The sequence below is a fragment of the Ptychodera flava genome, chromosome 3, assembly GCF_041260155.1.
Source record: "Ptychodera flava strain L36383 chromosome 3, AS_Pfla_20210202, whole genome shotgun sequence".
NCBI classification, from domain to species: Eukaryota; Metazoa; Hemichordata; class Enteropneusta; family Ptychoderidae; genus Ptychodera; species Ptychodera flava.
Window position 1 is genome coordinate 46,634,930 of NC_091930.1, and position 144,179 is coordinate 46,779,108.

A 144,179-nucleotide genomic window follows, 5' to 3' on the forward strand; every position below is an offset into this window, starting at 1 on the left:
CTCTCTCTCTCTCTCCAAAAAATCCTTGGCGAGGGGTATTCAAATTTCTCTGATTCATTTGCATTCATTATCTTCTAAGCTTATAGGTATTAGATTTGCGCAATTGCTACTGCACATTAAAACGAATATTGAATCTCGTCATAAATCAACAATGAATATGAATTTTATTCATCTTCCGTTCAAATGAATACAGACGAAACAAATTCATATTCTGTTTGCACCGGAGTGATCACGATTATTATTGTTTTTTTGAATCACGCCGTGTTTTATTATTTGAAATGGTTTGAATTTGTTTCATATTTTTAAAACTAGAATTGACTGTGCTAAAGCTCTAAAAACACTGCATTAAGGGATTGTATTTAGGATATTCACAGAATGCTACAATGAATATGCTCCCGCGTCTTTGAGTTCCAGACTCTGGCATAATCACGGCCGGAAGATGTTGAGGTCTGTCGTAGAGGGCGTACATCCAACGCCGAATGCTTGAATAAACGAACGATATACCCCTTCCACCGCCTGGAGTCAGCATCCCCATTACGATGTTACAACGTACAGCGTGTTGCCTGTTCACTTTGCCTGAGAACTGTGCTACATGAAAGAGTGCTTTAGTTGCTTCAAAATTCATCAGCTTCTTCTTTGGTAAACCCAGTATGTATTTTATTTTCATTTATTGCTAATTTCTTATTCTTATCATGCTTGTCTCCGTTGTTATTCAGTTCATAGACCCTGCAATTAGGAGGGTCTCTGTTCAGTTGTTCAATATCGAGTGAATAAAAATATGGCTGCCAAACTAAGATCAATTTCTCTGTCAAACCAATTTTGTATTAATTTGAAATGATCGTAACATCAGATAAATAAACAAACAATAGATAAATAAATAAATTAACAAATAAGTGAATAAATAAATAAATGGATGAATAAAAATTGGCTGTGTGCATAGAATAGAACTCTTGATTACTTGTCACTTGAAAGTCAGGCAACATTTTATATTTCCGGCTTATTTATGGTCGTAAGTTGTAGTAAAACATGTATTGTCTTAGCCCTGCGTACGATGCTGTGTGTTCCGCTACAGCTAATAGCCCCGCTCACCACATAGCGGAACACACAGCATCGTACGCAGGGCTAGTATTGTCTGTATTGATTGATACATAAGCCTAGCTGGGAATGTATAAATAACAGCGCAGTGGCTGGAGATCTGGATCACTTCGTACCACATTGTCGGATAATTGATGGTTGTGAGTTATAAATAACACATGCGTTGCCTATAAATTGCGGTGATTTTCGGCCTATCACCAAAAATGTGCCAACTTTTTCATACTCATAGCCAGAGCTCAAGTGAGTGACACTCAGCCTTTATGTGCGCGACATGGGTATTTATTTGTGGTTACCTAGCAACAGCCCATGTGACCACGACGCTCTATTAAATATGCTAATCATCAGTAATCCCATCGAACTGTGAAAATGGCGACGGTTGCTGTCCGGTTGACGGCGACTTGTACGTACATTTCTGTGGCTTTACTGCTTTTCTCCGTCCGTTTCAGCTCAGCGAAGATCGTTACAGGAACATTAAAGACACAGACTGTGAGTATATATCCAGATTCCATGTGACTATCGCAAATTCGTTCTGAAAACCATCCGTTCAAAATATAGTGTGGGTCGAATTCTTTTACCGAACCGTCGACGTTACAAAATCTTTTCATTTCAAACGAGTTGTGGATTTCAATCGATCGATCGCGATCGCAGCAAGATTCACACTTTTAATTATGTCATCTTGCAGGACTGGGAGTTTCTTGCCAGATTTTGTTTTCTGTCTGACGTAGGAAGACTGCGATTTCACTTCGAATATCCTGTGGTAAGTACAGGGTTTGTTTATGACACAAGCATTTGACCCGGGCCTGGCATGGCGGTCGATACTCCATGTCGTATGAGCTTTTCAGTCTACTTTGGAAAATTTCAGCAGATGTTTATATGAGGTATTGATCTGCAGCAAGCCCTTGAAGGTCGATTCGGCCGACATGGACGTGACCTGTCCGATCGAGTGTTCCCAAATCGACATCACTTGTTTACAAAATATCAGATGATAAATATGGACGTGTACGCGTGTACAGATTTCGATAAAAACATTCCGGCCAAGGAGCTCCCGAACGCAATAAAGACGTGTGTTTTGACCCTGAAACTTGCTACCTCTGTGGCTGTGACGAAGGGCTCACGTCTAAAAAATTCATGTCATTACAATGGGTAACATCTTTGCAAACCCAGATCTCGCGATGAATCCCATGCTTTTGGTAGTGAAGCTGTTTTACACATGTAACAATTTTGCCTGTAAAAGTCAAGACGTTGTTGAGTCATTGACCCTCGAGAAAAACACTTTTCTCGAGGGTCTATGGTTGACAGCACTGGCAAGCCACGGAGTTAGCACACAGTTCTCACATTGTCTCTCTCCCAGCCTGCTAGTCTGTGAACATTCCTAGGCTGTGGTTGGAAGTATATCCGGTGCATACGGATAAATCATGGAGTTGGATGTACATGTAGAAGCAAGACTCGCATCTACATGTATCTCGATGCATGGATGTACAAAATTATCTTGATTCAGGGCTATGTACATGGTAAAGTTGTACAAAAAATAGATAAGGTCACAAAATAAATCCCTGTGTGTTGGTAATTGCAGTTAAAATGTTCACAAATTCGCGTCAAGGTATAATCCAGAATTGTTTGTAATAATTTTTCAGCGAATTCGAATATCACAGTTTGGTTCATTAAGAGTTATAGAAAATGAGATTGTTTTGTTGTTTTGCACAGGTCACATGTCGTCATACTTCCTCCAAACATTTGTCTATGAGTACGATGAAGTATAATCAGCCCAGTCATTATGGGGTCCAGACACTTCGCACCAAAACCAGTTCGCCCCACACAACCTTGCCCCAAAACCATTTCGTACCAAAACCACCTTGTCCCAAGTACTAACTCGTCCAACGCCACTTTGCCCCAAGTACCACCTCGTACTAAAACCTCTTTGCCAAAAGTATGGTACCATCAATTCGTCCTAAAACAACGATGCCATGATGTATCATAACGTTGTTTTTACCTGCAACTTGGAAGCATTAATGTGTCAGGATATTTTGGCTAACATGAACCATTTATTCTTGCACGAAACCATAAACGGTATATTAGAAAAAAAACGCAAACTTAAAAATGCTACAACTCAGGTGCCGTGCACGGATTTGCACGAATGTCATTTTCTTGAAATGTGTACACTTTCAAGATTTCAGTCCTTGGATGATAAAAAGGTGATTAAAACTTCAATGGCAGAGGTTGGTTATTTCATAGACCCTCAAGAACGTTTTTCTCGAGGGTCATTTCATTATTTTCAGCTTTTAACGGTTAGCAATAAGTTGGGGCAAAGTGGTTTTGGGCTACGTGACTTTTGGGGCGAAGAGGTTTTGGTGCAAAATGGTATGGGACGAGATGGTATGCTGCGAAGTGGTTTTGGTGCGAAGTGTCTGGGAACTGTCATTACATGCAAGTCCCACTTAAGTGTTTTTGCTGAAATCAGTGAAAAGGCTTGGAATAAATTGAAGTCCTATTGAAGACGTAATGCTTCACCTATGTACCAGAAGGGAGTACATATTGTTTAGAAGTGTTGGCTTCAGTGGGTCATATGTAAACAACATAAAGAAAACTTTGAAAAATCAAGAAAGTTCACAAAATTGCGCCCAATGGTAGTTCTCTAGAGAAACCCGCACACACAAATGTCAATGTAATCAGTAAAATATCAGTTGACAGTGGGTATATTTTATCATTGATATCATTTCAGTATCCAGTGGTTTTGGTCAGTTTTTGCAATACATGCTTACATGTAGCTGACTGAAAGGCCTCAGTCACACTGTACTGTACTGTACTGTACTGTACCACCATAGCAGTCTTGGTTCATCCGTTTCCGTCTATTGTTCACCAGTCATTCAAATGTACAGCAACTCCTAGAACCCAAGGATGCCCCCCAGGCACATACAAGTCTACACAGGTTTGCCTTTACAAACCTTTGACATCTAACCTTGATACTTAATACCCCTGTATACAACAGGAAGGTTGGATTCACTATTCAGTGAATTCTGCAATGACTTGCACGCAGCAATTGTTTCCTTGAGTTACCAAGTTCAGGGTCATATGAACAACTTACTCAGGAATGCTGGAATACAAAGATGTATTCCAGACTGGAGTAAAATACAGTCCATTCAGTGATTTCTGAAAGGACAGGTACGCAGAAATTGTTCCCCAGAGATGTCAAGTCCACGGTTATATATTAACAATACACATACTATGACATAGCATTGCAGGATGTATTCCAGACTGAAGCAAAATACACGATTCCATCAAGGGAAACGTCATATGGAAATACATTGACACCTTGTGTTTCTAGGTTCCCCATCATGAAAAGTGTGGTATTTGGGTTTAATCGAAAACTATTCTTTGTTACCTAGAAATTCAGAAAAAAACAGAGAGGTACCACAACTAGTGATTTTCCCGCTTTATTTCGCTTGGTTCAAAACGCCAAATACTTTTGAAAAAATGAACTTTGAACCAGTCAGTATACAGACAGCGTCTCCCATCACATGGAAACTGCCGTGTCAGTGTTTACCTGAAAACAATGGAATACAATGTTTGAGCTAAAACACAGAGGGCAAGCCGTAACATACAGACACAACTGTACACAGCGTACAATACATCGGTGTATGCTGTTTGAATGACTCACAGCAGATAAGTCTGTGGTACATTTATTTTCTGTTGGGATGCCATGCGAGTAGTCTGGTGCTTTGCAATACCGTGCACAAAGAGAGAGAGAGAGAGAAAATTGATAAAAACTATTGACATGAATTGCCAATGACAGTGTTGATATACGTGTTGTGTTATCTGTATCCTGGTTTTAGTTCTTTGTCCGGTTTTCATTGACTTACCGACAAAAAGGGGGGTTTTCATTGTATGAATGCTGCAACTGCCTTGCAGATCCAGTCACTGTCGGTATCACTTTAGACTTTCATATTTTGAATTCCAGAAAAAAAGTTGTCAGTCAAAATATCTACATGTATTATATTTGCTTTTCCAGTGAAATGACAACACCTATCAGTGTTGTAGTTAATGGTTAAAGCCCGGCGCGAAATGGACCGGGATCAGGATTAGTGCCAAGTTTGGATGGGCATTTTGGGGCATGGCTCTGCATAATGAGTTATTACTTGCAGAAATATGCAAATTTTCCACTAGGTTAGGGGAAAATAACTGGGGAGAAGGTAGTGAGTGCTACAAGTGATATGTTTATAGCTTCCTCAGCATGTCCAGTTGTTTCGCAAAACAATCGATATACATGTACTATGACATACCTGTACATGCATGTCTTATGGAAGCCTTCACAGGGAGTCATGTATGATTTCCAGGTAACTGGATGCACATGTGTGCATTTTGCAAGTGCAAGCATGTCATACTAGGAACCGGGGATTAACAACCCCCAAGAAATGGCTAATACAGCGGAAACTGTGTCATCGAGAATGACTTGTTTGTTTTAATTTTAACTATTGTGTTTTGAGGATTTTATATACACAGCCATGTTGTGGTATCAGCTCAATTGACCATTTTCATAACCATTACAGTGTAATTTGTTCATGACCTTAGTACAGTGAGGGATTTTATGCTGTCCTGATTACAGTAATTTTGTCGAGAACACTGTACAAGCCGATCAATTTCTGTACTCCATTGCCAGTACATGTAATTGTCATACACATAGGCCTTCATACAGTGAAACTCACATAAGTGGACAGTGTGTTGCAGCTTCTATGCAGTATGCAAACACAAATAGGCAGTTTACCTAGGGATGATTACATGTGTTGATTTATGAGTCTAGGGTTATCAACTGATCCACTGTACACAGACAGTTCATAGAGTAATTACTGCAAAAATGGCATCAGCAATGACTTTGCACATATAGTCCTGCCATCATGGATGGAATGTTCTTTGCACAATCACAGTATCTGAAACTGTTCAGGGTTATCAGTGAACCCTCACCTGGTTACCATAGAGACTAACCAGAAACAAAAACAACATACATGCAGCATAATGTCAATTTACTAAGTTTAAAGTAGAGCATGCCGCCAAAGTGAAAGACCCAAACTTCTGCTCAAACTTTCCTTATGAAACTTTAAATCAGGAATAAAATCTGGGGTCACAGTGCAAAGTTTTGTATTAAAGAAATAAATTACCTGACATTTAGCGATATTTAAAATTCAAATGGCCCCCGTCCCTGTTTTAGCTTTGAGAGGAAAATTCAATTTTATATTTTCGAGAAACGAAGACGATGAACATTTTTCTTACTGTAAGGGCTTTTAAAATGATATCCACAAGTGGTAGATCAGAAAAGAATTGTAAAAGTGTGAGTGTCCAAATATCTGTCCCTGAGGCATATTCTGCCTTAAACAAGAGGATTAGACAGCAACAGATGAAGCTAAACAAGAAAAACAAATCAATCAAATCAGTGATACAGGCACTGTGTTGATTTCAGTCTTATACATTAATACTAATAATAGACAACCTTTGAAACATCTTGTCATTTTCAAAAGTGCTTTCATACACATAGAAGATATTAAAACACTCTACAGAGACAACAGATTAAAATCCAAGGTCATAAAAAATGCATCAAAATTCATTGAAAATATATTGTTCTGAAAGTTACAGACAATTAAATACAAATTAAAAATTAATTATTTGAAAAATGGTACATAAGATATATTGTTTCGAGTGATTTGCCTGGGTGAGCATGCACTTGAAATGCTCTGTGTTGCTGAAACAGCTGTTTGGGAATACAGAATTCCAAAGCCGAGGGCCACAAATGGTGAATGGGCTATCATAAAATAATTGGGGCTGTCAATGTATGCATAATTTAGAATCCTGCAGAATACAAAGTAACATTGCTGTGGTTCTCTAAGTGTATTTTCTGCTCAGTGAACCACAAATGGACAAAGATGCTAGGCTATAGCATACACACAACAAGAACTAATTATCTCTGCCGTGAATTGGATAGATCATCACAGAAAAGAGTCCTTGTGTACTGATCAATCCTATTTAACCCTTTCACCACCATGGTTTGTCCCAAATCCATTTTTTCTATGGTAAGTTGACCTGTATACAGGGAACTGGGGGTGAAAGGGTTAAATTCCAGACTTTTACATCAATATGTAACTTGGACCTTCCTTTGTAACTGACTAAATTGCTTTTCAAATAGGATTTAGGTACATGTAGCAAAAACTATGCCATACATAAAAATGTTATCTGTGAATGTTCTGAAATCAATCTCCTTTTTGACCTTTGCAAAGTTTTATCTGAGGGCCTAGTGCTGAATTCCAACAAATCCATAGAGACAAAGCAAAGCATTAAAATGATCACTGATTCACTGCACTGTAATTTTTTAAGGCCAGACATTGCCTCAAAAGTGAAGGCTTCAACTTTTTCTCAAACTTACCTTCGTGAACTTTCAGTCATTCTCGTATCAAATTGAGAATGCAAAGTTTTGCTCTACTAGAGGAACAAATCACGCAACATTTACTGGGATACTGATGTTTGAAATTCAAAATGGCCGCTACATGTAGGGTACATTGCATCTCTGTGTTTTACTCGAAGGAGAGAAATACAATTTTTGATTTTAGAAAAACTAAGGCTGTAAAAAGTTTTCCTACATGCATTCTACCTTAATATTATACTAAGTTTTAGTTTAAGCACCTAAGGTCGTCCATAATGTGAAGGAAAATAATGCAAATATCAGCCCTACATGTACTCAAAGTAATTTGCAATCGTAAGATAAAAAAAAACAATCTTCATGTACGGTACTGTACAAAATGTTAATGAGCTGTATTTACGGGTAACCTGCAACTCTAGCAAACTCTGTGATTTCACAGAAACATTTATGTTTGATGAATTACCACTAATGATGGATTGTATTGCCTTAATAGTTTCATGTTCATTTTCCATGATGCTATTGATGTGTGCGTTATTACAATCAAATAAATCTGAGTCGCCCAGAGTGACTTGAACACAGTCTGCATGCACACTTTAGATACACGCATGACAAAGTAATGTACTCTAAAAGTAATGTACTGTTAGTGGGGATGGCTAAAAGTCCAACATCTTGGATTATGGTAGAATTTCTACACAAAAATTATATTACTCAAGCCAAGGACAAGAGTAATGAAATGATCATCTTAACTGACAAACATCTGACTGTGAGACAGAACACATAATTTTGTCATTGTTAAACTTTATTCATGTACAGTTAATGTGCAATCACAGCAAATCATATAGATTTTCTCTCACAAGGAGGGAATGTTGCCTCCTGCGATTTAGGGGGCATTGGTTCTGATTTAGGGGACTGAATAAATTATGCAAATTAAGATTTTTCCAAGGTTTTTAGCAAATAAAGGTGATAGCGTTGATCAAATATCAATTATAATATGCTTTGCTGGAATCCAGCAATCTGATTGGCTGGAGCCGGGGTTTATATTCTCAACAAGAAGACCTGCGCGCCGCGTAACATTTTTTAGCTCGCGCAAATTTCGAACGTCAACTTGAGAGCTCAACGCGCCGTAATGTCGAACAAGTCTATGGCTTCAGATTGATTTTGATTGTTAAATTTTAGTTTAGTGCAGCTTGACGAACCAACAAATGAAGAGTTTCTGTAAGCAGTGGAGGTTATGTTACACAACAACATAATTTTTAAAGTTTTTTGAGCGTTTTTTTGAAGTAAAATTCTTCAAGTTCGATGTCTAATCGCAATATCGATGCGTTGCGTAACCGTATTTTATGAATTCAACTGTGCACGCGCGCGCGTTCTGAAACGTTCTTTTTTAGAGTTTGTATGAGGCTGGGCGCTCCTGAACTCTCGTTCCAACTTCGGCCCTAAATAACGACATTGTCCACTTGTTTTTAACTTAAGCATATTATAATGAGGTTATAAACGGTGCGCTCGGGTATTTGGCTGCGGATATAAGACCTCTGGGGTGAAAATTAGCATATTTGGGTGAAATAATCACCTCGCTTCGCTCGGTGATTATTTCCCGCCAAATATGCTAATTTTCACCCAGAGGTCTTATATCCGCAACCAAATACCCTCGCTTGCCGTTTATAACCTCTAAATAAAGACACTCCTATTTCTTCCTTTTTCTATCCATCGAATAGATTACAAGCCTGAACAAATCATTCAGTCTTCATTCATTTTACATGTAGTTCCTCTTGTAATCTGGAAGCACACTGTAGTTTATTTTCTTTCCACTGTATCACATCCTTCTACAGATAGGAAGATTTCATCACTTTATAGTGGCTACAGATAGTGTGGTAATACATCAACTGTATGGTGTTACATCATAGACAGTGACAATAAAGTGGGATGTGTACTATAAATACTCTGTGTAAATCATCATCTTAATCCGTGACCATAAACAGAATTCAAGTCTCATGAACCAAAACAGTTTTAGAATTGTGTAATAAAAACAGTATCAAAGTTCCATGAACTAAATACAGAATTCCAAGTTTCATGATACCAGAAACAGAATTCAAGATTCATGTACAAAAACAGAATTCAAGATTCATGTACCAAACACGGAATTCAAGATTACGTACCAAACACAGAATTCACAGATTCACCTACACATGTACCAAAACAGAATTCAAGATTATAAATATAAAAATGTATTCAAGATTCACAAACCGAAAACAGATTCAAATGTAGTACCAAAAGCAGTAATTTCTGTCATTGAAAAGTACATGTACATTTGTATGCTTCCAATATTATTCATCAAGTATTGATTTCATTCGACAAAGATCAGCGCTAGTGAAATTACACAAAAGATGTACACTCTCCATTTTTACAATACCACCAGAAGGCATGGACTGCTGTACTTATTCTTATGGAATGAGTACAGTGTACATTATGTTGTATTGATTTCCAGGAGTTGACAAAGTTCTGAATCCAAAGCCATACAGTACGAACTGAGTGTACACTCTGCATTCATTAGATACCCTTAGCAGGCATGAAGTGCTGTGTGTGATTCTTATGTTGAGAGAACATCGTATAGTTATTGAAAATTAAAAACATAGCGATCTTGAAATGTTTACACTTACTATAAGCAGCTGTCAAGTCTGTTTTGTAAATTAAATTCAGTGAGTGTTCAGTGAACCGTATCAAGACATTAGTGTGAAGGCATTATCTGTGGCAGCTCAGTGTAAAATAGATCCATTGTCGGTGCCAGGTATTGAAGTCAATACAAAGCTTCAACCTGCTGAAGGAATGCAAGTCGATCGTCACATCTGCGCATGTGCAGTTGTTTGTGTTCAATGAACAAAATAAAGTCAAAAGGTCTACAAAATTGAAATGTCACAGTGTGTAAGATTGAAAAGAATTGGTTATAACTTTTTATTATCTCTGGTGGAAATTTGTACAATGCTAAGTCATACGAGATCCATAAAATGTACCTCAGAACCAAGTCACAAAAACTCTGACCGTTTGAAGATACTGGAGCTACACACCTTAGCACAATATAACAAAGCATAGGAATAGATACAACTGTACAGTGTTATCATAGCCAGTAGAAGCAAGACTGCTGTCTATGGTGCAAGAATGTCCAACTCATATACATACAGGTGTACATGATGTACACTTACAGTGACATACATACATACATACATGTATCTATACTTTTATAAATACATGTACGTCATCAAGAGATACATGTAAGTGCCAATATTTTTTCTTACAAAGTGCATCATAAATGAACTACGAAATCCAAGAAAATCCAAGACTTTATCAGAGTTACCTACATTTTACATGTATTTATCTGTGCAGGGACTGCATGTACAAGACATTTGTTCATAAGTGAAACCAAAATAAAACACATCAAATGTATATATGTAAGTATAAGCATTTATTAGAGACAGTGAAAGCCAAATTTCTCAAAGGGTTACTGAATCAGTGATTCTCAATGCAGGTTAATGAATGTCAAAATGGAAATGAACATGTGGTGTACAAGAGTGTAAGAATATGTTGGGGAATATGTTCACAACTCACAATTGCACATGTTACGTACTCTAAGGGGAAGGTTCACTACAAAAGAATTTTTGCCACACTGAAAGTGCCTTCACATTTGATTTGTTTAGGCAAAGCTATGTTGTTAAGATTACAGTTCAAATCAGCCAGGTCCTCATTGGAGCTGATTCTGGCTAATTTGTGACAGAAAATTGTTTGATCAGATTGCCTGCGTCTTTGCTTAGAATAGCAGTGATGACATAGGTCAGATTAATGCATATTTGTGTTCCTCAGACTTGTGACAATGTGATTATTTGCCAGGCAAAATATCAGACCCTGAATCTCATTGATTTGATCTGCCATGTCCCTCATGTAGTGTAATAGCAACTGTACCCATGTACTGGTATGCAGACTTCATTTATAGAGGAATCTTGCGTCAGTACTAGAAAAGGAAACTGTCAAAATACACGTACCGATATCTGAAAAATCATTGTCCACAAAAAACGCCTGTGATCCACTTGCAAACCTTATGTCAATATTTTCATGTCACAATAATTTAGAAGATCATCTTGTAAAAGTTACGAATGACAATCACAATTTTCGACATGCATAAAAATTTGTCACTAAAAGCTTGTACTCTTCAGTGTAAATACTCAACATTGTTTGCATCTTTGAGATCAAACATGAGTGTTTGTCCATCTCCACGTATCTATGGCAACATTTCGCTTGGTATGAGGTATTTCTAGATGCACTGTAGTATTGTCAGATCACACTGGACTGCCGTGTGTTGGAATTAAACATGTACTCTGTTGTACTGTATATGAGTAATACATCTCCTCTATGTGACATCAGCGTTCCAGCTAAGACTGATTTGCATATTGCGCAGTCTCTCCAACTGCTCTTGCAGTGGAATTTTGCGTTGTGTGCAACTTTACTTTTAGTCCTTTTAATCAGTATTGGTTCAGGTAACAATAAACATCAATACTCGGGGCGAAAGATGTGACCTCAGTGCCTATTTTACTTCCGCCTTTTCAGTTTTGGCACTTGTTTCTACCAAGACATGGTACACATATGCATTTAGGGTACATTGTTATCATGTGACCAATTGAGGTAACTCGATAAATTAGCATCTATTGAGAAGACACAACATAGCTGCCTCTGTGACCGTCATGCCCTTCAGGCATCAAAGCCTACATTGTAAATTGCTCACCTGCTCAAAACCTTAGTGAGAGCACTGTGAGACATACCGGGTATAAGGGTGGTCACTTCTCCTGAAACAACATGATCTGGATTACACAGTCACTTAAATTCTCACAGCAAACAAACGTTTCAAATAATGAAATATCATTTGCTGCGCCACCTGTTGAATGTGTACCACGGAGTGAATCTATGTATTGTGTGTATTTGTATCTGAAAGTTTAGGTGAAAGTGGACTACACAGTACAAGAACTACTTCATGACATCGTTTTCACATGCCATAACCCTGCCCCCCTTTCTTGTGTAGAGGTCCATCTTTGCCACAGAAAACAAGTCAATTGGGTCAGACTAAATGGTGTAATAAGGGTTGGAGGTCATAGATGAAGATGTACACATCTGTAGATGGACTGTGATTCACCTACTATTGCCTCGTAAAATCTGATGGTTTCTCTTTTGCCATTGACACGGTATTCTGTATGTGTACACTTGTATGTACCTATCCTTTGACATTTGCACATGTTCCATATCACAACAGGATAGGGATGTAGAAATTATGGTCACAGGTAGCAAAAATAAGTTTTTCAATGTTGTAGGCGGTAACAAGAGTGTGGGGACATTTATTTTCATGCAAAATTTGTATTTTTCATAGAACTTGTGTTTTCACAACCAGCAAATTTTATGTGATTTATTTAATTTTAGCTGATAGCTAGTTGTCTTTGCTGGCAGCTGGCTATTTTCTACATCCCTGCTGGGAGAGAAGGGCTTCAGAAAATGCAGGAATTGCTTTACATATTCATGAGTTGGACTCTGGTTGTTCTTGTAACATTGACAGTAGTCTGATGGATGTACATGGGATTATTTGGAAGCTGTTTGGTTGATATTTTCAGTTGAAACTAATCATTTGCATGGCATGAACACATAAGTATTGGCAAAGTGAAAGCAGATATGCCGTACTTCATTCATCGCTATTCACATGGCGTTCTTCATGAAGACAAGCATCTCAGCTTTGTGCAATTGGAATGCAGTGAAACTGTCAAGTCAGACCCGGATACAAACACTTTAATGCCTTCAGCATATGTCAAGAATTATGGAGGATTATATCCTGAACACATGTTGCTATTTTTCGACAGTGCTTGGTTCGTTGTGTTGTGTGATGCACAGCCCCTCCACCAGAGGCTTTTATATGAAGTCAGATTTTCAACTAGAAATTTCTGATGAGAAGCAGTTTTATATCAGCTTTTATGCCTGAACGAACTGATTAACCCTTTGAGTGCCAAAGTCAATTTTGTCGCCTTTATAAAATGTACCCCAGTCAAATTTTTTCAGATTTTGCCAAAATTTTGATGAAAAACTGTAACAAGTGTGATGTTTGCTTTGTCAAAAATTATCAAAAAATTTACAGAAAAATTCATACAAATTGGTAAAATGTTGCACAAAAATTTTGGTGGGAAAAATTACAGCACTCAAAGGGTTAACGGAATGAACTTTCCAAGGCAAACAAAGAGCTAGCACACATAAATAGTCAATTGTGTCTCCTCAAACACTAATGCAAGAACCAGAGATTCAGGACTGTGGCTTTATAGTGTAAAAGCTAATATCATCAAGATCTATTCTGAGTTACAGTCCCTGTCGAAATTCAGTGAATCATGACAAATTCTAACCACTTCAAGACTTGCATGGTCAAAGTTAAGAATATTTGCTATATTTCTGGGATATCTGTGGCCTGTGGGAATGATCGGAATATTTCACAAGGAAAAAGGGAAATTGCCAATTTTCTTCGGGCAGTTGAGCATTCCTTTGTAGTGTGATAACAATAGCTGTTCAGGAGATGTATTGTGTACATTCAATGCAGTGAGGAGTGACGTGGTCTTTATAGATACCAGTGACGTCAACTGAATCTTGTATGTTCCGGCATGGAGGTAATAGATATCCGTCTAAAATACTTCTATGGTTCCAGCAGTGTAGGGTCTGTATGCTACGTTTACTGCCATGTTCCGGCTAAAGCTAATTCCTGCATAGGCAGTACTTCAAACATTTCCACCAGCTTTCACACATGTTGTAAAATGCACATCTGTACAGTGCATGTAGGTCATACATTAGTACATACATACACAGACTCAGAAACTTGGGCTGTTGACTGAGTCTTTGTGAAGAAAATGACATAATACATACAGTATATTCTCTAAGGGGACGTAAAAATGGTATGACAGTACCAAACACATTCACTGCATACATGTAAGTTGCCAGTCCTTATAAAAAAACACTGTGTACAGTATGTAATTGTGTAATCTGGTCACCTGGTGTAAGGTGTTTTGTTTTCAAGCAAGGAGTCAGTATAACATGTACGAGAACCAGTTTGGAATTGTTAGTGAATTTGTCACTCATTCAACTCTGCACTTTTAACACAGTCCTTCCACCACAATCAATTAGATCATGTCACAATGCATGTAATTTGACGGTTTGTATAATTTAAATGAACATTAACTATCAGAGAGCAATTGTAGGGCAATATACATGTATAAATTATTATACTATAGCTTTGCCAATGCAACTGAATTTTTTAATGTCGACCCCCACCACCCCTCCAATTACATGTATTCAGGGGTGTAGAACATTTTGGTTACAGGTGGCAAAAATAAAATCACAGGTGGTTACAAGTACCGGTAGTGTATGTGCACATTGAGTTTGTGCAAAATTTCGTGATTTTTAGCTAAAACTTAATTTTCACAGCCGGCAAATTTTAGCGTACAGCCGGTTGTTTTTGCCAGCTGCCGGCTATTTGCTACATCCCTGATCATTACTGATTAGATTATGTACATTCAATGACATGTATCTAGCATTGTGGCCTCACATGTTTTCTACACCCCATCCCCACCCCACCCCCCGGCATAAAGTCACTGTCATTGCCAATACTATAATATAAGCGAAGGGGTACATTACTGCTTTTAAAATATTAAAATAATCAAACTACTAGAGCTGTTACTTTACTACAGTTGGTTAGGCCAAAAGAACAGACAAACCGTAGGACAATCATGCACAACAGGGCTGTCAAATGTCAGGTTAAAGGCCTGCGTTTGGCGCCAGATTGTCTCATCAGAAAATTTACCCACAAGATTACAATTTCAATGGAAAACAAAAGGCTATCTCATCTCCATAATCCTCTTAGAGACTAAAACAAAGGCTATCCCAGGGATAGCCAAAAAGGCCTTTAACTATTGTCCACTTCAAGGGACCTGTCACTTGAAGGGTGTTATTTACAAGACTAGTGACACAGAAGGTGACATAACTGTCAAGCGTTACGGGGCAGTACTAGGACTACTATTACTATGTGGAAAAGACAATACACTAATCCTGCAATAACAAAGCCTGTAGGGATACTATAGTATAGAAAAACATTGGCACAATATATTTCAGTTTGGTGTCTCAAAAAAAAAGAAGCCATTCAGTACATCTTTGTCAATCCCATCCAGTTGAACTAATACATCTACTCAGGCATATCTTAGAGGTGTAATGTTTGTTGTGGAGATAAATTATTCATAATTTTTTATTAATTCTTTATTTTATTAATTCTTTATTTATTAATTCTTTATTTCGGACAATGAGCATGTCCATATATATATAGATCATTACAGGATTGGGAGAAAAAAAAGATACAAAAATGGTAACATAAAAAAATTCTTGTATGGGTTAGACCATGAAGATATGTTTCTGTACAGAGAAACTCAGATTAGAAGACTGAATTTATTCATCTTCTCCTCAAATCACATATAATTAAGTTTTCACTCATAGAAATCCTTTCCATCAACTGTTGATTTGCTTTCTAAGGAAAGCATCAAAAGTGTCAATCCTATTACATACAAACATAGTACTAGCGCTGCTGCGTCTGACATATTGCAGAAAAATGCGACCACATTATTGTAAGCAACTTTCAATTGTTTCAGGGCGCTTTTATTATAGCTTACCCGTAAGTTACCACCATACAATTGATAGCAATATGCTTTAAATAGTTTACACTTAACACCGAGAGAACACAGAGAAAATTTTTTCAAAAGCATATTAGCAGAGATAAAAAAAATCTCCTCTGACACTTGATATCAGAATTGTCACTGAAGGTATTTGTCAACAGATAGCCGAGGTTTTTTTTCTTTTCAACAAATCGCAGTTTAACTCCATTGAGATAAACAGCCGGAATATGCTCAATCACACATCGCTTGAAAGTTATACACATACATACAGTTTTCTCTGTATTGAAAACAATATCATGAATATTGCCATAATTGCTACAAATATTTAAAAGTTTCTGGCAATAGTCTATTGTACAGGTTACGCCAGTGTATATACAATCCTAGACACTTTTCTAGGGTCTATGGTACAACCCAGTATATACCGGTATGACCAATGTTCAGCAGCTCAGAAAGTTATGTCTATCAGTATAATGTTGATTGTCACTATTTAGAACTTGTAAAAAAGTCAGAAACTGGTTATTACGGCAAGATGCTGTACATTGCCAGGGTCCATTGTCCTCATTTCAAGTGCCTTAATTTAGTTAATGGTGTCAGTGTATGTGTGTTACTGTTTTGCCATTTGTTACCACGCATTTGCTGTCGTGTGTACCATCATGTGCTCATGAGTTGGTGAAACTTCCCAAACGCTAAATACAAGTACAGCCACTGAATAGGAGGACAGGGTGACCTCTGTATGACCTTAAATTCACACCCTGGCACTTTTGCCAGTTTGAGTGTGTCAGTTTGATTTCAAACCCTGCCTTTTGTCTTTGTTACTAGTCAGCATGCTTACTGTAACTCATCTCAGAACAAAAAAATTATTTCATATCAGAACAAAAGATTAATTTTCTCTTTTACCAAAAGGAGAAAAGGGAACGTTTACAGGTCCCATACTATAAAAACTAAAATACCAGGATGTAAGGTCACTTAGAGGGCATGAAAGTGACCTATTCCACAACCATAAAATATTCTAACTTTTATTTGCTTCCAACTTCCTGCCAAGTTCCCTCAGAGAATGGCCGTAATGTTATAGATAATTTACTTTAAAATTTATTTTTTTCTATTTTCCAGACGTACGAAGTTGAAAATATCTTACTGTACTACGATGAGCCAGATCAATGGGAAGCAGTCTACAAAACAGATACTGTAAGTGTCGTCATGGTTATGGCATTTTTCTTTGTCATCAAGTTGTGGGGTGACCTGTGTTATCAGGCATTGTCGTAAATGATTTCAGCACAGCACAAGAGCTGTGATTGTTGTTTTGTTTAGAAAACACTGCACAGACAAATGATCTCTGTAGATTTATATTGACTTATTAAAAATGACAAAATAAAACAGGAAATCCTGCATAAGAGCATACAGGGATTCAGATTTTAAAAAATCAGTTTAGAGAGCTGCTTTCAGAATTTAACCTCTTCTGTACAATTCCTTGTATAAGTTGTAAACAGCTCCACTAACACATGTTTTTGAGGCCAGACCATGGTCGTAAAAAGTTGAATGTAATTCTCTGTATTTTGTCATACTTTGTCAACTGCAGAATCATAAATTTTCAGTGGGATTTTATATAAGCATTTTAATGTTTGTGACATTTTCACTGGGATTGCAATTTATGACGGACTTACCAGTAAAACAATAGGATCTGTTGTTATTAAGTCTTTCACACGGATTGTAGTTATAAGATTTTGTAAGTCAGGTAAAAAAGTGAAATTTTCCCTGAAATCAATGTTTTTACATTACAGGTTGTACTGATCACGTAAGCTGAGTGTCATTGTCATCTGTAGTATGGACTGTCATTTTGCATGTCAGGCTCAGCTAATTGGGAATTCTTCTTATGCAAATTAACAGTTTCTTTTAACTTTTGAAATCAAGCGAGATAACCTGACATTAGTCTTGCGTTAGGAGAAACTGAAAGCAAAAGTTACCTCAAAGATCTGTACTGTACATGTTAACGTTTGCTATTCACTCTTTACTATACAATTGCATTCACAGTCAAGGATAGGCCTTTACACATGTACTGGGTAGAACAACTAAAATCTGTATCCGGTAAAATACATGAAAAAAGCAAGAAAAACACCAATTAGTCCAACACATTAGTACAGTCAGTTGGATTTACCCACAGAGAACGTGAATGTTTATTGTCCACAAACTAATCTGATTAATTCTATTGTTTTTATGCATTCTTTTTCATCACGACAGAACTGCATTGAGAAAGAGTCTGTCTTGAAAATTGAAAACAACCAGATTATAAACCTGACAGACAAATATCCATGGTCAGGTTGTGCCAAGAAAAATGTAGACGCAAGTGATGAATTGTATGATCTCAGCGAGGATGGGGAGATCTACGACTGCAAGGGCGGCAGGAGTTTTAAGTCAGTACGAGAGAGATGGTGGTACGTTGCAGTCAGCAATTGTTATTCAGACAAGGTAAGGTATCAATACTGAAGTCTGTGAACTCCAGTCATATTTATGATAAATGAGAGTTGCATCGGTTTCCTTCTCTTATTATATTTATCAAAAGCCTTCATTTTGGTAAATATCATTTGCATGGGAATTTTGACAGTGTCCTATCTTCATAATAAATAGGAACTGTCAGAAAATATTTTTTGTAATCTTTGTTTAATCCAGGTCAGACAAGATCCTAGGATTCAAATCATGTTTTCAGTTTTTGAAAAATTCATTGCATCACAAAAGGACACCAAAATTGACATTTTATAACCAAAGTGAACCAAATCTCTCTAAATTTGATTTTGTCGACATTTGCATATAGTGACTTGTTTACTCATTTTGTATCCATTTTTCTACACTGTCTTGTTCCCTTTTTCCTTCATGGTTGACATTTTCACAGCCGCAGATTGGCATGCGTTTTTCGTGCAAACTGACAAACGGAGAAAGCTACTGGACAGAACACTTCTCAGCAGATGAATTTTGTAAGTTTTTGCAGTCGGTGATCATCACTTTCAGGTCTGACAGAATATTCTCTTCTTGAGTAGCTTCATGAAAAAAACGTTGAAAAAATTTGCACTCATAATTCCGTTGGCCTCATTTAACAAAGTCACTGGCAAACAGTAGGATGTGTATTTACCAATGTATCAATACCCTCTTTGTGAACTACAGAAAGATTTGAATGAGCTTTCTTTAACCCTTTCACCACCATGGTTTGTCCAAAATCCATTGTTTTCTATGGTAAAGTTGGACCTGTATACAGGGAACTGGGGGTGAAAGGGTTAAGGTAACCTTTATCGTAGCTAAACTAACTCAAACAGAAGCACTTTCCTGTAAAAGTATAATTGGAAAATCCCCTAGTTTATGTAAAATATATTCTGTGGCAACTATTGTTAATTTCACTGATATTTATAATTTTCATATATAAGTGACCATCCAAAAATATATTACGTGCATCATTCATGAAGCTCCTCAGCAGAATGAAAAAATTCTGTCACCTGATATGTGAACCTCCTAAGTCAGTCGTAAACTGTGTGTGCCTCTCCTTCTCCCTAAGTTTCCTTTGTAATGTAACTTTTCCTTTGGTTTCGGTACTTGTATTCCTCTGTAGGGTCCTCGGCTTTGTCTTCGCAAAGATCTTGAACTTACTAATGGTGATAGCTATTGGACAAAGCACTATTCTTGTGATGAATTCTGTAAGTTGCTTTTACTAACACGGACACTGTTTCTACATTTCCTGTCCTACACATGGCTAGTGTCCAAAATCAACACTTCATTTTCAAATATCTCTGTTTCTCCCATAGCAGGCACAATATCACATCATTCGCATTATAAATAGTTGCGGTGTTGGATTCCTTCATTGGGGTTGAATAAATCACTCTCAGTATTGCTGTAAACCTTGCATTCCCCTCATTTACAGTAAACAGGTCCAGCATCACCATTGAAAACAATTGGATTTGTCAAAACCACTTGTTGTGAAGGGGTTAAAGACATATTTTTTGCTGTCAGAAGTGAATTCTGTACCTCATCTTCTCGTTATATCACCAGAGAAATTCCATCGCTTTGCCTGTACACATTTCAGTTATAGACATGTTAATTCCATGGTGAATACATATAGTCAGAATTTTAAAATGTTAGTAATTTTTCTATCCACCAAATTGTAGATTCATGTCAAATGTTGAACTTATCTATCACATGGACACAAATTCTGAAAGCAAGCTAGCCCTAGCATATCTGTACAGAGTTCAAATTGATGACCTTGTACACGTCCAAAAAGATCTCTTGACTACAGAGAGCAATAAATGAAGTCATCATTTACACTGGTGTCTGCATTCATGCCTCTGTTGTACCAAGGAAATCAGTCTATGAAATAACCTTGTAGTCTGTGTAGGTCCTATTCATCCATGCCACAAATACTGGATGCCAATTGTGGAATATAGTATACTCTTCAACAATTACCTGAGTTGTTTCCATGGTTACAGTTAAATAACATTGTATGCATTTAATCAAAGAGGACTCTCTCCATCTTCAGCTGCATCTTACGCTTCTTTCACATCTTTCTATCATGATTTCTCACTTTCATTCTTCCTGCCGAAGCAAAAAGCTTTTGACCCATAGAATGTCATTATCCATATCGTGGCAACAATCCTGTTTTAAAGGGACAAAGTCACTTTTTTCCCTGTTTTTCTTATCAAGAAAAAAAACATGAAATACTTGCATAAAGTCACTGGGTGCATGTACAACATGACGATTTTACATAACTGCAAAAGATAACCCCTTTGGTGAATACAAACAGATGATTTCGTTTGTGACCTTCATATAAATTGGAGTTTTCCTATTCAAATTTTCTCTCTCCTCAACATTGCCACAGTGTGAGGGAAAGCTCCTATCCTTATCTGTATCATAAAAGGCACTGCCAAGTAAGAAATTCATTACAAAGCAGAGTTGAGGTTTGTGCACAGTTGACCAATTTTTCAGCATGTTTCAAGACGTCAAAAACACAAACTACTCTTCATATCACACAAACTGAATGAAAAAAGCGACTTTGTGTCTTTAAATAGCAATGTCATTTATCATAGGTTGAAATTTTCTATGGATATGAATGTAATAGTTTTTCCCATGGTTTGCATTCTATTCTGAACCAAAAATACAAAACATCTGTATGAGTCCTCCTGGAACTTACTGTACAGTAAACAAGCTGTTCTACAAAAAAATAAATAAATTGATAAATAAATAAAGAAAGAAAGTGTACTACATAGCAGCATCACTATCTCTTTCTATGCATCTTCCCAATTTTGCAGTTTCTAATTACCTTGGGACTTCATTAGTGTGAATTTCAACTTCATTTTTCCCGAGTGATTTGTAAATTTATAAATTCAAGGTATGGGCAGACACGACCATAACACTTATAAGGTAGTTGACGTCAACGGTCGCTGATAATAGTCAAAACTCTTTCTTGACCAACACTTTTTGCAGAGATTTTCATTTCTGATGGCGATGTGTTCATTGATTTCATTCCAGAGATCATATCACTAATGGATGTTTTTCTGTTTGTCTATGGCGTGTTTTTGACAGATATCCTTCAAATCGATATTGTCTTCATTTTGTCCTATGCAGTCCTTGTATGTTGGAGTGTTTACAATTCCAGTGAGTAGCTGTCTGTGAGGCTAGAAAGAAAAGGAATAATCTTGACAAAACAAAAGGAGAAAAACATGTGATTTCCTGTCAGTCACATCTGTTGTTGATCCCGAGCAAAACAACTTTTGGTCAAACAGATCAACAATACTTACATTTGTCATCTTGCAGAAACAGACAAATGTCTTTGAAAACTTTTATTGCATTCACTTGATGTTCTTTAGGAAAATTTCGATAAAATTTGGAAAAAGGTATTCTTTTGTTCCGTCAAGATTTATTCACATGCTTAAATCATGGCGACTGCATGTAAAAATCAAACATGGTGAGTGGCAGTCACATGATACCTGAAGAACGTCACATGCGCATGGCATGGCCGATGCATGATTACGACATTGCATGCTGACAAAATGTCTTGTATTTTTCCCTCCATTTTGTAGACATATTACAGACTAACATTGTCTTCATCTGTCTGTTTGGAATCATCTTGTTCCTGTCCATATATGTCGCCAGTGAGTATCATCACCATTATTTGGCAGCTCAGTTGACTATGCAAGTAATTGCACAAAGATGGCCGACCTCCCCTTGAAGCATATTTTCATTTCCTGCCACTAAGCTGAATTGTTATCCATTTTGAATAAACTCCATTACGAGATATTACCTGGATGTGTTGACACGAGAAACTAACCTGCATATAGTGTTACGTTTACTGTTTGAATCTTGTCAGTCATGTACCGGTAAAAGATTAAGATTCAAACGATTTCTTTTAAAATGTGGATCGAACATGTTTGTTTTTAGTATTTTACAAAAAGTCGAAATACTTCACTGATGGAGAGCATGTCAACAAAGGACCCACAAAGGTCGAAATCATTAGTCATCAGATTGCACATAAATTCTTTTTAATACTGAGACAAGCTTGAGGAGGGCAAGCCAGATACTTGGTAGTAAATCTCTTTTTTGGAAAAATGTTGAGACAAACCTTGTGTAGGTAAAAGCCTAAGACCCATTATCAATTCAATTGTGCTGAAATATCAAGGCAAATTCTATTTGTAATAGGTATCTACCAGGCTTTCAGATCTTTTGATGCACTTTGAAATGGTAGACTTTTCAATGAAGGCTGTCTTTAACTTGAGAAAATCTGATCAAAAATTTAATCATCAGAAGATAATCTTTGAAAACTAAGTAGTCCCTTAATTTTAATTGTTCTTCATGTGGTTCATTAGTGTTTTGTTTTATCTTCTTCCGACCACAGTGAAACTTAAAAGCAGACAGCTGTTTCACACTACATACAAGATGTACCTAACAGCGATTGTCTTCTATGGTGAGTATTTACCCAAAAGACTTCGTACATGAAAGTGGAAGCCCCACTCTGTTCACTCTCATTTATTCTGCCTGAAACATTACTTCAGACAGCTTTTTGTGGTTAAAATAAACATGTATCCGTCAAGGCAATACATACACATCAAAAACGGAGGGTTTTGAACTTTGCTTAAACTTTCGTCAAAAAAGGGTAAACCATATGTGCTTTCATTATCATGCATAACAATTAGGGGCCACAATGCAAAGTTTAGGATAATAGAAACCCAAGTACTTTAAATTTACTGGGATTTGACATTCTTGTTAGCTAACCAAATAATTTCATTTGCTCCACATATTGAGTTCACACAATCAGCAAATTAGCAATGTGCTTTAAACACTCCATTGTCCAAAATGTGTCTACTGGGTGCATACTACCTAAGATAAAGAGTGTATCTATCATCTTGAATGAAAATCGTGGATATTATACAGCCGATTTCACTTGACCTTGCCAATATGGTATGCGCACATTGTATAATGCATAATGTGTGTTAGCACGAATGACAAAGTCTTACAAAAGTGAATTACAACTGTATCGGCGTGCAACATACTTGTTGTAATGGTATCTCTCTCTATGAGGCTGCCTGTTGTTTGTGCTTGACAACACGTTATTCAATTCCATGTCCACAGTGTGTATACCAAACACTGCATTGGCCAGGACTAGCGAAATAGGCTGTATCTTAATTCATTTGGATGATAATGGATACATAGACGATGCAGTGTTGAATACTGTAAAATAAGACTTATGCTACAGCTAGAATCCCATTTTAGGTAATTTAGCATAGTGTTTAAATTTGCCAAGTTATGATGTCGCTATTTCAACTTTTCCACGTAGTTACTGTGGTCAAGATGCCTTTTCAGCTAAATTAAAAACCCGCTCATTGCAATGAAAATCTTAAATCGCAAATACAGTGTAAAAGCATGCTGCTAATTCAAATTACTTTACAATAGTCTCAGTCTCCCTGTCTTTTCTCTGCAGTGTTGGCGCTGTTTTTCCTGTGTATCTACTACGGTGACTATGGACACAATGGAATTGGTGTCATCGGCCTTAAAACAACAGGAAGGATTTTCCAGTCTGTCAGTAATCTAACGTTTTTATTGATGTTGATTCTACTTGCTAAGGGCTTCACAGTCACAAGGTAAGCTGGTTACTGGACAGATCATGAAAATGAATGTACCAAGATGACATGTTTTTACTTTCATACAACAACACAATGATTTCATGCAGAATTGCTTTGAACATATGTCTTCATATTATTAATGCAAAAATTATCAATGTTAGATTTTGTGTTTTTATTGCCACAGAAAAAACTCTGACAACTCTATCACAATGTTATTTCAAAGTTGTAATAAAATATCCCACATTTTCAAACTATTCACAAAATACATGTAAATGAACAAAAGTACCAGAATACTGTTTATTTTCATACAGGTCGTAATACAAATATTGAAATAATCTTATTTCACATTTACTTTCAGAGGTCGCATCAGCCACTCAGGTTCTGTGAAGATTGCTATCTTCATGACTCTCTATGTTATTGTGTATGCAATTCTGTTCATATATGAGGCAGTTGTAAGTAAATGTCATCATCTTTTGTAGAGGGCGCTCTTCCATCCCAAAGCGATCATATAGAGGGCGCTCTTTCACAAACCCAAAGGAATCATGTCAAGGGAGCTTTTTCACACACTCCCAAGGCTGTAACGCAAGTAGAGTAACGACCTGAGACACCGGAGCCGCAATCGAACAAAACAGCGTAGCTAATCTCTTATGACATAAATTACATCATTTGACTTTTCAACCTAACAGTTTTTAAATTTGGACACCCCAGTACCACCTGGGATGAATGTTCAATCTCATGCATTTGATCTTGCTGTTACATTATTGGCTGATCTTGACGCCTGTATTTCCACGTCACTCCAACAGGTTTCATTGTAAGAAGGGTTGAATTGAAATGTTCGTGTTTTTATATCCCGCTGGTTGTTTAGTATTTAATTATTATGTTTCAACAAAATAAGTGTCAACTTTCATCCTTACAGGCCTTTGATCCAGGTTTGGTCTTGTACATCTATGAGTCACCAGCAGGGTATGGACTTATAGCATTATCAATCATTGGTTGGCTGTGGTTTATCTATGCCATATTCTTCACACTCAAACATTACCCAGAGAAGGGAGCATTTTACTATCCATTTTTCATTTTCTACACATTTTGGTAAGTTGTGTGTGTAGAACCATCCTCTTAACGCTAAGCTACATTATGTATGCTGATGTGAATTGTATGTTTGTCTGTAATTTACAAGTCTTTGTAGAGCAAAGTCACATGGTAGGCAGGCCTGCTCTGTGTATAAATAGGTCCACATACTGTATCTTAACCATGCAGAAGAAGCCAGGGAGACAAGGACAGAAGGATATAGATTTTTTTAAATAGATTAACTGATGCTAATGATACAAGAAGAAATAATGTGTGTGTGCCAATAGACAAACACATTGATCTATTTCCATATAACAACATACAGTGGTTGTGTGTCAACTTGTACAACTTACACCAATATTTTGCCAAGTTTGGTGATATGTCATGAAATTAAGCACAATGTACTTGTCAGGCAGCAAGCAACGTATGTTTTTGTTAATCCATCACCAATCTGATGAAATGTCTTTTCCAACGATTTCTTTTTTCCACAAAGGTTTCTAGCGTTGCCAATTGTTGTGTTGGTGTCAACGTATTTAATTGACAAGTGGGTCAGGGAAAAAGTTGTCAACGCCATCGATCACACAATCGCACTTCTGGCATTCTTTTTCTTTCTGGTAAGTTTACACTTCCTGTTTTAATGTGTCCCTAAGAAATACATTGAATGGCAAGATTGTGTAATTAACCCCTGTGGATGACGTCAAGGGGATTCAGGATTTGGCTTCATCCACCCATTATTGCATAATACCATCCATCCCTGTGTTAAAATAACATTCCTAATTTTCTAAAACTAAGCCGATGAAAATTTCACTCACTCAAGGAGCTTCAAAGCCCCCACAATTAGTGGTAGACCAAAACAGAATTAGAAAAAGTTGAGTCTTAATATCTAACCCTGCATCGCATTCTACCTTAATATGTATCTAGTATTAGAGCAGTATTGTACAAAGTGTGAATCTTTACTATCAAAAGTACTGTTGTGCGTCTATCATTGCTTTTGTAAACACATAAGAATGTCAAGATATGTATATTGTTAGTTTATCAAGGAAGCATTACTGTGTTGTGTGAAGATAGGAGTGCATTCAAGGTTGTTTGTTTGAATGGTATTAATAACTGATACAAATCAAAATATTGTTCAAGGGGAAAGGCAAGAACTATATGATGACTTTTTCTATTGCAGATTATTACGAGACCGTCAGCGGCCAACAAGAACTTTCCATATCACGTCAGAACTTCCCAGGTAACAAAAATTAATGTTATTTTCTTATTTTCAAGAGCTTGCCTAATACTGTTCTCATGATGAAATTGACGCTCGAAGAGGAACAGGGCAACTAACTGTGCCTGATTTGAAAACAAATTTAACTTTGCCAGGTTCAACCAAAGAAATCTCATAATGCTTCAATGTCATGAATTCATTGTAAAGGAAGTATGCACTTAGGAAGTCAAGATGTAAACTTTCACTTAACTCTCCTTAATGAAACTGTCAACTATTTTATTGTCGAATCAAGAATAGAAATTAGAGGGCATAGCACAAAGTTTGGTTCTAGAGAAACAAATTATCTTACTTTACCGATATTCGAAATTCAAAATGGCCGCCATCGATGTGTTAACTCTATAGGGAAAAATAAAACTTTAGATTTTCGAAAATTAAAACAGAGCTTTAAAATGAACCCCACAAGTGGTGAATCAGAAAAAAATTATAGTTTGAGAGTCTGAATATCTGTACCCTAGGCAAATTGTACCTTGATGTGAACTTGATCTCTATTTAGAAACAATGGATGAGCAAAGCTATGGTGTTTTGCTGAACTTCAGGAGTATTGTGTATAATGATGGACTAATGATTTGTACATTTACAATTCCCTGTCTTGCAGATCGGTGCACTGCATACACCGAATGGAACACTGAGTGAAGACGTTGATGGCTTTTCCCATCATGCCTATAACTCCAATGTCTTCATTGGCCATGCTAATGCCAACTTTACAGAGCTCTTCACAGTCAGCGGTAACATGTCAAATGGCACGGTAAGTTGCTTGGCTTTTGTTACAACTAAAATGGCAGAGGTGTTGTATGATAGTCTGTTGTTTCGTAACTCAGTCACTTGTTTTCTAAAATTCCGCTCTGCGCCTACCTGCCCCATAGAAGTGTGTATATACACCTGTTCTTCTCAGGCGTATCACGCGTCTTTGGGCGCGTAGGCGCAGAGCGGAATTTAAGAAAACAGGCAAGTGTGTTTAATAAATGTATATGGCAGACCTACAAGTTTGAAAATTGCTTCATTGTATGGCTAGCAAGCTAGAAGTTCTTTCAGCTTACCATTTGCGATAAAATTACCTTGCCCATCTAACCGTACGTGAGCCCTCAACCAAGCAAAGCTTGTCTCAGCCCCCTGGTACAGCAAGAAATGTAAGCTATGCACTGTCACACAGGCACCACGAGCCTTTCCTTACCCAGCTTCACCCATAGAGGGCGCATCAACATACCAGTAAAATAAAATCAGAGCTGCTAAGCCAGCATGGAGCTTTGAGAGAGTCAATTATTAAAACTTGAAAGATTTCATTTAGCTTGAAGTTATGCTACTTATTCATTCTGAGAGTAGTCTGTGGGCCAACCTCAGAGGATATTTTTGTCGCAAAGCTCAAGAAAATAGAGATACTGAGTGCTTTTCTTTGATGAACTCTCAGAAGACATCTACTGACACAACAATTTACTTTTCCTTTCTTTCAGAATGATGTGAAACGTAACAACAATGACAATGGAACTGCAAATCACAAAGTGGATCACAATATTTTCACCACATCAAACTCTCCCTCAGCAACTTCTGAGGCATAAAATTTTTAGATGAATTTCCAAGATATTCAGAGAGAAAGAAATCATATATTTTTAACTGCAAGGTCTAAAATTGACAAGTTGCTTGCTTTGCAAGTAAGCAATAACTGTTCATTTACAATATTTGAGATTGTATCACTTTCATATCTTTCAAAATGTCTTTTCCTCCTTCCTTGAGGTGTAAAGGAATAAATCCCGTCCGTTTTTCTGAATTGTAGAAAAAGGAAAATTGTCATGAAGTAGAGATTTCATGTTTCTAGTTGTACTCAATTATGCTTTAGACTTCAAAAACGTATTTGTAAACTTAGTGTGTTTGGTCTAGCAAATATCTAGCTGTTGAATTAGAAATGCGCTGTAAGCTAAAATGTTGTTGTGTAGTCCTAATTTTGTGTCACCTGGCCCTATGTCCATGTCTTAACTTACTTAGCCGAGCTCTTTGACATTTTAATTTAAAAAATGTTTTAAAAAATCACACATATATTTCACAGGTTTTATTTAATGACTGTAGGGAACAAAAATTACTAGTAGATCAATGTGAAATACTGATGTGAAAATATGAACAGTTGCCAAAGTTTGCAAAGGACATTTACTTTTTTCACATGGTTTCGGTATTTTTACTTACACAACTTATTTGATGTACATCTCAGTTTAGCTTATAATTTTAGCCTTGTACAATTTCTTTCATAAGAATATTTGTTTATTGGTAAGATTGAGAATGTTCAGTGTTTTGGTAAAATTGCACTCACAAAACTTTGTTCTACTAAAATTCATCAAAGGGTTAACTCTTTAATAACCGATAACTAAGCACTTCGGCCACAAATATGAATTGACAACGATAGTGTAACTGCAACAAAGATAAGATGTGCTTTAACATGAATTGATAGAATTGATTTTTTGCTCAGACAATGGTTCAGTTTCTTTTCCGATATCATCACTTCTTCTCAGTGTACTCAGTTTTCCAAGCTGTGGCTTTTGAAACAATCATATTTGCTAGGTCATTTGCATATTTGTTTGTTTTGTCACACAAGACATTAGACTTTCTACCTCTACGGAGATTTGACTTTCAAGAAATCGTTTTAGCTCATTTTTCTTCTTAGATATCAAAACCTGGATGATTGCCTGGATTGAGTCCTTTGAATAAGTTAGAACACCAGGAGAATCAAAACAGTCAGTTTTAAACGATACGTCGTTTTGATAAACTTTGATGGCTTTGTTTCCTGATGTGTCTAAGTTATCCTTAAGATAGTTACCGCCTTGAAAATGAAAGACTTAAACTTTTGCTCAAACTTTTCTCAGTGAAACTTTCAACCATTTTTTTAAAGCAAGAATAAAAATTGAGGATAACCATACAAATTTTGGTCACCACGCAAATTTTGATACTAGAAAAACGAGTTGCCAATATTTACAAATGTTGAAAATCAAAATGGTCACCATCCTTGTGTTACTTCTATGGGGTATGAAATTCCTGATTATCACAAAGTTAAGCCTGTGAAAACTTTATTTACTTCATAAGATTCAAAATGAGCCCTACACTTGGTAGGCCAAAAAGATGTCAAAGTTTTAGATTCTGCATATCTGTCCTTTCAGCACATTCTACCTTAAAATCTGTCCATGACTCTTATTGAGATTTTTAGGTTTAGAGACACACGTACCAAATCCTACTTTACCAAAAACATTTGTTTATTCTCGAGTTGTCACAGTTTTCTCTAGTCTGTCCAGACTTGCGTCCAAAATAGAATTCTGACAAATGCGTCCAAAGTAGAATTCTGACAAATGCCTTACCACATTCCACAGTATATTTTAGCACAGTAACTTTTCTTCCTAGTTCAGTAGTGTTACTCTGGTCCACGATGACACATTGTAATTGATACAAACAGTTGTCTGAATAAGTACTTGTGTAATTATCATCTTGTGAACTGATGATAAATAAATTTGTCAGAGTCAACAAAGTACTGGTGTAAGAATTCAGACACAAAAAAGCACAAGAAAGCAAATATCATTTATAAATAAATCACTGGACATTATTTTTAACCAAAATTTTCAATCTTGGTGTTTTTGTCATCTGCTCAATTCTATCAAATGAGTTAATTCATAAGTTTTGAAAATCCATACCTTCTTTAAAACGTATGCTTTTTCATGTGTTTATCCAAGCAGTGGCAACTATTTTTTTTTATTTGTCCACAACAATAAATAGTCCAAATATGAAATGTTATGTAAAGTATCACTTTTAGATTTTTATATTGCACTTTTTGGTTGTCGCACATTTTATCCTGTAATGTGTAATACCAGTGTGTTGTGTCGATATGCCTGACTATTAGAGTACTGTAGTACACAACCAATGCAAATAGCATTTTAACCAGTGAAAATTAATAAATATGAAAGATTTTTGAAACTGTAAAATAATTGTAAATAATTGTCAAAGCGTCCAGATATTCTAGATATTTAAGAATACAAAATGTAACAATGTATCAACTGAATTTATTATCGGTGTTTTGAGTAATAGTGCGTAGAAAGAAAATATAATTTCATTTTTCATGTTTGAATTTATTACCAGTACCAGGACATTGATGGTGATAATAGTTATCCAGGAGATTGTAAATAGATATTTTGTATTTGAACCCAAGGCACTGTACATTAATTAAGAAGGCAGATATCAATCAGTTTATTGTCAGTGTGTCACTGTAAGGAAAATTATATTTTGTAAGGAAAATTATATTTTGTTTATTCAATTCAGTTTTTTGAAAATACTGAGTATTGTGTTGTCAGCAGTCTGTGGATATTTTAAGCTATTCACTCAATGCCCTATCAATAGGTCCACAATCACCGTTGGGGGAATTGGTTTTAGTGTATGCTCTTGATTAAATGAATTTGAACGGAAGAGAAGTGCATGATATGCATTTTAGTGTCATAAATTATATTCTGAACACAACAGTCAAAGTGTTGAAACATTCATATTTGTAAAGTTGTTTCCTTGAAGGGTCAACTTTTGAGGCAATGGATAGACTTAAAAGCGGCCGTTACCAATATGTGTATAATTATCTCTCTAAAGCAACGTTTTGTACAAGTATTATTTTAACAGTATTGCGATAATGGGTTTTGACATACCTGCTCCTCCTAAATGTAGGATATTTAAACAAGTTGTTTTCTGTTAATAATGTTTGTTCAATATTTGTATTTAGAGTAGGGTTACAACTAGACTCCTGGTACAAGGATCTGTCCTGTGCCTTCTAAAACTCATGATAACACCCATCATTGTTCAACCTGACTCATTGACCTGCTATGACCTTGAAAGACTTTCAACCTTGAAAGATCTGTGCCCTTGCATGAACTTTGTGCTTGACTTTGCAATTCTGTCAGCAACTGTGTAGCACAGTAAGTGAGGCTACCCACAATTCTCCATGATCCGTACACACAGAGATCACTCACTGAACTAGAGCAAATTTCTTCTGTACACAGAACAGCTCAGTCCATATTTCAAAATTCTGGGACCATAGTTTTGATAATCATAATTCTCTAATTTCTCACTGTGAATAATGAGAAGATCAACCCCTTTTTCGCAGAGGAGATAGCAATTTTGTGATTTTGTCGACATAGATTTTTGACAGCCATATGCAATATTTTCAAGGAAACTAAGGGAATAAGTTGCATCTGTGTTGGCAAAAGAAAGGGTATTGATTTTTTTAATGTTTGTAACAAAGGAAATTTGCATGTCTGACAGGTGGTATGATGAGACCATCTTAGTTGCTGATAACTTTACCTTGACAAGTGTACAATTTTTAGCACCTCCAAACATCGACTTCTCATTCAATTTAATCCTGAATTTTAAACATGATCAATAATTTTGGAACAGAGTTTTAACCAATAATCCTTAGATTAAATTCTAAGTTTCAAATTGTTCAGAAACTGATAAAATTGAAGAAGCCTTTAGCAAATAATGTCTGAGCACACAAATCAAGGGGAATTGTGGGTAGCCACACTTACTGTGTGTAGAGAGCCATACATTCAATATGTGTACTTATCACATAAAATACCATGACTGTAATGTGTCCAGTATCACAGAGTTCATTCCAAGACCAAAGTTATCAGTCAATAAAATTTGTGTCTAAAGAACGCTACCAACACAATCTGTTTATAAATATCTCTATCATGACATGATTTAAGGCGAATAAGTCTTTGCCTGAAGACTACACCATCATTACTTCTGTAATACTACGCTGTTTGTGTAAGGGAGCCTTGCATGATAAGTAAATCCCTTAGGATGACATACTGGTATACTGGTAACTATGTACTTCAGCCACACTGTATCAACTATTCTCCAGATAATCTGATAATTGCAGTGTAATTTTATATGCTGTAATCTTTAAAAACCATGAACAATTCGATATATTCTAAACATCACACGTGAATTTGAGACTGTTGTCACCCGTTTTCCCCATAGTGGCTTCTACAAACATGAAGTTTTTACCCATCTACAAAAAGTCAAGTGGTTGTGTAAATAACATTTCAGAGGAACTGTATATTGGAAATTTTCCCATGGTACATTATTTTGAAAAATAATTTTGACGTTGATGTCTTTTATTTGTGATGTTTACTTCATTGTATGAAATGTATTCAGAGAAAATCATAGGATTTGTGTTGACAGGGCAATCAGATGTCATGTTTTGACAGTGTGAATAAAACAACGCTATTATTCATATAAACACCACCCTGTGTTGCTAGCATGATGTCTTATGCCGTACTTGCCTTCATAGGTGACAAGGACAAAATTTATTGTGCTATGACTGTACCTTGCTACGTATCCATATTTCCACAACTTCCATAGTGTGTGTGCTGTAGGAGCGCAGGGTTGGGGTAGGGCATACGCTGGGCATATGCTGGGGCTAGAAAAATATACAAAGTGACAATGCAACAATGCGGTTTCTCTACCCTTCATCGTCAATTCTCTGCCTCACGTGATCACGAAATAATGAGACAGAAAGTAAGGTTTTATGATTGCAATCCCTGTTATTGCTAATTTTTTACGCTCCCATATATGCATATGTATATATGCAAATGGGAGGTATTCGTATAAGGTGGCAAAATGGCGTCTGTGTGTATGTATGTAAGTATGTATGTATGTCTGTTAGTCCGTCCACATCAAAAACTCCTAAACCGTAGCACCTACTGTCTTAGTATTTGGTGTACAGGTGCACCTAGGGGTGGAGATGTGAATTTGTTCAAATGAACATGTCAGTGCCAAAAATATGCAAATGAGGGGGAAAAAAGGAAAAATCCTGCAAATGGCTAAAACTCAGTGAGCATTGGTCAGATTTGGTTGAAACTTGGTATGCAGATTTCTTTAGGTATTCTAAATTATGTGTGCAAAAATTGGGATGAAATTTGCATGTTTGTATTTTTAGGGTATTTTTTCCGTTTTTAGTCAAAAAATCTTGTTCTCTGAAATCGCTCGTCTGATTGCTATGAAACTTAATATTCATGTTCCTCAGAATGACCTCAGTCATGCTTCTACAAATTGTATTGATATTGTCATATTTGTAATTTTGGGGCAATTTTCCCAATTTTGATAAAAAATATTTTAATCCAAAAACTGCTGATTTGACATTTGGTATACAGGTATCTAAGATTAATCTCAATATAATGTATTGAAGGTATGTTGAAACTAGCAATTTTTTATTTATTTTGGGGGCAATTTTTGCCTTTTTTGGTCAAAATTTTTTTCTCCTAAAACTTCTGATCTGGTAGCTTTGATATCTAGTGTACAGGTTCCTAGGGTTTATGTTAATTAGATATATTTAAAATTAGGATGAAATCTGCAATTTTGTATTTAAGGGGGCAATTTTTCTCATTTTTGGTCAAAAAATTTGTTTCTCAAAATTTACCAGTCTGATTGCTTTGATATTTAGTAAACCAGTCCTTAGGGTTTTTGTTAATAAATTATATTGAAATAAAGTTGAAATCAGGAATTTTGAATTTTTGGGGCAACTTTGCAAAACTTTCAGTTTTACTGGGATATCTTTCATTTTGTATTTTTAAGATTTTTTTTTGGTAATTTTATACCTACTGGAACTAAGAGTATATAATGTGGTGATTTAGTAAGCATTTGATATGGTAAACTGTATTTGGTGTTGAAATGCGGTAAAAAAATTCTGGCAGATTTTGAAAAAATTCCAAACAAATGCCAATAAAAATTTCAGCCAGAGAAGGTTTGACAAATGAAAAGGTGGGAGAGTGGGGAAAAAAGAATGTACAATGGATCGGATAAAAAAGATAATGTACCTCATCGATCTTCCAGGCACCATCCCTTATCAAATGGTCCTCCCCGATGTATTTTTGTGCACAATTAACCATGCAGTGTATTTTAGTTTAAGATGTCAAGTTAGGTAAGGATTTGAAAGGAATAGTCAAGTTCACCACAGTTTAACTTTATCTCTTGTGTCATCATCCTTGTGTAATTGGTTAAGTTTGTAAGTTGTTCCAGATGTGGATGTACCAGCTGTTCTGGAAGAAAACAATGTTTACTTTTTCCTGTAGGGTTTCTGAGTTGATGATTTTATGTTGAAATTTCTCCATGTATCTGGTGTATGGGCAAAGTGTAAACATTGGTTGCATGTTGTGTATTTCAGTCTATGTCAAATATTGTAAATGAAAAATCAAGAACAGTTTACTGTGTGCTTGTAATAGATAACATATTTGTCAATACATAAACTGCCTTGCAGATTGATTGTCTTAAATATTATCACAGAAGTAGAAAAGAAAAAGAAACTAATCAAATTGCTGTAACATATTCACTCTCAGTGCCTGTATAGGCCTATACTTAACTATTTTATCATTACATTCAGCTGTTTGTTATATCTTTATCACTCTCCATGGGCCAAGGCACACTTGGGGTCAATTTCATCACTCTGTGCCAGTCTGTGTATGTCAGTCTGTCTGTATATGTATGTCCATGTTTCATACAATTGTTGACTTGTTTTGATAACTATATGGGAGCGAACAGTGATGTTGTCACTATTTTTTATTAGACATCTTCACAAGTGCCCATTGGGAGAAGAAAGTAAACATACAAATATAATACAGTGTATTCACTTTCAACAAGTAGGACATCAGGATAATAAAACAAGATTTTGAGATATGCAAATTACATTGGGCCATTGCTTGAAAACTTAAAAAACAGGTGATTCGTATATTTTGCTACATTCATGAATCTTTCCTGCAATACTCATTATTTGCATATAAAATGTACCACCGGAAAAGCCTCTTAGTAAAAAGTTTACTCAGCGTTTATTGCTCAAAATTACTTCTTTTGCAAATATTCATTCAATTTTAATTAATTTGTTAACCCAAAATTAAAACATTGGTTGAGTCATAGACTCTAGAAAATGGTTGAGTTCACCTTAAGCTTGTCAAGCAGTCGTAAGTTGTGTGATAAAGAAGTGTTAATTTATGCAAATGTATGCAAATCGCCCGATTTCGTGGCTTCTCTTTTCTCCGAATTTAAAGATTTTCAAAGAATTGAACTCCAGTCTGGCAGGGTCAAATTTTCTGAAATTTTCACATAATGTTCTTTTGCTGTATAATAAAATGACTATAATTTTTGTTTGGCAATGAAGTTCTTGCATTTTGAATAAGAGGCATTTTAAGTTTGCTAATCATGTTTTCAATCACCTTTTTGAGTTCAGTCTTTCAACCCACGCGATTTCAGAATGAGCATAGATAATGGAAAATAGAAGTCGTTATTCATTCTCTTGTTTAAGGTGAATATTACATTTCAGAAAATAAAATCAAGTCTTTGATTTAAATTAATTTTTATCATTAATACCAATTGAGGTTGTTTGCCTCAAGTATACACCCGTTTTATCCTTCGAGTACTATTGCTGCCATTCTGAACTTTAGAGTCTCTCCGTTTTGAAAATATATGGTATGAGGGGAACACGACTGGAACTAATTTGGGATAATTGGATGGTGAATTTATGTCGGTTTAATCTGCAAATGTAACCATCTTTTTTGCTTCACGATACGCGAATTTGACACGTGGCATTGATAAATAATGTGTGGGCGTGGCTACGGCGCTATAAGTGGGAAGTTAGGAAGTAGATAATCTGTCAAGCCAGACACTTCAGCAGCCTACGTATACAGACGGGTTCGTCCAAGTTATCATGAAACCCCCCCCCCCCCCCCCCCCCAAAAAAAAAGATGCTGTTTTGTTTTACGTATTTAGGGAATGAACACAAGTGGTGAAGTCCGACACCACCCCATGGTCCTGTGTTATGCATTGTTTTCGTACACAGGTTTCCAGAGAATTCCCTTATCTTAGGTTTTTACCTCAGGTTTTTTCCTGGACGGCATGCACAGGTGACGCGGGTATTTCATTTCATTTGCTCCCGCCATTTGCTTCCGCACCCTGGTATAATGTGTACTGTATACTCTCCTCTTCTTGTCTGTAATAAAGCTGCCACCTCTGGCTGATCCATCATTAATGAATGAATGGAGTGGAACATAATTCATTTATTAGAATGAAAGTACAGAAAAGACAGATTTTCACTCGCGCTTGTATCCGTGGACGTCCGACTTCGAAAGAAAAACAATATAGGACGAAGAGGGCGTGCTTGCCGAAACAAGTTCAATAGTGATATGCTCGCGCGGTAGCGGACGCAACAGGTGCATCAGTTCTAGTTCTACCACACTCCACAGTCACTCTACGCCGCTTCTAGTCCAATTGTTTATGCCCTCAGCAAATTGAAGCGTTAATTCGACATCGTACCGTGCATTCAGACTCTCCGACGGATAGTGACCGACTTACTTTGAGTTTCCAATATCTACATCTAAACTGTGATTTATTTTAAAATTTGTTGTGGTCTCCCGTGCTCCATTGACAACTTCAATGGGATATACTGATTCTTTCTGAAATACAGTACAATGACTGATTTGTTGTTTTAGCATGCGTGACTACTTCCACTACGTCTCTGAGTTTCCGTAATTTGGCTGAAAGATGTCAAAATATACTTGCAAAACCAGAAAATCCAGTAGTAATTCAGTATGAAACAAAGAAATGTCATACAAATATATTTGTATATTGGAAGATTAGTCCCGACCAATTTATATTTTACTCCCATTTTCGATTGTAAGCTATTTCTGCAGTCGATCATCATTCAAATTAAGTTGAAGGAAACTTGTTTAACTGTTATTGTCAAAGGCGGGATGGGATACCTGTTCTGGAAAAGAAACCGTTTGATTCCAAAATCACACTGAGAACGCCACTTCCCTTGAAATAAAATACCCATAAATTGACAAAAAGACATTTTATGTAAAATCACTCTACATTTTATTTCATTTTTTCAGAAGTCAAACTGTTCCTGCTTACATAGAAACTATCTAGATTCAAATCAATTTCCAAGTTCAAGTTTATATAATTGACAATTTACACAAGTAATAATTTATTCCTGTAAAATGATATCGGGGAAGATTATCAACCATTTAACTGCGGAATCGAATACTGTAATATAATTAATTATTACACCTCACTCATTCAGCGTGCACTGCCATTGGTTAAACACGACTCACGTGACATGTAAAAGAACGTGATGATGCCCTCTGCGAATGTGATGATGCCCTCTGCGAACTTGATGATGCCCTCTGCATTTGATATTACATGGATGACGTCATTTTACTTACTGCGCATCCTTTCTGCGCAAAACAAATTGTCGTTCGCTTGTTGTACTTTGCAGTTGGCAACTTTTGGCTGCGAAACGTCATGCAGAGCTGTCACCGGCACAGTTAGATGATATTTTGATGCAAGTAAACAGCAAACGAACGAAAATGGCAACAAGGAATGCAATTTCTGTGTTCAGCGACTACGCTAGCAACAAATTTGGATACCCCACCGAGGAGATCGGCAAACTTTTAAAGTAGCAACCCTAGACACGGCACTGACAACATTTTACGCTGAGGTCCGGACTCAGAAGGCGAAATGTACTCGAAGAAGTCTTTGTGTTTTTGTTCCTTTGCATGTTTGCTTGTTCGGTGTAATAAAAATAATAACACATGAGAGCTTGGGCAATATCACGATTTTTTGCCTGCCCTCGGGCTGGTGGTCATGATCGAAATACTGATGATGCCCTCGCCTGCGGCTCGGGCATAATCAGTATTTCGATCATGACCACCATCCCTTGGGCAGGCAATAAATCGTGATATTGCCCTCGCTCTCATGTGTTATTATTTAAGTATATTCTCGGAGATAAAACATGGAACTAAATTTCCATTCCCCGAATAGATGATACAAAATCAACTAGTCCAATAAGTAAGAATGGATAAAATCTGTAATAACAAGATTTATCTCATAATGCGTTTCATATTTCTCGTTAAACATTTGATGTTCAAATTACACTACGAGCATACTTCGCTCATTGCTAGTGCCCAGCGCCCTCTGTTAGCGCAATCATTAATAGCGCCCCCTTTTGACTGCCGATACCGTTGTAGCTCAGTTGAAATATGGCCGGTCGCCTGACTGGTCGCTGTCAGTTGTCTCTTCACAAAATCCCACTCAACTGCGGAATCTATACCCGATCTTTAGAAATACTTGGATCTAAAGAATCGCCAAAGTCATCGGAATCACAAGGTACGTCTCTGTGCACACACATCTGTGAAAAATTGTCAACTTTTTTGAAAAGTTTTAACAACACATTGCAATGAGTTGTAATTTGATTCGACAGAACGATATCTGTTATCGATCATTTTTAGCTCCGCTGTCAGCGACGCGGAGCTTATCAAATAGGTTGATTTTCCGTCGTCGTCCGTCGTCCGTCAACAATTGCCTTCTCCTCTGAAACCGCAAGTCCAATTGCTTTGAAATTTTATAAACAGTTCACTCGGGGTGACCTCACTTAAGTTTGTTCAAATTGTGGTGAAATTTGCATATTTGTATTTTTGGGGCATTTTGTGCTTTTGGTAAAAAATCTTCTTCTCTGAAACAGCTTGTCGGATTGCTTTGAAATTTGAAATGCAGTTTACTTAGGGTGACTTCAGTCATATTTGTTCAAATCTTGGAAAATTTGCATATTTTTATTTTTAAGGCAATTTTTGTCATTTTTGGTGAAAAAATTTTAAAAATCTTCTTCAAAACTACCAGTCAGATAGCTTTGATATTTGATTCATATGTCCCTAGGGATGATCTATTTCAGATTTGTTCAAATTGTGCAGAAATATGCAAATTTGCTTTTTTAAGGCAATTTTTGCCATTTTTGGTCAAATAATGAATTTCTCAAAAGCTACTGGTCTGATAGTTTTGAGATTTGGTATACAGGTTACTATAGATGAACGAAGTAATATATATTGAATTTCTGATGAAATCTGTAATTTAGTATTTTTGAAGCAATTTTTGCCATTTTTGGTCAAAAAATGTGTATTTCCACAACTACTCATCTGATAGCTTTGCAATTTGGTAAACAGGTTCCTACAGATCACCTTAATCATATTTGTTGAAATTATGATGAAATCTGCAATTTTGTAATTTTTGGGTAATTTTTGCCATTTTTGGTCAAAAAATGTGTTTCTCAAAAAGTACTAGTCTAATAGCTTTGAAAATTGGTATACAGGTTTCTAGAGATGAGCTAAATAATACATATTGAATTTCTGATGTAATCTGTAACTTTGTATTTTGGGGGCAATTTTTGCCATTTTTGGTCAAAAAATGTGTATTTCCAAAATTACTCATCTGATAGCTTTGGAATTTGGTATACAGGTTTGTATAGATGAACTAAATGAGATTTATTGAAATTATGATGAAATCTGCAATTTTGAATTTTTGGGGCAATTTTTTTCATTTTTGGTCAAAAAATGTGTTTCTCAAAAAGTACTGGTCTAATAGCTTTGAAAATTGGTATACAGGTTTCTAGAGATGAGCTAAGTAATACATATTGAATTTCTGATGTAATCTGTAACTTTGTATTTTGGGGGCAATTTTTGCCATTTTTGGTCAAAAAATGTGTATTTCCAAAATTACTCATCTGATAGCTTTGGAATTTGGTATACAGGTTTGTATAGATGAACTAAATGAGATTTATTGAAATTATGATGAAATCTGCAATTTTGAATTCTTTGGGCAATTTTTTTCATTTTTGGTCAAAAAATGTGGTTCTCAAAAGTACTGGTCTAACAGCTTTGAAAATTGGTATACAGGTTTCTAGAGATGAGCTAATAAATACATATTGAATTTCTGATGTAATCTGTAACTTTGTATTTTGGGGGCAATTTTTGCCATTTTTCGTCAAAAAATGTGTATTTCCAAAATTACTCATTTGATAGCTTTGAATTTGGTATACAGGTTTGTATAGATGAACTAAATGAGATTTATTGAAATTATGATGAAATCTGCAATTTTGAATTTTTGGGGCAATTTTTTTCATTTTTGGTCAAAAAATGTGTTTCTCAAAAAGTACTAGTCTAATAGCTTTGAAAATTGGTATACAGGTTTCTAGAGATGAGCTAAATGAATCATATTGAATTTCTGATGTAATCTGTAACTTTGTATTTTGGGGGCAATTTTTGCCATTTTTGGTCAAAAAATGTGTATTTCCAAAATTACTCATCTGATAGCTTTGAAATTTGGTATACAGGTTTGTATAGATGAACTAAATGAGATTTATTGAAATTATGATGAAATCTGCAATTTTGAATTTTTGGGGCAATTTTTTTCATTTTTGGTCAAAAAATGGTTCTCAAAAAGTACTGGTCTAACAGCTTTGAAATAGGTATCCAGGTTTCTATAAATGAACTAAATTTGATCTTTTGAAATTATGATGAAATCTGCAATTTTTATTTTGGGGGGCAATTGTTGCCATTTTTGGTCAGAAAACTTTATTCTCAAAAAACTACTCAACATATACCTTTGGTTGACATGTTCTTAGGGATGATCTGATGTGATATATTCAAAGTATGATGAAATCTTCAATGTGTATTTTTGCAGCTAATTTTAGCCACTTTTTTCTGGCCACTGCATTGAGCTATTAAAGATTCCCACCTTCTTCATCAACATGTGTCAAAAATAGTTATTTTCTACATAAAAACAGTGGAGCTATATTGGCCGCTTGGTCACTTGTTTAAAAATTTGAAAACACAAAGACAGAGGATGAATTTCAAGGGAAATCTTATCCTATCGGTAGATACAAGGGTAAAGTGACCTTTTGATGCAAAATTGTCTCAAAATACTCAACATGTAAAGATTATCAGAAAGATTAAATTCCACTATAATGTGTAGGTTGCATTGTGTTGTGTAAAATAAGTCTTGAAAGTTGTAGATTTTCACCAGAAATATACCTGCAGACTTGACATGTGATATTGTCATGTCTGCTTCTATGTATGTTTCTGTACACTCATGCACACATCTGTGAAAGTCAAAAAATTATTCTGACATATATATTTCACAAAAAATTGCAATAGGTTGCTGTTAGACAACTTAAAATTTTTAAAAAAATTACTAAATTGTGGGCGTCAGATGAAATGGTCTGTCCAAAATTCTACACAGCTGTGAGAACTGTGTGTTTGATCCAAAAATTAGTAATTAAATATGCAAAATATGCAAATTATCTTGAAAAATACACATTTGCAGCCTGCCAGTTGCAATGAGTTGTGTAAAATTTGTCAGAAAATTTGTAGATTTCACTAGAGATATTCCTGCTGAGTTGACATGATGTGGTGTCATGTCTGCTTATATATACAGTAGTTTAATACAGTATTCCTGTGTTACAACTAATCTGTATGGATTATCCTTACACAGTGCAATGAAACGTGGTTTCTCTAACTGACCTTGACCTTTATAGCTGAGAAATTCACCATCACAATTGAAGTGAACCACTCTTTGCCCACCGTAATCACAAACATATATGCCATCTTGTTGGTGATCAAAACACAAACCCATTGGATCCTCTAAGTGTCCCTTGCCAATGTCTCTTATACTTTGCATCTGGTGATTCAAAACATGAACACGATTCCTGCCATAATCTGATACAAAAATACATTTCTTATTCACAATCAGACCAGAGGGCAGACTGACTTGTCCTTTTTCAGTTCTTGCAATGTGTTCACCAGATTTATTATATTTTCTCACATATCCTTTGTAGTCACCAATGAATATAAAACCATCAGGACTCAAGCAGACACCGGTTGGTTTAATTCCTTCTTTGCGTCCAAAACAGTTTAAAATCTTGCTTTGTCCAGAACTCACCACAACTTGGCCATTCCCTCTATCACTCATAAAGTATTGGTCATTGTCTTCATCCACTGTGACATTCCATGGATCAAATGGATTTGGGAATGCATGGAATTGTAAGATGAGATCACAGCAGAGTTTGATTGGATCAATAACCTGAACTCTATGATTCTCTTCATCACATATAACCCATTGACCGTTGTTCTTTATGTATATTCCCATGGCCCAGTTAAACTGTTCCGGCATTGATCCTTTCCCAAACACTTCCAGGACACTTTCCTTTATCGGATAGCCTAGTAGAAAAACAAAAACATAAACTAAGTCAAAGGTCAATTTGTAAAGTACAATTTCTCTGAAGTCAAACATTTTCTAATCTCACAAATTTTGACTGAATGCAAAGTTCTTTTGTTTACACAAACACAATTGGGACATTTATAGGAACAACTTCATTACATTGCTATGTAACTCACATGTTTCCATGGCTACATATTTGCATTTTATTGACGAAATGTGATTTTCAGTCCATAAGGTAAGTCATTGTATTACTGATTAGCTGATGTCTTACAGATAGAGTTACAAGGTTGTAAATTGTTTTGTTGTAATTTGAACTTAGTCACAAATGCATATTGATGTAACTCACACATTTCCATGGCAACGTATTTACATTTTATAGATTGAAATGTAATTTTCAGTCCATAAGGTAAGTCATTGTATTGCTGATTGGCTAAAGATCTAGAGAGAGAGTTGCCGAGTTGTGAATTGTTTTGCTGTTTTGATACCAATCACCAATGCTTACATGTCCATTTATTTTGTGTCTTGTTTATTTTTGACTTGGGGGACTATAGATTGGGTCATGTCCGTCTGTCCGTCCGTGCGTCCGACCGTTTACGCAGATATCTCAGACATGCCCTGGTCAATTTCTTTCAAACTTAGTGCACAAGGATAGTACCCTACCCCATACAGATGCATGTTGATTTGTTTCACAATATGATCAAATTTGGCCGTGTTACAGGACTTTTTAATTTACACCTCCATAGACTCCCATGTATAAGGCAGTTCTCCATAGACTCCCATGTATAAGGCAGTTCTCCATAGACTCCCATGTATCATGTACAATTCAGTTCTCCATAGACTCCCATGTATAAGGCCAAGAAAAATAAAAATTTAGTTTCTCATCGTATTCATATTGCAAAAAGGGTGCAGTGACACAGTTTTTAGTCCCCAAGGATGAAGTCCAAGGGGCTTATAGATTGGGTCATGTCCGTCCGTCCATCAATCCGTGAGTCCATCCGTTCACGCAGATATCTCAGACATTTTGACAAATGTCACATGACCTTGGTGACCTTTGACATCAAATATACATATTTGTCCATAACTCAGTAACCCAAAGTGCTACAACCTTCATATATGGTATGATTGGATACCTTATGACGCCACATATTGTACCTCATTAACTATGTGCATATCTAATTATGAACAAGCCAATAGAGCTGGATGTCTGATTTTTGGTATATAGGGATAACTATAGGATAGAAATTTTTTGACAAAATGTCATGTGACCTCAGTGACTTTTGACCTCAAATATACGTATTTGTCCATAACTCAGTAACCACAAGTGCTACACCCTTCATGTTTGGTATGATGGGAGACCTTATGACGCCACGTACTGTACCTCATTAATTATGCACATATCTAATTCTGAGCAAGCCAATAGAGCTGGATGTCTGATTTTTGGTGTATAGGGATAACTATAGGATAGAAATTTTTTGACAAAATGTCATGTGACCTCGATGACCTTTTACCTAAAATATACGTTTATGTCAATAAATAAGTAACCACAAGTGCTATGTCCTTTATATTTAGTAGGATGGGAGACCTTGTGACAACAAAAGCTATACCTCATTAATTATGGACATATCTAATTCTGGACAAGCGAATAGAAGTAGAGGTCTGATTTTTGGCATATAGGGATTAATTAGCAACACAATTTTATTTTCAAAATGTCACGTGACCTCGATGACCCTTTACCTTGATTATACATATATATGCATAACTCAGTAACCACAAGTTCTATACCCTTCAATTTTGATAGGATATTAGACCTTAAGATGTCACATATTGTACATGTACCTCAATTATTGTGCGCATATGTATTTCTTGGCTGGCCTATACAGCTAGAGGTCTGATCTTTTTTCCCGATTTAGAACCATAACTTAGACATGCCTCATTTGTTTGAAATAGGGAACAACAATATAGACCTATGTGCCCATAGAGCTCAACATATACACTCCAGTGATAGTTTTTAATGACCACATTTCCCTGCCTAATCAAGACTAATACTCCTGTTACAAGTGGGGACTATGTCATTGTAAATGACTTGTTACAATTTTTTTCATGTACGGAGCCATAACTCAGACATATTTCCACCAGTATAATTCAAAGTTGGTATAATGACAATGACCTATTTCATACATATGCATGTTAATTTGTTTCATGGCATGTAGCAGTATCTTGTCAATTACTGAAGTTTTGTAATTAGGCTGATATGTCAAGAAATACTGCATCAAATTTCATGAAACTTGGTACAGATGTTAAGCTCACATTGCTTTAACAGTGAAAAAGACATTTATCAGTGTCATTTTAATCAATTATCATTGTATATGTAATGAACTTTCCTAATTGGAGTGATATATCCACAAATACTGTATCAAATTTGATGAAACTTGATACAGATATTGATCTCATAGTGTTGTAAATAGTGCATCAAACTTTACCGTGATGGAATATGGTGCCGGTGATAATCTGTTAGTGTTAGGATAGTATGCGAAAATATTTGGTAACATCCTGTCGATTAATTCCTAATTGACTCATTTAATGACCTTTCATAATTAGGAGGACGGCCTACATTGGTTTTATATTTTCACCACCATGGAACTCATTCTTGGCCATTGAGTGCCATCTGTATCAAAGTATTTTTATCACAGACCTAACTAATGAAGAGGACTCTATCGTCTCTTAGGACTTGTAATCAAAGTACCCATTAACAAGTGGGGATACGGCTAGTTTTCAATCGGATTCGAACCCACAACATACGGCATCAGTCGCCTAGCTGAGAGGCCATAGACAGAACCGCTCGGCTAAATCTCCACTCCCAAAAAAGAGTGGTTCAATAGCCGGCTAAGTTGTTACATTTTTCTGACTGAGACCGCTCAACACGTTGTAGAGTTCGTGAAGCACTCACGCACGCATGCTCACTATCATACATCGCACATACACACTTTATCGAAGCGAAGAAACGAATTTCATCGCTTTAACTGGGCGAACGATAACCTCGGGGACAATTCTGTCCACCAGCAGTGTTACCAACCCAGGTTAGAAAATACGGCTAGTTTTCAATCGGATTCGAACCCACAACATACGGCATCAGTCGCCTAGCTGAGAGGCCATAGACAGAACCGCTCGGCTAAATCTCCACTCCCAAAAAAGAGTGGTTCAATAGCCGGCTAAGTTGTTACATTTTTCTGACTGAGACCGGGTCAGGGAAAAAGTTGTCAACGCCATTGATCACACAATTGCACTTCTGGCATTCTTTTTCTTTCTGGTAAGTTTACACTTCCTGTTTTAATGTGTCCTTAAGTAATGCATTACATGGCAAGATTGTGTAATTAGCCCCAGTGGATGATGTCAAGGGGATTCAGGATTTGGCTCTATCAGCCCATCATTGCATGTTCTGGTCCATCCCTGTGTTAAAATAACATTCCTAATTTTCTAAAACTAAGTCGATGAAAACTTTATGCACTCAAAATAAGTCCCCCACAAGTGGTAGACCAAAACAGAATTGGAAAAAGTTAAGATTTTGAATATCTACCCCTGCGTCGCATTCTACCTTAAAGGGAAACGGTCGTCAGAACTGAGCCTGTGCAAGTTTCTTGTTTACAAACAATGTATTTCATGCACCATATCTAGATGCACCTCATCATCATAGTTGCAACATTTAAATTACAAGATGCAGAGTATGACAGACACGTTTTAACTTTCATCAATCACCATCGTACCTTGGATAAAGTGTTTACATTGGTCTTATGTGTCCTACACGACCTTTGAGCGTGATTCTGACAACTGTATCCCTTTAATATGTATCTAGTATGAGAACAGTATTGTACAAAGTATGAATCTTTACTATCAAAAGTACTATTGTCTTTTGTCATTGCTTTTGTAAATACATAATGAGAATGTCAAGAGACATATATTGTTAGTGTATCAAGGAAGCATTACTGTATTGTGTGAACATTGCTGTGTGTTCAAGGCTGCTTGTTTGAATGGTTCTAATAATTGATACAAATCAAAATATTTTAAAGAGGAAATAACTATGTGATGTCTTTTTCTATTGCAGATTATTACGAGACCGTCAGCGGCCAACAAGAACTTTCCATATCACGTCAGAACTTCCCAGGTAACAAAAATTAATGTTATTTTCTTATTTTCAAGAGCTTGCCCAATACTGTTCTCATGATGTAATTTCAAAATGGCCGCCATCAATGTGTCAACTCTATGGGAAAAATAAAACTTCATATTTTCGAAAATTAAAACAGAGCTTTAAAATGAACCCTCACATGTGGTGAATCTGAAAAAAATTATAGTTTGAGAGTCTGAATATCTGTACCCTAGGCAAATTGTACCTTGATGTGAACTTGATCTCTATTTAGAAACAATGAATGAGCAAAGCTATGGTAGTTTGCTTAACTTCAGGAGTATTGTGTATAATGATGGACTAATGATTTGTACATTTACAATTCCCTGTCTTGCAGATCGGTGCACTGCATACACCGAATGGAACACTGAGTGAAAACGTTGATGGCTTTTCCCATCATGCCTATAACTCCAATGTCTTCATTGGCCATGCTAATGCCAACTTTACAGAGCTCTTCACAGTCAGCGGTAACATGTCAAATGGCACGGTAAGTTGCATGGCTTTTATTACAACTAAAATGGCAGAGGTGTTGTATGATAGTCTGTTGTTTCGTAACTCAGTCACCTGTTTTCTAAAATTCCGCTCTGCGCCTACCTGCCCCATAGAAGTGTGTATATACAACTGTTCTTCTCAGGCGTATCACGCGTCTTTGGGCGTGTAAGCGCAGAGCGGAATTTTAGAAAACAGGTGACTGTGATTAACAAATATATATGGCAGACCTACAAGTTTTAAAGTTGCTTCATTGTATGGCTAGCAAGCTAGAAGTTCTTTCAGCTTACCATTTGTGATAAAAGTACCAAGCCCATCTAAGCGTACGCGAGCTCTCAACAAAGCAAAGCTTGTCTCAGCCCCCTGGTACAGCAAGAAATATAAATTTTTACTAGTGTCAGCTATGCACTGTCACACAGGCATCACGACCCTTTCCTTACCCAGCTTCACCATAGAGGGCGCATCAACATACCAGTAAAACAAAATCAGAACTGCTCAGCTCTGAGAGAGTTAACACTTGAACACTTGTTTCATTTAGCTTGAAGTTATGCTACGGTACTTATTTATTTTGATCAGAGTAATCCTGTGGGCCATTCTCATGGGATATTTTCTTCTTAACGCTCAAGAAATCAGTTGCCGTATTTTAAATTTACTGAAAGCTTTTCTTTGACGAACTCTCAGAAGACATCTACTGACACAACAATTTACTTTTCCTTTCTTTCAGAATGATGTGAAACGTAACAACAATGATAATGGAACTGCAAATCACAAAGTGGATCACAATATTTTCACCACATCAAACTCTCCCTCGGCAACGTCTGAGGCATAAATGTTTAGATGAATTTCCAAGACATTCAGAGAGAAAGAAATCATATATTTTTAACTGCAAGGTCTAAAATTGACAAGTTGCTTGCTTTGCAAGTAAGCAATAACTGTTCATTTACAATATTTGAAATTGTATTACTTTCATATCTTTCAAAATGTCTTTTCCTCCTTCCTTGAGGTGTAAAGGAATAAAATCCCGTCCGTTTTTCTGAATTGTAGAAAAAGAAAAATTGTCATGAAGTAGAGATTTCATGTTTCTAGTTGTAGTCAATTATTCTTTAGACTTCAAAAACGTATTTGTAAACTTAATGTGTTTGGTCTAGCAAATATCTAGCTCTTGAATTAGATATGTGCTGTAAGCTAAAATGTTGTTGTGTAGTCCTAATTTTGTGTCATTCTTTCCTGGCCCTATGTCCATGTCTTAACTTACTTAGCCGAGCTCTCTGATATTTTAGTTTCAAAGTTGTTTTAAAAATATCACACATATATTTCACAGGTTTTATTTAATGACTGTAGGGAACAAAAATTACTAGTAGATCAATGTGAAATACTGATGTGAAAATATGAACAGTTGCCAAAGTTTGCAAAGGACATTTACTTTTTTCACATGGTTTCGGTATTTTTACTTACACAACTTATTTGATGTACATCTCAGTTTAGCTTATGATTTTAGCCTTGTACAATTTCTTTCATAAGAATATTTGTTTATTAGTAAGATTGAGAATGTTCAGTGTTTTGGTAAAATTGCACTCACAAAATTTCGTTCTACCACAAATATGAATTGACAACGATAGTGTAACTGCAACAAAGATAAGATGTGCTTTAACATGAATTGATAGAATTGATTTTTTGCTCAGACAATGGTTCAGTTTCTTTTCCGATATCATCACTTCTTCTCAGTGTACTCAGTTTTCCAAGCTGTGGCTTTTGAAACAATCATATTTGCTAGGTCATTTGCATATTTGTTTGTTTTGTCACACAAGACAGTGAATCCAGAAAGAGATCACAGCATGACTTATGCGACATTAGACTTTCTACCTCTACAGAGACTTGACTTTCAAGAAATCGTTTCAGCTCATTTTTCTTCTTAGACATCAAAACCTGGATGATTGCCAGGATTGAGTCCTTTGGATAAGTTAGCACACCAGGAGAATCAAAACAGTCAGTTTTAAATGATACGTCGTTTTGATAAACTTTGATGGCTATGTTTATCTACACACTTAACAAAACTTGTGTTACCAACACTGTGTTTGTGAACTTTTCCTGATGTGTCTAGGTTATCCTTAAGGTAGTCAGCACCTTGAAAATGAAAGACTTAAACTTTTGCTCAAACTTTCCTCAGTGAAACTTTCAACCATTTTTTTAAAGCAAGAATAAAAATTGAGGATAACCATACAAATTTTGGTCACCACGCAAATTTTGATACTAGAAAAACGAGTTGCCAATATTTACAAATGTTGAAAATCAAAATGGTCACCATCCTTGTGTTACTTCTATGGGGTATGAAATTCCTGATTATCACAAAGTTAAGCCTGTGAAAACTTTATTTACTTCATAAGATTCAAAATGAGCCCTACACTTGGTAGGCCAAAAAGATGTTAAAGTTTTAGATTCTGCATATCTATCCATTCCGCACATTCTACCTTAAAATCTGTCCATGAATCCTATTGTGGTGTTTATGTTTAGAGACACACTTACCGAATCCTACATTACCAAAAACATTTGTTTTTTCTTGAGTTATCGCAGTTTTCTCTAGTCTGTCCACGACTCGCGTCCAAAGTAGAATTCTGACAAATGCCTTACCACATTCCACAGTATATTTTAGCACAGTAACTTTTCTTCCTAGTTCAGTAGTGTTACTCTGGTCCACGATGACACATTGTAATTGATACAAACAGTTGTCTGAACAAGTACTTGTGTAATTATCATCTTGTGAACTGATGATAAATAAACTTGTCAGAGTCAACAAAATACTCATGTAAGAATTCAGACACAAAAAAGCACAAGAAAGCAAATATCATTTATAAAGAAATCACTGGACATTATTTTTCAACCAAAATTTTCAATCTTGGTGTTTTTGTCATCTGCTCAATTCTATCAAATGAGTTAATTCATAAGTTTTGAAAATCCATACCTTCTTTAAAACGTATGCTTTTCCTGTGTTTATCCAAGCAGTGGCAACTATTTTTTTTATTTGTCCACAACAATAAATAGTCCAAATATGAAATGTTGTTATGTAAAGTATCACTTTTAGATTTTTATATTGCACTTTTTGGTTGTCGCACATTTTATCCTGTAATGTGTAATACTAGTGTGTTGTGTCGATATGCCTGACTATTAGAGTACTGTAGTACACAACCAATGCAAATAGCATTTTAACCAGTGAAAATTAATAAATATGAAAGATTTTTGAAACTGTAAAATAATTGTAAATAATTGTCAAAGTGTCCAGATATTCTAGATATTTAAGAATACAAAATGTAACTATGTATCAACTGAATTCAATATTGGTGTTTTGAGTAATAGTGCGTAGAAAGAAAATATAATTTCATTTTTCATGTTTGAATTTATTACCAGTACCAGGACATTGATGGTGATAATAGTTATCCAGGAGATTGTAAATAGATATTTTGTATTTGAACCCAAGGCACTGTACATTAATTAAGAACAGCAGATATCAATCAGTTTATTGTCAGTGTGTCACTGTAAGGAAAATTATATTTTGCAAGATTTTTAACTTTTAGTTTTATTCAGTTTTTTGAAAATACTGAGTATTGTGTTGTTAGCAGTCTGTGGATATTTTAACCTATTCATCCGAGTGCCCTATGAATAGGTCCACAATCACCATTGGTGAAAGGGTTTTAGTGTATGCTCTTGATATTGTGCCAATTAAAGGTATACTGTCACCTGTTCCAATTTTGCCACAGTTACCATGGAAAGAAAAAATCTAACCAATCACAGATTTTAAGCGGTTGGCCGCTTTTTAAAAACAGCGCCCTCACATGGGCATTTTGAATACCAAGGAATGCCACTTTGACCATATATGGGCATATTTAGATTACAGGTGACTGTATACCTTTAAATGAATTTGAACAGAAGAGACAAAAATGCATGGTTTGCATTTTAGTGTCACAAATTATATTCTGAACACAACAGTCAAATTGATGAAATATTCATATTTGTAAAGTTGTTTCCTTGAAGGGTCAGCTTTTGAGGCAATGGATAGACTTAAAAGAGGCCGTTACCAACATGCGTATAATTATCCCTCAAAAGCAACGTTTTGTACAAGTATTATTTTAACAGTATTGCGATAATGGGTTTAGACATACCTGCTCCTCCCAAATGTAGGATATTTAAACAAGCTGTTTTCTGTTAATAATGTTTGTTCAATATTTGTATTCAGAGTATGGTTACAATTAAACTCCTTGTACAAGGATCTGTTCTGTGCCTTCTAAAACTCATGATAACACCCATCATTGTTCAACCTGACTCATTTAACTGCTATGACCTTGAACGACTTTCAACCTTGAAAGATCTGTGACCTTGCATGAACTTGGTGCTTGAATTTCCAGTTCTGTCAGCAACAATCTGGAGAGCCATACCTTCAATATGTGTACTTATCACATCAAGTACCATGACTGTAATGTGTCTAGTATTACAGAGTTCACGCCAAGACCAAAGTTATGTGTCAATAAAGATTGTGTCTAAAGAAGGCTACCAACACAATCTGTTTATAAATATCTCTATCATGACATGATTTGTAACTAGGCGAATAGATAAGTCTTCACCTGAAGACTACACCATCAATACTTCTGGAGTACTACGCTGTTTGTGTTAGGGAGCCTTGCATGATAAGTAAATCCCATAGGATGACATACCGGTATACTGGTAACTATATACTTCAGCCAAACTGTATCAACTATTCTCATGATAATCTGATAATTGCAGTGTAATTTTATATGCTGTAATCTTGAAAACCGTGAACAATTCTATATATTCTGAACATCACACATGGATTTGAAACTATTGTCCCCCATTTTTCCCCATTGTGGCTTCTGCAAACTTGAAGTTTTTTCCCCTCTACAAAAAGTCAAGTGGTTGTGTAAATAACATCTGTGGTGAAATGTCTTCATTTCAGAGGAACTGTATATTGGAAATTTCCCATGGTACATTATTTTGAAAAATAATTTCGACATTGATGTCTTTTATTTGTGATGTTAACTTCATTGTATGAAATTTATTCAGAGAAAATCATTGGATTTGTGTTGACAGGGCAATCAGATGTCATGTTTTGACACAGTGTGAATAAAACAACGCTCGTATTAGTCCCCACGGACACCGTCCGGGTGGACTTCTAGGTTTGGTCATGTCCGTGCGTGTGTGCGTGCGTGCGTCCGTCCGTCCGTCTGTGCGTCCGTCCGTCCGTTCACGCAGATATCTCAGAGATGCCTGAAGCGATTTCATTCAAACTTTGTACAAGGATTACTTCATATGTCATACAGATGCACGTCGATTTGTTTTGTGATACAATCCAATATGGCTGCCAGGCGGCCATTTTTATTACGATTTTTTCATGTACAGAGCCATAATTCAGGCATGTTTCAACTGATTTTATTCAAAGTTGGTACAAGGACATTGACCAATGTCATAGATATGCACGTCAATTTGTTTTGTGATACGATCCAATATGGCTGCCAGGCGGCCATTTTATTACGATTTTTTTCATGTACAGAGCCATTACTCAGGCATGTTTCTACAGATTTTATTCAAAGTTGATACAAGGACATTGACCAATGTCATAGCTATGCACATCAATTTGTTTTGTGATACGATCCAATATGGCCGCCGTGCGGCCATTTTGTTACGATTTTTTCATGTACAGAGCCATAACTCAGGCATATCTCAACCAATTTTATTCAAACTTGGTACAAGGACATTGACCTACATGTATGTCATACACATGCACATTGATTTGTTTTGTGATATGATCCAATATGGCCGCCGTGTGGCCATTTTATTAAGTTTTTTCATGTCCAGAATCATAACTCAGACATGTATCAAGCGAATTTATTCAAAGTTGGTACAAGGAGATTGACCAATGTCATACATATGCACGTTAATTTGTTTTGTAATACGATCCAATATGGCTGCTGTGCGGCCATTTTGTTATGATTTTTTCATGTACAAAGCCATAACTCAGGCATATCTCAACCGATTTTAATCAAAGTTGGTACAAGGACATTGACCTATGTCATACATATGCACATTGATTTGTTTTGTGATACGATCCAATATGGCCACCATGTGACCATTTTATTGCGATTTTTTCATGTCCTGAACTACACTCAGACATGTATCAAGCGATTTATTCAAAAGTATTTTTATCACAGACCTAATGAAGAGGACTCTATCCTCTCTGAGGACCTGTAATCAAAGCACCCATCAACAAGTGGGGACTGTGTCATCAACGATGACGTATTCATATGAACACCACCCTGAGTTGCCAGCATAATGTCTTATGACTAACTTGCCTTCAAAGGTGACAAGGACAAAATTTATTGTGCTATGACTGTACCTTGCTACGTGTCCATATTTCCACAACTCCCATAGTGTGAGTGCTGTAGGAGTGTAGGGTGGGGGAGGGCATACGCTGGGGCTAGAAACATATGCAAAGCGACAAAACAACAATTTGGCTTCTCTACCCTTCATCATCAATTCTCTGCCTCACGTGATCACCAAATAATGAGACAGAAAGAAAGGTTTCATGATTGCAATCCCTGTTATTGCTTATTTTTTATTAGACTTTTTCACAAGTGTCCATTGGCACAAGGAAGTAAACATACAAATATAATACAGCGTATTCACTTTCAACAAGTAGGAAATCAGGATAATAAAACAAAATTTTGGGATATGCAAATTACATTGGGCTATTACTTAAAAACTTAAAAAACAGGTGATTCGTATATTTTGCTACATTCATGAATTTTTGCTGCAATACTCATTATTTGCATATAAAATATATTACCAGAAAAGCCTCTTAGTAAAACGTTTAGGGTAGGCGCTGCACCCAACTAAGCGTTTTTGGCTCAAAATCACTTCTTTTGCAAATATTCATTCAATTTGAATTAATTTTTTAACCCAAAATTAAAACATTGGTTGAGTTCACCTTTTAGCTTGTCAAGCAGTCATAAGTTGTGTGATAAAGAAGTGTTAATTTATGCAAATGTATGCAAATCGCCCGATTTCGTGGCTTCTCTTTTCTCCGAATTTAAAGATTTTCAAAGAATTTAACTCCACTCTGGCTGGGTCAAATTTTCTGAAATTTTCACATAATGTTCTTTAAATGCTGTATTATAAAATGACTATAATTTTTGTTTGGCAATGAAGTTCTTGCACTTTGAATAAGAGGCATTTTAAGTTTGCTAATCATGTTTTTAATCACTTTTTGAGTTTCAGTCTTTCAACCCACGCGATTTCATAATGAGCATAGATAATGCAAAATAAAAGTCTTTCAAGTGAATATTACATTTCAGAAAATAGAATCAAGTTTTTGATTTAAATTAATTTTTATCATTAATACCAAAATTGAGGTTTTTTGCCCCAAATATACACCCGCTTTATCCTTCGAGTAAACTATTGCTGCCATTCTAAACTTTAGAGTCTCTGCGTTTTGAAAATATATGGTATGAGAGGGTTTCGTTTCGTCTTAGATGAGAAATATTCCTTTGAAATAAAAACTGTCGATGCAACATGCAGCGCCACCTTATTAATTTGCTCTGCATATACACTTCTCAGAGAACCATCATGATGGCTGAACCTCTAACTCATGTCTAAGACAAACTGATATCTCTTTAAATATTCCCTTAGCGACCAATGTCAACTGGAAAAGCATGGTTTGAAATTCTGCTTTCTTTTGAATAGATTTTAATGTGTGTCATACTTTTCCTATTCATAAACACGTGATATGACATATAATTTCTCGCGGTTCGATAGTATAGAGAGAAATTGATGTCTTCGCGTTACGCGAATTTGACACGTGGCATTGATAAATAATGTGTGGGCGTGGCTACGGCGCTATAAGTGGGAAGTTAGGAAGTAGATAATCAGTCTAGCCAGACACTTCAGCAGCCTACAGAAGGGTTCGTCCAAGTTATCATAAAAAAGATGCTTTTTTGTTTACGTATTTAGGGAATGAACACAAGTGGTGAAGTCCGACACCACCCCGTGGTCCTGTGTTATGCATTGTTTTCGTACACAGGTTTCCAGAGAATTCCCTTTTCTTAGGTTTTTTTACCTCTGGTTTTTCCTGGACGGCATGCACAGGTGACGCGGGTATTTCATTTCATTTGCTCCCGCCATGTGCTTCTGCACCCTGGTTAATGTGTACTGTATACTTTCCTCTTCTTGTCTGTAATAAAGCTGCCACCTCTGGCTGATCCATTAATAATGAATTAATGGAGTGGAACGTAATTCATTTATTAGAATGGGAGTATAGAGAAGACAAGAGATTTTCACTCGCGCTTATATCCGTGGACGTCCGACTTCGAAAGAAAAACAATATAGGACGAAGAGGGCGTGCTTGCCAAAACAAGTTGAATGGTGATATATGCTCCCACGGGTAGCCGATGCAACAGGTGCATCAGTTTTAGTTCTACCACAGTCACTCTACGCCTTTCTAGTCCAATTGTTTATGCCCTCAGCAAATTGAAGCGTTAATTCGACATCGTACCGTGCATTCAGACTCTCCAACGGATAGTGACCGACTTACTTTGAGTTCCCAATATCTACATCCAACAATTGTGATTTATTTTAAAATTTGTTGTGGTCTCCCGTGCTCCATTGACAACTTCGATGGGATATACTGATTCTTTCTGAAATACTGTACAATGACTAATTTGTTGTTTTAGCATGCGTGACTACTTCCACTACGTCTCTGAGTTTCCGTAATTTGGCTGAAAGATGTCAAAATATACTTGCAAAACCAGAAAATCCAGTAGTAATTCAGTATGAAACAAAGAAATGTCATACAAATATATTTGTATATTGGAAGATTAGTCCCGACCAATTTATATTTTACTCCCATTTTCGATTGTAAGCTATTTCTGCAGTCGATCATGATTCAAATTAAGTTGAAGGAAACTTGTTTAACTGTTATTGTCAAAGGCGGGATGGGATACCTGTTCTGGAAAAGAAACCGTTTGATTCCAAAATCACACTGAGAACGCCACTTCCCTTGAAAAAAAATACCCAGAAATAGACAAAAAGACATTTTATGTAAAATCACTCTACATTTTATTTCATTTTTTCAGAAGTCAAACTGTTCCTGCTTACATAGAAACTATCTAGATTCAAATCAAATTCCAAGTTCAAGTTTATATAATTGACAATTTACACAAGTAATAATTTATTCCTGTAAAATGATATCGGGGAAGAATATCAACCATTTAACTGCGGAAACGAATACTGTAATATAATTAATTATTACACCTCACTCATTCAGCGTGCACTGCCATTGGTTAAACACGACTCACGTGAATTTGCATAAATCACAGAGGGACCGTGCGTAAATGTTGCGTTGAGTGTAACCATTCTCTCAAAGGGCTGTTTTCAGTGAAATGCTGCATGCTGAAGTCTCCTTCTGCTGGCCGCCTCAACAAAATGATATTGATACTATGCAAGAGAAACTTATCACTTTAAGTTGCGGCTTGATAGGGACCGTGGGTGACGTGTAGACAACGTATACACTTTAATTACAAATGGCAAATATTGACGTCTTTGCATACTATATGTTTTTTCTTCCATGAAATCATGTCACGATGCCTCCCCAACAGAAACTATAGCTATAATAAAATGTTGTAAGGTGTTGAAACAATTTACCCTCCTTCCTACAAAGTTGCAATGTATTGAAACACTTTACTCTCCTTTCTACAAAGTTACAAATTCCCTGGTACGTGAAGCAAACATTGTTGCTGTTCGATACTGTGCTACAATACATCATGGACTACTGGTAACGACCATGGAATACACTGACTGAGGCTGGGCTTTGCTTTGCCTCTAGTCCCGCGTACCGGTCGTCCTTTTAGTCCAAGTTTTACCTACCTTGCTTTTATCAAAATTTGGCCTGCAATTAGTCAGTTTGACAGTAAAAACCATTATTTCAAAGGAAACTTTCACAAACAGAGTCATAATACAAGGAAAAAGGAGAAAAACTTGAGCTTTTCTGAAAGGTCAAATCTGGGTCATCTTATGTGACCCCTTAAGTACACAATTATGGTTCAAAAGAAACCACCTAGGGAGGTCCAATAGGTACAATCTTATGGTAATAGGTATAATTTCTTGGTGCTTTCCAACTAAATGGCATTTAGCTTGACTGACAGTTTTAAATTAAATTTTATTAACAGTTATGGCAAAGGGAAATTGTCAACAGTAGTTGCAGTAAGCATAACCATTTCAAATCTTTTTTTAGAGCTGCAATTTTTGCATGGTTACTTAACATCAAAGCAACAATTCAAAAGTAAAACAATTAAAATTATCCATTTGGACTATTTCAAACTGCTTTAACTTTTGCAAGAAATGATGTGATTCTGAATGATTTTAATATTTCAGCAGATTCCTCCATTTTAATGATGTAATAGTGAACATCACCAGACATTTCTTGATCATATCAAAATATCAAATGAAAATGTTCCTGGGCTACAATGTTATCATTATCATTAAAACTATTATTACTCTTAAAAACATTTGAATTGAACAATATCATTGTTCTTGTTTTAAAGGATTTTGGCCTAACCCTTTTTGTCTCAAGAAAAATACTTATGCTGAAGATGTTATTGAGCCTGCTTGATCACAACTATGACACAACACCACAATACTTGTATCTACCGGTACACTGCCACTATGCTACCGAATGCTTTCTTCTGCAAGGAAAATTTGTATTTGTGTGGCTAACAAATTTGACTTCATGACTTAAAGACTGCATAAATGTGGCACATATTTGAGGAGCTTGTAGTGTATATGTATGATAAGTTGTCATACTGTGAACACTGACTGAATGCTGCAGAAGTATTCTGTATCTGTGGTAATATATTCATATTGCTACCAGTAATAATTCATATTGCTACCAGATTTTTAGAATTGCCACCTAATTATTTCTTGTGGCAAAAGTTTACCACCAGAAATGAAAATATTTCTATCCCTTTAATGTCATAAAAACACAGATAATTAATGTAATAAAAACTAAACAAATATTTCTAAAAACTATGTAAAAACTATCATGAACAACATACAAAACATTGTGATCCGTAAAATTAGGAACTCCTGAATGCCGAGAAAGCTGTTGCTACACTTGAGATCATAAAGTGTTTGAAAAATTTTGAATTTGAAAGGAATTTTCATCATTGTGGTTTAACTTTTCATTTGATAAGTGTAAATGTCAAGCACTTTAATGGTCATGTTTTGCTGATATATATTTCTTTAGATGTTTTTTTCCATAATTTTTCACTGTTTTGTACATTTATAGATGTAATGTCTATTTAATGATTACAAGTATAATTGTAAACTTTCATTGTTGAATGCTTATTGATTATTATAAACTGAATAATTTTTTTCTTGTCTCTCTACAGGATAGTGCTCAAGCTACAAAGTTTGCTACATCAGAAGACCATGAATGGACCTTGTGCAATGAAACCAATGAAAATACAAGTAACATTGTGGCTCAACATACTACTCATGATATGACAAATAAAAGTACAGTCAAGAAAAGCAAGCATAGTAACCTGTATCATGTAAATCAAAGTAACCTATGTCATAATTTAAATGTAACCAAAGAAAGTACACTTGAAAGTAACACCTGTAACAACCAACAAAGTAATAGTACCAACAACATGTAACTGATGTAACCAACAAGGGTGAACAAAGTAACTTGTACCATGTTACCAACAAAGTAATTTGTGTCCAGATAAAAATGGAGACAATAGAAGTACATATGTTAGCAGTATTAAAATAATAACAGCAAAGTGTAGTTGATAGCAGCAACAAACATTTTAAACTATATTAAATTCTGGTACGTGGTAGTACACATCAAGGAAGTACACAATTTAGTATTGGATCCAGAGGCAAACAGTGCACATGCAATGCATTAATTTCCCTTTGTATGTCATTACAGAGGCACCTTATGACAGAGTAGATTTAGATAAAATTCTGCACCCGGGAGATAAACTATATATTTCCATCATTACAGATTTAAAACTGAATGATAAATTTGTTAATGACCTGCTCATGTTCGATGACCTACCACACACTGTCTTCATAAATCCATGGCATTATGGCATCAAAAGGGTCAAATATATACCTTTGTGAACAGTCACCTCGCAAAAGCTATTTTTGCCATTTATAACTCACACAAGTTTTTACAAAACCAATAAATAATACAGTAACTTCGGTTTTAGGGCTTCATCAACTCCATGTAATTTGAATCATGGCAAAAAGCTCCAGGCTTGGAGCTTCCATCACATAATATGGAAGAGCCATCTTCCGATTGGTATGGCATTGTCCACTCACCCATGATCAACCAGGCTGTGGATATTTACATAACTATTGTTGAGACTGAGTATCCTTTGCAAACAATGAATCACTTATGATGAACTGTCCACTGTCAGATTCTGTGCTGCTGTTTACTACTAACAACTGAGAAATTTGACCGTGGACATTTTATTATACGTGATTCATCGTTTATGCAAGGATACTCAGTATCAACAATAGTTATGTAAATACGCACAGCCTGGTTTGAGCCTGGGTGACTGGACAATGCCATACGCACCAGAAGATGGTCCTTTCCATATCATATGTTGCAAGCTCCCAAGCTTGAAGCTTTTTTCCATGCTTCAAATTACATGGACTTGATGAAGCCCTAAAATGAAACTTCCTGAACATATGTAAAATCATCCTTGGTGAACTTCCCCTTTCAATGTATCTACAGTTTGTAACTTTATTATCATTTGCATATCCTTACATTTGCCGCAAACTTGCTTAGCGTGATGACTTTAGCCTCTTAGATTACTTAACCCTTGGATTACTCTACAATTTTTATAATCATTTTCCATTACAATCAGAGTACATTTGCATTTTTGTTAGTATTTTATTTAGCTTCGATATTTACTTTACACTTACTACCATTACAGTAAATTTTATTTACTCATTACATTTCTACCATCAACAACCATTTACAATATATTGCCTGCTTGTTTGTTCAGTGTTTATATATTGAATAAAATTTGTTTACAGTTAAAATCCATACTTGTCCCGTGTCACTTTTCCCCAGCTGTCAGCTACAAATACCAGGTGGCTATTCTTTAACATTTGAAGTGCAGGCACAATCAACAACCTCTCCTCTATGTCAGTATGTAGAGCTAACCCATTCAAACTCCCATATGGCCAAGAGTATATGCGCCTGTGAAAACTCTTCTTATAGGTTTGAGATTGCCTGTCTTTGAGTTTGTCTGTATGTATATGATATGATTGTGCGGGTGTGTGTGCTGCAAAAACTCCACAGCCGCAGCACCTACCCATTTAGTATTTAATGTACAGGTGCACCCAGAGATAGAGTAGTTTTACAATGTGCCAGTTGTGATCAAGTGCCATTGGCGCTATTTTTTAATATGCTCATGATAACTACATGCTATATTGTTACGTGAGAGAAAACGAACAAAAGGGTGAACTCAGCAATTTCCGTATAACAATATGTATACACCTTCAGTGATTTAATAGTAATTAGCAGTTTGATTTGTGTCACAGTGTCAGTGTTAGCCATTCCTTGATTATAATTTGTTTGTTGTTGTTGTTGTCTCAGTACTTATCAGATTTTTTTTCTTAATCATCACAAACAATATTTAGCTTGCTTTCCTTATTTTTTATTTTCATACTGGTGAATGATACTAAAACTTAAGTTTTCACAAAAGTCCAAGTCCAGATCTTTGCCTGGTTGTCTCTAACAGTAAAAATATTTTGTGTGCACAAATTGGTTTTTGTAATTTTGAAATATTTTAACCATTTGTGATGGCCATAGGAAAATGAGATTTTGTTGGATATTTTTAATTTCCTCGTCAAAATAATCTCAACCCATGAAAAGCTATCTAAATTCAAATTACCTTTGATATTGTTTCTGTCTGAAATGTTGAAAATATTCAAGTTCATTTCTGTAGTGATTGTTGTGATTAGATTGCATTGGCCACGGTTAATATTTATTTGTTTCTTAATTTCTGCTTCTCTTTTAAATATTCAAAATTTTTTAGCCTTATTAGCCATGCAGGAATTGATAATTTTAATTCCATTCACAAATTTGCTTCTCTGCTGCTTGACATTCTACTGAATGATTTTATCTCAAATTTATAAAATTGTTTAAACTTCTGTCATTATATCGAAATAATATGTTAAATTTTCATCAAAGTTGTAAATTTACCCAAACTACCAGGTCACAATTTCGCTGAGTTTTATGTCTTTTCTCTCTGTCACTTCACTGGCATAATGTCATTCTGTAACTACATGATAATTTATCTGCCTGTCTTTACAGCTCTACCTTTCACCCATTCCTTTAATCATCCCTGTCAACAGTGTCATTTTGGCTCTGTCTCCTACATGTAACTTTACACACACTCAAGTCACACACACACTTTCAGTCCTCTCACACACTAAAACAGTTTGAATTGTATTGTTCATGTATGGTTAATATTTATTTGCACTCATTTCTTACAAAAGTATTACTCATCATGAGTGTCATGGCTGATACAGTGTAATGTTTTAACTTGGTTACCTCATGCTAAGTTTATCATCTTTTTACAATATTTCCAAATATCTGATTGATATTCTATGCAATAATTTTCAAGATTTTATCTCTGATTTACTTTGATTCACCAAACTGTTTTGTTACTTTATTTGTTCAACAATAATAATGATTAGGATATTTATTTGTGATGAAAATTACTTAGATTTTCATGTTTTCCACATTCACACACACACATTAATTGTGAGTTGATTTGGATTAAATAAATAGAACAGTGAGTTACATTAATTATTTCGTAAGAAATTTGACCTTGGCCATAATAACATGGCACTCATGAATGTCTTGTTCTTCTTACCTCCAATGACATGAAGCCACTGTATGTTTTTGCATGCCCTGTATTTTTGAATCCTTCAAACTAAGTTTTGTTTTCATTTGTGTCAGTTTTTGTCAAGCAATTCTGATGCTCCACTTAACTAAAGGTGTAACCTGAGGTTACAACTTTAGTCAAGTGGAGTTACCTGGAATGGTATTGATCAGTATGTGAAGCATGGTGTATGTGATAATGTCTGTGGACTAATTTGCAAGAATCAATGTGAACTGTATTTAAGTATCAATAAACTTGCATGTACGGAGGCTAACCCACAGTAACATTTTATTTCACACAGATTGCTGAAAACCAGTGCTACATGGCAGAAAATCAGGACATGGGAGATGATGTCCTGGATGAAGATCAGGAAGTCCACCATGGGGAGATACCTTTAACACGACAGATGACATTGAAGATGTTAGAGTTTCCGACATGAGGACAGTTGAAGAAGGCATGGAGATGTTTACCCCTACCAATACCAGCCAAGGTGCATGTGACCTTGAAGATGTTTTGGGTTCAACTGAGCCTGAAATTCAATATTGTGTACATATTGTACACACAAACCAAACGGCCCTTTTCAGGGCCATCACATCCTCCAAAAAGAGAACTACCGTCTTCTACAATAACTTATTTTTATAACTTATATTATTTTTTTTATCATTATTTTGCACAATTTTGCAACTTTCCTCCCTGAGGGTAGTATTTGCCTCTCAATTGAAAAAAAATTTGCTCAACTTTGCTTCCAGAAATATAAACCATTCTCTTTCAAGTATGGAAAATCAGGGGTCACAATGCCAATTTTTGTATGGAGAAACAAATTATGAAAATTTACCAAAACGCTTAAAATTCAAAATGGCCACCATTCCTGTGTTACACTAGATAAAAATATTAGTTTTGATTGTCACAAGAATGAAAGGGTGAAAATCAATTCATTCCAAAGACTTCAGAATGAGTCCATGCAAGTAGTAGCCAAGAAAAGTATTGTACAAAATTTCAGATTCAGAATATCTGTTCTTGAGGTGCATACTATGGTAACCTTTAAGGGCCAGTAATGCTAACTTTTGATGAATTTTTCATTATTTTTAATTTTTACATCAATTTCAAGTCCTTATTCTACTTCCAAAAAAGTTTTGAAACACACAACTATCAGCTTGTCAACATAACCTCTAATGTGTAACATGCACTTTTACTGTTTACATTTGAATTCTAGTCCTGACCGGAATCCACTTGTCAACAATAACAATGCAGTTTACACATGTACAGGTAGGGTTGACAAGCTGAATACTGCGTATATCAACATGTTTTCGAGAGTAGAAGAAGAAATGGTTCCGACAAAAAAAGTGAAAAATCATCAAAAGTTAGCAGTACTGGTCCTTTTCATCCCATTTCTCTGTGCAGAGGTCCAACTTTTCCATGGAAAATCACAGGATTAGGTCAAACCATGTTGAAAAGGTAAGGGATATTAATGCATGTAGCTGTAACTATCTTTTGAAACCTTCATGTGATAGACTTGCCATAACAGAGTGTATTCAAACATTCAATTTAACATAGTGATATATCTAAAATTAATCTAAATATGACCACTGTAATTTGATGTAATCAATGGACTAATATTTATGGCTGCAGCTGTATTACCAGATGTGTCGTGTTGTTTGATAATCTCAAAATTTTATTATATCATACCAGTATATTGATGGCGCAAATACAGCGATCTGATTGGTCGAGACGCAAAAAGAACCGTGGTATATTGGTGATATACCACGGCTGGCATAGGCGCGAGCTCTCAGCTTTAGCGAAAATCTGTTTTTTACGTTCCACGCCAGAATTTCAATATACTGTTATGATATAATAGCAATAAATCACACCCAGCGATGGTATACCACTCGATTTTGACCAGTTCACTCCATATATGCACTCGCTATCGCTCGTGCATATATGTCGTGAACTGGTCAAAATCTCGTGGTATACCATCGCTGGATGTGTTTTATTGCTTAATTACATCATCAGTCCACCTGGTATCACCATGGACAGTAGAGGGGGAGTTGTCGCATGATAATAAGGTGTGCATCATGTTGTCTATGAAAATCAGTGCGGTGCGAAATATGAAAGACTAGTACAACGTACATCACCATCATAGACTATTCAGTATTCAGTATTGGCTATATAGTTTGGTTCAGCTGTGTGACTGATTTACATATTTTACATTTACTGATTTCCATGCGTCATTTTTGTTGGCTACTAGTTTCTTTGTATTCCCTGAAGATCAAAATAGCACCTTCATTTTGTACTTACTTTAATGAATTTGATGAAAAGGTCAAAGAGGACAGAATACCTAGGCAAGTTTACCAGCTCTCAACTATGAATGCATAGGCTGAATGACAGGTGTTAGTTCTGATTTGATATCTCCAATTCTACACAAAAACCGAATAAAATTTGTGTTGTGTTATTGTGTTTATTGTTATAATTCTGTATTCTTCTTTTGGATAGAAACAAACTGACCTGGCCGGCATGATTACCTCAGATGCCATGGTGATGAACTATGGATCAAGATTGGATGGACACTTAGGGAGGTGACAGTATTAGAACTGTGATTGGGTCAGCAATGAGGACTTGAGTAATTATTCCAGATACTGATATTTTCGAAGGTAATGAAATCACAGTCACCAATCTCTTGGCATGGCAGTAAGCTTACACAGTGAAATCATGGGAAAGGGATGGTTCAACATTGATTATTGAGTGTACCTGGAATTACATAAGAACATTTAGTGTCTTCCATTTATTTGTTGTTTTCCATTTCAAGTTAATTGGTGTCAAGTAGGTCAAAGTAATCTCAAATTAAGTGAAATTTGGTATGTACCATAATCCTTCAAATGTACTTATTTTAAGAATGTGAAAGTTAATTACATGTGGTAAATGGTCAGTCATGTGACACTTATTGCCCAATGGAAAGTTCCTCAAATTGTTGACGGACACTGCTTGGTTTTCATGGCTGCAGAAGTGACTGCAATACATATGTTGGTACCTCAACAAACCATTTTAGATGAGAAAATCAGAAGTTTTTCGTGTATTAAGCAGGTAGGCTATCATCATCATCATGAAAGTAGTGACACTACAAGAACTTGCAGTTGACATTACAGATACCTATATCCAACCTGTGAAAGGGAAATGCTGTTTAGTTTGCTACTCAAAAGTCAACATAGAGGGCGGGATTACTGAAAGAACCCTGCACACATTAGCAGTACTGGTACTGAGCATTAAATTTTTGTTCCTGAATAAATATAACTTACAAAATGTAAACAAGATAATGAAGCAACCCTGGGAGTACTACTCAACCATAAAACTGTTTCAGAGAGAATACAAATCTATTTTATGTATTTTTTCACCTGCATTAAAAGAAAGTGATTTGATAATGGTTTATTTCAATTTACTCTCAATGGGTATGTAATGGATGAAGTGTTTCCTGCTATATTAACTGCCAGATATCCAAGACAAACATTGCATTGATTTATCAATTCATCCATTTTCCATAAAGATTGCATGTTATACACCGGTTGTCGTTTTGAAATTTTATATTTCAAAATATCATGATAGTGAACAAATGAACACACATCTTCACTTACTTTGCATTGGAAAACATTTTGTTCTGAATTTTTACAGGTGTATAAAATACAAAGAATTCATAAAGTACGGGAGCACACTTGATATTTCTAAAATATTAGAGTTGGATCAACATTTATGCTGCTACAAGATGACCTTGATGAGCCAGTGATATCACCAACAACCTTTGACCCCTGTATATAGTCATAGTAATATGCTGCTACAATGGGGCAAGTGTTTGTGAGCTGCCATACAATACTGGTATGAATAGTTAACAGATCTGGCAAAGACCTATCAGTGAGTAAACATACACATGCACTCACAAACAACATGTTGTCGTAATGATGTGTACTTGTACTGGCAGTTTGCCAAGAATACCAGAACTACAGGCATTCAGCTCACTCCTTGTGTAGCCCTGTGATTGCAATATAATTCTATAACATTCACAGTGAGTCAGTATCTGTGACATTATGAACAGCCATTTCTCAAGATGTTTTCAAAGCAATTGTGTCTTAACAACTTATAAATTTTAATCTGCAACCAGAAGTAAATAGCAGTAAAGATCAAGCAATTATCATCGAGGATTGAATTCTTGCTGACAATGGGGAAAATGTTTCTTGCCAAGTATAAACATGAGTTAGAGAATCAAGATAGGTCACCATGAGTACTCTTTCATAAAGATAATCACAAATGTCATCACCTTTTACATGTCCAGGCATTGTGAAGCAGTTAGGGTTGGACCATTTGATATCAGAGGAGAATCTGGAAGATTCCGGGGTAAAATCCCAAGCGGTTTCCTTTGAGCCAAGGATGGAAGTAAAATGAAGAAGATTGCAAGCAGAAATTTACTATCTGTTGTTACTTTTTATTTTTGATGGAGCCTTATGTGCCCTTTTTCAATACATCTCATAATTGCGTTTTTGCATCCAAGTTTTGTACTGAGTATTCAAATGTTCCTGTGTCAGGAGGGGGGACCCCAAACCCCTGGCACATACCCCTGAGAAAGTGCATTAGGGAGCCATCATTATTTATGATGGGGGGTGGGGAGGGGGTCAGAGGAATTTCATCGGAAACTCAAATTTTTAGTAACCCCCTGCCAACTATGATGAATTTGAGTAACCCCCTCTAACACAGAAATTTTGACTGACCCCCCTCCTTTAGAAAAGTGAAATATCAATACGTTTTTGTAAAATTTACAAAAATACCTCAAATCATGCTGCACCCTGCTAGATTATCATCAGTTATCTTATGACGGTTGAAAAAGGTGAAACCAACAAATGAAAATTGCAACAAAATGTAGATATAAAAGCTCACACTATAATCAGTATCCAACCAGTGGCAGTATCCAACCAGTGTAGTATTGTTTACTTTGGATGGGTATCATGACAGGGTTTTCATGGAATATGAAAGCCCAGCGGGAGAACATGTGGGAGGCTGAAGGGGAAAGTGTGAGAGGGTGCTGTCCCCTCTCATGTGTGGAAAAAACTGTGAGAAGTTAATGAGAGCAATGGTGCAGTCTGGTGCAATCTTAGAGGTGCTGTATTTTTATTGAGTAAAACTTTTATAACATCCAAAGGGGGCAGAGCATGAGAAGGGGTGTCTGCCCTCTCGCAACACAAATTTTGAGAAATTGATATGTGAAATGGTGAAATCTGAGAAGCGTTTCAATTCATTTTGCACCACCCCCTTATATCTCTCCACCTTTTTGAGCAACACCCCTTGTAGCTTTCAGTTTTTTGAGTGACCCCCTCACATTTCTCCAACCCCCAGGTCATAAATAATGACAGCTCCCTTATTTGTGTCTCTTCAGTGCACATGATTCATCTACCTCTATGCATTTTACATCAGCCTTTCAAAACTTCAGTGGACCATCAATATAATTCAGATGTCAACACATTTAACCAACTTGGCTGTTATTTGGACATACAGGTATAATCAATACAGGTATGACTCTGTCATACATAATTGTACCGTATATGCCTAATGCAATTGATTTATACTCCATGTAGACAATTTTGAAAGTTCTTATGCTGTTTCAGTGCCACTTAACAATTTCATAATATTTATCTAATATATAGTATTTACAGAGGTATGGTTGTTTTGTGATGTTAGAGATTTAGAAGTGTAATTTACTTGGACAATGGCTGTTAGTATTGCAATATTTGTATGTTATGATCAGCATCAATTATTGACCCTCAGTCAGATTATTAAGGAACTCTTTATCTTAAGGAAATGTGGCAAATGAAACACATGTAATTGCAAAAGTGGAATCTATTGACACAAGGCAAAAATATGATAGGTCAAGAAAACAAAGCTTCAGGACAGCTGACAAGTGTATACCAGTGTTTTTAAAAATAGTATACTGCACTTCTGTGAGTCTGCTTAAGTATCAGTGCCTTGATCCGGATGTCAACAGTGCAATGGTAACAAGTAGGACATGGGCTGAATTCTAAACAAGTAAACAAATAGATAAACGTACATGGATAAACAATATAAATATAAAAGAAAGGAGAATGAAATAAAGATTCAAAAAAATTATTGTATATTTATTTGTTTACTTATTGAGAATTCAGCTTCAGCTCTCTGTGATGGTAGTTGCAATATGTTGAAAATGCTAACATCGAATTCCTCGCATGGACAATTTATGACTGTACACTAGCTGTGGTGAGGAATACTAGTCTACATGTACAGTAACAGAGTTAAATGACATAATTGTTGGCACTGTGACAAATGTGGGGGTAAAGTTAAACAATATGACCAAATGATGCACATGGACTCTTGAATGCAACACGATGTACTGAACTGTATCAGAGGAATGTACATTCAACAGGAAATGTCAAGCCTGGCATCCAACCAAAGTGGTTGGCAGAGTTGATGATTGATCCTGTGTTTATACTGCAGAAATTGATTTTCGACTGTTAGGCTATGTATTTGTGAACTCATTTTGAAAAACAAACATGACTACAAAAAATAAAAGACTTCCTTTCTTACTCTTGATTTTAGCTATTTCTAAAAAAGTCTGTACATCACAAAAAATTTTAATGTTGCAATTAAAATGGCCGCAATTAAAAATGTTTAGTGATTTTTAGCTCAAACGTGTTCACAGACATGAGCTAATATGGCAGCAATATCTGTCTATCTGTGTGTCTGTCTGTAGGCCTGATATCTCTAAAACGGCTCATTAGATCAGAATAAAATCTAGCACATAGATTCAGTTTGAAAATGACAAGAACTGATTAGTTGAAGGTGGGTGTGACTTGCTTACTTTTCTTCATTTGCATAATTAATTGAGACTGCACACAGTTTGATTAGTTTGCTGCAAATGTTGATCACACCGAGATATATCAGCCATGAAAGGTATTCAGGGGTGAAATGAAAGATAATTACTAATTTGCATATTGTATGAACTTTCCTAATTCGATTATATAATATAATTATATATATATATATATATATATATATATATATATATATATATATATATATATATATATATATATATATATATATATATATATATATATATATATATTAAAGATTCTATCTCTGATTTAACATTATTGAAAGTGATTACGCATTTTTACTTCAGCCAATGTGTAATTTGCATATTTCATGAAAATTCCTAATTTTATATATATATATATATATATATATATATTATATATATATATATATATATATATATATATATATATATATATATATATATATATATATATATATATATATATATATAACAGTTGACTGTATTGTTTTCAAATCCCCAAAACAGTTGCCTTGTTAAATAACTGATGAACACCTAGGAGATTTTGATGTTATTTCTTTGCTGTATATTAATTTTTATAAACTAATCCTGCTGATGTCATATCTTCATCATCATAGGACACAATCATAGAGAACCCATAATGATCTATTGCTTGCACTTGCAAGACGTTACTTTATGCCATTGCTGTACTTATTGCATCCGAGTGAATTTAAACTGTTTAACTTCTTCTGACTATATATATATATATATATATATATATTATATATATATATATATATATATATATATATATATATATATATATATATATATATATATATATATATATATATACTGGTATATTTGCCATAGAATGCATTTCCAAATTTTACAAAACTTGCTATGTACATTAAAGATCCTTCGATACAACATTATTGAAAGTCATTACGCATCCCGTTTCAGCCAGTTCCTACATTTGCATATTAATGAACTTTCCTAATTATAACTATATATAGATATATAGAGCTTTACTTGATCAAAGTTCTCAAAACATGATGCAATGTCATTAATGATAGCAGATGAAAACAATATTGAAAGTCATTTTACATTTTCATGTCAGCTAATTTATAATTTGCATATCTAATGAGCTTCCACAGTTTGGCATAGCTTGAAGAACTCGACGAAAGGCAACTATGTAAAGTGGTGATACAATGGCAGCAGTCAAAGAAATAAAGTATTATTATTTCAGTTAATTACATATTTGTATATTTAATGACCTTTAGAATTAATTTGTGGTGAATATTGTTCATTATGTTGATCATAACACTTTCAGTGAAGTTGCAAACATGTGGCAAAAGTTTAAATTTACACCCAACTGTAATATATAATGGATTATGTGAGCATTTTGAGTTTGGTTTTTAAAGTTCTACGATATACCAGTATACAGGGCTTTACTTGATCAAAGTTCTCAAAACATAATGCTATGTACATGAATGATAGCAGGTGAAAACAATATTGAAAGTCATTTTACATTTTCAAGTCAGCTAATTTATAATTTGCATATGGCATAGCTTGAAGAACTTGACGAAAGGCAACTATGTAAAGTGGTGATACAATGGCAGCAGTCAAAGAAATTAAGTATTATTATTTCAGTTAATTACATATTTGTATATTTAATGACCTTTAGAATTAATTTGTGGTGAATATTGTTCACGATGTTGATCATAAGACTTTCAGTGAAATTGTAAAAATGTCAAAAAGTTTAAATTTACACCCAACTGTATTATATAATGGAATATGTGAGCATTTTGAGTTTGGTTTTTAAAGTTCTAAGAAGTTAAGTGTTTCGTGATGTCGTTCATTGTGTGTCCTGAGCCAACAATCATGTGACCTACACACACTTTCCTTTTCAATGTCATACTAGCCCGATATTGAATAGACCAAGTTCATTTTTGTGACTGAAAGATTCAGAAAAAAGACCACAAAAAACTTATAGCTCTTAGATTGTTATTTTGTATTTGGGTCGAAAGTCAATCATTAGAAAATGTAAATATGTCTATGAATTACTCTTTCATTGTGAGATGTACATGTCAGATACAGAGCTTAAACAGAAAATATGATGTTGACATGATTACACCTTGGCATGCATATCATTAGGTATAGATAACCAATTATTTATTAGACAGCACATATGACGATATGTATTTGGACAACCTTTAACCTTTGGTCTTTATGGGCGTTATCTCTACTGAGTCAACATCGTGTCGGTTTAAAGTATATTGGCTAGAATAAGGTTGCATTCACAAATATTGTTGGTTCAGTACAAAATACACTTGACGACCACTACCAGTTATTTCTCTCCAGTCCCAAAATGTACATCGGTTTATCATTATAATTGATTTCGGTATAATATAGTGTTTTGGGTTCATCGTAAACTTCAGCTGTTACATAGCAACAAGGAAAAGCCATGACCCAAGCGGCCTACAACGATTTAAGTTAGGATATTTTTACTGAAATGTTTTCCTGTCATGAAAAGCTAATAAGCTGTGCAACAGCTATTTAGTGGCCTAATAAATTAAACTGGAATCGCATCATATTAACATTCAATGAAACTCATCAAGCAAAGGACAATATTATCAATAGCATTATCGTCTACTAAAGTGGTTAACAGTTTCAATAAGTACAAGCAACTACACCTACCTTTGTTAACACGTTCTAGGTCACTCTGAGTCTCATCATACACTGCCTTTGTCGCTTCACACTTGTCCTTCATAGATGTAGCCTGGATGATGGTGAAGTGTCTCTGCGTTGTCAGTCTTTGTCCAGCTTTATGTAGGACTGTTTTATGCTGTTTCCATGAATGTATTTCCTGCTCAGCATATTCGTTCATGATGCTGTCCTTCTCGCACTCAGTTTGGAATCAGTCAAAAGGTTGTCCCTTTTTCTTTTTGACTGACAGTATTTTTCTTCGACACGGACGTCTTGCCTAAGGTTGTGGTACTTTGTTGCAAAAGTCTTACTGAAGTGACGTAATTCCTCAATACGGAAATCAGCTCTATCCAGTAAATCAGAGTAGGCTTTGCTATCCTGTAATTGTATGGTTGACAGGATCAGACCCAGACTCTCAACCGTTTGGTTTCGAATAGAATCCCTACTTTTCAAAGTCAGGAGGTCAGTTACTGCAGCAACACTGTGTCGACGAGATGGAATAATCACTTGACCTGTTGTGATAAAAGTGAGACCATCATGGCAAGTTAAGAAAAAGGGAAGGGATGTGTATATAAAATTGGCAAAAGGCGATGTGTCTTAGCTAGTGGCGTCCAAAAATATGCGCTTATGAATATGACCGGTTTAGAAAATAGTTCAAGAAGTTGCAATTTTAAATAACGTCATAATGAGTCTGGTCAATGCAAAGAGCATGTCCTTTTTCTACGAAAATGAAATCACCTTGTATTTTTAAGCAAATGTTCAGACTGGTGTATAGTGCAACAGCATTTTGAATTTTAAATAAATGAAAACCGAAGTAGAGAGTCCTCTCCAGAGTTACAGCTTTCACGGTTACATTCTAAAAGGGAATCTTATTTCCATGTGTCGTTTTATCTTGGTCATCTTCATCTATTGTTTTACACAGTAATTTTACTAATTTCAATAAAAGCTCCTTTTTAGTATTGCACAGGCCAAGAAGAAAGCGTATTGTTTAAATGTAGGGCCAATGTCCCTGAAGCTACTATCGACACGGATACAAATTAAGTTTTTCCTGACTGTATGAAATTATCTCACCAAGTTCATCCTGGAGATCTGTATACAAAATATTAAAGCTGTCTGACCAACGGTTTTGAAAAAAAAAGCAACCTAACAGTTGACAGAGCTCCACTGTGTTATGAAGAGAATAACTGTTTGTGACACGTGTTGATGATGAAGGTGGATATCTTTGATAGCTCATTTCAGGATGGCCAGACTAAAAATGGTAAAATTAGCTGCAAAAATACAAAATAATGATTTCATCATGATTTCAATATATTACATTAAGATGAACACTACGAACCTGTATATTAAATATCAAAGCTATCAGATGAGTAACATTTGAGAAACAAATATTTTGACCAAAATGGCAAAAATTGACCCAGAAATACAAAAAATGAAGATTTCATCAAATATATATATCACAGTAAGACAATCCCTAGGAACCTGTATACCAAATATCAAAGGTATCAGACAAGTAGTTTTTGAGAAACACATTTTTGACCAAAGACGGCAAAAATTGCGCCAAAATACAAAATTGCAGATTTTATCATAATTTGAATATATCATATTTAGTTTATATGTAGAACCCTGTATACATAATATGAAAGCAATCAGATGAGTACGTTTTGAAAAATATTTGTTTTTACTATAAAAAATACAAAATTGTAGATTTCAATATAATTTGACTATATCATATTTTGATCATCCCTATGAACCTGTATACCAAATATCAAAGCTGTCAGACAAGCGGTTTTGATGAAATAATGTTTTGACCAAAATGACAAATTTCTTACAATACTGGGTTGGGTTATCCCCAGGGACCTGTATACCAAATATCAAAGCTGTCGGACCAGCGGTTATGAAGAAGAAGATTTTTTTACCAAAAACTCCTTTTTTGTGCTAATTTGCATATTTTCAACGATATCAAAAATAAAAAAATTATTTTCTCATAATCATATTTTGCATCTATACAACAAATATCAAATCTGTAAGTACTGTGGTTCTCAAGATATTTGAGTGGACGAACATCCTCACAGACACAAGACGGATATCCATCCCAATAGCTTCTATAGACCATAGTCTATAGTAGATAGAAACAATACGACAACAGCAAACACATCGTTTTCCACGTTTACTTTTACTTTTCATCATTTATATAAAGCCTGCATGATTTTTGCAAACTTTCAGTGATTTTCATCGCCATACCCCATAACGTTCCCAACCGACCTAGCCTTTTCAATGAATCTATTTGATATTAGCATTAGGATAAGAATCAGAAAGAATTCCATTACCTGTGATCAGTGGTATTTCTCTCTTACAGAGTAAATACTCCTGTACTGGAATGTAGATATCAAGGGTTAGGTAGTGAGCTTGAATCTTGCTGAGTAGTGTTGGTGTGATGATTGTAGAATGGATGGTTTTGTCCAGTCTTCCACTGATGTACTCACTCCACAGGGCTTCCAGTGCTTCTAGGGATCCACATTTCACCACATACCGTAGGCAGCCATCTTCAACTTTCTCCAATTCAAGGTCTCTGTGTATAGAGGTTACAGCATTTCCTACCTTTTCGTTTGTTCGTCTGTTTCTCTGTTGTCGGTGAAACTCATTGTAAACATCTGACATAGATTTGCCATAGAATGCATTTCCATATGAAGGACTGACTTTTACGCCGAGTCTACCTGAAAGCAGAAGACGTAATATCAAATCATTAAAATGACAAATTTATCTTAATTCATTTAATGCCGACTGCCATGTATTGTCCAAAGGTACAGGTAGACAAATCATTCTCTGCGTTTTATGCTTATAACGAGCGAAATTTTATTTGTTAAGGACGGGGAAAGAGTATTAGGTCGTTTCAAACTATGAATTCTCTGCAAAACGTATAAATTTATATTTGTGAAAGCCTAAACATTTAGAAATATTGTAATTTGTATTCTGTGATCATCATTCATATGAGGATCATATAATAGTCATTTTGAATAACCTTTAAAAGTACTTTTTTTTTACATTCTCCCATACGAACGAGTGGTATTTCCGGTCACGTTTAGAACCAACGATTGACATGATAATTAACTCCGCGTCTCAGATTTATTTTATCTACCCTGGCTCTCTGTTTTGGACCATGATCAATCAGTAGCTAGAAAAAATTCGTCGTGTCATAGAAAACGATACTGATCTTCAAACAAAAATCACAGAAACCCTTTGTAAGATTTATGCGTGAAGTTTTGATCAAGCATCTTATCAGAAAGACTGCAGTACTTGTGCAAGGAAAGGAAAAACGGTAATTTTATAGGTTATTTGGTTTTGTTGTTGTATGATCCTTGTGAAAAGAATGTTACAAAATACAAATAACAATATTTGCCAATATTAAGGCTTTTACGAAAATATAGTTTTTTTGGGTGATAAGCCCAGTTTTTTTGCAGAGGACTCATCGTTTCGAAGTTCTACTGTCAAAATTCAGAGTTCGAGAGAGTTTGATAAACAGCAGGCGTGGCCAAAATGGTCAAATGGATTACTTTGTATGCATGAAGGGAAACTTGACAACTTCACAGTTTGCGAAGGAGGAAACAATTCTTCATACGGCTCGGCAGTCATACGTATTGCCGTGCACGTCATTAGTAACTTGTGTAAATTACTCCCACCATTGTTGACATTAGAGTTTGTTTTATATCACTGTCTTACGTAGTTGGCTATGCAACCGCATCAAGCTTTTGCGAACAACGTGTAAGGACAAAACGGATTGTGGTGACATTGCAAACATTAAAAAAGGTAGTGAACATGCTGTATCACAATTACCGCATTTGTCATAGTATGTAAAAAGTTAACATATCATATATTGTCTACATTCTCAAAGTGGAATACGTCACGGGGTCAGATATTCGGACTCTCAAAGTTTTATAATATTCGTGTGGCCTACCACTTGTTAGGGGTTATTTCGACCCACTTTTTTGCAATGTTTGAGTAAATAATAGAAATAACTTGAGGTGTGCGAACATTTTGAATTCTAAGTGCCAGTAAAATGGTTCATATGTTTCTCTAGTACTCAATTTTGCATGGTGACTCATTGACTGTTATATTTTTTAATTTATCTATTCCTCCATTTAATGTTTTACACGCTATAAAGGTTTCGATATTATTTTGGTTCAATTACAATGCAATGACTTTCACAAAGTATAGTAGGGTAAAACTCGAAATCTTACGAATGAGATGTCTAATTTGTTTCCAAAGTGTTGGGCTTTTAAATAATGAAAGAAATTACGTATTTGATCTTCTGTAACATGACAAAACTGCATAACTTTGAAGGGCATAGATTATATTTGAATATCATGGCAGCGCAAGGCTAGATGTAATGAAGAAATATACAAATTAAATTATAAGGCCTTTTATCTAGGCAACATTTGCGGTAATTTATTTGTTTACCAAATATAGGACCAATATGCATCTTATAGATTATATTTCGTAGTCTACGTGGTCTCAACTTACGATTACATAATTTGTTTCGTAAAAATCTACAGAAGAAAGTTGTTGTTAGTGTTGTAAATATGTTGTTATTGAGCGTGAAATTGAAATAGCGATTTGTATTTTCATTCAAAACCTTGATCATTACGCGTTTTGTAACAAAAAATGCTCGTTTACAAAATCAAGTTTACTTTCAACGCGATTTGTCACTTACTAAATATAAAATTGCTTTCCTGTAATTACATCATTAACATAATTCCAGATCTAATGCACCCTGCACGATTTTTTATACTCAATAAATTGATTGGACCAAATTACTTGCTTGCCTCTTTATTTGGAAAAGAGATGTTTCAAAGTTTTCCTACATAAAGTTTAAGCAAATTTAAACTCTTTCAGTTTCGAGATGCATACTATATCAACACTAATATTTAACTTAATTAAGTGCTGACTTACTGGTTTTAGGTTCTCCTTTATGTGAAGATTTAGCAGACACGATATTGGTATCCTGTGTGGCCTGTACATTTTCGGTGAACATTTCTTGCGTTATTGCTATGGAAGCGAGAGAAATAATATATGTAAGCAGAGAAAGTCCTTGCCAGCAGACACAATGAAGCATTTTAGAAAGAACACGATTGGAACTAGTTTGGGATAATTGGACTTTCATATTTTTCAAATTTCTCAAAAGTGTTAGGAGCCGTATAGCTGAATGTTGCAATATTGTAAATTACTCATAAAAACAAGTGTGTAATGTGAAAGGAATAGCAGATGAGATTACATATGTAGATTAAATCGACATTACTTTACCATCCAATTATCGCAAATTAGTTCCAATCGTGTTTAAAGACACGGGATAACAAAAAAAAAATAACACGGGATCTTTATAGCAAATACCCCAAGCATGTAATGTTCTTAAATGCTGGTTATTTTTAAGATTATGATATAAATAAAGAGTTGGCATGTAAATGATCATTCTAATCTCTTCAGATGATCAAGCTGAATTTCTTTACTCTAAATTAAGGGCGAAACCATTAAGTTGTGATATTAAGCTTATGCGGAGCGAAATTTCTTACCTGTTGTGATCACATCTGACCTTTGGTGCTCAGGAGTTGATCGTTGTGATGTCGATATTTCAATATATGGTCTCATCACTTCAAGGAACTTTGAGTTTGTTGATTTAACTTGCGTCATCACTGTTGTCTTCATCTCCTCTTTCATCAAGGATGCTCTCTCCAAATACGTGTCATAATGTTGAATTATATATGTTATCTTTTGCATCAATGCATCTGGTCCATCACGCATATCGAACACTACGTAATACTTATAGTCAAAGAGGTACTCATCGATGAAGAAAGCCCCGTCTGACATAGTTGGAACTATGATTGGCTTTCCAGCGGCAATCGTTGAAATCACAACATTCAATGAATTTATCAAATGAGGTGGCATGACGACAAGATGTGAAGAGTTAAGTTCCTTACTAAATGAGGTGCTGTCGAATCCGTCGACAGAAATTCTTAACTTTCGGTTTTTCTCAAGGTACTGTAAAACCTCTTTATCATCGTGTTTATTGTAACATAGTATTTTCCAATTCGGTGGCACGTATTGTACATTGTAATAACTGTTTGCTACGAGTGCGATTGCTTTCGGTACGGTAGCATAGCGATTCAACTCAGACATTGTTCCATTTTCAAAGGGAGTCATTATTTGAAAATTGTGAATCTTCGGCGGTTTCCTAGGGATTGGAAATTGGAAGTAATGTTTTTCTGGTAGTGGTGTAAGTTGAAGATGCTTGATAGACGGATCGTGATATTTATCTTCGAAGTAATCCCATACTTTGGGACCAAACGACAGTACCATTAGTGCCTGAGCGCTCTCTTCATCTAAACACTGCCGCCTACGCGTAAACACTTTTTTGCCATATGCGAAAGTCTGATGTGATAACTCTTCTGGATTCCATATATTGACATGTATGTATTCTGCATCGGGAAGTACTTTATCTTTGATGTGAACAGCGACCGACGAGGAGACAATTCCAAATCCAAACACAAACCCCAAGTTGGGAATATCCTTCAGATGGGGAAAGAAAGTTGCGTGTGTAGCAAGCCAAAAGTAGGTTGGTTCCTCCTCTTCAAACAGAGAATTCCTTTCTGGTAAGATTAAGTTGACACCCAGTCGTTCTGCCTCCTTTATTGTATTACCATCTACTTCTAGTAGCGTGCAATGAATTTCAAGTCCACTTGATTTCAACTGATCTATAAGTTGATATAGTGCTGCTGCAACACCGCCATAGATCGGTGACCCCCATCTCTCTAATAAAATCAATGCTGCGGCTGACTTAAGATTCGGATCCAATCTCTACCAAGGTGGAAAACAATACGGATATGAAACGGTTTGGTTTTCCATTCAATATGTGAAACATACACAGCATGTAGTAATTTCATATGATATCATAAAGTGTGTTATTCGAACAGTAATGACGTTGCAAGGCAAATGTAAGGTATCGTAAAGGCAATTATATGAAGTACGTTAAAATTTATTTCACAGAACAAAAGTGCTTAAAAATTGGTAGGAACACAAGTAGAACTAAATTGGAAGAATTGGATCTTTTAATTGTTCAAATTTATCAAAAGTGTCAAGTGCCCTAAAGCTGAAAGTTACAATATTACAAATTACCCTTAAAAACAAGTGTATTGCAAAAAGAAAAAGCAAATGAGCTTACATTTGCAGATCTAGATTTACTACACCATCCATTTACCCCGAATTAATCGCGTTTAGCTTAAAATTTGATAGCAAACTGTAATTACTATCTTATTTCTGATCCAGTACCTGGGTGTACAAAGTCGTACTACCTTATGGTCCACCGATAGCTATGTTTTTTACCTTTTTTTCACAGCCACACTATCAGACCGCACCATCAATTGATATTAGTATCATTAGTACCAACGATCAGAAATAGTGAGTGTTGGCAAAGTCGTACAGCTTCATCATTTATTGTTCGAAAAATTGAATGATCAACTACAAAGTATTGGGATATATAGTGATATTCAAATATTTATTTTTTTTGAGCTATTGCGTATAGTTCAGTAGTTTAAAGTGGCACTCCCACTTGGCAACATTTTTAAAACAAATTTTTTTAATGCTAACGACAGCGCGCGGATCGCGAGATATCGATAAAAACATGTCCTAAAAACGTAAAAGTTTGAATTCCGGTGGCCCACCTAAATTCAGCTTCCGAACATCGAACGTTCGGCACTGGGGCCATTGTCAACTAAGCTATGGAGTAGAGTCTGCGCTTACCCTGCTGTACGCCACAGTACCACTCGCGTCGGTGATCGATCATGCCCCATAGGAGAAAGCTGAGTCTTACTGTCTTGGCGAAAATACGAAAAACAATTTTTGCTGATTCCACCAGAATTCGCATAGGTGACTAGTACAGTTACGTGCGGTTGATACATAGCGGCCGCCGCGTGGTATGCATAGACGCATACCACGCGGCGAACCACACGTAACTGTTATGTGTGGCAGACGACAAAATGTAGTCATCAGAGGCGGCAAATATTTTACACGTAAAAACTGATATTTATGTGGTATTGGTTAAAAATGTAATACAACTGATTGAGAATAATGAAAATGACAAAGTAAGGAGTAGTTTTTAAAAAACTTACCTGGGGTAAAGGCATAATGCTGTATATAAAGTCTTCGCAGTGGGACGTAAATTAATTGCGTCGTTCGAACTTATTATGGACTCCCTAGAATATCGTCAATCAGCACACCAACAAACCTTCGGGGATTTCGGTTCATAATCAGAAACAGATACGATCGTAAAACTTCGGGATATAAAAATACGCTCGGGAAATGACATGTTTTTATCGATATCTCGCGATCCGCGCGCAGTCGCCACGTCAAATATCGACCGTTGGCATTAAAAAAATGTGTTTTAAAAATGTTACCAAGTGGGAGTCGCACTTTAAAACAGTATTGTTCTTTTTACATACCGCCAACTCTGGGTTGACAAGTGTCATTTCCTCCTTCCTATCATCATCGTCGTCATCATTGTCACCACCACCGCCGCCGCCACTACCATCATCACTCACGGGTCTCCTCGTTCTGCTTGTTCTACCATCTATTGTTTCTATTGGAGACAACTTCAGCCATTATGTGAAGCAAAATCTAGGAGAAAAAACGTATACATTAAACACGGTTAAGTTAAGAATCAAATCATGATATTCACATACCCTTCTTTGCGACGTAAATCTGCAACATTCAAATTCGATTCAAGCCATGGTTTAACAATTCAGAATGTCGTCGTCAAGGAAGTGAGAAAATGTACATATTCTAAAGAATTACGTTTCAGAACTGTAGTGATCGTATAAGGCAGTGTTGTGGTACCGATGTCGAAGAAACAACCACTGACATAGTAACTACCCAACCAATGCGAAAGTTTGGTCTCCCGGGGCATCCATATTTAATTTATATCAACATTTATGTTATGTTTGATAAAACATTCTACAAATTTACCTGATATGAATCGGCACTCTGTACTCGTATTCAATCTCAAACGATGACCGCAACTCGACCTGAGAGCCTACGATTGCGTAACTCTGTCGATAATTTCACCAGCCTGTGGTAACAAATAAAGATGCATATGTACAGCAAAAAACAGGATGGTTGGACAGTCTCATATACATTACGTTTACTTTTTTGTACGTGGCATACAAGTTTTGTAGATAACATTGTAGATAAAAAGAACCGACTCATTTGAGTGTCTGGATAGAACACACAAGGGAAATGCTAAATTGGCGTATAGTGTGTTATAGTGTGTTATAACTGGGCAGTTTCTGTTTCACCCGTGGCCACTTTAGCGTTGACCAAGGTCAAAAAATTCTGCTTGTCCAAAGGCAAAACTAGCTCTGTCTGGGGTTGTAAATGAGAGTTTACGATTGGCACCCTGTGTTCAAGATTAAAATCCGGTGTAACATTTATACCATGCACTGGTCCATATCTTGTTTATTTCAACTTCCCTAGACAAACTGTCTACATGGGGCATACAATGTTGTCGACTTTGCCAGCTGGCTACAGCTGAAACTAATTAGTGTGAGCAGTTTTATTGCAGTTCACTGCAGTAGCTTAGTAATTTAGCAATTCTCTTGTGTGTTCTATCCAGACACTCAAATGAGTCGGTTCTTCTTATCTACAACGTTATCTTCAAAACTTGTATGCCACGTACAAAAAAAGTAAACGTAATGTATATGAGACTGTCCAACCATCCTGTACTTGCTGTATATTTTCGTTGCATTTTATGTCTTTGGTGGTGTACATCAATAATGTATGCACACATTCCACCTCTAACTCTCCTGAGAAATGCAACCAATCCGGAACCAAGACTGAAAAGAAATTTTGCTCATCTCCAGTATAATTTAACATGAGTTCTAGAACGCTGTCCGTCTTTTGTAAATCGCTCTGTTGACAATTCATGTTCAGTGACGTCTTATTGTAATCTCTAAATGATAAGTGGTTGTTGCAGTTTATAAAGAGCATGACAAACTAGTAGTTTTGGTATAAAGTCACGATGATGGAAGAATTGAGTAATATTAAAGATGAAAGGGAGGTACAAGGCAGGAAAATATACATTTCATTACTAGTTCTCTGCGATAAATGAGCCAATGGGGCGTTAGAAATGAATACATAACCGAGAAAACCCTGGGACAATTACTTGTGTCCTCGAATGACCCATATTTACGTCATTGTCAGACGCGTTTGTTACAATTCAATGTGAGCATAGTGGAAATGAGGGTGCACCATGGACTACGCTGATACTAGTATTGGAGAAACAGAATGCATTTGCAGATGATCGTCAGTGACAGAGGTTGTAAGAGGATGATGTAAACATCTGCCAGATAAATTTTAAAAAGGAAATTAAATAGAGTGTACTTAGAGGTCATATCGATAACCTTGCAATGGATAAACAATAGAACCCATTCAAGCTAATTTACCATAAGTCAGCATTTGATGAGTTTCGCAAACAGCAGGTGTAAATATATGTAATGCTCACACAACATTAGGAACGTTCGGAAATTATCATTCAGATACTTTGTTTCTGAAATAAAACATTCGCTCGATACAATTTGATATTTTTTGATAATGATTCTAAAGTTGATAATAATTGATAATAATTCTAAAATAATTCTAAAAATATTTTCAACCGAGGTATGGCGACATTACTATATTCCCGATTCCCGATCTAACAAAAAATGACTTGGCCATCATTAAATTCTTATTTTGAAGAGGGCCAGGCAATTTGTATGAATATTTTACTTATTCCTAGAAATACGCAATGGTCCGTTAGCGTACCGTGCATATCCCGTGGTGAGCTGAGTTGACTTGTTCGGCGTTATGAATGAACTTATTTTTCAATTCAACTTTGAAATAAATCGGAATATTTTTCTGAAAAAAAAGCCATTGACATTGAAAACAGTCCGATTCACATGGCCACCGTTCTCTTGTCCCTTGCTATGGTTTGTAATCCCAAGAACAAAGGGTATTACAGTCTAGCTACTGCTTTTTGATTTTTTTAGTCATTTTGAACAAACCTTTAATATGGAGGGCAGAGAGACAGACAGACAGACAGACAGACAGACAGACACACAGACACACAGACACACAGAGGCGGATGAAAAGGTGAGCACATTAGGGCCGGCAATCGCTGTAGCCATAGAGTAGTCTGAAGAAATCCATCGCTATTTTCACTTATTCAGGCAATACACGCTTGACGATCATGGAGATAATTTAGCGTAACCAAGAAATGGTTTGTTTGCACATTTTTGATACATTTCCACAGCTCTCCACAAGATAGAAAATATTTTAGCTAGCAAAAATCTTATGACAGTTACCGGTCATTTTCGGCGGCTGCCGCCTTTCAATTTAACCGTGTGTTAGGACCAAAAGTTGGTTCGCCCACACAGAGACTTCCAGGGTCTGCCTAGCAGGCAGTGCTGGAGGACAGCCGCACTAGTCATAATTCACACTCAGGTTTTTCAACACACATAGTGGCAAGAGGATGATTACATGGTATCAGTGCAGCTTCCTATATTTCTCGAAAATAAGCTTATATCATTGACAATTGAATTTGACTAACATCAACAATTTAAAAAATTATATTTATGTAATTTACTTTTCATCGGGTTTGCTTGATGCAGTAAGGAAGAACTACTTTAAATAGACGATCAAGACGAATAAATGTGCAGAAGAATCAATTACATAAATTCAACGATACCGTTTGAATATATATGACTTTAACGCCATTAATTAAGGAATGCCAGAGTGGTGCGTCTGGATACAGAAACAGAGTAGTGACTGATTTTTTTTCAAATTTAACATCGTTTTATTTCTTTACATGGATGTTACATAATGTCGTCCGTTCTTTTATTGTATTCGCTAAGGCATGTCTTATGGACAGAGGTTTTTGCGCACAATTGGTATGAAAAGTCATCGTATCACCCCTGTACATGTGGATGTCATGTGTGATCACGTCACATCCTTCACACTTCAATATTAAACGCATGTCATTTTATAGTTTGTTTACAAGTTCTAGAGTTATTTGGTCATTAGGGGAAAGGCGTTAACAACACTTTAAGACCACGAAAAATGTTTCTCAGAATCGTCAATTCTACTAGAACATTTTTAAATGATTTCTGTCTTTTCTGTTTTGAAATTGCGGAAAATGTATTACTCTGTATTGAAACTTTCAGAAACTTTTGTTGAGTAGATTTTTACGGTATTTTTTTGTTTTCTTCTGGGAGTATGTGGAAATGTTCTGAGAGTTTGTTGCTTGTTTGTGTTATGGTTCTGTTATTGTAGACAGTTTGTAAAATATAAACTCCAAGACATCATAAACATTTTAATGTGGTTGGGTGTTGTTGGTTCTTTAAAAATCGCCAGTCGCCTCTGTAACTTTACCAAAAAAATCCGAGGAGCAGTCTTTTTCGTTTGGCAAAAAAATTCCGAGGAACAGTCTTTTTCGTTTGGCGACACAACAATAATTTTTAAGTCATTCCTAAAATATTACTCTTAAGCCAAAATCATAATTATACAAATCTGTCTTAATGAAGTAACAACTTCTAAAGACTAATCAGATTTAGATCCATCGATTAGTATATCATAACGTAATTTTCCCCCGTAAAATTTTTACATCATAAGAAGGACGAAAGTTAAACTCACACGTATATTTTATGATCGAAAATTAAATGTTGTCAGTACTTTGGCGGTTATGTTCTTCTCTACATAGCGATCGACTTGAAAGGACGTGCAGCATATACTTATTTGTGGTCGATATAGCCACATGAAGACAGAGTTTAGGTTTTACCTTCAGTGTCGGTATTATTCTAAAATATGGCACTTTTGTTGATCTGCCAAAATTATAAAATAGGAAAAAATAATGCTTACATAATAATTGGTGGAACTTAGTTTGTCCGGGGAGTCTGTTTCCACTCAGTGCAAAATTATATCATTTTCTGAATTTGCAATCACATATTACACTAATACGCAACTTCACTATTCAATTAGCAACAAATCTTGATGCGATAAGGACAGCAACAGTATTTTTCTATGAAATTCGTCTAAATCGAACGAAAATTTTAAAATGTTCTGAAGTGTTAGAGGAAATTTAATATTTTAAAATCCGAATCTTGAGAACTACCTGTCTACTCTTGGTCACCAAAAGTTTCTTTCGTTTCATTCAGTAAGATATTTATTTTTTTGAGTTTTTTAGATATAAGTATCGCGATTTATGTAAAGTGACGGGGCTGATAACCCACTACCCTTTAGGCTTAGGGCTGTCACAACGTGAAGATTAATTGAACACTCAGACGCACCTGTCTTGTCGGTCTGTGGTAGCATAATTGTTTGTTCACTCGTTAATATTGATTCTTTATGTCAGCCGAATGACTTATCACCTATGGCAGCCATTGATAACAACTCACATGTAGTGCCATTTTTTTGGCATTTCCACTTACGCTACAGTATTTTACCTTACAAAGTGCACATAGTAGTTCTCTGCTACGAGTCCAGGTGTAAGACAATTTTCGCTGCCATACATTTTCCCCTCCCTTCCATAGATCAGCGATGTAAACGGTTTAACAGACACTTTTGAGTGCCAGTTCTCATAAGCAATCGCCATATTTTTCGTACACTTTTTGACATTCTGTCAAAAAACTGATATCTTCCCTTCAGATTTCTCTAATTATTTTGTTATTTGAATACATGGAATTAAAATAACGACTTGTCCTTGTAAAACGCTTGATGTGTAAGATAAAATTTGAAGGCAGTAAGATCAAAATGCGAGACTGTTTGCCAGAGACAGGGGCCACGTCATGTTAACATTTATCTCCATTCAAAACAATTATAGGAGATTCTTGATAATTTGATTGCGCGGGCTAAAGGGGATAAGTTACTTATGTTCGACATATGGACCCCGCTAAATGTTGTTTCAGATTTATTTAAATCTTACTTAGGACTTTCGCGTTAAAGAGTCCAGTTTTCCTAAAGCTAAATAGATTAACAAACGAACGAATGCATTGTTTGTAAAAACGTTATAAAATTTCTGACCTTCCAACTAAGCCGAAAGACTGCTGACCAAGCAAACTTGTTTTTAACAATAAAAGATATTAAGGGTGTAAAGGAACATGGCGTTGCCTTACATTTGTTTACATGTAAGTAAAATATTTTACTTTTAGAGGTTATAAACGGCAAGCGAGGGTATTTGGTTGCGGATATAAGACCTCTGGGGTGAAAATTAGCATATTTGGCGGGAAATAATCACCGAGCGAAGCGAGGTGATTATTTCACCCAAATATGCTAATTTTCACCCCGGAGGTCTTATATCCGCAACCAAATACCCGAGCGCACCGTTTATAACCTCATTATAATATGTTGAAGTTAAAAACAAGTGGACAATTTCGTTATTTAGGGCCGAAGTTGGAAAGACAGTTCAGGAGCGCCCAGCCTCATACAAACTCTAAAAAAGAACGTTTCAGAACGCGCGCGCGTGCACAGTTGCATTCATAAACTACGGTTACGCAACGCATCGATATCGCGATTAGACATCGAACTTGAAGAATTTTTCTTTAAAAAAAAAACGCTCATAAAAATTTAAAAAATTGTGATGTTGTTACACAGACTCCGCTGCTTACAGAAACTCTTCATATTTTGGTTCGTCAAGCTGCACTAGCCTAAAATTTAACGATCAAAAACAATCTGAAGCCATAGACTTGTTCGACATTACGGCGCGTTGAACTCTCAAGTTGGCGTTCGAAATTTGCGCGAGCTCAAAAATGTTACGCGGCGCGCAGGTCTTCTTGTTGAGAATATAAACCCCGGCTCCAGCCAATCAGATTGCCGGATTCCAGCCAAGCATATTATAATACTTAGTTATTCCATGCAGGCAGGTGCGTCTACGTCCATGGTTTGAAGGTCATGAAAATGAGGCATCAAACACAAGATTGCAAATCTTTATAGGGACTTGTACGATTCTTTCAAATCTAGACACTCAAAGTGCCGTTCATTTGAAAAGAAACGTTGTGTACATTCTCTACAGTAAATCGTTCTTAAAACCGCCTCCTGCATGGTAATTATTGAAAGTTGTATACGATTGATTACCTGCAATAACTTGTAGCCAATGTTGGCCGTGTTGCGCCAGGCCAGCACGCCAGATAGACGTCAGAAACATTGACTTACAACACAGTAAAGAAATCGAGTAATTTGAAGAAAAATATAAAATTAATAAAATTTAAGAAACCAGCTACATAAAAAGGTTTATGTTGTTTACATTTTAATCTAAGCAGGGTAGGGAAAGTCGATCGCTTTCTACTTCTCGATAAGATCAGGCACAGATGCAAAGTTAGTGTCACCACTATAGGTCATGATACTTCTGTACTCAAAGGTTGCCTTGAAGGCATGTATGGGATATTTAGATTAATTTATTTTCTTTTTGTTGCAATGAAGATGTTACTCATCCTTATTTTGAACACTTGCTGTATTTACATGTACACTGTATTTGCTATTTATACGCATGTACTTTTTTTCGAGCTAACAGAGGGCTCTGATGTAAATTACAATTTGTTTTGAAACACAGATTACCCTCTTTAAATAAAATCTACTAATACTAATACTAATACTAATAATAATAATAATAATATAATAATAATAATGATAGTATGTTCAGGCTATGCCGTGTTCGTGCGCATGCGCATACCGTGTGTATGTAATTTATAGGTAGGTGAATTGTATGGAATTAACATTACTCTTTAGAATTTCAGCTTATATAAAATCGATCATAACAATTTTGATTGAATAAAGGTTTTATAAAGTTTCCCAAGCCTGAAAAAACCCGAAACGAAATTGAAGTAGTATGTTTTCAGACTTGGATCCCGGTGATCAGGGCTAATAACATGTCCTTCATGTATCTATGCCAGCATGTACCTACAGCCTTAAGTTTGGGCTGGTCTTTAACTGTGTCCCAGAAACGATCCTAAAGCCAACAAGCTGTATCTTTTTGCATTATTCTTATGATTTTACTTTCATACTAAAATAGGTTTGTGAGAATGAACTAATTTAGGTGTTTGTTTATACTTATTATTAATTACCCGCTGGGACTGTATGCAATTTGGACAAGATAAAGATTACAGTGCAATTAATGTGTGCCCGCTCGTTAAATCGCAGCCTCATGCGAAAACGCAAAAACCGTGGACACTGTGCATAGCTGCACTGAAATCTTCACATAAACTGCACAGAGTAGTCCAATGTAATTCATAGGGGTGAATTGTGACATTGTATGTTCCGCTTCCTTTGTAATATAACCATTTTTAAATGGCAGGAAATCAAAAGTACCATTAAGCTTAAATTTTAATTTGCTTGTCAGATGAATCACAGATGAATTTTTTTCCAAATGCAGTAAATGCAATAGAAACCCATATCCCTTCAGAGGGTAGAATTCAGAGAAAAGCAAGGAGAGAACAGAAAGATATTTTGAGGTCAACAAATTTCAAGAGTTACAGCTAGTGAGGTTTTAAGGTTGTCAGAATGACCTTACAAGTGGGCAGAATATTATCTTAGTTTTTCACCAAACGGTTGCAAGTACTTAGTTGGCAACCAAGGGGCAAGTTGAGACAAGCCCGGATAATTTGCAGCTAACCTTAGTGAGAATCACAATCTGAATGTTTTTGTAGCGAAGCAACTGGAGAATGAAGCGTCAAGAAAACATCGTCGCTGCGTGCCTCAAGAATAATAAACCTCAAAAATAAAGATATAAACAGTATCCATTGTATAGTGTACATTAAGCCGAGTAGTGCTCGTACAACACTGCTCAGTAAATGTATTTTAGTATAAAGTAAATGTTTATGGGGAAGAAGGAGATACGGTAGAACGAAGCTGATAAATTGAGTGTGCGTGCTTTTAGAATTTTTTCAGTATTATTACAATATACTATTTTACGAAGAAAACAAATTTAATATGTCAAATGTGGCGGTAAGTGTACATTAACATCATCCTTTACTAAACTACCCAGAGGTGACATGCGGCAACAAGACCAAAGGCTCCTGTCAATCCATTGCAATGTTATCAATATGACCTATTTAGAAGGCTTTAATTAATTTCCTATCAGCTCTTACCTGGCAGATATTCAAAACCTTCAAACACACTAACTTTTCTAACTTCGTTACTTGGGACGCCTAAAATGAATCGAACCTACTCTTAAATTGGAATACTGCATGCATGATCATTTAATGGAATCAGACTACATTTCTAAAATAGGACTGTAAAAATTCTGAATGTCTGGTTCGAAGATCGACTGGTAATCATTGACTCCCTCGTAAACTGACGATAGGCATACTCGAAATCCAACCAGATTTGCATTACATTTTATCAAAAAATTACACTTCTGATACTTTGATCACAGTTTTTTTCGGGCATTTGCGAAATGTCATCTTCTGCCCTAAAAAGACCATGCCACTGCGTACGAATACCGACTACACACACAAAGGGGAATGCTACGGCCTCTCGAAATGCGAAAAAACGGCCTCTCACCATGACGCACCAGCAAGTGTATAGGAAGCTAAACTCTGAAAAGCTGTTTCCAGAGGATACTATTTAAAGACAGCCTTTTCCCTATTACGCGAATGCAAACAGTTTGTCAAAATGTCGAAAAAACAATGTGTTGCAACAGTGAACCGCGATTCCGAAAATTTCTTGGGCATTTTATTTACCTACATTGATCGTGTGAACTTAAACTAAACATTCTGTAGGTCAAAGATTTCTAGTTCTGGCCGCCAGTCTGACGGATGTCCTAAAGACACTGACTTTGCACCTCTGAACAGCATTCTGCCACCCAAAGGACCTATCGAAGAACCAGTACTGCCCAAATTGTTTTCAGATGTAACAACCGAAGAAGAATATATCATGACTCTTGTAAGATCTTGCATTCACATCCATGCATTTTGTTAGTTTGAGTCTATTAGTTTGATTTCAAACTCAGTCTATGTCTGTCTTACCATTAAATAAGTGTCTCTAGCACATCTCGAAACGAAAAATTCATTTAATCTCAGAACAAAAATGCCAATGTCCTGTCGTACCAAAGGGAAAAGAGATGAATGTTAACAGGCCACATATATATATTTGACAAATGTATCAAGATTTAAGGTCATACAGGGGTCATCAAAGTGACCTATTCAATAACCATAAAATATTCAGAATATTATTTGCTCCAACTTCCTGCAAACTTTTAAGATTCCGTAGAGAATGGCACCCGTTGTTTTAAATGCATCCAGCATTGATCTTGTTGCCTCGTTCAGAAAACACTGTGCAGACAAAAGAACACAGTAGATGTGCATTGACTTAAAATGGAAATTTTGTCTCGGAGCACACAGGGATTAAGATTTAAGTTGGAAAAGTTCCACGAGAGGTATCCTAGTTTATCCTGTTCACCCAAATTCAGTGTACAGCAGATCCACAATCACCATTTATATTAAAGGTTTTGAAGCATAACAAAAGTTTAACAATTAATGCGATTCTCGGCATTACAATATTCCTAACGTCAACTCTGTCATACTATGAAACATTTAAATTAAATTTCGTTCGGAATTAATTGCAGTATTTGAGAGTTTGAGACAATTTCACTTGAATGGATATGGGTCAAGTACGTCAATTTCTCGACACTAACTCTGTTAAACTGTGCCATTGTCTGTGAAACGTCCCGTTTTATTTCTCTTGTTATGTAGAGAATAATGATAATGATAATACGGAAAGAGTAACACGTAGTAAATCTGACCTAAAATACTTCTCGCGAAGTCCACATAAGACCACGGTGCATAATACGACTCTGCCTTTATAGTTTTAATGATGTTTATGAGTGAATCACATGTGGCTGATGGTGCAACTTTATTTATCCCACTATGAATCCTAGAGTAACAGGTCTGTTCCGTCTGGATTATGTCGATTGTTTGTTTGATATCCTTGATTCCTAAGGTTTGAAGAACTCCCCCTTCTGGAAACTTCAAGTAACTCCTAGCTTCTTTTGCAGCTCGATTGCAAATCCCGAAAAATGGAAAACCAGCTGCATTGATTTTATAGACCTTAAAAATTTTGTCTTTTGGTGTCTGCTTTAGAGATCATTTTGACAACATAAAGCTTGCAATAGCATCATATATGAATATTGCATATTATTTTTTTCCTTCCGTGTTCCCACCGCTATGGGTTATCGTTCTTCAAACCTTTAGCATTACTCGCTATATGGCTACAATATGAATTAAGTTCATCCATTACTAATTCTTGATAAATGTAGCTAAAGCTGTAAAATTTGTGTCACGACTACGGATCATGACAGCGATTTTATACTTCTGTACTCAAAAGTTGGCTTGGGTACGTGTAGCAGGCAGTATTTTCAGTCTAGGCCGTCTTATCGCGCCTGTGTATACAGTATGAACGACACTTGGCGACATCTTATTACACATAGGCCGATGATTTACAAGGAGCTTAATATTAGTCTGTAGAGTTTTTAGATCACATAAAATTGATCACACACACAATATTTATCGAATGTAAGTTTACAAAAAAGTTCCCCGACCTTGGAAAAAACCCTGAAAAAATATTGATATGTCTTTTAAAATTGGTTCATTGTAATGGCTGTAACATTCATCAATACCAGCGTATACTTACAACCTAGCGGTAAAATGTGAGCCAATGACTTTGAAAGCAAGCGGTGTACCAGAGCTTTTCACCCACTGTATGTTTGCATTTACTTGTTTGTCGAACAAGGGCAAACTGAGACTAGCCCTGATATTTTACAGCTTACCATAGCGAGCATCACAATCTGCATGTTTTTGTAGCGAAGCAACTGAAGAATGGAGCGACACGATTGCGTGCCTCAAGAATAATAAATCTTACAGCAAAGATATACGTATCCTTTGTATCGTATGCAGTAAGCCAGGTGGCGCAGGTACACTGCTCAGCTAATGTTTATAGAAAAGTCTGTATTCGTATGTAGGTCACATGGCCCTTTCGGTTTGATAATATCATTTAGCAAATAGTAGAAAGTCGATGGTGATCAAACAGTCAAAAGTTTAATTTTCTGATTACATGTCAACGCAACCTGGATAGTATTTCGAGTATGCCTATATTATCAGTGTACAAGGGAATCCATGAATAGCATTCGATCTTCGAACTAGATATTCAAAAACTCTTACCATCATATTTGAGAAATGTAGATTGTCTATTAAAATGATCATGCGTGTGGCACTCCAATGAAAGAATGATTTTGACTCGTTCCTTGGCGTCCATAGCGAAAACCCAGACGGATCAGTTGGGTAGCACGTGTGATTGAAGAATCCGTGGCACAATTCGGCCAACCAATAAACCAATTTGCATTTTCAAAAAAGAAAATCGAAATGGAGCTAATTTTCAATTTTCAAATGGTTTCATCATCTTGATTATTAACTTTTAGGCCCATTTCTAAATTTAAAATCTTTGGGCTGAGATTGAAATATAGGAAACAGGTGTATACTGCTGTGAGGATGGCACTTTACGGCCATTCAAATTTCCCTCTAACAAACTCTATTTCCCACAATACGTATTTCCGTTTTTCCAATTTTCAATTTACCAAATATCTTATTCTTCTATTTTATTTTGGGCGTGGCAGCTGATAGTATCTATCTTTGGCCTAGGAATGCATCAAATTGTGACAGTTATTTGCGCGGGTAACTCGTTCAATGGATCAGTAACGAACAATAGTGTTGCGGCCGCCGGAAAGGAAAGTCCGATATAATCAGTTTGACCTGACCTGCTGAAGTTTTGCGCGCTTCCCGTCAATGTCGCAAACTGGAACGTTGTGTAAAATTGTGACAGCCATCAGCCCAATCAGAGTGCGGCATCCACATTTAATTTTATCTGATCAATTTATTCAGCTGTCAATCTTTGTACGCAATGACGTTCTCCTCATAATGATCTATAAAGTACCCCATCAGTTTTAATCCGTATGCCGGCTCACTTTATAAATTGCACCCGTTACAACCCGATCCAAATCTTGACCTTAAAGGCGTTTGATATCATCTTTGAGACATCATCGTCTAACAGTTCGTTCAGAGATACCACTTGCCCTGGGCAAAACATTTTGGAGATGAACACCTATTTTGCGGTGACTTCTTCCTTTATCAACCATTTCTTGAATTTCTAGCGGCTGAACGCACCAACTAATATTCATTGCTTGAAGTGCACGCGCACTCTACCAACCAAAGAACAGTTTTTTTTTTGTCTTCAAGAATGTGAGACGATGTTAGGGACTGGTCAGTTTGTTCAGCCTCGCGCACTCTGCACGTACGTGTGTAGTACATACACTCCAGAGGTTGCAGAAGCCGTCTGAGATAGCGTTCTACATTTGCACTATAAATCGGAAGAAAAAGTGTCACGGTCACTACTCTGACAATTTGTAGCTGTGGAAACGCAGCTATTGTTGGCGGGGTAGCGTGCGCCGCTATGCGGGTCATCAAAAGGCAGGGTTGACCTTTTGATGACCTGCATAGCCACGCACCCTACCCGCCTACAGGTAGCTGCGTTTCCACAGCTATAGACAATTTGATGTCCCAGTCAAGAATGTAAGATGTATAATAATAACCTAATATTAGTAAAGTTACGCGCCCGAAGGGCGCGCCGAAAAATGAAACTGAATGATGAAATTCATGGTTAGCACGATGCATTTGATGCATTTTAGGCAAGTATGAGCCTGTGTCGAAACTTAAAAACACACTGACCCCTAATTGGGCATTTCAAAATAGGTGACACCATCACCAAAGTGAAAAACAGGGTGACCCCCATGAATCCACCGGCCTCCAAGGCCGAAGAAACTGACCAGTCCCTCATTCCCGCTAATTTTTAAAAGTATCTTATGCCGCAATTATCGTAACCAAGCCCCGCCCCAGTACATTTGGTCACACTGAGATAAATGTTGCACCTTAATTCCAATTCGATACAGTTATTTCCGCCATAGTATGAAAAGATACTGAGCCACGCCCCAAATGAAATGGGAAAATCGGACATTTGGTATATTGGAAATTGAAAAAAAACGGAAATACGTATTGTGGAAAATAGAGTTTGTCAGAGGGAAATTTGAATGGCCGTAAAGTGCCATCCTCACAGCAGTATACACCTGTTTCCTATTTTTTAATCTCAGCCCAAAGATTTTAAATTTAGAAATAGGCCTAAAAGTTAATAATCAAGATGATAAAACCATTTGAAAATTGGAAATAAGCTCCATTTCGATTTTCTTTTTTGAAAATGCAAATTTTAATTGGTTTATTGGTTGGCCGAATTGTGCCACGGATTTTGAAGGATGGGAATATCTAACTGATAAATTACTCATATGAAGTTTAAAAGATCAAAGTTTACAGGTCATGTTGATATGCTGCAATGGATCAACAGGGGCGCTAGTCTTGTTCAACTTGCTGGATGTCACCTATGGTTAGTTTGACCAACAGCCAATGTGAATGTGCGAAGTACTAACACATCGAGAATAATTGGACATTTTTTAATAGAAACAATTTTCTTTCCAGCTTAATTTGTTACTGTTACCATAGGATATTGTTATAATACTAACAAAATTTCAAAATTTACGTACATCGCATTTATCAATTAAAATCTGCCTTACCTCCTTCTTTCTCATCAGCATGTACTTTATTTGCAAATTTTCGCAAAGGGGAATTATCCATCCTCGCACAATGGTCATAGTTTGACCAGTATTTCACTTTATTTTCATTTTCCATTTTTGTCAGGACAACTCATATTTAAATATTTGGTGGAGTAAATTAATAAAGTCACACATTACTAATCTTTCGGCAACGGATACAGATGCTGCTTAAGGATTTTTTCAGTGTTAATCTACGATGGCAGTCTCGATGGCGTCACCGTCTTCACGGCTATCCATGATTACCAGAAAAATGTGCATATACATGTCTCGACTTGTCGTTTTTGATAAATATGCCATGGCGACCATGAGTGGAGGGAGAATGAGTAAATATGCAGTCCGTCTAAACGAGACTGTCAAAGAAACTTCACCATACTTCACAGGAAGGTGTGGAAGTGAAAAAAAATTAAAAAGTAAATCACTCCAACAAAATATTTTTGATGAACTTATAACGATAGCTTTTGTGAATATTATTCCACTTTTAAAACGGTAACCGTGATAATTATTGACATTGGTGTGTACATCTGGGGTAATTTTACACAGAAGCTTTGACTAAAAGATATTGATCGCGTTACAGGCTGCATATCGTTTATAGAATACACACGGAATCGCGCTTGCCTACAGCCGCCGGTGACTGTTAGTGTAAATGACACGTACTATCATGCATCGTAATATCGTGTCTCTGCTCTGTGGCTGAGAAATAGATGGTGCCTTGTCACGCATTTGACGGTACAGTATCAAGATTTTTGTAAAGATAACTGCTGATAACCCATATGCCCACGGCTGTCACAAGGTGAAGATTTATTGAACGCTGAGACCAACCAGTCTTGTCGGTCTGGGTTTAGGCTGCATTCACAAACACCTCTGGAGGGCTGGGTGGGGAGAATCAAAAGAAATGTTGTTTGCTTTTTAAAATGCCACCAATGAACTCTCAATGTGTTCCAGAGTCCCCTTCTGACTTGCTATAATTTTGAAATCCCTCTCTTCTAAGGGACTGGACAGAAATAACAGGGGAAAGGCCAATATTCTGAGGATGGGTCGCATTTTTAAGTGTCATGAAATTTTACTCATTTCTTTTAGGCAGGGTCACCATTTTTTGCGCAAATATTAGAAGGCAAGATGTTGCCGATATAGTGTTTCGTCAAAAAAATTCAAATTATTGTACACGGGAGTCTTTCGGGCAAACTATTAATAATTTTCGCCTGAAAACAAGCTATATCTGTACATGAACATATGTTTGATAATTTATGTAAATGTACTTAGCTTGAAGTGGGAGGTAAAAGTGCATTGCATGTACAAGAAATTTTATTTTTGGAGTTCATCATAAATGTTAATTCACTACACATGATAGTCTATGAGATAATTATGAACAATGTTTTTCTTATATAAAACTTGCAATATCTGTGCTTTATAGATGTTTGTTAATTGATATAAATGTACTTCATTAGAAAAGAATGGTTACAAGTGGACAAGTGTACAAAAAATTTGATTTTAGAATTTTGCTGAAAATGTTGATTCACAAAACATGGCAGTCTATGAGAAAACTACGAATATCTTTTACAACACTAAACTAGCTAAATCTGTTTTTATAAGTGTTTGGCAATTGATAAAAATGAGCTTGATTAGAATAGGGTGTTTGAAAATGAAGATGTGAACAAAGAATATGATATTGGAATTTCACCCAGAAACATTCCCTTCTCATGGTAGTCTATGGGTAGACTATTAACTATTTTCCCTAACAAAACTTGCTATATCTGTGCATTTATATGTAAATGATGTTAAATATTAACTGTTAGGGTGTAATAACTTTTTTGATAAACAATAATAGTGCTCTCTGTACAATTACAAACCACGCCATAAATGAAGGTAAACATTACAGCTATTGTCCCTTTTGCAATCACATAAGAATTAAGGTTTGGTAACAGGATGATTTTCCTCACCTGTCAGGACAGCTGAACATAATTAACAAAATCGCATAAAAAGGGCATTAGTTGTACATACCTTTTGGCCAATCATGTACGTTTTGTTCTGTATATCAGCTGTAGTTTCTTGTTCTACCCCCTATAGCATTCTTAAATAAGAAATATTCTGTTTGGCAAATATTGTCTATTTGTGAAGACCGTAATCACAGTTATTAATGACAATTAGATTCTAGTCAGGACTTGATTCATTTTTAGATTATAATAATAACCAGATATGCTGACTGTACAGGTATGGTTGTGTTGATAAATTAAAAACTGGACTTTTCATCACGCTTCAGGGAGTAGAACAAGAAACTACAGTGGATACACAAAACTAAACCACCAAAAATTAGCTAAACGTTACAGCTATAAATTGACAACCGCTCGAAAATATATTTCATATCAACCAGTGACAATTTAGTTTGGAATCTCCCCTTTAAGTCTCCGAATCTTTTCAAATGCCCCCAAACGTAGTCTTGATTTTTTCAAATGCCCCCAAACATAGTCTTGATTTCAAATACGCCAGGCTCCCGCTTCAATCCCCCAAGAGGTGTTTGCGAATGCAGCCTTAACACCATTGTTTGTGCCAATCGATAAATGTCTCTGGATTTTATGATTCTCTGTTAACCAACATGCTTTTAGATTAGGTTTCAAATCGTGACAGTCCATGATAAGCAATTACTCTTGGTCTAGTGTCTCTTTATTTTTGGCATTTACGATAGCGTACCGGCGAGGTCACATGTACACTGCAATAAGTGTACAACAGTAAACTTTTTGACCTCATAAATTGGCCGCAATAGTTCTGTGTTATGAGTCTAACAAAGTTTAGCTGTAAGACGGTGTTCAAATAACATTGTCGCTACGAAAATTTATTATATGGCTTGCTTGTGTTTGCGATGAAAACGGGCATAATTCAGATTCTTTGACAGCCTTTAGTTGTGAGGTCGTAAAGTATGTCATATTATTCCTATTCAATTTTAGACCCTGTCAAAATTATTGTTAACTTTCTTTTACATGTTTGGCATTTTCGATTTGAATATATTATACTTCATTAGGAGCCTCGTGTTGCTAATGAGTACTATCATGTGGCAAATAACAAGTGCACGTCGTTAAGAACACTCTCATGATAGAATTTGATGGCAGTCTACTTTTAAAACATAAACAAAAAATCAGCTGTTCAGAACTTATTTTCAAATCCCTAACGGACAGAATATGAACAAATTAAAAGACGAACTGAAGCAAACAAGAAGTGAATTACGACAGCAAAGGAGAGAAAATGATAAACTCAGTAATAGAACATGCCGTTGCCATCTAATATTTTACGGCGTTTGAACAAGACACGGAACGTGAAGACTGGACATCTTCAGGAACTAAAGTTAAGGAAATTATAAAAGATAAAGTCGGCATCGATGATGACATTTCCTTCGAACGAGTCCATCGCATCGTGAACGCCCCTTTGATACGCGGCTGCAAACCGATCATCGCAATGTTCTCATACTTCAAGGACAAACAACGAGTACTGAGTGAAGCAGCAAAGTTAAATGACACCAACATCTCTACCATTGAAGATTTGCTTCACACACAAGAGCAATACGGGCAAGCTGTTTTCTGTGAGACGAGACATCCTGGAAAAAGACAAAACAACTAAAGCAAGAGTCAAGTATGACAGACTTGTGGTCAAGTCTACATCTTCGATGAAGAACTTGACAAAGTCATCATGCTCCCACAGAGAAATTTGTACCAGTCAAGCAGAGAATTATCCAATCCATAGGGAAGTGTCCGATGCCCCCAAATCGAAATTGTCTTTTATGTCATGGAATGTCAGAATGTTGAAGTATAAATGGTATGATGTTGATTTTATTTCATTTATTAAGCAATATGATATAGTCAGCTTGGTAGAAACATGGGCAACCAAAATGGGCACATTTGCTCTGGAAGGTTACATTTGCTTCCGATCGAGTCAATTCGTAAAAAGTTGTCACGTAAAGGAAGACCAAGCGGTGGTATCGTCTGCTTTGTAAAAGAGGAATTTAGCGATTATGTTAAACAACTTGAGAGCAGTTTTAGTGATACTATTTGAATGAAAATACAGCAAAATGGCACTTCTCCAATTATACTTGGTACATTCTACGTCACCACACAAGGTTCATCAATATATTCAAATGATGATATTTTTATCCACATTGAGAATGAGATTAGTTCCTTTCATAGTCCTTTTGATGATTTGTAACTTATTTTGATGGCTGATTTTAACTCGATGAGAGAATATCATTCGACACCACAGATCACTTGCCAGTTGACACAAATATTTATGTAAATGATTACCCAACACAAAACAGAAATAGCTGTGACAATGAATGTAACACATACGGCAGAAATTTGGTTGACTTATATAAATCAGCTTCATTATGCATTGTTAATGGTAGAATGCCAGGAGAAGAAGCTGGTAAATTTACATTCATGTCAAAGTGTTGTAGACTACCTTATAGTTTATATCTCTTGGTTCACGAATGTTCTTGATTTTCAAGTCACCAATAGACTAGAGTCAGACCACTTTCCGCTAGGGTCTACATTCAATTGTACTTTGAGTGATAAGCTGCAATACTTATTTGGCAACAACTGCAAGTAACAATTTCAAGAAGTATGGCTTCAATGCAGAGAATTTCGTAATGAGTTTTTAAATTCAGATATGCAAACCATTGTGACAAACTTCACTGAAGCTGTACATACAGGTGATGTGGATGATGCTGTTAACAAGTTCAATACTTTATTTCTATAATGCTTCCAAACCAGTGTGTAACCGTAGAAACCCTCGTCCGACCTACGATGACTGGTTTGACGAGTGTCGAAATGTCAGGAACAACGTGTTTGCCAAATTAAACACATATAGACCTACATAGTGTCAGCAAGCTCTGTTAGGTTACAAATATGTTAAAGAGAGTTATAGGGAACGTATCAAAGAAAAGAAAGAAATGTTCAATTTCAGTAGAATCAACGAAATCAAGTCTTTGTTAGAGGTCAACGATTCCTCCAAATTCTGGTCCTTTTTCAAGATTTCACGGAGTTCTCACTCAAGCTCAATTACAAACAAAGACTGGTTTGGGTATTTTCATCAGACTAATAGGTGATACATCTCGTCAACTCTGGGAAGAAATGAATGATGTTGTGCAGGATATTATGAATGGAGATGCATCATATACTCCTATCAATGACTCTGATGACATCATCAGTGATACCATTGACCAAGCCATTTCACAAGAAGAAATTATTAAAAGCATTAAGTGTCTGAAAAACAATAAATCTCCTGGTATCGATGGTATTTCAGCTGAATTTTTCAAGCGATGTAGTGATGTTATTGTTTCCCCTTTTTACATACTTTATTTAACTATCTTTTCAGTAACATTGTATTCTCAGTTTCATGGTGCCAGGGTGTTATTGCTCCTATTCATAAGAACGGCGATTAATCTCTGGCTAAAAATTATCGGGGCATAACTCTTTAAGTCATTAGTGAAATCTATACAGGTGTTCTGTACAACCAGTTACTTTTCTTGGAAGAAAACGCCGCTCTACTTAGATAAGAACGGGCTGGATTGAAGGAAGGGTATAGCACCTCTGATAATATTTTTCTTTTGCACCCTTTTATTTCAGAAATATTTCTGCTGTAGAGGAGAATGTTTTTACTGTGCTTTTGTAGATTTTGAGATAGACTTTTATGGAGTTCATAGAATTGCCTTGTTCTTTAAATTGGGTAAAGTAGGACTAGAGGTAAGATGTTTAAAGCCTTGTTATCATATACCTACATTCACTACACGTGCCTGTGTTAAGCTATGGGAGAAAGCGCCCTCAGATCCGTGCATTTTTTTACATATCACGCCCCGGCCCGGTGCCCAAATATGGGCAATCGCGTTCATTTCTGAACTATCTCGATTGTGGTTACTACGCGCGTTGCTATCCGCAAACGTTCCATTCGTAAACAAAGCCAGCGCGAGCTTAGGAAACGTCTACTCGCTCAGATCGTAGTGGCGCGTGGCGACAGTAGTGGATCCGCGCCGGTGACATCGGCTAATATTTCTAAATTCTAGTGAAACCCTGTGTATACTACATACGTGCCTGTGATCCAGGCTGAAATCGAGTTGTAAGATAAGCGTGATGTCAATGTCAATTTATTGTAAGTTATATTGAGCCTGTTGGTCATGTAATAGGAGACCTATCTACGAACGTTGCTCTGCGCGTTCTTGAATTCTACAGGTAAACAAATGACGTCATTATGTATGTCAATCCGCGACGGGAAGCGGCCATTGCTTTTCTAAAATATTGAATCAAATGGCGATGAATTTTTGATATCGCACGCATTTTATCTCCAAAACTATGCTGAATATTATGTAAACTACATGCTTATCATTCCATAAGGTATATGATAAAACCTTTACGGCCCTGATACGGCTTTTGCGGCCCTTGGTCGTACGGCGTACGGGCCCTCGCACGCTCGGGCCCTTCCGCCGTACGACCTCGGGCCGCAAAAGCCGTATCAGGGCCGTAAAGATTATTATCATATACCTACATTCACGTGCCTGTGTAAAGCTATGGGAGAAAGCGCCCTCAGATCCGTGCATTTTTTTACATATCACGCCCCGGCCCGGTGCCCAAATATGGGCAATCGCGTTCATTTCTGAACTATCTCGATTGTGGTTACTACGCGCGTTGCTATCCGCAAACGTTCCATTCGTAAACAAAGCCAGCGCGAGATTAGGAAAACGTCTGCTTGCTCAGATCGTAGTTGCCTGTGGTGATAGTGGAGCCGTGCCGGTGACATCTAATCGGCTTTTATTACTAAATTCTAGTGAAATCCTGTGAATACTAAGGGACAGACCATTAGATCTTGGGAGGGGGGTGGTCAAAAACAGAAAAAAAAATTTTCAGAGCAGAAAGTTAGGAAAAAAAATCTTCAAACTAGTTTGCAAAATAAAAAAAAATAAATAAGAAGACAAAGGCGTAAAAAAAAATCTGCAAAAGTCTTTAAAATTTTGAATTTTTTTAGATTTTACCGACAGAAAGCAACTTTCTGTCTGTTTTAGTACATCCTCCGGCACATTTTTAATTTTAATTTATACATTTAGAGTGACTGTATCCCTTATACTGGAAGTTGTGATTATCTTATCTTTTCAGGACTTTTGTATTCTGATCACTTGAAAATTATGAAATTATAGAACCTGTTTTCTACTTGTTTCCTGCGTACAAACCAAGCAGGTACACTAGGTAAAAACATTGAAACTATGGTATGGTTGTCAAGACAGAAAGTTGTATTTGCCTTTTAAGATCAAGGTAAAAAGATGCAGGCCACACCAGTTTCATTTTTTTCACAGCATTTTATTGCAATGATGAATGCAAGAATTGGTGAACAAGTAGAAACACGTCAATAATGAAAAAACAACATATCAAGTCATTATGTATTATTTTGCTTTTAAAAAGGCATTTTCAATTCTTTTTTCTCAAAAAACAGCCTCAAAATACAACAGCAACACATGTTTTAACATTCAACAATACACTACGTAGAATGCCATCTATCCAACAAATCCCAACACAAAAACACACAAAAGGGGTTGAACTTTGAAAGTTTCTCGATAGCAAATACTGAATAAATCTGCATGAATAATCGTTTTCGTGTAGCAAATTTCAAAGAAATTGGACAAGCCCTTTCAGAGAATACAGATTTTTTGACCATGAATGGCATAAATTGCCCAATATTGAAATTTCAACACATCTATACACATCCAATCAATTTGGACATGCTGCTACAGAGAAATAGATGTTTTGATCAAAAAAGGGCAACAATTGCTCTAAAAACACAAATATGCAAATTTAACTATATTATTTAGCTTATTTTAGCTTCTCAGCTTGTCAAAATCAATTGTAAATCATGAGATATGCATGATGTTTGGTGGGGTGAATGTAGCCATTTCACCACGCAGTAGAAAGGGAAGCCAGGAAACCAAAATAGTCAATTTTCAAAACTATAGGAAGCTACTGAGGAGCAAGAAGACCATGTTTCAGAAAAATCCGAAAAAAATGCTCCCAAAGTGCCATCAAATAACACCATTTTTATCTCTATTTTTCAAAAGCTCCAACAGCAGGAGGGGGGACACCCCCTCCTGACCTCCCCTCGCAAAAATACTCCCCAAGTGCCACCAAATAACACCATTGTAATCTCTATTTTTCAAAAGCTCCAACGGCAGGAGGGGGACACCCCTCCTGACCACCCCCAGCAAAAATACTCCCCAAGTGTCACCAAATAACACCATTGTAATCTCTATTTTTCAAAAGCTCCAACGGCAGGAGGGGGACACCCCTCCTGACCTCCCCCCACAAAAATACTCCCCAAGTGCCACCAAATAACACCGTTGTAATCTCTATTTTTCAAAAGCTCAAACAGCAGCAGGGGGACACCCCTTCTCCTGACCTCCCCCCCCCGTGACCGCTTGCGTGGCTGGTTGTGGTGCTTGGCACCACATCTTTGCCCTCTTATCTTCAGACAGTGACCAACTAAAAAAAATTATAAATCTGAAAATTTACTCTGAAAAAAAAATTTGCAAAAAAAATTTCAGAAATTTACAATAGTAAAAAAAAAATTTTCACAATTTCATTGTGACCATCCCCCCCCTCCCAAGGTCTAATGGTCCATCCCTAAGTGCGTGCTTGTTGAAGTAATCTGCACATGCGCCCCAAGTGTTTGTTATGGTAACTGAGGGCAGCTTCGACTAATGCTGTGGAGTAACAAATTGGTTTTTAAAGCTGTGGACTGATGCACGTGGAAAATCGTTCACCTCATGAAGAATAGCTAAACTGTTTAGGTAGCCAGGCAGAGTACCAACAGTCTTTATTGTTGATGACAGGAACTCAATGAACAAGCAAACAGTCTCTTGTGAGGCTGGAACTGGTGACAGATTCTAAACGACACAGAACGAAGGGTATGTTTTTCACTGAGAATATAAGGTTATTCACAAAATACCGGGATTTATGTCCGAGAACATCGTGCAGCGGAGTATTGTCCGAGACGCGTAGCGTCGAGGACAATACCGTAGCGTACGATGTACAATTTTGTCGGTCTGTTGTGTACTCCCTTGTTTGTGCCTATGGATAACATCTCTGCATTCCTGGTTCACTACTTCCATCAACATGTTTTCATGGAGTTTTTACCTTGGTGATGGCCCTTGAAGCAATCACTCTTAATGTAATGCCACTTTATTTTTGACATTTATGATAAGCGTACCGCCGAGGTCACATGTACGCTGCAATAAGTGACAGCACAATTACAATAATATCGTTGACCTCAAAAATTGCCGCGATAGTTCTGTGTAATGAGTGTTACAATGTTTAGCTATGCGATCAAACAAAATTGTAGCTCCCATGATTTATTGCAAGCATGCTTAAGTTAAGTAGGCCTATATAAACGGGCAAAATGGAGATACTTTTAAATGCCCTTCGTTGTGAGCTTTCGAAAAGTATCATCATTATCACATGTACAAGCCAAGTTTGTCGTCCCCAAACAAAACTAGGGAATTTATTCTCTGATCGTTCTACGTCATGAAAACCTGCGTCTATGTCATCAATTTTGGTGTGTCGGACCTTTTTTTGCCTTGATCTTCGGTTTGCTCTTCAATTCAAACAAACAACATGGCGGTCGATATTTTCCCCACGATCAAAATGTGTCTGACGTGTAATTATCGTAAAAATTAGTCATGATCATTAGCGTCTGACAAAGTACACCCACTGGGTAAATTTTTGAATCCTTATTATTAAGTTTTGTCGCGAATATGGGTATTCGTATTCGTATTCGTGTGTGGGTTCAATCGATAGACATACGGTTGCCATTGCAACATGGGGATCAAGTGCGGTATCCAGTCCTCTAAAAGTCATGTAATGAAATCGATATTTTCATAGACCACGACAATAATTATCAGAAAAATGAAAACACAAGAGTGTACTGCCTGTATATTCCTAAGGAATTACTGAATAATAATGCGTAAACAACGAACTCGAAGCTGCTCGCGTTAAATGGGGTTCCGTAAGCATTGTAGGTTAACCAGGGTCAGATGCTACTTTACACAGTGTTCGCGCTGCCGAGATTCAGTCATTTTTGTTCCCGAAAAATAGCTAATCTTTCCCTATGGTAAATTACTGGGCCTGTGCTAGCTTGTAAAATAGTGTATATTTTTGCGCAATGAGAGGTCGTCTGGCATTTACTCCATACACGAACTTGAACGCCCTGTAAAGTGTTCCTCGCTCATGCGACTGGCACGACTTGAAATGATTGACAACTTGCCGATGGCGTATTGATATTATTCCTAAAGTAGTTCAAAAGATTAACCGCGGAATCGTTATGGAAAAGTTCTTTTACTTTGCAAAACTAACGAATTGCTCGTGCATGTAATAAATATATTATTCCCTAATATTTTTCTTCGTTCAACACAGAAAATACTCGTGATGTAATGACCGCGTCCTCACTCGTCTTCGACTCGTGGTGACACGGTCATTACGTCAATCGTATTTTCCTTCGCAGAACGAAGAAAAATATTAGGAAATAATATCTTGTTATTCCTACTCTATTTTCAGACCCTGTCAAAAATATGGTAACTTTCTCTTGCATGTTATAAATGTTCGATTTTAATATCATTGTACTGCAATTAGAAGCCCCGTTTTGCTAACGAGTACTATTATGTAGCGAAATAACAAATTCATGGAGGGCGGACAACAGAATGAAATTTTTCCGTGTGTTCGAAACGTGGACTTTGCGAACCAAAGTTTTAAGATTAAAAATATCTCCAGGAATTTCGCATAAAAAGTATTTAATTTGCCGAAACAAAAAATAGATTCTCGGAACGAACGAATTAGAGAATTTGTTAAACATAACATCAGTTCAATGACATAGTTCCCGCCAAATATAAATAGAAATATGTTTGTGTGTAGAAATATGTTTGTAAATGCACTTTCAAGTCACAAGTCCAGCAGTGTGTACAAGTGTCAAGAGTGTGTGTACACACTTTCTCGGGATACAAGCGTTGAAATATGCTGAAACAGCCTTGCATTCATTTGAGTAAATGATATTAGATTATTAGAAAAAAGTGGGTATAAAGGGTGCTTCACATATAATTTTGCAGGATTACTCGGACAGGAAGGTTTAGCCGTGAGACTACAGTGAAATTGAAGTTGTATCAATGGGGATCAAAAATAAACTTAGAAACGAAAGTAACACATTTGCATAGGGATGTGAAAAGTACCAATGAAACATATATCAACCTTATATGATGTACAAATCAAGGAATTTGGTAATTTTGCTAATTTTACCTTTTTCCCTCATTTACCTGCTTTTGACAGAGGTACGTTCAATCGAATAATTCACATGCAAACCCTAAACCATAAAGCCTCTGCTTTTCATCTTACATGGCCACTGATTCAAATTCGTGTATGAAATGGGATTCAGAAATTTGCCTTGTGCCGCATCGGATTCAGATTCAGATTCGTTTTCAATGTAGAAATTTTGACATTGAATAAAGAGAAATTGTAAATCGTATGTACCACAACAAAAATTTGCATGGTTTGTGCATTTTGTTTACCCATGATATACTCAAAAAAACAACCAGAGAATCTTTATGAGACATGCAACTTGCCGTCACATGCTTAGACAAAATGTAATCTTGGCATTTCATAATAGTTTGTGTAAGGACGAGAACTAATTTGTAGTTTATAGCACTATGCTGAAATCGTCACTTCTTGCCTTCTATCCTATAATTGAACCATAAGAAGCCATCTTTCAACACATAGATGAGTTGGACATGGTGAATTTCCAAACATATGCTGTGTTTCATTCATAAGTATCTGCATGCCATTATCCTAGCACGTTTAGTGCAATTGGTATGCAGTGAATACATTGAGTGAGACCCGGATAAACGCATTCTTATATTAAGAATAGCATACTCCTCGAAATTGAGAGACTTAAAATTTCTGTCAAATATATGATACTGAAACTTTAAATCATTGCCTTTTGTGATCAAGAATAAAAATCGAGGGTCCCACCATGTTGCATCGACAAGGGAATAGGAAGAAGAGAAACTCTGACAAGCCGCTTCCAGAGGAACCCATTTAATTCCCAATTTTGCGAATGCAAACAATTTTTCCAATGTCGAAAAGCACTGTGTTTGAACAGAGAACCACGAACCCAAAAATATATTGTGCATTTTGTTTACCTACATTGATCATGTGAACAAAAACTGAACTTTTTCAAGGTCAAAGGTTTCTAGTTTTGGCCGCCAGTCTGACGGATGTCCTAAAGACACTGACTATGCGCTTTCGGACAGTATTCTCCAACCAAAAAGCCATTGAAGAACCCATAAATTGAACTGTCTCCGTTTCTACATGTTAGATAACTGCTACCTTTTTAAAACGGAGAAGTGATCCTCATAAATAAGGTCTTTCGATACAATGTATTCTCATTTTTATGGTCGTCCCGTCTCACTTGAAAACGTACTATCAATATTTAATCCTTTGAGCCGGTTCCACTACCGAGATTCATCCATATTTTCTTAAATAATAATCCAAGTAGTTTCTAATAACCCAAATCGTGATATCCTGATAAACAGTTCCGATATTACTGAATAATTTAACCATTTTTTCACTAGTGTTGGATCAAGACCTGTATCCGAAATAACCACGGTCGAGAATTTTGAAAAGTATTTAAACGGTGGGTATCAAAACTCTTTCTTTTTTCCGTCCAGTTTCAGAAAATGATGTTCTAAGTGAAATTAAACCACTAAATCCATGGAAAACTTTTGTATCAATGTAATTCACCCTCAGCTAGTTATAGATTCTCCTGAAATAATCTCTCGTCCCTTAACTCATATGGCTAATTATTCACCGAGTCGGGTTATGTTCCAAGATCCATTGTCAATTGAAAAGGTAATTTCCAATTTAGAAACCAGCACCACTGATGAAGTCAGCAATTATCGTCCTATATCTGTACTTTCAACCTTTCATTAAATCATGGAGTCTCTAGTCACCAAACAAATTACAACATATCTTGAAAATAAACATGTCTTATCTAATAATAAAATTTGTGTTCCAAAAAGTGTTCAGCACAAAGTTGGCTCTTGCAGATCTCGTCTCCGTAATAAGCAATTCTCTCGACAAAGGGTTTCTTACAATTGGTATTTCATAGATTTAAAAAAGTTTTGGACACTATAAATCATGATATTTTATTACACAAATTACATCATTATACCATCAGAGTTGTCTCACAGGATTAGTTTCAGCACAGTCCATGACTGTGGTTTCAGAATAATGTATCAAATCGCAAACAGTCTGTTTTTATTGACGTGTCTTCATCATCGTACAAGACAATAAATTGTGGTGGGCTAAAAGTTCAATCATCGGCCCTATTTTATTTCTGATTTAAATATCACCAATGCGTCCGTCCGTCCGTCCGTCTGTCCGTACAGACAAAAAGACAGGCAGACAGACAGACAGACAGACAGACAGACAGACAGACAGACATACATGCATACATACATACATACATACATACATACATACATACATACATACATACATACATACATACATACATACATACATACATACATACATACATACATACATACACACATACACACATACATACATACATACATACATACATACATACATACATACATACATACATACATACATACATGCATGCATACATGCATGCATGCATGCATAATACATACAAACATACACACACACACATACATACATACATACATACATACATACATACATACATACATACATACATACATACATACATACATACATACATACATACATACATACATACATACATACATACATACATACATACATGCATGCATGCATGCATGCATAATACATACAAACATACACACACACACACACACATACATACATACATACATACATACATACATACATACATACATACATACATACATACATACATACATACATACATACATACATACATACAGTTGTATCGATTCTGCATGAGTAATAGTCTTTGTTATGGTTTCACAATTAATTAAATGCCTGTTAATTGCGTTTACGTTTTTATTATATTAGTGAGTAGCGCACTGTCCTTAGGACATGCACTTAAGAGGTAAGTAGACATATGCGATGACAAGCCTGGACCGCATTCGAATATGTCTCCTTGTCTTTGCTTGTGTAGGATCTTATCACTTCTTCTGGCAGTTGTTTTTGCCAACGTGGCAGTATTAGTATTGGGATGATATTAAGTAGGGATATTAATATACAGATTAGGCAAAGATTACAAAGGTAGTACTTAGGCCGGCATTTCGCGTGATTATGTTGAGTGGGCTAGTCCAGCACACAAGGAAAAGATGCTGCGGCCCAGCACTAGCAGAGATCTCTAAACTCTGGACTAAGCGATTTGTAGCAGTGTGGCAAAGCGATGGAACGGACTTGCTGAATGCGAGACTTCTAAGACGTCTCGACAGCAGGGTTTGCAGTATCCTCAGAAGCTGCTGAATTAGCCATGAGGGGTTTCAGCTCCCAGCGGCCAGTGTGCTGACAGCTAACCCCCACTGAGACCAGATTCCTGCTGAGCGAGCGGTTGGGTAAGTCCAGTTAAGGACCTGGCTTATGGCTGTATGCTGCGCGATCCTGTTCCCAGAGTATCACTGTAAATTCTGGTATTGTGCAGTAGTACTGCTTGACTGTCTCACCAGAAAGACATTTGTTCCAGACAGACAGACGACGGACATAAGAGGAGTGCCTATCTAAACAGCTTTCATAGATTTAATCAGCTATTAAGTTAAAATTTACGCTGCGGTGATTTTTTCAGGTGTGTCGAGAGGACGTTTTCTAAAACTGAACGTCCAACAAAGAGGCGATGCGTCCATTTCGATCTGTGAGAATTCTTAACTTATTTCTTGTGTCAGCTAGTGAATAATGGTACAACAATGAAAACTTAATAATTCATTCCCAAGATATATCCTACGAAGTCCGTATAAGACCATGGTACGTACAAAATGTAACTATTTTGGTACGGTGTTCATGATGTTTGTGTATAAACTGCCCGTGGCCATCTAAAGTTTTATCCGTACCAAACAAACGATCTTATCGTCATCAGAATGACTTGACAAGCAACCATTAAATTTCGTAATTTTTTCATCAACATTTTGCCAATATTTATTTGAATGTCTTTTTAACAAAGCAACTGAAGAATGAAACAGCAGAAAAACATCGGCGGTGCCTGTCTCAAGAACCGTAAGGATTTAAGCGGTATCCTTTGTGTCGTATGCAGTGCGAGGCGTGGCGCACTTACAGCACTGCTCAATGTTTATTGCACAGGCTGTACACGTATATAACCTGCATGGCATTTTTGGTCACATTATGTAGTTTAGCAAATGTAAATAGTGATTGAAATACCATAAACTATTCTGATTCTGATACCATAAATTATTCTGATTCAATGTAATTGAATGGAGAAGTAATCCATATTGTATGTCGAGTGTCGCCATTTTACAAGGGAAACAATGTTTAGCATTTAATCTTCGAAGCCGACATTTTGAAATTCTTACCTTTATATTCGTGATATGAGATATGTATATTAAAACTATCATAATTGTGGTATTCTAATGTAAGAATGTGTTTGATTTGATCTTAGCCCTCCGAAGTCGTTGCAATTGATCAAAAGTAGCCCTCGTCTTTCTGCAGCTGTATATCACCTCTGTCTTAGTTTGGCCATAGCTAATGTTAATATACGTAATACACACTGAGTGCATCGAATGAAAATTATTTTATTTTCCTACGAAGTCCTTATAAAACCATGGTACGTACAAAATGTAACTATGTCGGTACGGTGTTCATGATGATTGCCCATTGCCATCTAAAGTTTTATCCGTACCAAACAAACGATCTTATCGTCATCAGAATGACTTGGCAAGCAACCATTAAATGTCCAAATTTGTTCATCAACATTTTGCCAATATTTATTTGAATGTCTCTGTAGCAAAGCAACTGAATAATGAAACAGCAGAAAAACATCGGCAGTGCCTGTCTCAAGAACCGTAAGGATTTAAGCGGTATCCTTTGTGTCAGAATAATGTACATGTCCTGATTTGCCGTTTTTGACAAATATGCTTTTGCGATATATAGGTGGAGGGGAGATTTGTGAATATGCAGATCCCTAGACGAGGTATTATGATAAATGTTACCGTCCTTCAGAGGAAGGTGTGGAAGTGAAAGATTGTGAAAAGTAAAATCTGTCCGAGCAATATTTTGATGTGCTAAATTTCATAACGATCGCCTCCGTGACTATTCTCTCCGATATGGTAATAATTATTAACATAGGTGTATTCAGTTGGGGAAATTTGACACAGAAGCTATGACTGAAACATATTTGATCGCCTGCTGCATAGACTACACTCGGGATCACTTTTTCGTACAGATACCGGAGACCATTTGTTACATATTGTAATTTAGGCCTATGATATACCTCGAGGCACTTTCCTGTGTAACGCTATTGGAAAAACGCTCTCGCATTTGTGTAATAGTTGCTTTTTTACCGGTTCCATGATGCATTACGCGCTGTGATTTACAAAGCGTACGTTACTCAAAGTACTTCTAAGGTGTAGCGTGTAAAAGCAGGGTGTGTTACTCATAGAACACTATGGCGTGTTACACCCTGACGTATATTTTCGTCACTGATGGATACAAAATACACGAGGCATATTTTGGCATTGCATATTTGTCATTTAGAGGTTATAAACGGCAAGCGAGGGTATTTGGTTGCGGATATAAGACCTCTGGGGTGAAAATTAGCATATTTGGCGGGAAATAATCACCGAGCGAAGCATCCAAATACCCGAGCGTACCGTTTATAACCTCATTATAATATGCTAAAGTTAAAAACAAGTGGGCAATATCGTTATTTAGGGCCGAAGTTGGAACGAGAGTTCAGGAGCGCCCAGCCTCATACAAACTCTAAAAAAGAACGTTTCAGAACGCGCGCGCGTGCACAGTTGAATTCATAAAATACGGTTACGCAACGCATCGATATCGCGATTAGACATCGAATTTGAAGAATTTTACTAAAAAAAACCCTCAAAAAACTTTAAAAAATAATGTTGTTGTTACATAGCCTCCGCTCCTTACAGAAACTCTTCATTTGTTGGTTCGTCAAGCTGCACTAGACTAAAATTTAACAATCAAAATCAATCTGAAGCCATAGACTTGTTCGACATTATGGCGCGTTGAGCTCTCAAGTTGGCGTTCGAAATTTGCGCGAGCTCAAAAATGTTACGCGGCGCGCAGGTCTTCTTGTTGAGAATATAAACCCCGGCTCCAGCCAATCAGATTGCCGAATTCCAGCTAAGCATATTATAATCAGGTATATCAACTTGTTGTTCAACACAAAATCAGCACGGTTTTGTTGTTTTATTGCGTATACCGTGTTTAATACAGCCACAGCAATACATTGTTAGATAACTGGGAAAAGGCCAAGGCACACTATGCCCAAATAAGGGCAGGCGCGTGAATTTCAGAACTGGGTTCATTCTAGTCTGGTTCCCTGCCCCCTTTCTACGTGAGTGTAGCGCAGCCAACGGTAGAAAGGGGGCAGGGAACCAGAACTGGGTTCATTCTGCTTACTACGCGCATTGCCATCAGCAAACGTTCGATTCGTAAACAAAGTTAGCACGAGATTCCAACGTCGGATCGTACGGGCGACACTGAAGTTAGCGAATTCGGATGATATATTTTAGGTTTTCATATTAAAATCAAGTGGTGACTAAGCACGTACACTATCGATGACATCTGCGTTTTTGAAAGAGAACTGAATATACATCAGATCGATTGCGATCATGACGACAGATTCAATCTAAGCCCAGCCATCACCAATCGCTTCGCTTCAACTGCACAGTCAGTTTCATCGCGAATTGCTAACAAACTTACAAAAGTGACTATATTTCTTCCAATCGAACTTTTTACTGATGATCGCATCTTGCTGCCGTTGTAGTGTAATTAACGATATTAAAAATACGCTGCGCCGTTTTTCTTACAGCTCGATTTATGCCTCATTCTTAGTCAGTATGCTTGCGTTGCTCTACAAGTTCTGCAGCAAACAAATAACGTCATTTTGTACATCAATACGAGACGGGATACGGCCATCGCTTTTCCAACAAATGTAAAAAAGAGTGGCGATAAATGTTTGATTTCATATGTTATTCTATCTCCAAATCTTTGCACAATATTTGTAACCACATATGTATCGTGCCATCACGTGTATGAAAAAACACGGCCCTGGTACCAGGTTTTGCGCACCTCAGCCGTACAGCGTACGGGCCATCGCACACTTGGCCTCTTCCGCCATACAGCCTCGGTCCACAAAACCCGTATCAGGACCGTAAAGATTAATGTTGTATCAATAGCGTATTTTGTGTCTTCCTGATGTTAGCGTCATAAACGTGTAACATGTTGATATTGTTGAGTGCCTTTTGTTTTGAGCGGTCGTTAAGTATCGATATACTATGCCGACTATATTGCAGACCCTGTCAAAAACGTTGTTAAATTCCTCTTACATGTTTGATATTTTCGATCTCAAGATATTGACGTACAATTAGAAGCCTCGTGTTGATAAAGAGTACTCTCATGTAACAAAATAACAAGTTAATATTTCTAAGACAACCATGACGTAAGAATTTACAATCAGCAATAAAATATTTACATATATCTCAACCGGCACAGTACATTAGATTGTTGATAAATGGACGTTACAGGTCTGGTGAAATCAACCTGTACTGGTGAGCTATTTAGCTTCCGGGTGGCAATATTGTTACACTCGCAACAAAATTTCTACATAAAAGTATGCGCGAGTGCCATTTTTTATATTTCTATATGCGGGGTCAATTCGGGGTCAATTCGCTAAACTTAGGCTACGCCCTCAGTTTGGTCATGGTTGGCACACTCTGACGTCATAACGCTGATCATTTACACCGAATAGCGGTCCCCATGCCGTCTTCGTATCTCATATCCGCTAACACAACATGTCAAACGGACAAAGTTGGCTATTTTCTACAAATTTTTCGATAGCAAAATTCCTTAGTTAAATCTATGTTTGACCCAAATAATGACCATAGATGGCTTCAAGGATATATAAAAGCGCCTTCTTGCTCTTTATAGCAATGTTTTGTTTGTCTAGTCTGGGCGTCAAAACGAACTACAGTAAAATAGTGAAACTTTAAAAGAAAATCGTAGGTTTAACTACCGAATTACATGGACTGCGAACAAAAATAATACCGTAGACCCAATTGTTATATGATAAAACTAAAACCATGTTTAGGATTGCTACCTTGATACTGATAGTGAAACAGTTACAGAGTAATACATTTTCTTTGCATTTTATGGTGAGCAAATCTTGATCATAAACCTGCATCTTTATAGACTTTTATTTAGGGCATCTCTCTGTTATTCCATGTTTTTTTTTAAAACATGGCATGATCCAGATAATCAATTGTTGAATTTTGAAACATCGCACCCGGAGGTGCGACTGAACATCAGTGACATCGTGGCACCGCCGAGTACTATCGATCGTCTGATACCTCTTGACACACAAAATCTGTTTGAATGTTATTGAACGGGGGATTTCTCTGTGCCTCATGTAATTATTTGTTACAGTTGAATGGTAATGCGAACTACAAGTGAGTACATGGATGGCAATGACAGCAACTTCAATTAGCAGCAGTCGCCCTTGTTTTCCAGTCACTCGCATCGCACGGCAGTCTTTGCAGCGTTTGCTATAGTGACTGGTAGTGGTTTGCCCGAAGTCAAAGACTGCTAAATAAACACAAATAACCACTTATAGGAAATCGGCCTTGATCAATAATTGCTGTGAATACCATAGAAATTTATGCTACGAACAGAAACACATCGTTTGAACCTCTTCTCTTAAACTGGCCCCCAGTCGCCTTGCTTCCCTCGGCAGCTGAGTTACCATATGGTCAAGCAAGGCGTTCACCCCCTGACTAAGCAGCAGCTAGCCCTGCGTACAGGTCTGTGTGTTCCCGGCGTGATACGGTGGAGGCCGTATCACGCCGGGAAGACACACACCTGTACGCAGGGCTACGCAGCAGCCTACCTTTATCGGTACAATTTTGCGTTCGCCGATACAGCTGAAACCACAAGACTGATTTCCCTAGACAAGCACCAAAATAGCTATTGCCGGTATCACATGAACAGTTATGCCTCCTGCGAGACAGAAGATGGCCCAGATTAAACCACAACACTGAGATTTAACACAGTGCCGCCATATTGGGTCTCAACACAACTTGACCTTTATTCAACTCCCGGTCAAGGGTCACATTGATTTATGATTTATGATTTATTTCACGTACAAAAGGTATGATCCTAAATCAAACAAATGTGTGTAAGTATTTTGATAGTATACAATCAAAGAGTGTTTATAAAACTAGGTGAAAGGCCAGAAAATAGTCCAAAACGGACTAATCTAGTCTAGCCAATCAGAAAACTAGTTTAATAACATAGACGAATTTGACAGCTGCAGTTAACAGTAAACAAACATATCAAATGGAGTGTGAAGAGAAACATATTCGTTCTCAAGTAAGGCCTCAACTCAATACAAGGGTGTCTAATTAACACAGTATAAAAACACTTTGGGGTTATACACTACATCCCTTCCCTTTTTCGGATAACTTATCACTTTCACTCAGAGTTCATGTCCATAATTGTCTCAGTCGCTTTCGGTGTCCTCAGTTCATCTCTGAAAATAACACTTTTAACGACTCAAAATCGAGTTAACACAACGACAAAAACTCAAGTCAGTTTAATAACTAAATTTCCAAATCAACATCATAACAATTTCCAAAAGCTAACTTTGGGCAGGGTGGACTACCCTTTAAAACCCATGCTGGCAAACCTGGGAATTATTCTTACCCATTTGTTGTTTGACCAGTCCTAACTTACTCAGTTTCATAGTCATCCAAATACTTTGGTGGACGGATAACATGTTGTGGTCGACTATGCTGTTCAGGCACAACTTGTTCTCGCAACTCGGCCCTAACTTCATCCTCCATTTTCACAGTGGGTTGATCATCTGGATTCTCCTGTATCTCGTCAGAATCATAAAATTTCTTTACGTGCGACGTGTTTCGTTTATAACTCACACCTGTTGGCGATTGTATCGTTACCTGACTTCAATATCGATCAATCACTTTGTACGGTGTCTGTTCGTATCATGTTGACAGTTTGTTCAATTGTCTTTGTCGAAGTAAGACTTTATCACCTGTCTGTACATCGCTGTCACGCGCATTTCAACAGTTATCTGCATAGTCTCTAACCTTGTGTCATTTCTATATTTCTGTCTCTAACTGCAATATCGTCTTCTCTTTTCGCGTTTTGCATGACCTTGGGTAACTTCGTCCGAACCTTGCAACAAAACATCAACTCGGGTGGCGCAACTCCTGTAGTTGAATGTGGGGTTGTTCTGTACAACATAAGGAATTTATTTAGTTCTTTCCTTCTATTCCGATGCTGTGTTTATGCAATTTTCATTACTTTCAGTGGTGTGGAATTTTGTCTTTCCACTTCACCGTTTGCTTACGGCCACAGTGGGGGTTGTACGACGGTGAGCTATGCCATGCTCCTGAAGATAGTCATCGAATTCTTGTGACGAAACCCGTGGTCCATTATCAGCTGTGATAGAAAGTGGGTATCCATGGGTGACATATCTGTTGTCTAGGGCTTCTATTATATTTCACTTGTCACAGTTCTCATAATGTCCACCTCAAAGTAGCGACTGTGATAATCAACTGTAACAAGCAGATCTTCCCCCGAAGGTAGAGGACCAAGTAAATCAGTGGCAATATCTTCACATGGACTCTGTGGTAATGGCGTCGACTTTACCGGCTCTGGATCGGATCATTGGCAGACTAACTGGCATCCGAAACATGCTCTACATTTCCGTTTGGCATCCCAATCTATGCCTGGCCACCATACTTTAGTGCGTAACCTCATTTTAGTCTTTACAATGCCCTGATGTCCTTCATGGGCCAAGTCAAGTAATTGTGCTCTCTACTTCCATGGCATCACCATCCTTGTTCCTCTCAGGAGCACTTTACCATCTACTGCTATTTCATTTCTTACGGCTTTGTATCCTAAGAGACAACAACGCCAGTCATTTGATCTAACACATCTTCTGACTGTACTCAACCCCCTTCTTTAGATGATTCTTGCTCTCAATTCTCGGTATTGGCAATGCACAGGGCCCAGCGTTTTCTACAACGAAGCGAATATATTCTTTTGCCCCATTTAATTTCGAGGTCTCATCTGTTTGGTTGCTTATCAAACGTGATTGTGAATCAGCAATGTTCAGTGAACCTGGTATGTATTTCACTGCAAAGTTGTAGGGCTGGAGGCATAGAACCCATGCAGCGCTCAATACGTGCCGATGCCTTCGAACGGTTTGAATAAATGTAAGTCAGCGGTTTATGATCAGTTAGCAGTTCAAACTTTACCCCATACAAATATACGTGGGAGCGTTTGCATGCCCAAAACAGTGCCAGGTCCTCTTTTTACATCTGCGAGTAGCGACGTTCAACACTGATTAGACTTCTGCTCGCGTAGCTGACAGCGCACCTTTCACCGTTCTGCGTCTGAATCAGAAGGCGCCAAGTCCCACTGGACTCGTGTCCGTGATGACCTGCTTTTCTGCATTCTTGTAAAAATAGGCCAATGTGTCCGCCTTTGCTAGTGCTTGCTTCAGACGACTAAATGCCTGTTTCTGTTCTGTACCCCATACAAACTTTGTATTTTGACGGGTAAGTTCGCTGAGCGGCTCCGCAATAGTAGCCAAGTCTGGAATGTATCTGGCTGAAAATTTAACCAGACCAAGGAAACTCCTCACTTCCCCTGTAGTTTCGGATTCTTTGGTTTGTGTCATAGCTTTGACGTTTTCCTTGGTCGGACCAATTCCTCGCTTCGACAGCATGTGTCCCATAAATGTTAGATGGTCCATGCCAAAAACACATTTATCTTTATTCAGGGTCACACCCTTTTCCTGCAGACACTTCATCACTCTAATCAGTCTCTCGTCGTGAACTGTATCACTTCGGTTCCGTGCACAATTATATCATCTGAAATGTTTTCAGCTCCGTCCCAGTCTGAGAGTACTTGTTGGATAATGTGTTGGTATAACTCGGGTGATGAGCTGATACCAAACATTAAACGTGTATACCAGTAGAGTCCTTTATGCGTGACGAAAGTTGTGATGCCTCTGGAACTTTCTGCTATCTTGTGGTACCCCACCTCAAGTCAAGTTTACTGAACTTGGTACTTTGGTTCATACTCTGCAATACTTCATTGACAGTGGGTATCGGGTGTCGTTCCCTTATCACGGCTTCATTAGCACCTCTCATGTCTACACACAACCAAATATCCCCCAACGACTCCGGTATAATTATGACAGGACTGACCATATCTGCTGTCGTCACACTACCTATTTTACATTCACAGTGTCACCCGTGAATTTATCGTCAACTTTGGAATCATACTCTTGATTGTCTGTGACTTTGTGGAAAGTAGGCTGCACTTTTACGTCTCGTACTCGGGGTATTTCCGACTTTATGGCACTTGTTGCACGTTGCAGATCGTGCTGGACAATATTTGTCTTTTGCAAAATGACCTTCCCGATTACAGCGATAACAGGGGCCTTTCTTCTTACCTGCTATTGCAGACTTCTTTGGCTTTGTGTAAACTCTATTCACTTCCTTTTTGGCAGTTGCGCCCTCCACTTGGCGAATTTGGACGTCTACGGCTTCCATAGCTGTAGCTTATCCTTGCAAGCCCTCAATAGTCAGAGTCGCCCCTTTTTCAAGTAATTTCCGACGCAGTGTACTCGACTTTCACTTGTCAATCACTTGATTGCATATTTGATCGTCAAGATCTCTGAAATTACAGTTTTTCCCTTGTCTCTTTAGCCGGGTAACAAATTGATCGACAGTTTCGGTCTCTTCCTGTTTTAGTCTTTCATACAATATATTTAATTTCTGGTTAAAATACGCATCGAGCGTTCTCAGGGCTTTTTCATATTCACCTGCTGTATCGTCCTGAACATCTGCCAACACACTTGTACCTGGGTCTTCCAACGTTACGTTTCAAAGACATCCTGAACGTCCAGTCCAGAGCAATACATGGGCAGGGCTTTCTTCTGAGCATCGTCTTTTACTCCCTTTCCTACGACGAAAAATTCGAACGACTATTTCCATCTCTTCCAACGTGGTGCCTGACTGCCCGGGTCGCTCTTGCAATCAAATGCAGCAATCCCGCTTAATTCAATATTCACAGCCATTTTCAGCTTCACCAATGGAAGGACTAATAATTATAGTTCATCCTCATCGCCAGTTGAACAGTTCTGCCTCCTGCTAGACAGAGGATGGCCCGGATTAAACGACAACATTCATATTTAACACAGTGCTGCCATATTTCGGTCTCAACACAACCTGACCATTATTCATCTCCCGGCCAAGGGTCACATACAACGGTGTGCCTAATTAACGCAGTATAAAACCACTTTGGGTTAATACACTACAACACACAGCCCTGCCATGTACAGCTCAGTAATTACTGCAGAACATTTTTGTAAGGATTGAAACATATACCTGGGAGTGCAGCATGCACTGTCCGCAATGTACGCATTAGTCGCCAGAGTATATTGCTTCAATCTGGCGATCACCTCACGTGACAGTCTGCTGAAGATTCGTCCTTCATTTTACTCCCTCTTGATATTTCTATGCCCATAGTCCATAGGCAAGTACATGTAAATCTACATGGAGGTACAAACGAGACAAAAACAATCCGCTATTTAGGCAATAGGTTACCGTGAGAGAGACTGTGAGTAAGTACTGTGGTCGGCAAACACTCCGTTATTGTTGCAGCTTGTTTTAGGCATTTGAAATGCCCTTTCGAAAAATGTGCCTTTTTGCAGCAAAGAACAGTATATCGAAGAACAAGACTGGGTGTCAAGGTCTGTATGCAAAGCTGACCGTCAAAATGTAACTTCAGCAAACGACATCGATATAGTAAGCTTGGGTGAATCCCAAACACTGCGTCCTTGATCTGGAGCCATATAATTATAAGCAGGACGTGTCACTGTGGGTGTTTTTTTATTTCACATGCGGATGCTCACAGGGGTGAACAGCCGAGTTAATGGTTATGATCATTTATTCTTTCTCGCAAGGGCTTTATTTATCGTGTCTAAAACAGGAATGGAATATATGCATGGTCTCCAATTCATTCGTTATACTTTCAACATGTCAAACAATATAAATAGTGTCTCGTATGAAACAAAATTCATGAAAATGGCCGACTTTGTCCCTATAACAAAGTAAGTACCTCCACGGGGCAACCCACGCTAGCTTCCGTTTCTCACCAGCACTCTCCCGATAGCACTACGTCTGTTGAAGAATTGCTCGACCAAAAGAATACTACAAGTGCTGTCTGCTTTGTTAACGAAATCGACGGTCAAAGGTCTGCTTTGCCCGTTCATTGTATCAGTAATGACTCTGTACCGGCTATGTATACGATGCACACATGCATAAGAATAGCATGGGTACGGTCAGTATCGATTTGTTGCTCTCCTAGACAGGCCGCTTTCAGGCGCAAATTCACGATTAGAAACGAGATAAAACCACCAAACTTACTTCTTTGTCCTTTGATTGCTTTTTCGAAGCAAAAAAGTCATTTAGTGCTGGTAATTATCCCTTGTAAAACCGAAATCAATGACGGTATGAACTTCACGACACCTTTGTGAAAAGGTTAAGCAATTCAATGTGGCCGATAAATGTTGGGGACGTATACGAACAAATCACAGTATACAATACATAGGTTGTACATCGCATGGTTGTATATATGGAGGACAAGAATGAGATTGAGCCTGAAGTTGCCATATTTAATCATCACGAGCGCTAAACGAAAAAAGGAAATAACATCCTGTTCTATAGGCTATCAACTGTATTTCTGTGATTTTGCAACAGGGGCGTTTCACCAGACCTTTAACGGAATTATTTTTAGTGCTAAATACACCATAAACTAGTTGCCGGTCTGGAAAAAAGTTAAGATAGAATGATGAAGGCAGCACTCACTCCCAATAGAATATTTCAAAAAATATTTTGGTTTCTTCCATGAAATACTTGCCAATATTAGTCCTCTGTGTGAAAAACGACTTCAGATCTTTTTACTTCGTTGAAATCTCACTGCAGATTTACAATAAATTATGTTCACTATTTCCAAAACCATCTTATAAAATTTCCAGGCTTGGTATTTGTCTTTTATAGTTGCTGACTAAAAGATCGAAACACAAATACTGATTATCGTTACAAAGATTGAACACATGATTAAGTATTTATCGTTCTTAGGGACTTTTATACCAAAATGCAAGGCTAAAAGATAAGCTTTTAAGGAGGATAAAGCTTTTGGATCAATTGGCTAAAATATCCAAAATACTAAATATTTGATTTTCTCAATATGTGAAAATGTCTGACTAGGGTTATCATAAGTGACCTCTGTACTATATAAGGATGGTTTAAGAGCAGGGATTTGGAAGGAAAAAGTGACTTATAGCCTCAAATATATTAACTCACAGAATTCGGCATACTTTTTAAGATTTCCCATCTATGTCATCCCTAGAGATCCGATGTCGTCTGCCTCGAACTTTTGAAGAAGACAGATAAAAATTGCCTTCACATTACAAATTGACATACTCCATCACTGTACAATAAATATAGAAGCTGTCTGATGAGCGGTTTTTGACGAAGATTTTTAAAGGATTTTTTGACTAAAATGACCTAAATTGCCGTTGAAAAACAATTTCAGACGTAAAACGTTTGGCTAATTTGCATATCTTAACAAAATCGTAGAAAGCAATAAAAAATCCATTCGCCTATATCATATCTTGCATCTACATGCAAAATTACGATTTTGTCAGTGCTGTCGTTTATGAACAGACGGATGGACATCATTAAAAAGACATACTGATACATAAATATATAGATACATAGATACATAGACACATAGACACATTGACACATAGATACATACATACATAAATACATAGATACATACATAGATACATAGATACATAGATACATAGATACATAGATACATACACATACATACATACATACATACATACATACATACATACATACATACATACATACATACATACATACAGACGGACGTCGGACGAACAGACAGACAAAACAGACAAACAGACATATAGATAACGGACAAGAACGAATGCCTATTTTGACAGATCCGTGGATTTAAGCAGGTAGTAAGTAAAAAATAACTCTACGCTCCAGTTTGCAGCCGTGTCGAGAGGACGTTTGCCAAAACTGAACATCCAACAAAAAGGCGACCTAACATTGGTGGTGGGTCATATGTGTCAATTCCTGTGAAAATTCGCTATTTATTTCTTGTGTCGTCTAGTAGGCGATGGTACTGCCGTGAAAGCGTAATAACTTTTCCCCAAGGATATAGCCTGCGAAGTCCTTATAAGACCATGGTACGCAATGCAACTCTGCTGGTACGATGTTAATGATGTTTGTGTGTAATATGCGCGTGGCAATCGACACAACTTTGAAAATTGAAATTGCATCCAATTATAAATCGAACAGTTATAGGTCTGTTCCATGTCGATTATGTCAATTACTCGTTTGACCATATGACCATTAATTCATTTTCGCAATGGTTTTATTTAGTTGTCTAAAACCGGGGTCGAATATATGCATGGTCGCCCATTTATTCAGCATCATTCAACATGTCAAACAATATAAGTACTATCTTGCACCAAAAAATACATGAAAAATGGCCGACTTTGTCACTTTAATGTTAGTGTGTAGATTTTTATCTCACATAAAATTAATCAACTCAATATATGTATCGTTTATACTCAACAAAGAGTTTCTTAAGCCTTCAATAACGATGAGTTATTGATAGACATTCCTTACTGACTTTAATCCTACTAAAACTGTTTAATAAAATCAATTTCATCAATAAGGGCATATATCCGTAACCTAGGTTTTTAACCGTACCAAACAATCGATCTTATCGTCATCAGAATGACTTGGCAAGCAACAATTAAATGTCCACATTTTTTCATTAACATTTTGCCAATATTTATTTGAATGTCTCTGTAGCAATGCAACTGAAGAATGAAACAACAGAAAAACATCGGCGGTGCCTGTCTCAAGAACCGTAAGGATTTAAGCGGTATCCTTTGTGTCGTATGCCGGGTAGCGCACATACATCACTGTTCAATGTTGTCGCACAGGCTGTATTCGTATATAAGCTACATTGCATTTTCTGGTCAGATTATGCCATTTAGTAAATACATTAAGAATATCAATAGTGGTTAAAATACCAAGAATTATTCTGATTGAATGTAAAAGCAATACGGATTGTATGTCTAATATGCCCATCGTCAGTTAACAAGGGATTCAATGTTTAGCATTTATTCTCCGAAGAAGACATTCAGAAGTTCTTGCCGCAATATTTGCGAAATGTAGATATGTCTTTATAAACGATCATGTTTGTGGTTTTCCAATATCAGAATAAGTTTAATTCATTCTAAGTCGTCAGAAGTCGTTGCAATCGATCAAAAGGAATCCTTGTTTCTTTTGCCGTATATAATCTCTCGCTTAGTTTCGCCATCTCATGTTAATGTATGCAATATCAACGCATTGGCCTCAACAAATAAAAAATATTTTACAGAAACAATTTTTACATGGCATAATTTGTTGCTAATACATAGGATATTGTTGTACAACTGATGAACTTTCAAACATTGCGTACATCGGATTTATCACTTACATTCTACAGTATCCTCGACATTATAATAAGCATTTACTGTATATTAGTAAAATTCTCCGAATGAGAATTAAACATCTTCTAAGAATGGTCAAAATTTGGCCAGTTTTTCAATTTATTTCACATGTTCATTTTGCCAAGAAAGAGGTGACAGAGGGAAACGCAGACACTCATAAATCTTATTCCTTCGGCAGCAAATGCATTAAGTATGCAAAGCTTTGAGTACATCGTGTATAGTAAACTGTCAATGGCCTTCACTAATCTTTGAATTTTAAGGATGGCCACTTGACAGTACAAATTAACAGCTACAGTCTTCATCGCATCATCATCAGGAAATGTACGTGTCTCGACTTGCCATTTTTGACAAATATATTATTGCGATAAATAAGTGACGGTGAGATTCGTGAATATGAAGTCCGCCAGATGAGGCTTTCTACCATCCTTCAGAGGAAGGTGTGGAAGATTAAAATCTGTTCGAAAAATACGTTTGATATACTCGCCTCCGTGACTATTCTCCAATTTTTATAACGGTAACAAGTCATTGACAATGACACAGTCCCCACTTGTTGATGGGCAATTTAATTACAAGACCTCTGAGAGGAAAGAGTCGTCTTCATTAATTAGGTCTGTGATTAAAAACATTTTTGCATCCCATCTTAACACTGACAGATTATCACCGGTACCATATTTCATAAAGTTTGATGCAGTACTTGGACATTCACCCTTAAAACAAAAATCCATTATGTAAATGCAAACGAACAATTATATACCACTAAGTGTCCTTCATTTGTATTTACAACACTATGAGATCAAAATCTGTACCGAGTTTCATCAAATTTGACGCAGTATTTGTGGATATATTACTCTTATTGGGAAAGTTCATTACAGATGCAATTACAAATTAATTAACTTGACACTGATAAATGTCTTTTTCACTGTTAAAGCAATGTGAGCTTAACATCTTTACCAAGTTTCATGAAATTTGATGGAGTATTTCTTGACATATCAGCCTAATTACGAAAATTCAATAAATTACATGATAATGCTACATGCCGGTAAACAAATTGATGTGCATATGTATGACATAGGTCAATGTCCTCGTGCCAACTTTGAATTATACTTGTGGAAATCTGAGTTATAGCTCTGTACATGAAAAAATCGTAACACAATGACAACCAGGCAGCCATTATATTGCATTGGACTATGAAACCAATAGACATGCATTTTATGACATGATAGGTAAATGTCCTTGTACCAACTTTGGAAAAAATCAGTTGATACATATCCAAATTATGGCTCAGGACATGACAAAATCATAACAAAGTGGCCACAAGGCAGCAACATTGCATCGGATTGTGAAACCAATTGACATGCATATTTATAACATGGGTCAATGTCCTTGTACCAACTTTGAATAAAATCCGATGATACATGTCTGGGTTATGGCTAAGGACAAGAAAAGAATTGTAACAAAATGGCCCCCATGCGGCCATATTGGATCATATCGTGAAACAAATTGATGTGCATATGTATGATATAGGTCAATGTCCTTGTACCAACTTTAAATAAAGTTGGTTGAGATGTGCCTCAGTTGTGGCTCCGTACATGAAAAAATCATAAGAAAATGGCCACACGGCAGCAATATTGGATCATATCACAAAACAAATCAATGTGAATATGCATGACATAGGTCAATGTCCCTTTACCAACTTTCAATAAAATCGGTTGAGACGTGCCTGAGTTATGGCTCCGTGCATGAAAAAAATTGTTACAAAATGGCCGCGCCATGCGGCCATATTGGATCATATCGTGAAAAAATTGACGTGCATAAGTATGATGTAGGTCAATGTCCTTGTACCAACTTTGAATAAATTCGGCTGAGATGTGCCTGAGTTACGGCTCTGTACATGAAAAAATCGTAACAAAATGGCTGCCATTTGGCCATATTGGATCGTATTACAAAACAAATCAATGTGGATATGCATGACAAAGGTCAATGTCCCTGTACCAACTTTGAATAAAATCAGTTGAAACGTGCCTGATTTATGGCTCCGTACATGAAAAAATTGTAACAAAATGGCCGCCACGCCATGCGGCCATATTGGATCATATCATGAAACAAATTGATGTGCATATGTATGATATAGGTCAATGTCCCTGTACCAACTTTGAATAAAATCGGTTGAGATGTGCCTAAGTTATGGCTCCGTACATGAAAAAATTGTAACAAAATGGCCGCGCACGGCGGCCATATTGGATCGTACCACAAAACAAATCGATGTGCATATGAATGACATATGAAGTAATCTTTGTACCAAATTCGAATGAAATAACTCCAGGCATCTCTGAGATATCTGCGTGAACGGACAGACGCACGGACGGACGGACGGACGGACGGACATGACCAAACCTACAAGTCCCCCCGGACGGTGTCCGTAAGGACTAATAAGTATGGTGTATACATCTGGGGAAATTCGACACAGAAGCTGTGACTAAAAGATATTTGGTCGCCTGCTGCATAGAATACACCTGGGCTCCCTCTTGATTAAAGACACCGGTGACTGTAAGTTCTGTATTGTAATATGTTGCATATCGATAACTTGTGTGGCTTGCTGATGTTTGCATTAGTTACCGATCAAATGTAGATACTTTTGAGTGCCTTTGTTGTGAGAGGTCGTAAAGTATCGATATTCTATGCATATTCTATTGCATACCCTGTCAAAACATTTTGTTCCTCATATATGCTTGACATTTTCGATCTGAATATATTATAGTACTATTAGAAGCCTCATGTTGCTAAAAGTACTCACATTAAAGACGCACTTTTCACTTTTCTCGCATTAATGAAGTTCTCCTCCCTGTCAAACGATGTTTGATTTTTATAACATTAATTACACAAAATGATCTCAACCTTTTAACACCTTTTGTTGATCCTGCAAACAGAGTTTATACAAGCGTTTGATTGACGGTCGGTTCCAATCGCCAACGATCATTGTTCCCCACCATCAACGCTTGAATTTCCTACAAAAATCGTCTTCAAGTCACGTTAGGATTTGAATATAACCACAGAGTTCGATCGGCAGCAGCTTCGCGCTGACCGCTTGGCAGTCTGTCTGCGTTTTTTCGGCCGGAAAATACTAAAGAGTGGCATTTTCTGGAGCGTGTGCCCGTGTGTTGCCTGTTTGGTGTCCACTTACACAATGAAGGTGGCCATAGCTTCGCGCGCTTTTAAAGGGAGGCTCCGCCTTTAAGCAAAATAACAAGTTCACATCGCTAAAAAAAACATAACATAAGAATTTGAGGATAGTCGGATCAGACGGGAAATGGCAATAAAATGATAGTTTGGGTGGCCGGGCAACGGAATGAAATTTTCCTGTGTTTTGAATTCGTACTCCTTGACCTATAGTTTTAAGAGTAAAAATATTCCCAGGACTATCGCAAAAAAGGAGTTTACTTTTCCTAGACCGAAGCATAGCAGAAAGAGAAAGCAACGGATATGTATTTGTCAAACATGATATCACTTTAATCTCTGAAGAAAGCCTTCTGTGCTGATATACTTGTTTAGACATAAGTCATTCTAGCTATTTAAATGGATAGCAAAGATACAAATCCTGAAGACTATTTTGTACTGCAAGTACCATTTGAGAGATTTTTATTGTTAGATTCATACCAAATAGTAACCATACTCACTTGATCGGCTGTTGTGTCCTGAAACGCAGGTGTCATTACAGCAAAGCATTGTGCATCGCTAAATGGACTTTCCTAGCTCTTTACATACCTAGGCAGCCTGAGTCGTTAAACACGTTTTCTCAAGGTTGTTTTTAAGCTTGGTTGTTCGAAAAATAACACAGAGACTCTCTTTTGTCCATATAGGGTAAATTATGGAAGCTCCAATATGATGAAAATAGCTTACACCTTACCTGCAATGCAGGCTGCTAGCATGAACTCGTCGCTCCGCCTTCTTATGTTCTTGATTTCAATGCTATTAAAATACGGTCTGGTGAAAAAGTTAAGATGGAACAAGGAAGGCACCACTCACCATGAATAGAATGTTTCAAGAAATATCCGCCTATATAGTGGACACTAGGAATTTGCTCAGCTTATCATGAATAGCTTGTTAATTATTCACTAACCTCTCGCCCTAAGTAATGAGAGAGGGCGCAATTCTACAGCATATTGTTCAAATACATCTGAGATGACACAGAGATAACACACTCTTCAAACGAAAAGTGGGAATAGATTAGTGAGCATCTGAATCATAATGTTGGCCATAATTAACATTTCACGTCGCAGAGTTTAATTCTTTATGCCTTCAATGCTTGCTATTTACATTTCTTGTGCAAAGATAACAGCACTTGACGCATGTTCTAATATTGATCGTAATTAATATTTCACTTATAAAAATTGATATTTGAAATCTTCAAAAGGTTTTTAAACTCTTTTACTTATCGTGTGACTCTACATTTTCAGCCCGTTGTGCACATCGATTGGCTTTGGCACAAGTCTCTTTAATTGTGATTTATTTCGTGGAATTTGGACACACGGGTATTCTTTGAATATGTTGTTCGTTCTCAAAGTGTCCAGTGTCAATAGTATGTGCATTTACTGCTGTCAGAATTAATGAAACGGAAGTAACTGTTCATGTGTCTACAATCATGGTGTCAGAATTTCGGTCACATGCAAAATGTCGATGACAACCCGTATTACGGTATGACAAAGGTTAAAGTAATGACGAAGATGCATTAGTTTGATGTCGACAAATTTACGTCTAAAGAACATAAAGAAACGACACTGTCGAAAAGCTCGATTAGAAAGACATTATCAAATTAAGGTTGATATTTTAATCTACCATGCAGTTTGGCGTTTGTCAACGATACACGATGTGAACTATAGAGAGAGAGAATCATTAAACTAATCTCAGCCGTCAAGCCCTTTAGTGAAGGTGTAATTTTACTTTTTCGAAACATGTTATATAATAACGAGAAGTGTTTCATAGTTCTCAGCAGCACGATAACATCTTCACATTTTGCTTTTTATCTGATAGTTGAACCATAAGAGGTCATGGATGAGTTGAAAGTGGGGAATTTCAAAAGCACTCATAGAATTATACTTACATATTAAGCGCAACCTGTATGCAGTGAAACCTTTGAGTCGACCGGGATACAAACATGATAATATCAAGTAAAAGCTTACATTACACATCATGTATTATACCCAACACATGTTGCAGCATTTCAGCAGTGCATAGATTATTGCTTGTGGGAGTCTGACGTTAAGCTAGGAATAGCCCATGCTGTATGATAAATTTTAATCAGCTTCATCGCTACAAAAGCGAGTAATTAAACAAACCTTGCCAAGACAAAATGTCAATAAACACTAATAAAAGAACCGGGGATTCAAGACTGCCGCTTTAGCAACAGAGACCAGCGAAAAGACATGTTCCTACTAGCGAGTGAGTGTCTTTGTCTCGGCATAGGTTTCTTGAAGTTAAGTTATTTTAGTGTATTATTTGTGACTATGATATTCCAAATGAAGATTTGTACTACCAACCTTGGGTGTATTGGTCTTATCTTAACAATGGTTTTGTACAGAGCTCTTCTTTTTCTCCTTCGTGTGATATTATTTGTCCTGTGAAGATCTTTCGCTCAGCTTTATCACTATGTTGCGTCTAACATCTGATACCTTCGGTAGACAAATGCGTCAAATCAGACAGGGAAAAGTAACCAATCTGTAGACATTGACACCATATTATCAGCTGATTAACTCTGACAAAGTCAACGACTAAAAAACAAAGGGTATAGGAAAGAGGTTGAACTCTTCGCGCCATATCCACAGAAACCAATTTTATGAGACATACTTCCGAATTTTACGAATGCCAGTAGTTTTACACGAGTTGAAAAGCACGTTGATTTTTTGAATTGTTATAATCATCTCTCTGTTTGAACCATGAATTACGAATTCGAAAGAGTCTTGGGTATTTTGGTTACAGGCGTCGATCACGTGCACTAAAATTAAACATTCTGAAGGTCAAGGGTTTTTGAGTCCCGCATCCAGTCGTAGGATATCTCGAGGTTATTGACTCTATACGGTTTCGAATAGAATGGTATTCTCCAGCCCAAAGAAGCCGTTGAAGAATCCATAAATTAAACTGTCCCTGTTTTAACATTTTAGAAAACTGATGTAAATTTGAGAAGTCTTTTTTTACAATGTAGGTTTCTCTTTTTGCATGCATTCATTTTCATAGTCTCCACGTCTCACTTGCAAATATATTATTAATATTTCATCCTTTGACACGTTTTTCTTATACATACGATCACCAATGTTATTTTAAACAATGGATATGTACCATTGTGATCTAGTGAGGGAGGAAAGCATGACCCCCAGTAAGACCTTACATTACATCCATTCACTTTTGTCGGTTTGATTTCAAACTCTGCATTCGTCTCTCTTACTATTTAGCATAGCTAGTCTAACTAATTTTGGAACGAATAAAAATCACTTCATATCAGAAAAAAAAGTTAAATAATTTCCTCTCTAACCAAAGGGAGAAAAGAAGACTGTTGATAGGTCTCATGAAAACAAAAATATCAGGATTTAATGTTATGCAGTGGTCATGAAATTAACCTATTAGACAGTTATAAAATATTATGATTATTATTTTCTCCAACCCCCAGCAAAGCTTCCCAAGAGAATGGCCCTCATTTTGTAAATGCTTTCGACACTGTACAAGAGTTGATCTTGTTGCTTCGTTTAGAAAACACAGTACAGACAAATGATCACTATAGATGTGTATTAACTTCAAAGGCGACATACAATCGAAAATTTTTCAGGATCATACAGTGATTCAGATTTAATATGTAGCTCCATGAGCGCTTTCTTACTGCGACATGTTTTGTATGCTCTTCTTATGTAGAATTATTATTATAAAAATAAGAATTTTTATTTAATTAAAACGAGATATATGGGACGCCATTCTTTGATTTGGGAACTGTGAAAGTCAAATCTACCACATGAATTCTTACTGCTCATTTGTGCTGTTCTTCTTTATTTTACAATTTCACAGTAAAGTGTAGGTCTCAACATATGTAAAGGGTAGAATTACAATTCAAATCTTTGTCCAATATGATACATGATGAAAGCAAGTAAGTCTCGTAGTACTTGCAATACGATTTACCCATCAGTGAATATGTACTGTGTATCGTAGGCGAACCAATATGATTGATTCTATTTTTCTATGCATTTTTCATCCATGGTCAGGTTGTGCCTGGAAAGGCGTAGATGCAAAATATGCATTGTATGACCTCGACGATAGTGGGAAAATCTACTTCTGCAAAAACATTACCATATACTCATTATCAATTTTTGTTTTGCCCTAGGTCAAACTAATCGTCAGCTTTCAAGTAGCGTATTCACTTCCTCATTAAATGATTGCATCATAAAATCCACATAAAATTCTACCAAATCTTAACAAGTTTGAGTTTGTAGACACCGTCTTTCATACACTTCATTTTTCCGTCATGGTTGACATTTCACAGCCAAGGATTGGCATACGTTTTACGTGCAAACTGACAAACGGAGCAAGCTATGGTACATCAGACTTCTCAACGGATGAAATTTGCAAGTTTTTTTGTATTGGATGATGATACTGACAGGTTGAATCCATCATCGCTTTCGGGTCTGACTGAATGTTCTCTTCCATTGTTTGTACGCTATTTTTTCTATGCATTTTTCATCAATGGTCAGGTTGTGCCTGGATGCATCGTATGGCATCGGCGGTAGTGGGGAAATCTATGACTGCAAAGGCATTGCCCTACATTCAGTATCAATAGGAACCATCACTAAATATTGTACCTGTAATTTCCATTTCGTTGTATGTCAAACTAAATCGTTGGGTTTCAGTTCATGTTTTCACGACCTCATTAATTAATTGCATCATAAAAACCACATCAAATTGTACCTAATCTTAACAAGTTTGAGTTTGTCGACATTTGCATGCTGACTCATTTACTCAATTTGAATCCAGTGGTCAATTTTTCTACACCTTTTTTTCTACACTTCCCTTTTCCGTCATTGTTGACATATCAACAGCCAAAGATCGACATGCGTTTTAAGTACAAACTGACACACTTAAGCAGCTGCTGGATATCAGATTTCTCAGCGGATGAATTTTGTAAGTTGTGTTTTGGATGATGATACTGACAGGTTGAATCCATCATCCCTCTCGGGTCTGACTGAATGTTCTCTTCCATTGTTTCTATGCATTCTTCGTCGCAACAGAACTGCATTAAAAAGAATTTCTCTTGAAAATTGAGAATAACAAGATCATTAACTTAATTAAGAGACATGTATCCATGTTCAGGTTGTGACTGGAAAGGCGTAGATGTAAGGCATGCATTGTATAATTTCGGCGATAGAGGGCGAATCTACGACTGCAAAGGCATTGCCCTACTTTCGTTATCAATCGGAACCTACACACAATAGTGTACCTGTTATTTCGTTTTCTCCTCGGTCAAAAATCGTCAGGTTTCGAATCATGTTCTCACTTCCTCACAAATTGATTGCATCATAAAATCCACATCAAATTGTGCCATATCTTAACAAGTTTCAGTTTGTCGAATCGCACGTTGACTAATTAACTCATTTTGTATCCATGCCCATTTTTCTATACAGTCTTTCGTACACTCCTTTTTACCTCATAGTTGACATTTCACAGCCAAAGATCGGTACGCACGTAAAACGCAAGCTGACACACGGAGGCAGCTGTTGGACATCAGTCTTCTCACGGATGAATTTTTTAAGCTTTAGATTAGATGATGATACTGACAGGTCGACTCCATCATCGCTCTCGGGTCTGACTGAATGTTCTCTTCCATTGCTTCTATGCATTTTTCATTGCAACAGAGCTGCATTAAAATAAATTCTCTTGATAATTGAGAATAACAAGATCATTTACCTAAGAGACATGTATACAATATCAGGTTGTGCCAATAAAGGCGTAGATGCAAGGGATGCAATGTATGACCTCGGCGGCGATAGAGGGAAAAATGTACGACTGCAAAGCATTGTCCTATATTGACTATCAATAGGAACCATCACACAGTATTGTACCTGTAATCTTTGTTTTGTTCTAGGTCAAACTAAATCGTGAGCCTTCAAGTAATGTTTTCACTTCCTTATTAATTGATTGCACCATAAAATCCACATCAAAATGCACCATATCTTATCAAATTTGAGTTTGTCGAATTGCGTGGTGAGGCTTTAACTCATTTTGAATCCTAGGCTCATTTTTCTATACCGTCTTTCACACTCTCCTTTTTTCTGTCATGGATGACATTTCACAGCCAAAGTTTGGCATGCGTTTTAAGTGCAAAATGACAAACTGAAGTAGTTACAGGACATCAGTCTTCTCAGCGGATGAATTTTGTAAGTTGTGTTTTGGATGATGATACTGACAGGTTGAATCCATCATCCCTCTCGGGTCTGACTGAATGTTCTCTTCCATTGTTTCTATGCATTTCTCATCGCAACAGAACCGCATTGAAAAGAATGTCTCTTGAAATTTGAGAATGACTAGATCATTAACCTTAGAGATTTGATTCTATGGTCAGGTTGTGCCTCGAAAGGCTTAGATGTAAGGGATGTATTCTATGACTTCGGAGATAGTGGGGAAATCTACGACTGCAAAGGCATTGTCCTATGTTCATTATCAAGGGGAACCATCACTAAATATTGTACCTGTAATCTTTGTTTTATCTTAGGTCAAACTAAATCGTTGGGTTTCAGTTCATGTTTTCACGACCTCATTAATTAATTGCATCATAAAATCCACAACAAATTGTACCTAACCTTAAAAAGTTTGAGTTTGTCGACATTCACATGGTGATCCATTTACTCATATTTGTGCCCAATGGCCCATTTTCCTACACCGTCTTTCTACACTTCCCTTTTCTGTCATGGTTAACATGTTCACAGCCAAAGATTGGCATGCAGTTTACGTGCAAACTGACAAATGGAAGCAAACAACTCCATCATTTTATTATTTTGTGAGTTATCATAAAATTTCCCACATTTTCAACCTGTTCACAAAATGCAACAATATATGTAAACTCACAAAAATACCAGAACACTGTTTAATTTCATAAAGGTCTTTCTACCATTATTGAAATAATCTTATTTCACATTTACTTTCAGAGGTCGCATCAGCCACTCAGGTTCTGTGAAGATTGCTATCTTCATGACTCTCTACGTTATTGTGTATGCAATTCTCTTCATATACGAGGCAGTTGTAAGTAAACGTCATCATCTCTTGTAGAGGGCGCTCTTCCAACCCATAGTGATCATGTAGAGGGCGCTCCATCACAAACCCCAAGGAATCATGTAGAGAAAAATCTTTCATACACCCTAAGGAATCATGTAGAGGGTGCTCTTTCACCCCATTCCCCCGGAATCTTGTAGAGGGCGCTCTTTCACACGCCCCAAGGAATCATGGACAGGGCGTTCCTTCACCCAACAAAAATTCAATATTTGACACTGAATAGAATGCGGGATGTTTTACCCAACAAATTTTATATTTGTAGGTGAATATACTGGAAATGGCTAAGTAGTTGTCCTCAAAATATGTGAAGGGTAGCATCATCGTTAAAGAAGTGATCTGATAGCAGATTACAAATCAATCAATCTCTGAATGATGAAAGTCAGTGTTGTCAGTCAGGCTTTAATCATGATATCTACGGACGTAAAAAAAAATTAGTATGTACAGTTAGTAGTAACAGTCTGAAAGGAGGGTACTTCATTGCATGCATAATTAGGGATTTAGTTCAAATTCGAACAGCGCCCTCTAGCCAGTGAGTGACGGTTATGGCATTTTTCGCCAGAATTTTATCCGCAGATATCTCAGCCTTCGTTTAGCATCCGTACTGTTTCCAGTTAGCGGCTGAATTGTACTCTTAGTTAGTGTTCGCCGATGATTTTTTTATGGGGTTTTATCGATTCGTTTTTGCGTTAGCCTTATTTTCATGGTTTTCGAGCGACCGAAAATGCCGTTCACTAAACACTGCCGCAAAAGCATATCCAAAGTCAAATTTCCATGAGAAGTAGGGAGGGGACGTATCTTGAGTAGGTCCATACGATCTGAAAAAATCTCAGTGGCTTAAGCCTCCGTTTTTGAAATAAGTCTCGTTGAAGTTGACTATGCAGCGACGTTCATGTGTTAAATCTAACATGGCGACCTACAGCGCAGCGTGAGTGTACACGTAAACTCTTTCAGCTCTTTCTCGGTCCTCACCGGCTAACTTGGCAGATTTTTTCGGTTCTGTTTATGTTTTCAATGATTGTGACGAGGAAGCAAGACTGCAAGCTTGTGTTACCTCACTGGCCAACACAATCTGCCTGGCTGGCTTCTCGGTAAAGTCGTGGACAGTGCAAATGGAAAAAAAAAACACTACGGTGACAGAAGGGCTACGTTTATCACTGTCTGCGGCCGTACACGTAGTATAGTGGTAGACACCAGTCGTACTGACTAGCAGTGCTGTTTCGTTTATGAGTGATTTTTTCCGTTTTCGCATTCTAGTAGCTAGCAAGCATACAAAAACTGTAGGAAATAACATCGACTGCAAAAAATCTCCGTGGATAAATACGGCTACTCTGTATCCCGCACACGAGTACGTGAATATAGATGCCGCTAGAATGATAGCCGGTGAATAGCTGCGCGTTGCGGCCATCCCTGCTAGCATTACCGTGCGTGCTCGAACTAGACTGGCACATTTTATAACTCATGTAACTAGCAAAAAATTTTTTTAAGTATTGATGGTCATAATGTGACATTAATTAAATACTTTATTTATATATAACATCAGTGACCCGAGATTATAGGAGTAAACTTTGAAAAAATGAAAGATTAATCGTGTAACACCCGCGCCGTGTGAACTACAAGTGGTTTGGTCGCGGTAAACAGCGTGGAGTGTACGTAGCGTAACGGGTGTTCGTATACTCATAGACCCTCGAGATCTACGTATACAGCGATATGGTAACTGCATGCCAACATTCAACACTGCCGCAAATACATGTCCATGGTCGCACGGTCATGAAAATTTCACCAAATGTTGATAATAGTTAAATGAATATTTTCTGAAATTTTCGGCTTGGCTTAAGACCTCTAAGGTCATTATCGAGCGTTTTACGAAAAAGGTGAAGTTTACTTCCGCATTTGGCGGGTCGACCTCGCCACCCACTTTGTAGCGATTTAAATAAAATCTTCTCAACTTTTGTGAGTTTACCCAAGGAAAACAGATCATTAGTATGTCATTTTGGTTGCTAAACTTTACTGGGGCTGCAGAAATTTCAATGTCAGTTCTTAGGTAAAAATATAATTGATCAAAGTCCTTCAAATTCCAGAAGTTGTATTATGCAAAGGAGAGAAAAAACAGTGTCTTCCAACTTGTAATGATTGAGCACTCTAATGGAACATGCTTCATGTAAAAGTACAAACTACATCAAAAGAGGGATAAAAATGCGACAAGTTGAAATGGATACAATAATAAAGATACCAACGAGCCGGAGATAAAAACACTTGTTAAAGGCAGAGGATGAATATATTAACATTTTGGGTTTAAGTCTTCATCAACACTAAAACATGTTGGAGTAACATGGAAATATATATTTGAAGAACAACCAATAATGTAACAGAAAGGTCGAAATCATTGAATTGAACATTCATCCCAGCTGGTGCTAGGGTTCCACTTTAAAAATTGTGGCCTGTTTGAGTTTGTTCCAGGTAGTGTCGTTAGTGGGAATGAGCGCAGCAACTGCAATATTAGCTTGACTGCGCTGGGGGAGTGTACAGAAATGTTTTGGCCACCGGGTATGCAAGATTTATGTCGGTCACAGTGTGAAGATATGCAACCTGTCGCCAAGACATTTTGTTCCACCAATATACAGCATGTTATTGTGTTTACATAGGTTGTTCTTCACATTTGTATTTCCATATTACTCCAATGTGCATTAGTGATGACAAAGGGTTGAACCCAAAACATTTATGTTTTATCCTCCGCTTTTAACAAGTGTTTTTTTCTCTCCATATTATCATGTTGCGCTCTAGTTTGCAGAACTTGCCCTTACGTTTTTACCACTAATTTTATTCAGGACCCTCGTGGAAGATTCAATGTTTCCAACATGTTTATTGCACGCTGTCCAATATTGTTTTTGTATTTAATGTTATATTTAAGCAATGATGTATTCCCGAGGCAAAGCTGAGTACATTATGGAGTGCAAAGTTTGTTTGAGTCCATCATGGGCCGGAGACGGTACATTATTGCTATTAATTTATAGGGCTCAGCCCTTGGTGTCGCGCCAGGGGTTAAGATTGGCAATGTTATTTGTATTGATTCATGATAAAATGTAATTAATTGTTACTTCATAAACGTTTATATGACAACTATGCCCAGTTTCCCTCTGATGAAAGCAGTTCACGTACGTACACGACGTCAAACCCTGCAGCAGTGCAGGTATAGATTTTCTGTCACGTGTAAAAATTTTGGACAAAAATTGGCAATTTTTACAATGATAACAGCCTATTGCGTTAAACAAGGGGCGTATTATGCAATCATTATCATTGCAATGGTAACCGCACTGCCCACCTTCCACTTGCAAGCTGAAAACTATAGCGTTCCGTCTAAAAACTGGCAATTTTTGAATCTAATTATTGACACAGGAGGCGCTTTTCTAAATTCAATCCCAGCATTCTTTGTGTATGCCCCCGTTCATAGGCACGACAGTTTTCTCCCTTTATCTATATTATCGATATTTTGTATCAGCGCCAAGGTGCATAATAACATTTACTGGCTAATAAAAGGTATATTTTATAAATGGCATGTTATATAATAGTAATTTGTTTCGTATTTGTTTATTTACGAGTACTCAAAAAAAAAACATGGCGGCGCCCATGAAAGAAGGGTACACTTCCGGTTACTCGCATAGTATATTAATATGTTACAGGTCTGACCTGAGAGCGAGCGCAGCATATCATATCGTCATTGTTGTTTTCTGGCAATAGCATGCTAATTTCTGTGTTTGATGCATGATGCATAACTTAGCCATTGACTCGTTGAGGTTGAATTGTTGTCAATTGTTTTCTAGAATAACATTTATAGCAATTTAACTCGGAAAATTATTTTAAACTGGTAAATTATATGATTCCGATCAGTTTATTATATTAAACAGGGGCGAGAACAGAGGCAGTCTGATGTAAAACACGTACTTGATATTCCCGTCGGTAGCTAGCTCTCCACACTATTTTTAATTCTCGCGTGAGTTGACCGTTCGTTCTCGCGAGAGTAGGCTTGTTTCAAAATGGCGGCGCCTAGTGATGACCGATCCGGGCCTTCAAAAGTGATCGAAAATAGGCATTTTGAAACAAATTTCACACTTTCTTTAGAACAGAGAGATTCTTTTGTAGGCAATACACATTGTCGAGTAGTTTTTGTGGTAGATGATATCTTTAATTTCACGCAATCCGTGTAAAAGTATTCAAAATGGCCGCCTCCATGGATTAGTGCTCTCTTTTCAAACTCGTAGGTATATAGAGATTCCATTCTAAATTTCTTGTACACGCGTTAGTCTTAATGCTCGCTTCGCGAGCGGCCTTCGGCCGCTCTCGCTGCGCTCGCTATTATGAATATGCGCATGCGTAGTCAGTAAGCCGCTGGCGCGACTATTAATTTATAGTTTTGGCAATGCCAGTGAATTTGTAGGTGTAGAAAACACATGGGGCCACAAGACTTGATAATCGAATACATCATCAGTAATAATCTGGGGATGACATCACAAATTTCACTGGTGTTGACAAAGCTATAATATAATAAACAATATGCCTCCGATCTTTCATGCGTTCGATCTTTCTGTTACGTGATTGGTTGTTCTTCACGCTTGTATTTCCATGTTACTCAAACATGTTTTAGTTCTGATGAAGGGTCGAACCCAAAACTTTCATGTTTTTATCCTCTGCCTTTAACAAGTGTTTTTTATCTTCAGCTAGTTAGTTTTTGTTTTATCATGATTCAATTAAATATGTTAATTCTTATTTTAACTTTCATACTTACAGGCCTTCGATCCAGGTTTGGTCTTGTATATCTATGAGTCACCAGCAGGGTATGGACTTATAGCATTATCAATCATTGGTTGGCTGTGGTTTATCTATGCCATATTCTTCACACTCAAACATTACCCAGAGAAGGGAGCATTTTACTATCCATTTTTCATTTTCTACACATTTTGGTAAGTTTATATGTATCGTGTGTGTACAGAACCATCCTTTTGACGCAAAGTTACATTATGTATGTTGATGCTGAATTGTATGTTTGTCTGTTATTTACAAGTTTTTGTAGAGCAAAGTCATAAGGTAGGCAGGCCTATTCTGTGTATAAATAGGTCCACTAACTGTATCTTATCCATGCAGAAAGAGCCAGAGAGACAGAGACAGATGGATATAGATTTTTGAAAATAAATTCACTGACACTAATGATACCAGAAGAATGATGCGTGAAAGCCAATCAACAAACACATTGATCTATTTCCATATAATAACGTACAGTGGTTGTCTCTCAAGTACAACTTACACCAATATTTTGCCAAGTTGAGTGATATGTCATGAAGTTAGCTGCAGTGTACTTGTCAGGCAGTAAGCAATGTATATTTTTATTAATCCATCACCTTTCTAATACAAGATATGAACTGAACATGCTCACGTGTTTCATTATTATTGCAGTTATGTATAAATTTGAACCTTTGTCACATGTTTGCAACTTCATCGAAAGTATTATGATCAACATAATGAACAATATTCACCGCCGATTAACTCTAAAAGATCATGAAGTATACACATATGTAATTAGCTGAAATAAAAATATTAAAGTTTTTTGACTGCTGTCATTGTACCACCACTTTATATAGCAAGTGTAATTACCTTTAGCCAAGTCCTTCAAGCCATATATGCCAAACTGTGAAAGCTCATTAGATAAGCAAATTATATATAGCTGACATGAAAATGTGAAATGACTTTCGATATTGTTTTAACCTGGTATAATCATCAATGTACATAGCATGTTTTGCCAACTTTGATCAAATAAATCCCAGTATATATCCCTAATTAGAAAATATCATTAAAAATGCAAATTAGGAATTGACTGAAGTAAAAATGCCTAATGACTTTCAATAATGTTGTATCATAGTATCTTTAATGTATATAGCAAGTTTCATCAACTTTGGTCCAGTCAAATCAGATATATATCCCTAATTAGCAAAGTTCATTAAATATGTAAATTAGGAATTGGCTGAATTCAAAATGCTTATTGATTTTCAATAATGTTGTATCATAGTATTTCCAATACATGTAGCAAGTTTTGTCAACTTTGGTCAAGTCAGTTCAGATATATATCCCTAATTAGGAAAGTTCATTAAATATGCAAATTAGGAATTGGCTGTAGAGAAAATGCTTAATGACTTTCAATAATATTGTATTATATTGTATTTAATATACATAGCAAGTTTCATCAATTTTGATTGAGTTAATTCAGATATATATCCCTAATTATGAAAATTCATTTAATATGCAAATTAGGAATTGGCTGAAGTAAAAATGTCTTTTGACTTTAAATAATGTTATATCACAGTATCTTTGATGTATACAGCAAGTTTCAACGACTGCAATCCAGTTCATTCAGATATATATCCCTAATTAGGAAAGTTCATTAAATATGCAAATTTTGAATTGGCTGAAGTAAAACTGCTTAATGACTTTCAATAATGTTGTATCATATAGCACCTTTAATGTATACAGCAAGTTTCATCTACTTTGGTCCAGTCAATTCAGATATATATCCCTAATTAGGAAAGTTCATTAAATATGCAAATTGGGAATTGGCTGAAGTTAAAATGCTTAATGACTTTCAATAATGTTAAATCATAGTATCTTCAATATACATACCAAGTTTGGTCAATTTTGATCAAGTCAAATCAGATATATCCCTAATTAGGAAAGTTCATTAAATATGCAAATTAGCAATATTCTTTCATGTCACCCCTTAATGGTCCCCATGGCTGATACATCTTGGTGTTATCAACATTTGTAGCAAATCTCATCAAAGTGTGTGTTGTTGTTTTTAATGTATATCAATTTTTGTAAAATCATTAATTATTCAAATGAGCAAAAAGTATGCAAGCCACACCCACCAAAAACTAATCAGTTCTTGCCATTTGCTAACTGAATCTATGTATTAGATTTGATTCTGATCTGATCAGCCGTTTTTGAGATATCGGACCAACAGACACACAGACACACAGACAGACAGACAGACAGACAGACAGACATCGCTGCGACATATGCTCACGTGTGTGAACACGTGAGCAAAAAAATGCCTTTTCCAACAACTTCCCTTTTCACACAGGTTTCTAGCATTGCCAATTGTTGTGTTGGTGTCAACATATTTAATTGACAAGTGGGTCAGGGAAAAAGTTGTCAACGCCATCGATCACACAATTGCACTTCTTGCATTCTTTTTCTTTCTGGTAAGTTTACACTTTCTGTTTCAATAATTCGGTAAGTAATACATTGTATGACAAGAGTGTGTAATTAACCCCAGTGGATGATGTCAAGGGGATTCAGGATTTGGCTCCATCCGCCCATTATTGCATGTTACCATCCATCCCTGTGTTAAAATAACATTCCTAATTTTCTAAAACTAAGCCGATGAAAATTTCACTCACTAAAGGAGCTTCAAAGCCCCCACAAGTGGCAGACCAAAACAGAATTGGAAAAAGTTGAGTCTTAATATCTAACCCTGCATCGCATTCCACCTTAATATGTATCTAGTATTAGAGCAGTATTGTACAAAATTTAATTTTACTATCAAAGTACTGTTGTGTGTCTATCATTGCTTTTGTAAACACATAAGAATGTCAAGATATTTGTTAGTTTATCAAGGAAGCATTACTGTGTTGTGTGAAGATAGGAGTGCATTCAAGGTTGTTGTTTTTTTGAATGGTATTAATAACTGATACAAATCAAAATATTGTTCAAGGGGAAAGGCAAGAACTATATGGTGACTTTTTCTATTGCAGATTATTACGAGACCGTCAGCGGCCAACAAGAACTTTCCATATCACGTCAGAACTTCCCAGGTAACAAAAATTAATGTTATTTTCTTATTTTCAAGAGCTTGACTAATACTGTTCTCATGATGAAATTGACGCTCGAAGAGGAACAGGGCAACTGTGCCTGATTTGAAAACAAATTTAGCTTTGCCAGGTTCAACCACAGAAATCTCATAATGCTTCAATGTCATGAATTCATTGTAAAGGAAGTATGCACTTAGGAAGTCAAGATGTAAACTTTCACTTAACTTTCCTTAATGAAACTGTCAACTATTTTATTGTCGAATCAAGAATAGAAATTAGAGGGCATAGCACAAAGTTTGGTTCTAGAGAAACAAATTATCTTAGTTTACTAATATTTGAAATTCAAAATGGCCGCCATCAATGTGTTAACTCTATGGGGAAAAATAAAACTTTAGATTTTCGAAAATTAAAACAGAGCTTTAAAATGAACCCCACAAGTGGTGAATCAGAAAAAAATTATAGTTTGAGAGTCTGAATATCTGTACCCTAGGCAAATTGTACCTTGATGTGAACTTGATCTCTATTTGGAAACGATGGATGAGCAAAGCTATGGTATTTTGCTGAACTTCAGGAGTATTGTGTATAATGATGGACTAATGATTTATACATTTACAATTCCCTGTCTTGCAGATCGGTGCACTGCACACACCGAATGGAACACTGAGTGAAGACGTTGATGGCTTTTCCCATCATGCCTATAACTCCAATGTCTTCATTGGCCATGCTAATGCCAACTTTACAGAGCTCTTCACAGTCAGCGGTAACATGTCAAATGGCACGGTAAGTTGCTTGGCTTTTGTTACAACTAAAATGGCAGAGGTGTTGTATGATAGTCTGTTGTTTCGTAACTCAGTCACCTGTTTTCTAAAATTCCGCCCTGCGCCTACCTGCCCCATAGAAGTGTGTATATACACCTGTTCTTCTCAGGCATATCACGCGTCTTTGGGCGCGTAAGCGCAGAGCGGAATTTTAGAAAACAGGTGACCGTGATTAACAAATATATATGGCAGACCTACAAGTTTTAAAGTTGCTTCATTGTATGGCTAGCAAGCTAGAAGTTCTTTCAGCGTACCATTTGCGATAAAATTACCAAGCCCATCGAAGCATATGTGAGCCCTCAACAAAGCAAAGCTTGTCTCAGCCCCCTGGTACAGCAAGAAATATAAATTTTTACTAGTGTCAGCTATGCACTGTCGCACAGGCATCACGACCCTTTCCTTACCCAGCTTCACCATAGAGGGCGCATCAACATACCAGTAAAACAAAATCAGAACTGCTCAGCTCTGAGAGAGTTAACACTTGAACACTTGTTTCATTAAGCTTGAAGTTATGCTACGGTACTTATTTATTTTGATCAGAGTAATCCTGTGGGCCATTCTCATGGGATATTTTCTTCTTAAAGCTCAAGAAATCAGTTGCCGTATTTTAAATTTACTGAAAGCTTTTCTTTGACGAACTCTCAGAAGGCATCTACTGACACAACAATTTACTTTTCCTTTCTTTCAGAATGATGTGAAACGTAACAACAATGATAATGGAACTGCAAATCACAAAGTGGATCACAATATTTTCACCACATCAAACTCTCCCTCGGCAACTTCTGAGGCATAAAATTTTTAGATGAATTTGCAAGATATTCAGAGAAAAAAGAAATCATATATTTTTAACTGCAAGGTCTAAAATTGACAAGTTGCTTGCTTTGCAAGTAAGCAATAACTGTTCATTTACAATATTTGAAATTGTATCACTTTCATATCTTTCAAAATGTCTTTTCCTCCTTCCTTGAGGTGTAAAGGAAATAAAATCCCGTCCGTTTTTCTGAATTGTAGAAAAAGAAAAATTGTCATGAAGTAGAGATTTCATGTTTCTAGTTGTAGTCAATTATGCTTTAGACTTCAAAAACGTATTTGTAAACTTAATACGTTTTGATGTAGCATATCTAGCTGTTGAATTAGAAATGCGCTGTAAGCTAAAATGTTGTTGTGTAGTCCTAATTTTGTGTCATTCTTTCCTAGGCCTATGTCCATGTCTTAACTTACTTAGCCGAGCTCTCTGACATTTTAGTTTCAAAAATGTTTTAAAAATATCACACATATATTTCACAGGTTTCATTTACTGACTTTAGGGAACAAAAATGACCGAGCGAGTAGATCAATGTGAAATACTGATGTGTAAATATGAACAGTTGCCAAAGTTTGCAAAGGACATTTACTTTTTTCACATGGTTTCGGTATTTTTACTTACACAACTTATTTGATGTACATCTCAGTTTAGCTTATAATTTTAGCCTTGTACAATTTCTTTCATAAGAATATTTGTTTATTAGTAAGATTGAGAATGTTCAGTGTTTTGGTAAAATTGCACTCACAAAATCTCGTTCTACCACAAATATGAATTGACAACGATAGTGTAACTGCAACAAAGATAAGATGTGCTTTAACATGAATTGATAGAATTGATTTTTTGCTCAGACAATGGTTCAGTTAATTTTCCTATATCATCACTTCTTCTCAGTGTACTCAGTTTTCCAAGCTGTGGCTTTTGAAAC

The 144,179-nt window shown here is 36.6% G+C and overlaps 5 protein-coding genes across 10 annotated transcripts in view; 3 read left to right on the forward strand and 2 right to left on the reverse strand.

The window, feature by feature from the left end:
- Positions 1–1,431: 1,431 nt before the first annotated feature.
- LOC139130140 (transmembrane protein 145-like) lies at positions 1,432–32,897 on the forward strand. 6 transcript variants are annotated; one of them, XR_011551804.1, is made up of 15 exons: positions 1,432–1,581; positions 1,778–1,852; positions 17,326–17,400; positions 18,451–18,678; positions 19,100–19,181; positions 22,269–22,340; positions 23,081–23,149; positions 24,164–24,323; positions 24,664–24,757; positions 25,222–25,394; positions 25,867–25,987; positions 26,548–26,607; positions 27,239–27,388; positions 28,092–31,557; positions 32,184–32,897. XR_011551804.1 is itself a non-coding variant. In XM_070695865.1 (14 exons), the coding sequence occupies exons 1-14, from the start codon at positions 1,462–1,464 to the stop codon at positions 28,194–28,196; spliced, it is 1,584 nt and encodes a 527-aa protein (XP_070551966.1). In that variant the 5' UTR covers positions 1,432–1,461; the 3' UTR covers positions 28,197–32,887. The 6 variants fall into 6 exon arrangements, 2 of the variants coding, with proteins under 2 accessions (XP_070551966.1, XP_070551965.1); XR_011551802.1 differs by lacking the exon at positions 19,100–19,181 and adding an exon at positions 19,808–19,892; XR_011551805.1 differs by having other exon boundaries at positions 28,092–29,360; positions 29,586–32,887.
- A 7,634-nt stretch (positions 32,898–40,531) lies between these two features.
- LOC139130142 (RING finger protein nhl-1-like) lies at positions 40,532–76,920 on the reverse strand. The gene is made up of 4 exons (XM_070695866.1): positions 76,823–76,920; positions 74,203–74,589; positions 71,867–72,387; positions 40,532–42,689 (listed from the first exon to the last, which is right to left on the reverse strand). The coding sequence occupies exons 3-4, from the start codon at positions 72,054–72,056 to the stop codon at positions 41,896–41,898; spliced, it is 984 nt and encodes a 327-aa protein (XP_070551967.1). The 5' UTR covers positions 72,057–72,387; positions 74,203–74,589; positions 76,823–76,920; the 3' UTR covers positions 40,532–41,895.
- On the forward strand, positions 45,182–52,505 carry LOC139130261 (transmembrane protein 145-like). Its single transcript, XM_070696013.1, has 5 exons — positions 45,182–45,200; positions 45,927–45,997; positions 46,790–46,849; positions 47,205–47,354; positions 48,081–52,505. Exons 1-5 carry the CDS (start codon positions 45,182–45,184, stop codon positions 48,183–48,185), a joined length of 405 nt encoding a protein of 134 aa, XP_070552114.1. The 3' UTR covers positions 48,186–52,505.
- On the reverse strand, positions 74,156–80,984 carry LOC139129344 (uncharacterized). Its single transcript, XM_070694978.1, has 5 exons — positions 80,885–80,984; positions 80,362–80,536; positions 77,440–78,721; positions 76,823–76,918; positions 74,156–74,589 (listed from the first exon to the last, which is right to left on the reverse strand). The coding sequence occupies exons 2-5, from the start codon at positions 80,386–80,388 to the stop codon at positions 74,156–74,158; spliced, it is 1,839 nt and encodes a 612-aa protein (XP_070551079.1). The 5' UTR covers positions 80,389–80,536; positions 80,885–80,984.
- A 52,653-nt stretch (positions 80,985–133,637) lies between these two features.
- Positions 133,638–144,179, forward strand: part of LOC139130143 (transmembrane protein 145-like) — a 10,964-nt gene continuing 422 nt past the window's right edge. Inside the window, exons 1-6 of the mRNA XM_070695867.1 lie at positions 133,638–133,748; positions 138,561–138,733; positions 140,902–141,022; positions 141,575–141,634; positions 142,262–142,411; positions 143,138–144,179. The exon at positions 143,138–144,179 is cut by the window's right edge and continues 422 nt beyond it. Of these exons, the coding sequence (XP_070551968.1) occupies positions 133,698–133,748; positions 138,561–138,733; positions 140,902–141,022; positions 141,575–141,634; positions 142,262–142,411; positions 143,138–143,242 (660 nt within the window). The 5' untranslated portion in view covers positions 133,638–133,697 and the 3' untranslated portion in view covers positions 143,243–144,179. The remainder of the gene's footprint in view (positions 133,749–138,560; positions 138,734–140,901; positions 141,023–141,574; positions 141,635–142,261; positions 142,412–143,137) is intronic.

Bases quoted from the DNA above. Each gene is read 5' to 3' on its own strand.
- LOC139130140 (XM_070695864.1), top strand. From the start codon at position 1,462: ATGGCGACGGTTGCTGTCCGGTTGACGGCGACTTGTACGTACATTTCT. The intron at 25,988-26,547 runs GTAAGTTTACAC...TTTCTATTGCAG, and splicing joins TGGCATTCTTTTTCTTTCTG to ATTATTACGAGACCGTCAGC. The intron at 27,389-28,091 runs GTAAGTTGCTTG...CCTTTCTTTCAG, and splicing joins GTAACATGTCAAATGGCACG to AATGATGTGAAACGTAACAA.
- LOC139130142 (XM_070695866.1), bottom strand. From the start codon at position 72,056: ATGAACGAATATGCTGAGCAGGAAATACATTCATGGAAACAGCATAAA. The intron at 42,690-71,866 runs GTAGGTGTAGTT...TTTTTCTACTAG, and splicing joins CCTAGAACGTGTTAACAAAG to GCTATCCGATAAAGGAAAGT.
- LOC139129344 (XM_070694978.1), bottom strand. From the start codon at position 80,388: ATGACACTTGTCAACCCAGAGTTGGCG. The intron at 78,722-80,361 runs GTATGTAAAAAG...CCACCTTGGTAG, and splicing joins TTGTCAACCCAGAGTTGGCG to AGATTGGATCCGAATCTTAA. The intron at 74,590-76,822 runs GTAAGTCAGCAC...TTCTGCTTTCAG, and splicing joins TAAAGGAGAACCTAAAACCA to GTAGACTCGGCGTAAAAGTC.
- LOC139130261 (XM_070696013.1), top strand. The intron at 45,998-46,789 runs GTAAGTTTACAC...TTTCTATTGCAG, and splicing joins TGGCATTCTTTTTCTTTCTG to ATTATTACGAGACCGTCAGC. The intron at 46,850-47,204 runs GTAACAAAAATT...CCTGTCTTGCAG, and splicing joins ATCACGTCAGAACTTCCCAG to ATCGGTGCACTGCATACACC.